Source organism: Ammospiza nelsoni, chromosome 4 (assembly GCF_027579445.1).
Source record: "Ammospiza nelsoni isolate bAmmNel1 chromosome 4, bAmmNel1.pri, whole genome shotgun sequence".
NCBI lineage: Eukaryota > Metazoa > Chordata > Aves > Passeriformes > Passerellidae > Ammospiza > Ammospiza nelsoni.
The window spans coordinates 47489245-47619852 of record NC_080636.1 but is presented as its reverse complement, the minus strand read 5'-3'; the positions used below and the strand labels follow the sequence as shown (position 1 = coordinate 47619852).

Here is a 130608-nt window from a genome sequence, read left to right as displayed (position 1 = left end):
AATTTTAAAAGGTGGAAAAAACTGTTTTTCTTCTTTTGTCAATGTAGTTTTTATTTCTTCTGAACTTGCAAACAGGTCAATTTTTAATTAAAGACCAGCAAATTGAGGAGTTCTGGGGTACAGTGAATGAGGGATTCAGCATTTTCTTTTCTCTTTCATAGGCTGCAAAGATAATGAGATGAACCTACAAGATGCAGTCAGACCAGGTGAGAAATATAAAAGTACAGCTACAGTTGGGAAAAAACCTACCTGGTGGTGTGTATCATCCTGTGAGAGTCAGGAGCTATGAGAAGAATTTACAAACCATGAGACTGGAAGGGAAAGCAAATACTGCCAGCCTGGAGTGTGGTATGTAGGTCCTGTGGTGGGAAAGCTCATTTCCAGAAAGCCCTATCTAAGGGCCACATGCTGCTTGGGAGCACATAAGTGCCAGCAGACCTGCTCACCTACTGATACTGCCAAATATATCGGGGGTTTATCACAAGTTTTCAGTTACTATGCAGAAAATGAACTTGGGCCAGTTCTGTTTGTATCTAATGAGAAAAGAGTCAGTTTTGCAGAAGGAATTACTGAGCTAGGGATTACACACAGAGGACTGCAGGGCTGTTCTTCAGTTTAATTATGATTTTTTGCATCTGAGTCTAAGGTAAGTCCTGTCAGTGGTGCTAGTGGCGATGAGTCCTCTAGTACTCAGAGGATTTGCAGGAACCTTTCGCCCTTTAAAGAACCCACTGTCAGGGACATGCACGTAGAAAAGGCTCTGGAGCACTTTGGTGAGAGATGGCATTATCACCTGAGAAGGTGATCCCTGGGTTTAAATCCCAACAGCAATTTTAGCATTTCCTGTCCTAAGGCTGTGTTCTGACAATCCTTGCTGGGAAGGTGGTGGCAGCTTTAGACACACAGAGCTGCCTGTTAGTGCTGTGCCAGAGCTCAGCCCAGCAGTTCACCAGGGGAGTGAATCTCTGGAGGGCTCCTCACCAACACCACTGCTGCAGTCAGCCCATTCTGATCTGTGCTGCTGCTGCTGTGGCTGCCTGAAGCAGCTGGGCTGATTTAACACTGCAATGGCTGAGGAGAGTTCATGTAATCTGCTCCCTGGCTGAGCTGTGGGGATGGAACTGCCCTCAAGCAGCTGCTGGTGACAAATGGGAGAGACTTTGTGCATAGATCATCTGAAGGACACCTAATGCTGCTGCCAGTGCTACCTTTGTCAGGCTGGAATCAATACAGGTTGCTTTAGAGGCTCCTTATCAGTCTGGGTAAAGCCAGAGACTCTACAGAAGCAGCATCTTAAAAGCTTGAAAAGCATAAAAGCATAAAGCTGATGTTTGAGGCGATGTGGGCCCACCAATACCAGAATTTTTTATGAAAGCTCTTACTGAAACCGTAAGTGAAATTGCCTGAGCAATTGTCCCTTAACATTGCACATGCCAGAGAAACATGTTTAATTCAATATGGCATGTCTTTGTGTTTTACAGGACCTGGGTATCAGTAAGGCATTGATAAAGTTCAACTGGGAACTTGAGGAAGTTCTTAGCTGAACAGAAGGTTCTGGTAGGCACTTTGTTACTGGAGCTGGGCCAGGGCAGCTCCTGAGGAAGGACTCCCACAGCTCAGAGAGCTGCTGATACTTTCTTGTAGGTCCAGCACAGAATTTAAAACAATACATGATAATCTTTTGAAGTACATGCTGGAGTTTCCACTTTTTGAATTTAAAATACACAGCACTGCAGTTCAGGCAAGAAAAACAAAACAGCACACACAAGAGTGGACTCCCTTGCCTGAGTCTAAAATATAAACAGAGCACACACCCTCAAACAAATATCCACCATAACCCTCAACCCCAAAGAGCAGCCCTTCTGAGTATACTGAATTCTGCTGGTACCTACAGGTGTTATCAGCTTTTATTATTCTGTCACTAAAATTAAAATCATGCTCAATTTCAACTCTTAGGTCAAAATCTTTTCATTCCCAGAGAGAAATGCCCAAAGAGCTCAATATTGTTGTAAAACACAAGAACTCTGTTTTAAAGTGATTTTTCATCTTTGCTGCTGCTGTGGCTGGCCTGAGGCAAAGGTGACCCTCAGAGGTGACTGAGGAAGTAGGAAAGAAGCTCAGTGCTCATTTTCTCAAGGTCATTAGGTCTCAACTGTGAGATCAAGGGCTGTGCTGTGTGTGCTCACAGCTCATTTCAGTTGTGCACCAGACACAGCTTTGCTGGGAGAGAAACTGGGGTATTTTCAGCCCAGCACTCCTGCTGATACCCTCACTTGGGACTGATAGATCAGAGCTGCAAGTTTTCAGCACATGCCCCTGCTAGGCAGAGCAGGCGTCACCTCTAAGTCCCTGTCAGACCCACACTGAGGCCTGTGTGCCCTGGGAGCTGGAAAACTGCTAATACCACCAAAAGGCCGAGCCAAGGTCCCAATCTGGGGTTGCTTGTTCAGAAGACAGATGAACAACACAGCTGGAAACCATCCAGGTATGGTTTCCAAGCCCTTTCTGAGCTCCCTGCCCTCATCATAACTCCTCTACTGTCTTGCTTCTGCAGAAGTTATATCCACCTTGGACAGGGGAGCAGGAGCTGCCAAGTCACCCTGTCAGAAGCTCACTGCTCTGCTGGTGTGCAGTTTCTCCTTGTTCCTGCTCTCCCTGCCTCTTTCCAATCTGTCAGCACCAACCTCCTCCATCCCTCTGCATAAGATACACCCAGAGAGCTGGAGAAGGGCAGGTGGGAGATGCAGCAGCAAGTGTCAAAGAGGGAAACATGTAGAAAATTGAGAGCAAATAGTAAAAAAACAAATGAGTATTCAGGAGGACTCAGGTGTTTGCAGAGAGTTATACTACTTCCATCACTTCTGTCATCATCATCAGAGCCCTGTGGCACAGCCTGTCCTTACTGGTGTTAGCAGGCTTCAGATTAAATCCGTAATCAATACAAAGTATTAAAAGAGCTGATTAAGAAACAACTCCAGGAGCTTGGCTGGTCAAAAAGCCATTTTGGTGCTTGAATGATGCCCCCTGCTCAGCAGTCAGCTGCATCACTCTTGGGCCCTTTGCTTTCAGAGGATGTGTCTGTGGTGACAGTGACAAAGAGAAATGCAACTAGGGGATACCATTTGATCCAGGGCTGCTCCCTGCCAGGAAGGGCTGACTCTGGGCTGATGGAGATGCTTGTTCTTAGATTGAAATACTAAGCTGGCATCTACATTGCACTAGGCCAAAAGAGAGTAGGCTTGTTCTTTTGTGGGAGTGCTGGTGTTAAAGCCAGCAGTTTTCCTTTTTGCTAAGTCTGCAAAAGCAATGATTAATATGGTCAAAGTCAAAGGAATATTGCCAGTTTAGCAGAAGCCCTGTTTCTAAAGATTTTGAAGTCTCTCTTGTAAAATCTGGTAGGAGCAGAGTTTCTTACCTTGCACAGTTAATACTGAAAACACTTTTCATAGTAGATATGATTTTTGGTTTCCTTCCCTGCCTCTTGCAAATGTAAATTGAATAAAAATAAAAGTGTAAACTCCATAAACACATTTCAAAGTGTATCAACAAACCCTTTCCTGTGCACGTGTTGAGCCAGGGAAGTGGGATGACTGCAGGCTGAAAGGGAAACTGTGCAGCTCCTTCTGCCAGAAGATAGTGCTTCCCTATCTCCCCATTCTGGCCACTGCCATAGGGAGCATCCAGGATTTCAGATAACAGCTCTTGAGGCAGCACAGGAATGGTGAGCAGTGCTCTCTTTTCAACAACAACAGTTTCAATAACTTTGACCTGTGGCTCAAGGGCACCTGCTGGTGTTGACTGTTTTCAAGGATGGCTCAGGTAGATGGAGAGGACTCACTGTGCAAACAGAAAATGTTGAGCTGTCATTTGCAAGCTACCCATGAGATGGAAAAAATGAAGAGCTGATTTTATTTGAAGGCAAAAACCACCTCACACTTGCAGGGTGGCAAACAGCAGAATAGTCAGAATATAATCAGGGAAGTTGCTTAGTTTAATGAATGCAAATGTGATATATTATAAATTACTTTCTCCTTGTAAATATAATTAGTGAAGTATTTATTAGTTAAAATCGCCAAAATCATGTGTCTCCAAGCTTGTGAGCTGTGTATTAGCAATGCTAAGTGTTACCATCAGCCAGTTTCCATCACCATATTTTATTACCAGTAACATTATATTTATTTGCACTGTTTTGTGCATGAGCCAGGTGGGATCTGCAGTGATTACACTGTGAAAGTGTCAGCCACACTTCCTCAGGGTCTCTGGGGAATATTCATGGCATGTACCCTGCCTCCATGGATGCCATGGTCACAACTTCCAGTGATTCCACTGAGAACAGGAGCAAGCCTCACATGTGCTGCTCTGCTCTCTCCTGGCATGATCCCACTCTCCAAGCTGAGGGCTTGGGAGCTCCCCATGGTCATCTGACACCTCATTAATTTATTCCCTGGATGCAGTATGTCTTGAAGCCTTTCCTCTTCCATTTCTACTGCTGCTTGTTATTTTAGTGACATTTTTAAAGTCGCCTTGCTCACACTGAAGCTGGAAGGTAAGATGCAGGAACTTTGCAATTTGACACTGCAACATTTGGAAGTGAAGGTGTCCACAGTGAATTAAGACACAGTCCTTACAGGTTTTATTTTTCCCATTAACCCTGGAAAGCACAGGAGACCTGGAAAATCCAGGTAAAGAAGTCACTTAACCCATTCACAGCAGCAGGCACTGCTCTAGCTGAGTGTGGTCACCTCTATGCCTCAAAGTAATCCTGCCAAGCATCTACCCAAAAAGATTGGGAAAAGATGACATTAGAGGTGTATAATGAGCCAGAGGATCTCCTAGGCAACTTCCAAAGTCCTTGGTCACTTAGGGTACAAGATTTCAAGCACTGAACACAGGTAAGTTGCACTGCACAGTAATTTACAATAATCAACCATCACTGTTTCCTGTGTTTAATGGCTCTCCACAAGCACAATTTTGACAGCCTTGGGTCTGGTTTTTGTGCCACAATTATTACCTTCACATGTCTTCTTTCACCCCTAAATCATTTTCCTAAAATCTGCACTTAAGCATCATTATTCCCTGAGTGGCACAATTATATCACCCCTTAAAATCCATGTTATATTTGTGCATATATTTGTGCACTGCTGGATTCCTCCATCCTTTTCACTTTTAAACCAAAAAATGAACAAGTAATGAAAGGAATAAACTCCACAAAGTCTCAGTATGGTCCTGCCACACAGCAGTCATCGAGACACCAAGTGAAAAGTGGCTTCTCCAACAAAAACCCTGGAGGAGGTTGAAAAGAAATGTAGGTGGATATTTGCTATTAAAAAAGACTTATTGTGCAGAGCTGGTATTAAACATGGGGTGATACCCCTATGTCTGTCTTTGTACACCCAAACTTCAAGTCTGTGGGAATTTCCAAAGTGCAAAGAACATGGAGTATAAGCCAGAATTATTTGTAAACATGGGATAGCTGAGATTTATATAACAGGCTACTGCAGATTTATGAATCCAGGAAAGGAAATAATTACAAAGGAAATTAAAGTTAAAAATAGTCACGAACCACCAAAAAGAATGTGCTTGCACCTCTTTCTCTGGCAACAGAGTGTAACACCCACTTGCTGTGAGGCAGTTCATTCTTCTAGATAATTAGTAGTGCCAGGAATGGGGTCTCCAATTTAAAAAAGAAACTTTACTTGGTAAATACTTCTCATTATATGTTCAAAATGGGTTTTAGATTGCCTAGACAAAAGGCTTATACTATATGCCTATACATCTAGCACAAAAAGTCTAATAATAGTGTGTTTCAGCATAATGCACTTCTTTTGAGAGCCGGAATAACTAAAAATAAGAGAAATTTTAAAGCTTAAAGCTAACCTACCATCTGACGCCATTTATTACCAGCAGAACAGCACAAAATGCAGTGTGTGAAATGTAAGATATGAGCACTGGAGGAATGGACACAGCTGCTTCTAGTTACCCGGCAGATAACTATTTATAGGGCTGGAGACACACAATAAAATCCAGCATAAATCAAGAATGCAACTGGCCAGAAACAAGATGGGGAGAAAGAGCTCGGCACCGCTGGATATTGCTGTCACCTGTGGTGCATGTGGTGGCACTGGGGCCATGGCAGGGAGCTGGGAGGATGTCCAGGGTCTTTAGGGGCATCCAAATACTGCCCTGAAGCAAGGCACAGGTTATTAGTGGGTTCAGTGAACTGATCATAGCAAAGCACATTTTCTTAAGAGTAAGGAAGTTATAATCCATGCCAAAAAAATCCCTAATGAAAAAAGGAAGCAGTAGCACAATAAAGTTTCACGTGTGCAAATCCAGCAAGTGATGTGGGGTAGAAAGGTGGGATTTTAAAATAATAAAGGAAGGATTTTGTGAAAAAACATGTGCAATGTTGCAGGTGCAACACAAGGGCACTCCGATGGTGAATGCCTGATACTGCTTACTGTGTGTTTTACAGACTGCTAGGATCCCATTCCAGCAATGGGATCTCATGGAATCCCTTTCTCTTTGCTTGTTTTCACCTGTCATTTTCTGAAATTAAAAGTACCAGTTTTTCACAGAAATAGGATGTTTTGTCCTGTCTGAAAACACTTTTAATAGAAGAATTTCAGCAAGTTTTTGGTTTCTACAAGCTATACCTTGGGCTCGCTGAAATCACTGTTAATTTTGTGTGTTTGATGCCTGTTTCCTCACAGGATAATACAATAGGTCTGAATGAGAGGCACAAGAACAGTCCTGAGAATCTGGCTAAATAACACTCATATCTAAAATGCAGATTTTATTGTCAGTGGTAATTTACAGTCACACTCATTAATTACACCAGGAGGAAAGAGTTTATGAAAGTGACAGTTTGAAGAAACGAATAAAAATGAACATGATTTGTTGGTATTCTCATAGTCTACTCTGACTGCTGATCAAAGTGAAAATGATATCACTTAGTTTAGAGGAATATGACAGCATATCCTTTAGGTAAGGTAAGTTATGTTTTCCTTTGCATTTTGTTTAGGGATTGAATTAAGAATATATTGATCTTTCTACATTTTTCTTATATTCACATAAGATCTGGGTGCACAGATCCAGACAACAGTAAATTATTCATGGAGCAATGATAATTTCCTCAATTAAGGGACCTGTTTGAGAATCAGTTTTTGGGTGCACCACGGAATGGGGAACTCCTTTGGAAGACAGGCAATGTTCAGTGAAACTCCTTGAATAAATATGCTTTGGAAGTTAAACAGACACTGAGTACTGAAAGGTCAAGTATGGAATAAATTAATTCTGTAATTGATAACAAGCGACTTCCAAATCTGGCAAATTATGTACTTAAAACAAATTATTAATATTTGTTTGTTTTCTGAACTAAGTTTCTGTGATTTTATCCTCAGATGAAAAGAACCAAAGAATTTAAGATTTTGCCCTGAAGTTAAAGGATGTGGGTGTTTTGACCCAGCAGCTTCTGGTTTGTTGAAGTGAGTTTTTAGAGTGTTCTGAGAATTTTGCATAAGGAATATTTATATTTCTTTATCTCTAAGCTCAGTGTTTGTTTGTTGTTAATGTAATCTAGAATGAACTCTTATAGTAAATGCTGATGTTATTTAGAAGAAGCATAAATCAACCATTGATATCCTCACAGCTCCAGCAACTTCAAACTCCTCACTAAAGCAGAGCTGAAGACAGAATAAAGTTTCACAATACACAGAGTGGTAGCAATGTGCTTTTCTCTTTTCTATTTATTTGCAATTGTTGTCTCAGCTGGGAGCAAAAGGGAAATATTTGGAATTCTGATTTGATTAGCATGCTGCTCTTGGTCCACCAAAGATGTGAGATGCCCATGGCTGCACACTGCAGTCTCCTTGGATATCAAACACAGCACCAGGAAAACAATTCCCTGGTATTGCTACAGAACTCCCTGCAAGACGATTGCCTGACAAGGGCTTTTCAATCTGATAAGGCTATGGAAGGGCTCTTTAGAGCCTCCTGATTAAATGAATTGTCTCCTCAAGTAACTGATGCCACTGAATCAGCTTCCAGCTCCGTTGGTGAATGCCTGATTCTGCTTACTGGGTTGTTGCAGGGCTCTTAGAGGGGGCATACCTGTGAGTGTCATTTAATGTCAGTTGGGCAGTGACTGCTCCATTCCCCTGAAAAATGCCAGGGCTGCCCTAACAAGGTAAATGGCTTAAGTCCCAGAAAAGACTATGAATATTCATAGTCATACTTTTGCTTTTGTTAAATAGTATCAGGTACCCAGCAGCTTTCTGATTCTGTCTAAACAAATTCTGGCAGCTTCAACGTCAGCTTTTCTTTGACCCTTGGATGGCATCACCCAAAGATAAAGCAATGGGCTAAATTACTTGGGAGCTTTTAGAACAGTGTTCAGAGAAGCAACTTCCACGGCAAAGCAGAAGAGGCATAAATAATTTAAAGACAGTGCTTTTACTCAACTATTCCTCTTTGCTTACAAAGAAAGTCTTGGAATTTCAGGCATGAAAATAAACATACTGATGTGAATGGTCATGCCACCCAATGTAAAACAAGTTAAAGCATAGAGGATGTAACTTTCCTTAACTTGAAAGTTGTATAATGGGACAACATTTAAAAAATGTCTTTTCAGTTGCCATGCTGATAACTAGAGATGCAACATCAAATGCTGGGAAGAATGAGGGACGAAATACTCTCTGTTTTCTAGACCATGAGAAAAATTTTGAGCAAGATTGAAAAGTTACACCCTAGAGACAACATTGAAGCCTGGGCCATTCTTGCTGTGTGCATATACATAACACCATCAAAAGCTGCCAGCTTTGCCCCAAAAAGGAAATGAACATCTGGTATGTTACAGAGCAGACAGGAGTGAAACAACCCTTTGATTTAGCCCCAGCCTGCAAAATGTGAATCTAGATATTACAGTCATTTTGTTACTCTGCTTTAAAGGTACTGAATTGTGTTGCAGTGCATTATATTTCATCTGTTAATCTCAAACTGCCCCAAGAATGGCTCAGTGTGTCAGGAGAGGCTTTCCTGGTGCTTCAGATCAACTGGCTTACAGAAGACGAAGGTAACTAATCAATTAATTTCTCCTATGACATGAGCTTTTAGGTTTGTGTGGCTAAGGTATCTTGAAGCTTTCATTATTAGTTTACCCTTTTAAAAGTGATTTCTACAAATAAATTTCAAATGTCAAATATATTTTATTGTGTGAAATCAGGGTACAGAAGGAAGGGCTGAGAAAAGCGATTCGGCATCATTCCTTATTGGAAAGAAAATGAAGGAAAAAACTCCTTTAAGAAGAGAGAGAATGAAAAGAAAGCAGGGGAAAAATATCAAGACCTAATTTATAGACACTCCCCCAAAAGGTCATGGGAGGCAATGGAAGGAATGAAACTGGTGATGGAAATCAGCATCAGAGGCAAACATCCCAAAAATGCAATCTTCAAAAAAGCAGCAGGCAATCAGGCAGGGGTGCTGTGAGAATCCACAAAGCTCACGTCAGCACTAACCTACAGCAGCCACCACCAGTCCCTGTCACACCCAGGCAACAGCCCTACTTCCAGGGAGCTGCACTCAGGGGTCACAAACTTGCACATAACACCAAGAGGCCACCTAAAAAGAGAACATCCTGGCACCCATTTTCCACAGTCCCAGGCTGGGATGCAGTGACTCAGTGCATTGTCCACATGCAAGGCATGGTGAGAGCCTGAGAACTAATTTCCTTGAACCAAGTGAAATAATGCTGAAAAAATAATGCTCAGGCATAAAAATAGAGGGATCAGAAAACAGAACAAATCTAAATCTTAAATTTATATGAATTGTTGGCACTAATTGCTAAAATTACTCTTTGTTACCAGTTTTGGAAATAGTTCTTACTCTTGCCACATTAACAAAAGAAGGAACAAAGAGAAAACTACAGTGCTGCTGGCTGAACTAAGGCAAAGCAAAGCTGTTAAATCACAGCTTAGAAATACACACAGGGGCTCATATTTTAGTTCAACATTTTGGACTTAAGCTGACCTTTGCTTAAAAATACTGTGTGGCATAAATTCTGCACTTGATTTTTTTCTGTTGCACAAGTAGCCTTAAAGCCTCTCCATTTCCTGCCCACCAATGGAATTGGAACAAGACCCAGAGTTTTGGCTATCCTGGCTTTTCTATTTCAAACCTGGTAACTTGAAGTTGAAGTATTACTCTAAGAATAGAAATAATTTCTCCCTCTGTCTTATTTTGGTTGTTCTGGGACACATTCTGCCCTGTATTAATAAGAGTTTAAAAATAAGTGTAGTCAAACATAAAAATATTTTTGTGAGAAGAAAGTGCACGTTTCTTTTACAGAGAATGTGAATAATAGTGTCCTTTAGAAAACAAATAAGTTCAGAGGTGTAGAGGGGTAAATATTTTTCCTTGCGTTAATTCCCTATTTCAGTTTCCCAGCCAGGCCTGCTCCAGCATTAAAGCTTTAATCTCCATCTTTTACAGCAGAATATAAAAATATAAAGGTAGTATAGATAAAGGTAGTATAGAAAGTAATCTTACTCCCTAAAGAGTTGCAGCTGGGTTAATTACTAAAGATTAGGAGCAGGCCTGACTTTAACAGGCCACAGCTGTAGCCAATAATAAGAAGAGTGCTATAAAAGAGTGGGCTGGTTGGTTGCTGCGAGGGGAAGAAAGTCAGTGCTTAGAGGAGAAGACTGTGAGAAACGTTAAGAAAGTATAAAACTCTGCCAATATGGAACTCTTGCTATATATGACAACATCTAATGATAACTTTGAGCTAATTTTTTTTTTGTGTGACTTATCTGCATGGACCTTATTAAAGCCTTCAGGCACCCTGTGGATAAAATTTGGAAAACTTCCCAAGACTCCATCCTTTTGGCACAGCAGACCAGGGAAGAGTGCTGGAGTGCACCAGCAGGGAAGGAGGCAGAAGGGGGCCCTTCAATATGAAAACCAGGAATACTTAAACAATATTTTTCTTCCTATGCTTAGTATGATGGGAATGTAGCAGACCACAGTGAGGATAAGCCTCGTTGGGTAATGCTGGCTTTGGTTCTGGCTCATCTGCTGGGTGGAGGATGCCTGGAGCTGCTCTGAGCACAGCTCTGTCCAGCAGGGTGCTGGAGGCAGCTAGGGTCAGGGCTCCCCTGTGCTTTGAGGCACTGCTCAAGGATAATCCTGCCAGTGCCTTTCTGTGCCCAGGTTAGGAGTTCCTGCCAGCCCCCCGGGGGCATCCGTGCCCTTGTGTTTGCTGAGCCAGTTGAAAGTTGGCTCTGCAGGGAAAACCATGGGGAATGCTGGAGCAGACGCGAGCCAGGAGAGTGGCTCGCAGAGAGGAGCCATGAGCCCTCTGCTCAGCTGGGCTCAGTTTCACTTTGGCCCAAGCAAATCCACAGATGGGTCTCACTGTCAGACCAGCGAGAGCAGCACCATGGCTTAGGGGTTCTGTGTTTCTCACACAGTTTCTCACCCACAGGATTTATTTTACAGGTGCCAGGGGGTACAACAGCCAGGATCCAGGTGCCCAAGGATGGGTATCCCTCAGGGGACACGGCGTGGTGCAGCTTCTGGAAACCTCGGGGGCATTGAGGGACCGTGGAGTTCAGCACCGCTGTTGACAGTGTGCAAGGAATTAATGGAAGAAGGTACATGAACACCACACACAGAGTCACTGTTTTGGTTTTCCCTAGCATGCTACTGAAGGCTGGAGGATGCACGCCTGAGTGATTTTAAAGAATTCGGTATGTTTTATCATGTCTGCGCAATTCTGAAGAAATGTGCGTACTTATCCTATTTGGCTACACCTGGCAGTCAAGTCACGGCCACATGTGTTCAAAAAACCCTGAAAATTCACTTTTTATCTGGTTTCGGGGCCAGCTTTCTTCACCTGCTTCGGAGGGCACAATTAACGGGCGGGAAAACGAACAGCCCGTTACCGGGCGGCTCGGCCGACAAACGCCTCCGGTGCCTCGCAGTTAGGCGCTGCGCGGACACGGGCGAGCGGCAGGTGCCGCGGGCGCGCAGGCGCTCGCTCCGCCAGCCGCTGCCGGGCGGGCACCACCCCTTCTCCCGACATAACGGGCACCCAACCGCGCCGGGGGCAGGATCCATCGGCGACACTCCAATTCGGCAGCCGTGTGCCCGCCAACCCCATAAGGTACTGGCCACGCCCGCGGCCCCCGCGCACATCTGGCGGCTCCAGCTGTGCCCGCGCCTGCGCGCGCCGCGGATGGGCGGGCGCGGCTCCCCGCATACACACACGGGGCGGCACCGCCCCTCGCCATTGGCGGAGCGGCGCCTCGGTCCCGCCCCCGCGGGGGGCGGACGGCCCCGCCATTGGCCGCGCGGGCCGGCGGCGCCTCTCGGTTGGCTGCGGCGGCGCCGTGGGCGGGGCCGCGCCTTCACCGTGAGGTGCGGGAGGGCCCCGGCTGCCGCCGCCGCCGCCGGTTCCGGGTCCGCGGGGGAGAAGCCGCGGAGGGCGATGGCGTAAGTGCGGGGGGGTGCTGGGACCGGGCTGCGCTCCGCTCCCCACCGGGATGGGCCCGGCGCGCAGGGCTCGGCCCCGCCGCTCGCCCTGGGCCTGCCGGGAACACGCAGCCGCCCCCGCGCCGGGAGGAGCCGCGGTTCGGCGAGGGGCTCCGCCGGGCCGGGACGGGAGGAGGCCCGGGTGCCTGTCCTTCCGTCCCGCAGGGCCGTGTGGTGACCCCGGGGGCCGGTCCCGCCGAGGTGCCGGCCGCCCCGCGGGGGAGCGATGCCGGGAGAAGCCTCTCCGGTGTCGGGAATTCGGTGTTTCCCCTTTGGCGGGCGGTAACGCCGTGCAGAACGGCTGTAAGGCCGGGGGCGGGAGCTCACAGCCTCCGGTTGTGTCTGGCCTGCGAGGGAAGTTTCCCTGTGCTGGTCCCTGGGCGGTGGAAGGCGATGTCTGCCGGTGCCTCTGGTCCTGAGAGGGTTCAGCACACGCACGGTGGTTTAACACGACGTGCACCTGCTTTTTGGTGTGTCTGAAGCTGTAGTGGTGGTAATACGTAACGACGTTATGATAAGGTGCTTGCACTTTGCGTTATCAATAAAAAACCCGATACAGTTACCAATGTAACGTGTGCATAACAGATATAATACATAATATAACACTGATACCGGGGAGGTGTCTTTTGGGGGTAGTCATGTAGCAAATATCCCAATCACAAGCTCTTTCTGCTCTGGTTTCCCATCCTAAGATCCATCTCCACAGCAGCCTTCGCTCAACTTTGTGAAAACTTCCCAAGTTGACAGTTTGCTGCGATGTGTAACTTTCTCAGGTTTAATATGCAAAAGGCCACAGTTGTTGCCATGTGAGTTCTTCTGTTGTGTCACTTAATCCCGTGATTCTGCTTTTCTGGCTTGTTCTTTTTATTGCAGCCGTGCAGGGTTTCCCTCCCCTGCTTTTTATGTGCAGTGAGCAGCTAAACAGTGGGGCCAGAAATTTTGAAACTGAGAAAAAAACTGGAGGGGGAGGGAGTATTCCTCTTGTTTGTTAAAGTGTGTTAATAGGTTACTCAAACAGCCATTGATAAAACCAGTATTGATTGTCCACTTAGGCAGTTGGCTCTGAATGGACGATCGGGGATGTTTGTTTAGGGTCATGGCCAGAATTTGCACATTCTGGCAGTGATCATGAGTAGCTTTTGCTCCTCGTGGATCGTCTGGGCTCGTTGTCTGGAGGTATGGACACATTTAAGGGGATCTTAGCCTTGTTTGTGGCGTGCTGAAGTCACTCACCCTTTTGGGAATGCTGTTAGGGAGCTTTGGCATGTGAAATGTGCATCAGCTGCTGTTTGGCGATTGCTCTTTTGCACCATTTCATCCTGGGGGAAATAGGCAAGAGGTTAGTTAATGCTTTTGCTTAGCAGTGAGCAGAGTTCTCGCATGTTCCTGTGACGTGTAGTAGCTTCTCCTGTCGCTGCTTATCTCCGCACATAACTTATTCTAGCACTTGTTGCTGCACCCAAATCTTTGTGGGGACTCCAGGCTGGGGTGAAGATACAGGCAGTTCCCTTAAGGATGATGCTGCATGTAGCTACAAGACTGACACATAAATCACTCTATGTGTGATTTATGGCAATGACTTCCTCTTTCTCCAAATTGTGGTGATGTATCAAAAGAGAAATTTAGAGGAAGTATGCTTCTGGAAGAATTCATAGGTGTGGAGTAGATGGCTTAGTTTCATAGAGTATTTCAAAGGTACAGTGCTGTACTCAAATTGAAAAAGGGAGAAACAAGTTATTGCCTTGTTAAAACCAACCACCAAGGCCCCAAAGGCAATATTTTTATTTTTCCCCTCTAAGTTGAGGAGTGTGCATGAGGGAAATTCTTATTTATTTCTACTGCTGTAAGCCTGTAGCTTCTTCTGTTTGTGGGTTTTGGGGTTTCTTTTTTTTTTTTTTTTTTTTTTTGTTTTGTCTTTTTTTTTTTTCCTCTGCAGCATCAAAGCTTGGCAATGTAAGCAGGAAAAGAGCCAGCTCCCCTGAAGAAGTCTGGGAGGCAAGGTTAAGAAGTGTATTTTTAATTTTAAACAGTTAAATGAAAAATCATCCCAATTCAAGCAGGTATTCCTAGGCTAGCAGTGGCAGTACTGTGTGTTGGTTGCCATAGCAGGAGTTTGTCTTTGATCTCTTTCCTGGGAAAACTCATGTCATTTACTATTAAAAATAGAAAAATAAAAGCTACCACTTGTGCTGTGAAACTCAACTTCATTGGGCAGGCTATTGTGGAATGATTTTTATCTTACCGTTCCTTTGAGTATGCTTTATTTTGATTTAATGAATTTTGAAGTAGACCTGTTATTTGCTGAGCTACTGTAGTGCAAATTGTGTTTGGCTAAGGCTGTCCACACACCGGCTCGACCAGGTGTGGCTCTGCTGGGCTCTGCTTTCAGCGCAGCTGCTTCTGCTGGGGCTGTAGCAGGATTTCATTAGCATAATTAAAGCTCTAGTTTATTTTGTTTACAGTTCACCGCTAGTGGGACTTCAGGCATGGGCAGGCAGGGAGGGAAATAGACCTGATTGTTTGCTGTTTTCTTAAAGAAAGCTCAGAGCTCATTTCAATTGGGTACCAGATATGAGAGCAATGCAATTTGCCCTGTGGCAGAACTGCTCTGTGGGTGCTGTCCCTTCACTTAGTTTTTTGTCTGTTTTGTGGGTGTTTTTGTTTTTTTTTGAGAGCAACTCTCCTTCTCTTCCTTCCTCTTTCCTTTGCTTGCTGACTGAAGAGCAGCTGAGTTTCCTAAGCTGTGCTGGGATCGGTTTGAAGTGTTTGACCTAGCTGGAGAGTTTTGGGATGGGTGCCAAGGTTGGCAGCTTTTTGTTTTGTGAGAAGTGTTTAATGTGCCTCTGGGTGCTGACAGTGTGAGAATATCCTGAGAGGAGAACTGTGTCCGTGTTTGTGAGCCTCCTTTATGATATCATGTACTTATCTAAACCTCTCATTTCACAGCAGATGTGCTGGAGACCCTTTGAAAGGCAGTGATGGAGTGGGTAATGCCAAAAATACCTTTTCTTTCCTTTAGAGAGCTGCCTTAGGTATGGCTTCTTGTTTGAGATGAGGCATCCAGACATGTCATCTACATGCATTTATTGACACCAAGGGGATTTAATGTGTCACTTTGGGTGTAATTGGCACTCCACTGATTAGTAATTGCTGTGGAAGTTGGGAGTATCCTTGGAATGGCAGCTAACCTCTAATAACACCAATTAACATGTATTTGATAAGCACTTGATTTTGTGTGGATCTGAAGGATATGTCTGGCAAATTTAAACTCCTGCTTTATTCCCCCTGAGAATTCCAGCAGTAATAACAGAATTGGTATGTCCTTTATTTCCCTACCCACTTCATGACCATATAAAAGTATTTCTTCTCAATATAAAATGGCAGTTTTTTCCCCACTTTTAGACACCCCTTTTATTCAGCTGTCTCTCTCTGACATGCCAAGAAAATGACTTTACAAAGGATGTGGTAAAGAGACATTTCTTGTTCTTTCTCCTCTTGTTGCCCAGCTCAAGACCTGCATCACCCTAATGTTCCCAGGCACTGAGTAAAACATTTGTTGCCTTTTTGCTCAGCTGTAGGTGCCGGACAGACCTTTTCCAGGTGGGTGCAGCTGTTCCTGCCAAGTGGCTGCACTCTGGTCACTGAATTTCTGGTTTCTCTTCTGCCAGCCCTTGCATATATGCGTGCCTTCTGTAAATATTTCATGACTTAGCTCAAGCAGAGGTTTGTTCTTGGTGTTGAGTTAATTTGCCAGGCTGAGGTTAAAATGAGTTTACTTATCTGATGTGATTGGGATGAGTTTATAAAGATTAGGAGCAGCTGCTTTTGAGTATTTGGCATTTTAGGGATGGAATATTTGCAGTGAAAATTGGTTTGGACTTGTAACACAGGGAGCAGGCTGAAAATGAAGTGCATCCCCTCAGGATTATAACTTCCCTTGCCTCTTCTTAGTGCTGTGGAGAATGGATTATGTGTGACACAAGTAATTAAAATTCACTTTTTAAAGTCTGTTAAGTATATATTTTTGCTATAAAGACAGCCTGGCTGACCATGAGGTGCAGCTTCACAGTAAAATCAAGCCCTCATATCTTTAAGGCAGTCCAGTGCCTGCCTTGAGCCTGCTGAGTGCTCCAAACGTGCACAACCTGAAAAGCAGTCCTCTGGTATTTCAGTTTGGGCATCATAAATGAGGGATTTGGCCTTTATCTCTCCTTGCTTCAGATACTCATTTGGAGAGAGACAACTACATGATGCCCCAAAGGACTGCTGTGAAGATAAAATATGAGTATCAGTGTTCTGTCACCTCAGTGCCACAGAATGTTTCTTTTCTTCTGTCCTCTTCCCAGGAGAGAGCTAATACATTTTGTAGTTATTAACGTGGTGTGTGGTAAATGAGAGGCACAAGTGACATAATGAATAGTGAAAATGTGTTTAAACAATAAGGCAAGGGGGAAGGCAAATAAATCCAAACACTTATCATGGTCTTAGACTATATTTCAGCATGCTGACTGAGCTGTTCATCGCAGAACAGCACAGACCTTGAGAAAAGATGCTAAATAAATGCAGAGAAACAAATGTGAACTTCTGGGTTTCTGTTCCTCTTTGTTACATTTTCTTTTGTGTATTTGCATGGTTGGCAAGAGTCAGCTTCACGCCCTCAGGTCTTGTCATTCCAAGGGCAGTTCCTTGTGGGATTGGCTTCAGAGAGTTCAGTGGGCAGCATGACAGACCATTCCAGCCTCAGCAGCCTATGGATCACCGTTTCTGGGGAGTGCAGCAGTTTGCTCTGGTGGCAGAGCTGAGTTTGCACACAGGAGTAAATGTGAGTGCAGCAGGGTGTGGGCAGTGAGAGCCTGCAGGACTCCCAGCTGTGGTTACAGTGTATGGCCCAGGGTTTAAACCAATGGTTACAGTGTATAGGGGCTGGGAGGTGCAAAGGAATGCTGGTTACTCTAAGTAGCAAATACCTGTTGTGAAAAGATGGCATTTCTTCCTCTAAGTTATCCTGAGAGGAAAATTGTGTCTGTTCTAAGTTACCATAAGTTATCCTGATGGTGCAGATCCTGCCCCTTCATCCCCTGGACCTTATAAATGCACAGGGACGTTATGAGCACTGTGCACTCCTTAAGTCTGCGCTTTTTACTATAGTAATTAATAATACTAAATGGATTAAACACCTGATTGCTCTGAGAGGTGTGTTGAGAGCTCACATCCAGTGTAGGTGTTGCTACTGGCTGGCTTGGGGTGCTTACACTTTTATTGCCAGCATCCTCCCTCCAGGAACTTGATCAAGGGCAGAGACTGCCCTAATGAAAGAAAAAAGCCCAAATCAGAGGGCTGGGGTGTTAAAGGATCCTCTTTGAAGCTCAAATATGTTGTATTGACACATGCAGAGTGATGGGGGATTCCTGAGTTTATTTGCATGCAGGTAGGAAATGCATCCCAGAAAAAAATTGAAAGTATGTTTTTCCGGTTTATGGTTATGGATAGTGATGACAAAAAAAAAAAAAAGAGATGAACACTGTCTTTATTTAAGTAGCTAAGTATCAAGATTCAATAGTTTCAGTCTCCAGGTTGTCTTGCCACTGTCCTGTTTAATGATTTTTAGTCGTGTTTCAGTATAATGTCATTTTGGGTGATAATTTCTTGCTTCCCTGATGAGATTAAATATTGGTGGTTGAGGCAATAGGTAGACAGTCCTTACCTACTGACACCATTTCCATGGTGATCTGGGTCACAACAGAATGACACTGTTGTCCTTAGGTGGGAAAGGGAGAGGTCGAGTCCTTGGGTCCTTTTATGCTGCAAGTGTTGATTTGGCTTTTTCTCTTTACCCTGTGATTCAGGGGTTAAAGGCTCTGGAGGCTGCCTGCAGAGGCATCATCTGCTCCATCTACAAACTGACATGTGGCTTTTTTATCAGAGTACTGTGGATGTCTTAAAGTAAATCACAGTGCCGTTATGTGATTTCATTTGCTGTTCTGAGGCCCCTTCTGAAACAATGGCTCCTTTCTTAGTCTGTGTGCATTTGTGTGATGTTTATTTCTCTTATTCCCCCTCCTTGCAGGGCAGTAAGTTGGTAGCTTTATCACCCCTGCTGGAAACTGGTGTTGGTTCATTGTGTTTCTTTGTTGTTTCTTTTTTTTATTGTTTGCTGCTTTCATGCTATTTCCTCCCCATTCTGTGTCTTCTTGCAGAAGGGGTAATGAACAAATGATTAACCCTTATTCTTGGGACTGTACTGCTATTGTTGTTCTAAACACAGGCTGTTGGTTCAGGTACAGCAGGAGAAACAAGTGCATTAAAGGCAGTTTCCCCCCCAACTTCTTCCAGTTAAAATAATAAGAGTAGTTTGAGTATTAAAGGGTAAAAACAGATGAATTGCTACATTTGCTGCTAACATTTGCAAATACTAATTATTCAAAGCTGTTAGGCTGAAAAATTAAGGACTCGTCAATATTAGTTTTATGTCCTACAGCCCTTGATGGAGAAACCCACTGAGACTTCATAACAAAAGGAAGTAAGGTCTACTTATATTTTTTGAGGGTGAATACTGTCAGGAGGACAGGAGCTGGAAGGTGTTAGAAAATAAAAAAAAAAAGAAGCAGAATCAATGCTTCCTTTTCTATAAGAAGATGTGACATATAACATCCAAAGGAGAAGACTGCAAATGAAACCAATGCCACAAAAATACTGCTGTGTAATTACAGATGTTGCTGAGCTGAGCAACTCCCTGCTAATCACATTTAATTAATATAAACCCAGTTGCAAGGTGATTTTTGGGTGATTTGAAGAAATGTGTAAGATCCAAATGACTGGTTTTCTGTTCTCTATGACAGATCAACCAGACAGTCAGTTTTAACAGAATGATACAAACCCATCCTTGAAGAGAATTATGGACACAGCAGATCAGGAGGTTTTGGGAATTTTCTGTAGCTCCTGGAAGTGTCTCCTTTGGCCTTTCTTTCTGCAAGGGCAGGGGTTTAGTCTCATGTTACAGTTTTGCATGTTAGTGAGCTTAATACAGCCTCATTTATACTTGTATGTTCAGTTGCCTTTTGACTTACTGCTGTGCCACAGCAGTTTTAGACATTTATTTGCTTTTGTATGCTGTACAGGGCATCCAGGGTACTAAATTTGGAGGGCATATTTTGGTGTTTGGTTGGTATGTAGTTTGTTTGGGGCAGTCTTGTGCCAGGAAACTGTTCCAGCAGAGATGAGTGAAAGTGTGTCTGGAGCTCTGGAGTAGAAGAGGAGGTACCTGAGAATCATGAAGTTGTTATTGAAGGAAGAAAACAATTACATATGTATTTGTGTGAAGCACTCTGCTGGGGATCATTTAAGATGGTACATATTCCATTTATTCCAAACTGTACTGTTCTTGTTATTAATTTTGGTTTTGCAACGTTTTTCTTGTTCTTTCAGTTCTATAGGTGCTGGTGCAAAAACAGTGTAGCAATGGATCAAAGAAAAAATGACAGTTTTGTCCCAAGTATCACACAGCTGGAAGATTTCCTGACAGAACATGACTCCAACGTGGTGTGGCTGTTAGTAGGTAAGGTTAACTCTTCTGTCTTGGTTAAATTTATTCTGTGGTACCATAACAAAGGATTAGAATCATAGCTACAATAACTTCCAATATGTGCCTACCTGCCACTTCATCTGGTGTAATTTGGAAAGTGATTTAAGGACTGTTGTGTTTAATGACACAGCTTCCTGACTAAGTTGTGGGCCACAATGAGCCTTGAAGCCAAGCTGTCATTCAGTCAGTTATGAGCTAGGTTTGTAAACATGCCTGATTTAGGTATGCTGATTTAGTTTTTCTTTAGCACTAGTGCTATTGCTTATATTGGTGTAGGCATTTTTATTCATCTATAAACAAGTGGCTCAAGGACAGCCAAGTAAATATGAAGTTGTACTCAGGTGCATGTAAGAATACTGAAAGTGTGCAATGAATTCAGACTTTTCCAAAGGTAGGTAATTAGATAATGCCTGCTTTCCAGCCTTGGCTCTTGGACTTGGAGTGAGGGGCAACACAGGATCAACAACTTGATTTTTTCACTTTGACTTCTGACAAGTTCAAGTCTATTGGCTATTGACATACTGGAATTATTTTTCCATAGGCCATATGAAATAGAAAGGACATAGGTAAATTATTTGAGGGTGCTTACTGTTTATGTTTAACTTCTGAATGCTGGAGTGGAAAGTTTGTATTCAACATAGAGTTCTCAGTGTAGTCAAGATGGAAATAGGGGAAGTCACTGGTAGTAGCTCATGGTAAAATGTGGAACAGATGCAAATAGATGTGAAAATTTTGTCTTCAAAAGCTTTGCATTGCTTCCTGTTATGAGGCTGGGATAGAAACACATTGGAATGATGTTCATTAAGGCAATTTCAACCAGCCTTCCCTCCTTTGCTTTTATCTGCTGACCTATGGCATCCTGCTATAAGGGAGCATAAAAAGATATCAGTGTTTGCCTCTCCTGAGTGCTGAAACAGCTAACTACTGCTCTCAGTAAAAGGTGATGAATTCCAGAAATGAACATGCTCCTCAAAGAGCCATTGCTCACTTCTGGAATCATTTCTAAAAATCACATGCAGTAATACTTCTGAAATGCAATTTCCAAAACTTGGTTTTAGTGCAGAGGCTTTAAAAATCAAGAATATAATAATGAAATTAATGAAGTTTATGGAATTTGCTGAAGGGAAAGGCTACAGTTTGTGGCAGAGGTGAGTCTAGTGCTGAAGGCAATGGATCAGAACTGGAAAGAGCACTGGTTTCGCAATTTTTCTCAGTGTGTTTCACCTTGAGAGGGCACCTTCTTGACTGCAGCCATCCAGCAGTGCCAAGTTGAACTTTAATCCCAAATTAAACTCTGTGGACCCTCAGAGTGTGAGTCATCCCACCTCTCTCCCTCCCCAGAGAGCACCAGCAGGGAGGAGCTTACTCACCTGAACGTGAGGGAGGTGAGCACTGTCCTTGGAGTGTGCCTGCCCTCAGTGCCAGCTGCAATTTCTTTCCTGGGTTGTGGATTCCACCCTCCCTGCTCTTTGCTGTGGGATCACCCGCACAGACTTGGTTTGCTTGAGTTTTGGTCACACTGGATCCATTTAGAAAAAAATAAAGCAAGAGTGGAAGAACAGATAGATTTTGTAAATATTTTTTTCAGTAATTATCTGAGCTCTCTTCAAAGTTAAGGTTCCTATGTGTTTCTACACTTTATATTTTTCATTTAAAAAATTCCATTTTTAGCATAAATAAAAAAATTCTGTTACAAAGTTCAGGTGTTTTCCCTACTCTGCTTTGGGTGAAACAGAATGGTAATTATCAGTAAGGTGAATTAGGACTAGTCCATTCCTTGGCAGTGCCATTCCTTTTGGGTTTGTCCTTCTGGAAGCTTAGAGAACCCTTGTAATTAGAAATAGGTTACTAGCTCTTAATCAACTCAAGTAAAAATGACTTTGGGGACTAGCAGACCTAATTTTTTTTTTTAAAAACCTTGTTTCTCATTGGATTGCTATTTCCTTTTTTTCCCTATCAAATTCCATGCTTGAACTGTTGAGGTATTTCTGCTAACCCAAGGGCTGGTGCATTTCTCTCAGGAGGCAGTGTTGTAGGAAATGGTTTGGTATATGATAATGTTTCCTGTGATAATATATCAAAGACTAGAAATTTAAGTTACAGCTCACAGTTTGGAGAAGAGTAGGTGTCCTGGTTTAGGACAAATTAGGGGAAATCTCCAAAAGGGAGCCCCCCAAAACAAAACAAACCTCCAACCACCCCTCCCCCAACACCGGGTTCGGGAAGGAATTTCTCGGAGGAGCAAAGTGGAAAACAAAACCTATTTATTTACAAGTAACAAAAGAACACTCCCCAACACAAGAAAAGAAAAGAAAACAGAAAAAAACAGACTGTGTGTTGAGAGGGCGCGGCGCTTCTCTGCAAGCTTCGGGTGTCCTGGACGTCTACAGGTCAGGTCCGGAGCCGGTCCAGTATCTTCAGGGGAGGGTAAGAAAGAGGGAGCAAGAGAAAAGGAAAAAAAAACAGCACAAAAAGCAGAAAGCAAGCAAGCAAAGCGGCTAGCCAAGCCAAGCAGCAAAAGCCAAAAGCAAAAAGGCCTGGTCAAACACTCCCCCCTCTCTTCCCCGCCCCGCCGCAGCAGGACGGCCGGGGGGGGGGGGGGGAAGAGAGAAAAGGCACAGCTGCCAGACACAACACACGATATTGGGATAAAGGCTGTCAACCCACGACACTCCACCCCTTATCCCATATCGTGAATATACAATAAAAACTTTCATTTCACTTACTCACACCTTTGACACTTACGCATTCCTCTCATCTTACTTGCTCAGACCTTTGACACTTACAGTTTCCTTCTGTCTCACATTCAACAAACAATGACATTCATATATGAGTCTCATCCCACAATCAGGTCTCCCTGAGGTACACACCGTGTTGTTCCATCTTTCTGCATTATCCACCATGTATAACCTGGTCCTTGAGCAAAGACAATCCCACGGATGGGTTTGTCTGTACTCGAGGCAGGGTTGATCCATACTGTCTTTCCCAACAAACCTCTGACGTGGGCCACTGGGGCTTTATCCCCATCTACTATATTAAGGAGCTCACACTGAGCAGGACCCGCTCGGTTGGTGGAACCTCGAGTGTTAACTAACCAGGTAGCCTTTGCCAAATGCTGCTCCCAGTTTTTAAAAGACCCCCCACCCAATGCTTTTAAGGTGGTTTTTAACAATCCATTATACCTTTCCACTTTCCCTGCAGCTGGTGCATGATAGGGGATATGGTATATCCACTCAATGCCATGTTCCCTAGCCCAAGTATTAATAAGATTGTTTTTAAAATGAGTTCCATTATCCGACTCAATTCTCTCGGGAGTACCATGCCTCCAAAGGACCTGCTTTTCAAGGCCCAAGATAGTGTTACGGGCTGTGGCATGAGACACAGGGTAGGTTTCCAACCATCCCGTGGTGGCTTCTACCATGGTTAGTACATAGCGCTTGCCCTGGCGGGTTTGAGGCAGTGTGATGTAATCAATCTGCCAGGCCTCCCCGTATTTGTACTTAGACCACCGCCCCCCATACCAGAGGGGCTTCACCCGCTTGGCCTGCTTAATGGCAGCGCACGTCTCACAGTCACGAATAACCTGAGAGATACTGTCCATGGTTAGATCCACCCCTCGGTCTCGTGCCCACTTATAGGTGGCATCTCTACCCTGGTGGCCTGAGGCATCATGGGCCCACCGTGCTAAGAATAACTCTCCCTTATGCTCCCAGTCGAGATCTATCTTCAACTCCCCTATCTTTGCAGCCTGATGTACTTGCTGGTTGTTTTGCTGCTCTTCATTAGCTCTGCTTCTGGGGACATGGGCATCTACATGGCGAATCTTCACAGGTAACTTCTCTACCCGAGTAGCGATATCTTTCCACTCTTCCGCAGCCCAAATTGGTTTTCCTCTTCGCTGCCAGTTCGCCTCTTTCCATCTCTTCAGCCATCCCCATAGAGCATTGGCTGCCATCCAGGAATCGGTATACAAATAGAGCCTTGGCCACCTCTCTCTCTCTGCAATACCTAGGGCCAGTTGAATAGCTTTGATTTCAGCAAATTGACTGGATTCACCCTCTCCTTCAGTAGCCTCTGCAACCCGTCGAGTGGGACTCCACACAGCTGCTTTCCACCTCCGTTTCATCCCTATGACACGACAAGAACCATCGGTGAATAGAGCATAACGTGTTTCTTCTGCTGGCAACTGATTGTATGGCGGAGCTTCCTCAACCCGGGTCACTGGCTCTTGTTCCTCATCTGCGACACTAAAGCTTTCACCTTCAGGCCAATTTGTAATTATCTCCAGGATCCCAGGGCGATTTAACTTCCCAATTCGAGCGCGCTGCGTAATGAGGGCAATCCACTTACTCCAAGTAGCATTGGTGGCATGGTGGGTAGAGGGAACCTTTCCTTTGAACATCCATCCCAACACCGGTAGTCGGGGTGCCAAAAAGAGTTGTGCCTCTGTACCAATCACCTCCGAGGCGGCTTGGACTCCTTCATAGGCGGCCAAGATTTCCTTTTCTGTTGGAGTATAGTTATCTTCAGACCCCCTGTAGCTCCGACTCCAAAATCCCAATGGTCGGCCTCGGGTCTCGCCAGGTACCTTCTGCCAAAGGCTCCAGGACAGACCATGGCTCCCGGCTGCAGAGTAGAGCACGTTCTTCACATCTGGTCCCGTCCTGACTGGACCAAGGGCTACAGCATGAGCGATCTCCTGCTTGATTTGGACAAAAGCTTGCTGCTGCTCAGGGCCCCAATGGAAGTCGTTCTTCTTGCGGGTAACCAGATAAAGGGGTCTCACAATCTGACTATACTCAGGGATGTGCATCCTCCAGAAACCTATAGCGCCTAAGGAAAGCTTGTGTTTCCTTTTTATCAGTTGGTGGGGACATGGCAGTGATTTTATTAATAACATCCACAGGAATCTGACGCCGTCCGTCTTGCCACTTCACCCCCAAGAACTGAATTTCTCGGGCAGGTCCCTTGACTTTGCTCTTCTTAATGGCAAATCCAGCTTCCAAGAGAATATGAATTATCTTCTCTCCTTTCTCGAACACTTCTATTGCCGTGCTCCCCCAAACAATGATATCATCAATATATTGCAGATGTTCTGGAGCCTCACCCTCTTCTAGTGCAGCCTGGATCAGTCCATGACAGATGGTAGGACTGTGTTTCCACCCCTGGGGCAGTCGGTTCCAGGTATACTGCACTCCCCTCCATGTAAAAGCAAACTGAGGCCTGCATTCTGCTGCCAGAGGGATGGAGAAAAACGCGTTAGCAATATCGATGGTCGCATACCACTTTGCTGCCTTAGACTCCAGCTCGTACTGCAGTTCCAGTATGTCCGGTACAGCCGCACTCAGTGGTGGAGTCACTTCATTCAAGGCACGATAGTCCACAGTCAGTCTCCATTCTCCGTCAGATTTTCGCACAGGCCAGATAGGGCTGTTAAAGGGTGAGTGGGTTTTACTGACCACCCCTTGGCTCTCCAGCTCTCGGATCATTTTGTGGATGGGGATCACGGCATCTCGATTCGTCCGGTACTGCCTGCGGTGCACTGTTGAAGTGGCAATTGGCACTCGCTGCTCCTCTACCTTCAAGAGTCCTACTGCAGATGGGTTCTCTGATAGTCCAGACAAGGTGTTCAATTGTTTAATACCCTCTATCTCCACTGCAGCTATTCCAAAAGCCCACCTGAATCCCTTAGGATCTTTGTAATAGCCATTCCGGAGGAAGTCTATGCCCAAAATACACGGAGCCTCTGGACCAGTCACAATCGGGTGTTCCTGCCATTCCTTCCCAGTCAAGCTCACCTCAGCTTCCAACAAAGTCAACTGTTGTGATCCTCCCGTCACTCCAGCAATGGAAACAGGTTCTGTCCCCACATGTTCTGATGGCATTAAGGTACACTGTGATCCAGTGTCAACCAACGCTTCATAGTCTTGTGGCTCTGATGTGCCAGGCCATCTGATCCACACCTTCCAAAAAACCCGGTTCTCCCGTGCCTCTTCCTGGCTGGAGGCAGGGCCCCTCTAAGCCAGATTGTCCTTCTTTCCTTGGGCATATGCCTTAGAAGTTCCTTCAAGGGGATCGGACATGTCATCGTCATCATTATACTTAACATCTCGGCTACGAGCGACCGGAGCTGCTATCCTTTTGGTGATACTTTCTCTTTTCTTCAAATCACGCACCCGTTGTGCCAAAGCAGCGGTGGGTTTTCCATCCCATCTCCTCATGTCTTCTCCAGACTCACGCAGAAAAGCCCATAACTCAGTCCGTGGGGTGTACCTTCTCTCCCCATCAAAGAAGCGCCAGCGTTGGACACCAGGACCTCTAATTTGTACAGCTGAGATTTGAATAAGGTCCTCCTTAATCTCTTCCCAGAGTTTCTTATGATTCTCCTCAATTTTATCCTCTAGTTTCTGCAGTCGGGTTTCCACTGCTGCAATTCTGGCATGAGTTGGGCCATGCACAGCATCTGCATACGCTCGAAGCTTCTTTGCCATATCGAGCACAGTCTCATATGTATCATCCCGCTTCATTATTGCTAGGGCAGAAGCGTATTCAGGTGGCCCAAGTCGCACGAGTTTCCTCCACATTACAGGTGTGCATGGTACCAGGTCCGGATTTCTAGTTGTTGTGTCATCTGAGAAAATGAGCTCTGCCACCGCCATCTCTCTCAGGCGTTGGATCCCCTGTTCTATGGTCTTCCACCGTGTCTGCTGCATATAGAGATCATCCGTACACAGGTATCGTTCTGCTACGCTTCTTAGGACCCGTTCCCAGAGGCTGTGAGGGTTAGCCCCCCTCATCATACCTTGATCGATGACAGGATCATGTGACAGGGATCCCAAATGCCTCGCTTCAGTACCATCCAAAATCGTAACCTCCCCTGCAGCATCCCAAAGGCGGACTAACCAACTAATTATAGATTCATCAGGTTGTCGTCTGTAATCCTTTCTTAGGCCTCTGAGGTCCTTCAGAGAAAAGGAGTCAATATTAGCTCCAGATTCTGTGCCCCTTGATGTGGCCTCTGATTTTGGTGAGGGTCCTTCTCCTGCATCATCATCCTCATCATCCTCCACCTTTCGATCGGTCTTGCCTTTACACTTTCCACCTCTTGTATTAGCTGCAACAGCCATGGTTTGGGGCCTACTGTCTGATGTAGCTGCTAGCCTGGAGCCTGGGATGTTAGCTGCAGCCTGGGTCACTGGGGTAGTAACTAACTTATCTCCCTGTTCCCTTTCTGCTATCTGCTGCTCCACAGTATCTAGCAGAGTACGGTAAACAAATGCCAAGGCCCAGCTCACTGCAGTAATCCTTTCTTCCTTAGTGTTACCATGGCACTTCTCCCTCAAATACTTTGCCACCTCGACTGGATTCTGAATTTGATCAGATGGAAAGTCCCAGTCCATAGGATCAGAAAATTCCTTTAAAGTCTGGCCCATGTCCTCCCATTTCCCACTCCAGTCAAGATTTTTCCTGCTTTGTTTTACTCCTAAGTCAGGAGTGTCTCTAACCCCTCTAGAAATCTCAGTCTTCATTTTATACACACTCCAGACAGTATAGAAAAGGCTTAATAAATTAAATGCCAGAAAGATGGATTCTTTCAAACTCAGGGGAAATTCAGTATTTTCTAATAGAGATGTCAACAATTTGGAGGACAAGAAGGAAGACAAAGGCTGAAAAGCCCCTTCCCCTTCTTCTCCCCAAACAAACTGAGTAAACAACCATAATAACAGTCCATACATTCCTGAAATAAAGTCCAGCATTTTTATCCGACACATCATCATACATAAGACCAGCACAATGACTATTCTGGTTAGTGCCCCCCGCTTACAAAAGCTACTTATTAGGGCCAACATCAGAGCTATTTTTGGGTAAGGAAATAACCCTAGGGACCACAAAAGTATTAAAACTTCAAAAACCCCTAGGGACCAGAACGACCGGCAAGCTTCCACTCCAAATGACATTATGAATCACCAATATGCCCACAAAATAGCCAAAACCAAAATATTATTATTATAGGTTTTTTTTCCACTGTTTTTTGGCCTCCCTTTTTCCCGGCCAATGCACCAAAAAGTATATTGTCCTGGTTTAGGACAAATTAGGGGAAATCTCCAAAAGGGAGCCCCCCAAAACAAAACAAACCTCCAACCACCCCTCCCCCAACACCGGGTTCGGGAAGGAATTTCTCGGCGGAGCAAAGTGGAAAACAAAACCTATTTATTTACAAGTAACAAAAGAACACTCCCCAACACAAGAAAAGAAAAGAAAACAGAAAAAAACAGACTGTGTGTTGAGAGGGCGCGGCGCTTCTCTGCAAGCTTCGGGTGTCCTGGACGTCTACAGGTCAGGTCCGGAGCCGGTCCAGTATCTTCAGGGGAGGGTAAGAAAGAGGGAGCAAGAGAAAAGGAAAAAAAAACAGCACAAAAAGCAGAAAGCAAGCAAGCAAAGCGGCTAGCCAAGCCAAGCAGCAAAAGCCAAAAGCAAAAAGGCCTGGTCAAACACTCCCCCCTCTCTTCCCCGCCCCGCCGCAGCAGGACGGCCGGGGGGGGGGGGGGGAAGAGAGAAAAGGCACAGCTGCCAGACACAACACACGATATTGGGATAAAGGCTGTCAACCCACGACAGTAGGGAAGGTATGTAGCATGACTTTGGTGTTGAGGTTTTTTAGGGTGTTCTGAAATACATGTCCATGTGGGACAATGCATATTACAATTCAATCTATAAAATCTGACTTCTTAGAATGGTAAGTGGTATATGAAATAATTGATGCCATCTGCAGTTCCTCTGGAAGGACAGTTTTTGATATATTGGGGAATGGAAGAGCAGTGAAGAATCTATATTTTTCTGGACTTCTTCTCCCTCCATCTCCTCACACCCATCTCACACCATCTCTCTGAAAACATCCAATAAACTGCCCCATCAGTTTGAATTTTTTTGGAGAGCAGGAAGAACACTGCTAAGCCTCATAGTCCTAATAGGTAAGGTTTTTATCTGGGTCAGTGTACTTTAAAAAATGCTTTAATTCATTGTAATCTTTCAACAGCAACAATATTGTCCTGTGGATGGATTATCTACCTAACTTACTATAATTCCCGGAACATTGGACTCATTCTGACCTTGGTTCTTAACAGATTATATAAACATGGCTACATCCATATTGGTAAGTTATGATTCATGTCATGCCACTCTTTGTCTGCTCCAGTTTGCTAAAATCTTGAAGTAAACTCAAGTTTTCCTTCAAGTGTTCCTTCATTAGTGATTTGAAAACATTCAGTGGATTCAAAGCAGAGACTCAAGCATTAAGTCCCTGTTCTGGCACTGCCCTTGCTTTCTAAATAAGCTGTCAGAACAACTAATCACAGGTAGATCCATACTGGGACTATATGTAGAATTGATACTGGCTAGAACATTTTGCATCAAAATCCATTAACTTTTTATTAAAATATTTTAAACTTTTTTTCAGTAAAACAGGTCAGTACAAATCACTTGGGCACTCACCCACTTACAAAAATATCTGGTACTGAGTCACAGAGGGCTGTAGCCCACAACCTCACTGATCACACTTTTAATTTTCTTTCACTTGCTCCTCTGCCTTCCTCTGTCTGCTTCACAGAATAGCAATGACTTCAGTTCTGGACTTTTTCTGCAACTATACCTCATGAATGTAGTGAGAACTTCAAACCAAAAAATCCCACTCACACTTGGCCTGCCACAGACACCCTTGCAATTCAGTTGTTGATATCCTCAAGAACCTAAGAACTGAATTCCACATGACATTCAAATCCAGCTTTTTGGAAGAGCAAAATAGATGAAATATTTACTGGCTGCTGCACTTGATCTGTAGGCTTTTAATAAAAATTACTCTGTGAAATTGCCATTAAGTAAGGACAGCTGACATGGCTGGCCATATGTGGTATTCTTTATGAGCCTCATCAGCAAGTAGAACATAATGTTAATTCCCACCATTTACTGCTTGGTTTCAGTCGTTTAATGTTTATTTTGGTGGTGGTTTTTTTTGTTTTGTTTTTTTTTAAATTATGGTGTACTTTCTGTGAGTGAGGTGAAAAGCCTTAGCAAAAATCTGGGCTGTTGCATTACCTGCTGGTCTTTTCATACTTATTAATCCTTCTTGCTGCAAACATAATTTGTTGTAATAATTGGACCAAACTCCTTACAGCCATTTAAAATTTTTAAAAACAGTCCATCAGGAATCTTTGTTCCTCTGATTATGGTCTTGCACACAATGTCCTGAAACTCCAAATGTTCAAAACAGCTTTTCTAATTCTTTAGAGACTTGCATGGCACCTGGATGTTTCTGAGTGACTCATGTACCTCAGGGGCTTGGTTGTTTTGTTGGGTGCTGCCAAAACCAGCATCCCTTAGTTGTGTGCTTTGTCTCCTGTGTTCTGAATCTCTGACTTGCCTTCAGAAAAGGAACTCAAGATATCCAGTTAACCCATTTCAGGTCATGGAATGCTGTATTCTCTCTGTTCACAAAATCAACAGCTTTAGGGTAATAACCTTTTTTTTTTTCTATGATTAGGTTCCTTTTCATTTTCTGTGCTGTCTGGAAAAGTCATGGTGCGTGAAATTTATTTCATCACAGAGGACATGTCCATCAGGTACAGATTTCCAAAGGAATCCTCCTTCTAAATAAGTGTTTTAAATACAGGTCTAAATAGCACAAATGCAAGTGTAGCTTTCCAAATGAGCAGTGTATTTGTAAGTGTTGGACTGTTTCTTTTGGTGCTAGTATTTAACACCCCTACAGACTTGGGAGCTCATTTGCTGCCTTAGCCTTATCGTTTGGAAGTGAGTGCTGGATAAGATGGTTGTTGTCCTACCATCTTAGATTTGTCAAATAAACCACTTTGGAGCGTGAAGTTGCTCTCTTAACTTCTGTTTTATTCCAATTTGTTTGGTTTAGAATTCAAGATGGATTTATCATTTTTCGCTGGTGGAAGATGTACAACCCTAAGCAGAAGCAGCATGGTAGGTTTCCCAAAAAGCTTTCAAAGTTTAAATTTACAGTTAGCCTACAGAAACACACTTCCTTTGCACAATCATAGGCATGCAATTGCTTTGTTAATATGTACCTGAAGTACTGTGATGCTCAGAAGGTATGGATTTGTTCACTGTTGCAGAGTAGATGCAATAAATACAGGATTCGTTATCGAGGACATGAACCCTTCCTGACACAAACCATTAATCTTAATAGTGGCCTTCATTAGCTGCAGTCCAAGCATAATTGTCTCTGTATTGGAGTTGATAACTATGATGAATAGAGATGTCTCATGTTCTGCAAGTGATTTTAGTTTGAGTTTCAGTGAGTGTTGTGCTTTCAGTATTTTAGCTAAAGTGTTATGGTAGGGGATGTCCTTTAGTATTTGACAAGCCTGTGTCTAGATGACATCTGTGGCTACAGAAGGGAGGCAGTATAAAAAAATTCATTTTTCTTCCTTATCTCTGACTGAAGATGGATGATTAACACAGATGCAAGAGATTAATTCTATCTGCAGAAAACAGAGAGAAAGCATAAGTAGCCTAGGGCTGTGTGCTTAATCATTTATATGATTAGAATCTTGTTGGATGAGACTCAGGTCCTGCTTCTCTTGACTTTTTGGAGCCATCTCAGCCCCATGTGCTTATTCAAGGAGGTCTGGAAATGTCAGCTATCTACAGCTGAGTACACTAATTGGGAGGGTCATTGAACTTTACAGGGTTTTTTTCCTCACCTCGCCTTTGGAAGTGGCTTCTGCTGGTGTGAAGCCTCTCAGAGTTGTCAGCAGGCTCATGGAGCTGTTGCTGTGTCAGTAGAGCTCAGCAGTGGCAGCAGTGCTGCATGCAGAATCAGTCAGGTGGATGTGAGACTCCACTCTGGGCAGTGATAGGAGCTTGGAAGAGCTGCTCATTTCTATTTACTGAGGCACTGCTCACCCTCTGAGGTAGTAGGGCACAGTTCAAATTCACTGTACAGTAAAAAAGTCATTGAACAAGTGGACCCTAGTCTTAGAGTTAATTAGATTTTGCCAAGCCTGTTACTGTCCAATGGGTTTTCATAGTATTGTCTTCATCTGCTAGTTAAAACCTATTTCTCTGGTGGCTCAGAGAATGAAAAATGAGTTGAATTTAATGCAGTGGAGATGGTTGCCTGTCCTCTATGGTGGCATTTTTGCTTGGCTTTAATGTTTGCTGCTGGCATTTAAGGCCAGGTGATTAGTGGACAAATAATCCAAATAACCACAGAAGTGAGAGGTGTCCAGGTCTGATAAAAAAAGTGACATGACTAAAATGCTCTTGAGGTTTTGTGTATACTTGGGAAATAGAAGTTTAGGAACAAAAGCTGGAGGATTGTGTTGTGGATAGGGCACACCCCAATGACTTGGCTCAGGTGCTGCAGCCCATTAGCAATTTTCACATTGTGAAACAGTCTGGTAGTTACTTGTACATAGCCTACATAAATGCTGCTTTGAATAATTTAATGTCATAACATTCAGATTTGCTTTGTCTCTTTTTCCTTATCCCTTTTTGCTTCTTTTCCAAAAGTGTTTTAGCAAACCAAATTGATGTGTGGAGGTCAAACCTTATTTTGTTGTTAAGAAAAAGAGATACATGTCTCTGTAAATCCCCTTTAAATAAATGAATTAGTACATATGATTTCATTTAGTAAATCAAGTCTAATGCTTGCATCCAGGAATTGAAAAATTACATTTGTCTTCTTGATGCTGCTCAGATCTCCTGGGTGAGCAATTGTGTGTCCCGATCTTTGTCCATCTCATTCTTTGCCTGACTTATTGATACAAGTTAAGGTTGGCAACAAATGGATGTGATGGTGCTTTTCTGAAAACAGGAAGGAACTGAAGCTGGCTCATTAACTTTTCTGTCTCCTCTTCAAGAAACCTGTGATGTCAATGGGCTCTGGAAACTTACTTTCTATGTATATATATTTTTATAATTATATGGGAATTTCTGGTACTTGAGGTGTGATGGGGGAAAAGTTGGGACAGTGTTGCAGAGATGTGTGATTTTGAGGGACAGATGAGTTTTTTATCAAATTGGGTGCATTTAATCAAGTAGATGTCTCTAAATGTTGGCTCTTGGGCATCTGCATTCCTTCTTTTGACCCCGACCACAAACGTTTGCTCCGAGTTTTAGTTTCTTGTGTTTTGGGAAATGCTGCCTTCAGTTTGTGCCCCCTGAGTTACAGCTGGGGGACTGCTGTAATAACCATTGATTCTTCAGCTGCCTGAAGTCTGTTTGACTTAGCAAGACCAGATGAGGTTTTTAGAGCAGCTCAGGTCTCTTGAGTCAATGTGTAATGGGCACTCTTTCAACTGGGTAATTAGGGGGAAGTGGTGCAAGCTTTTCCCTCACATTAACTGCATAATTAGGTCACACTTTCTGAGGCAAAAGTATGTCAAAGTATGTCACAATCAGCTCTCTATATGTTCAGCAGATGTTAAAACAGGTTTTAAGGATCAGAGAGCCAAGCTGATATAACAGTTGAAATCTTAAAATTGTGAGAATGTTGACTGATGGTGCAAAATGAGTATGATCTGGTTAGTTCTTCATCTTAATAATTTCTCTGTGAAAGAAAGCTTTTTCCCACTTCAGGCATGGTGTACCAGGGAGCTTGGCTAGAAAACCATTTGTGTTTTGAGATTGAGTTGCTCTCAGTGATATCTGTGCTAAAAAGCAGAAATTTTTGCCGAGGCTTCTGTTCTATGCATCAAGAGAGAGGTTTGTTTGTTTTTATACATGAGACTGAAAAACTTCATTTACCATTTTGTGCAGTTTTTGTCTGGATTTATTTTTGGACTGTGACCTAGGGGTGAAATGCCTTTCAGATTTAATATTTTGTATGCAGCTGTCTTATTTGCCAAGTTTTACTGATTTGCTTAGAAAGCTGTAATTATTTTGTGGAATTTTTTACTGCTTTTTAATATGTACTTCAGCAGCTGTTCAGTACTGTGTGGATTGGTTTTGCAAAATGTGCATTTTTGGGAAACTGTAAATATTCCAAGGGAATGTTGAGATAGAATTAGAAGCTGTTTTCCTACTCTTGGGTTAGATCCAAAGGCAGAAACTCGACTGTATATTATGGTGAATGACTTTGAATTTCACGTGTACAACCGCTCTGAGCTTTATGGACAACTTCAAGAGCTGTTTGGCTTGGATCCCACAATAATTCCAGCAAAGAAAGATGATGAGAGAGCACAAGTGAATGGGAGGCAGAGAACACACGCCAATCTTGAAAGGTAAATAATTATTAATTTTGCTGTTTTGTTGATGCTTTGTTCTGCAAAGTGCTGAACTAATTGGGGAATGTTTTGTTAACGTGTGCTCTGGAAGCCAAATGAGGGAAGCACAACTGAGAGAAATTGAACTGACAAGCCTGACAGTCTGAATCTTTTCCCTTTCCTCAGATTTCGTACCAGTAATAATTAAAAAACACAGCCAAACAAACCAAGCACTCTTGTTTAATGATCAGAGACAGGCTGAAAAATCTATTTGAAATACAGTGTGGAGAGGAAGCATGTGTTGAAGAGGATTATGCTGGCAGAATAATAATGGTTTTGCTCAGTAGAAGTAACAGCTGCTCAAGACATTGAATAGGCAAAATGTGAGGATCTCTATGGTCTTGTGTACAGCTACACAAACTGTCTTCTGTTAATTCCTCTTTTTGGGGTACCCCAGAAAATATGGAGTGGAAATATAAGGAGTTTTATCTGGCTTATGTGTGGTGCAGTCAGATGTTCAATAATCAGCCTCTGTTTGGGCAGGACCTCAGCAGGCTGATTTACTGTCAGGAGCAGAGAGGATCTAATGAGAACTGAGTCCTGCCACTGCTGCTGGCCAGTTGCTAAATTTCAGAGTGGGCAGCTGCATGAGGCTGTGGCACTCCGGAGTTTGAGTAAGGGCTCTGCCTCCCAGCCAGCCTTGCTGTGTTTTTATCTCAAGCCCTTATTGACAGGCACAAGAAGGATTTCTGCCTTTGAGGAGGATGTGTCTTGGGAAATGAAAAATCCCATGCCTCAACAGGAGTATTTAGAACAGGCCAAGATCCTCTGAGGAAGATTTATTTAACTACTGCTCTGAGTTAAACAAGGCATGCTTGTTTCTTAGCTATGTCAGCACCAAGGTGCAGCTCCATGTGCTTCCTGCTGTTCTCTCAGGCTTGGTGTAAGTTATCTTGCACCCTCCTGGGGAAGGAGTGTTCCCCAAGATTTGTGTCCTGAAGACCTCTAGAAGAAAAATTTGCTTGGTCCTTCTGCAGAAAAAGCAAAGTAATAACCCCCTTTTTTTTCTTTTTTTTTTTTTTTTTTAATTTAGTGTTAAAGTAAAAACAGAATCTCAAGACCCCTCTTCTTCATGGAGATCACTTATTCCAGTCATTAAAGTCAATGTGAGCACGGTGAGTGTAAAGACCCTTATAAGGAAACTATTTATCAGTATTTGCCATTCATTTTTCTTACACATTCTGTTCAAAGTTTTTCTTTGCATTTATGCTTTTAAAAAAGTTAAAGTTACATCATCAACACTCCTCTGACCAGTCACACATCCTGCTGGTGCTGGTGGAAATACAGCTATGTTCTAATTCTGGGAAATACTCATGCCTTAGTCTTAGTAATGATTTCCAGGCTATCACAAGTAATTAAATTGTGGGTGTTGTACACTATGGGATGTGTTGGTTTTAAAGAATCAGGGAGACTGTTATTGAGTTAATAGAAGAAAAAATTCAGAGTGTAACATACAAGCTAATATTTGTAGATATGCACAGATTATGGCCAGGACTTTTGTCCGTGTTCATTTGCACATGGCTGGTTCAACTGCATTTTTATAGATAAAAAATACTTAAATGTAAGAGTTTGAGTGTAATGTAAGAGGTCACTGTAAATAGGTATGTAAATATAAGAGATAAGTGATTACCAGTGAGTTACTGGGTTTGCTTTTTGATTTAGGGTCGCTTGGCATTTGGGAATCATTATCAGCCACAAACACTTTGCATTAACTTTGATGATGCCTTTTTGACATACACCACAAAACCACCTTCGAGCCACCTTGATCAGTTCATGCACATTGTGAAGGGAAAATTGGAAAATGTTCGAGTCATGCTGGTTCCAAGTCCAAGATACGTTGGTCTTCAAAATGATGAGTAAGTTTGGGGTACTTTTGTATCCATATTATTTTCTTATTTTAAGAACACAAAGAAAAGCATGTTTGATGTGTTTCCATGTGTTTATTCAATGTGTTTTTGTTACTACTCTGAAGGTTTTGGTTTTGGATCTTTGAACAAATTTGATATATGGAGAAAAGTGCTGGTTTTCTGTGTTATTCCAGGTTTGTGTTTTTGGTGTGTCTTCTGCTCTGTTAAACATAAAATCATAGAATAGTTTGGGTTGGAAAGGTTTCTTTGAAGGCCACCTAGTTCAAACCCTCCACAGCAGATCAGATTGCTCAGAGCCCCATCCAGCCTGGCCTTGAATGTTTCCAGGAATGTGGCATCCTCTGTCCAAGGTCTGTTTTCCTTCTCTCAGGTACAAGAGCTGTACCCAGGCTTTGCCACCACTGAATTTCTAGCTGAAATGCAAGTTTTAAGGTGTTGACTTGTGTAAAGCAGATTCACGGTTTAGGAAATGCTAATAAAAAACCCAAACAGGGCAAAAGCTGTGTAATACGTGGTAGAGGAGAAACCATGTTATCTTTTGAAGACAGATTGCTGATCCTTTTACCTCTGTGTGTTTTGCGTAAGCAGGGTTAGGCAGCTTGAACTGACTGAAGGAAGTCAAACACAAGCCTGAGTGCTTGCATGAAGTAATGAAGTAAACTGTACATCATTTGTACCTTAATTGGCTTTTTATCAGCCAAATACTGCTGTTTGTAACAGGGCTTTATGTTTTTCTAAGAACATTCTGTGGCTGTGCACAGAATCTTACTCTTCCAACATGACGACAAAGGAAATTTCTGCAACTAATGTTGAAAACAAATAAGATTAAAACAAAATAGAATTAAGATACTCAAACTATTAGCTTTTCTTGCTTCCTCTAAGTATTTGCTTTTTATGCTTTTACCATCCCTGTAGCTCCTGATGGCTGAAGGATGGCATCTGTGCACAAAATGTGCTCTAATTTACTGGGCAAATTCAAAAAATTGCCCAATTCACTGGAAATGGAGAATATTTGACTCTGTGGAGCCTGCCCTCTTACACTGCTTTGGCTAAAATTTAAGCTGGGTGTTTTAACTTACAGAAATTCCTGCAGCCAGTGTATGTATAAAAAACAGCCAAGTGGCTTGATAAATTTGTGGCAGACTGAGGAATCAATCCAAACGGCAACATTTCACTTTGGAAACTGACATTCTGTGTTACAAACATCCATCTCAACACTTCTAATGCTCTTTGCAAATAAGTCCTCTGAAATTGAAGAAAAGAAAAGAAAAATGGTGCTGGGGAAAGCAAGTCAAAGTAGAAGAAGTTTGGAGGCAGCAAGCTTCAAGTTCAGGATAGATATTAGGGAATACTTTAAAATTGCAATTATCTCATTTTAATTTTTTGCCAATATCTAGTTTGTGTTCAAGTATGATCATTTGCTGCTGTTACTCAAAATAAGCTTAGTTTCAAGGTTCCTACTCTGTTGCTTTTGAAGCATTTGTGGCAGTATGTGATTTCTGCATCTGCTGTTTTCCATGTTTTCCAAGGTTTCCTGCCTTTGAAAATGAGCTGTGGTAATATGGGCTCTAACAGGTCATTCTCTTACACAGTCATAGGAGTTGTCTTTTTTTGTCAAGAAATGACAGTTTACGAAAGTGGCTGAGAAACTTCAGTAGTGTCTTCTGCAGTCAAACCAGAATAATTAATATGTAAATTAATGTGGGAAAGGGATTGTAATAAACCAATGTGGTAGTGTTAGAGAAACATTTCACCTCTTAGATTTATCATTTAGATCCTTTTATATCGAGGGAAGTGTTATTGAGGCAGAGTAGCTTTTTTCTTTTTTCTTTCATTAACTGATGGTCTAATTACTGAAAGTCCTGTTCCTTTGGTGTAGAGGGCTATTTTAGTGAGAAAACAATTAGCAGGTGAAAGAACAATATAGGACAAGGAGAAAGGAACTCTTGCCTGGAAGAAACACTGAAAGTAAAACTTCAGTAGTTACTTGTGGTTTAGGATATCTGAGAAATGCCTTTGTGGGGAAGAACCTGGTGTCTTCATGCTTGAGTTGACTAAACTTTTAAGTTATTTAATGTAATGGTTATAATAGTAATAACATTATGATCAAGGGTTTGGTTTTTTCTCAAATCATTATGCAAATCCATTATGCTTAATATGTTGCATTTAAAATCATTTGAGTTCATGAAGATCAGTCTTGGCATGTGGATTTTTAGTCTTCATCTTTTCACTCTTTCCTTGCAGACCCCCAAGGCTGATGGGTGAAGGTTTTGTTGTAATGCAGTCCAATGATGTTGATATCTATTACTATATGGATGAACCAGGTACAAGCTGTTAAATACAAAGATAGTTTATTTTTTTGAAGGTGAAAAATCTATATGCTGAGAGCTAATGCAATGTTTTGGAGCAATAGAAGTATCATAAGTATGCTTTTGTTCTGACTGCCCTTGAAGTATTCCCTGAGCCTTGAGCAAAGACAGCACGTTTGGTAATGGTATGTACAGGTGTAGGATAGGTGGCAATTTTGGGTCATTTTTGGCTGTATTTCTTAGCCTTCCCCTGGAAGTCTGCATTGAATTGTCTTGATATTTACATATTGTAGTGCTCTCAAATAAAACTGACATGAGGACACTTTAATTGTTTTGTGCTTAAGAAAACATTTCTCTTATAATTTGAAGCAGCTTCCTTTAATAATGTGTTTAATATTTTATGTAATGCAGGCCTTGTACCAGAGGAGACAGAGGAGAGTAATGATGGAGAAGCCAGCAATGAAGACAGCAAATTACAGGACCTGCCACCATGCTGGGGTTTGGACATTGTGTGTGGGAAAGGGACAGACTTCAACTATGGACCTTGGGCTGATAGGCAGAGGTATGACCATGATTTACAGCTCTCATCTTAATATCCAGTATTACTGAGAAAGCTTGCTCAAGTTTCCATTGTGTGATTGCTCAGAATTTGTGTGTTTTAGGGTAACCAAGTCTGAAAGAAGAGTCCTGCCACAATGGTTTAAGATGAGTAAATTCATTGGTGTTTATGTTGTTGGCCTTCCAAAGTTAGGATTACTCTCATTATTGAATTAACAGATTATGTTCCCTTCTTGGAAGCAAAGTATTTTTAATGTTTATTGAGTAAAAGGTTTAACTTGTTAACTGGTGATCTTTAGATTTATCAAGCTCCTGTTAGCTAAGATGGGAATAAAGTGCATATTGATGAGGAAATCTTAGGGAAGCAGAAATCTGGCTATGAAAATAATGAGGGAGGAATAATCTATCCTTGCTTAGCATATCAGCTGCTTGATGTTATCTCCAAAGTATTTATTATCTAGCTATTTTAATACAAAATATTAGCCTAGAGTTCTATTGTTCTTCACTTGGCCCTGGATGCTTTGCGCATGAGCATTTCTGGTGAGGACAATAGGATTGTTTAGAGAGTGAAGGACTATTAAACAAAAGTGACATAATCAGTGCTTTCCCTCTTTTCCCCTGTTAATTACAGGCTGGTACTTGGCCTCCACTAATTCTCCTGTGAAACTGTTATGATTTCCTGTCTCAGGAGTGTGAGGATGGCAGCCCAAAGAGTAGTCATTAGATATGACAGTGCATTTTAGAGAAAATGTCGCTTTCTAGAACCTTTTGCTAGAAATATGAGGTCAGTGAATCATTAATGATACTTTTAATACTCCAAAGAAAGCTTGCTCTATAATGGAATGCTTTTTATAATCTTAACTGGCTCAGTAGAAAGCAGTTTAGTGCAGAGTGCATAGAGTTCCTAGATACACACTAGGAACACTCTTGCATCTTGCTGTGGATGGATCCTGGAAGTTTGGGAGCTCTTAAGCTGCTACAACAGCCAGGTGCTGGGTGCAGGAAGAAATTCCACTCCATTAAGACCTAGGTAAGACCTCTGCTGTCTGTGCTTTGTCACTCTGCCCTTCCTGTCAAGTATTTCATGGCACATTCAGCTAAAAATCTGTAGAAATGTGGCTTCCATTCTGAGGTCTAAAGTTTTGTGCTTTCTTTATTTCTGGGCTTACATCAACTATTTATGCACAAACTGAAGAGTAAATAAGATGATTTGCTGCTATGCTTTTGTAACAGATTTTATAAACCAAGGATTAGGGAAAAAAAGAAAACATGGTTTGTTTTACTTCTGAATTAACTTGCAGACAAAAACCATAAATTTTAACTTTTTGCCATTGACACTTTTGGAGATTGCAATAATGAGTTGGAAGGCTGCTATGATGAAGATATTCAACATTCTTCCTTATCACATCCACTGGTTGTCCAAAGACTGAGCTAAGAGGAAGATAGTTAAATGAACCAAGTAGATGCACAAGTACACATATGTATTTCCTCTGAGAGCAAAAAAAAAGTCTTTTTTTCTGTTTCTGCACTAGGGATTGCCTGTGGAAGTTTTTCTTCCCACCAGACTACCAGGTTATGAAAGTCACAGAAATTGCTCAGCCTGGGAAATCAAGACAGATCCTTGCTTTTGAGCTGAGAATGAATATCATTGCAGATGCCACCATTGATTTGCTTTTCACCAAGAACAGGGTAAATAGTGTAACTTTATCAAGAAATTAACTTTGTCTGCTGTGGTTGCACTGTGTTTTTTGGTTGTGCACAATTTTACTTGTCTCAGGTGTTTATTACAGAGCTATGGTTTTAAAAGCTGGGTGATTTTTATCTTTTTTATAATTATGAGCAAACCTTTCAAATAGAAATGTATTATTAGAGGCATTATTTTAAGTTTGTTTTAAGCTTTAAAGGTACATCTTAAACCATGCCAGCTCCTGCAGTCTTGGGGCTTTATGTCCTGTGCAGTCTTAAATTCTAATGAAGCTCACCATGATAGATTAAAAAAATCAATTTCTTCTGATACTTCTGAATGAGGAGAACGTTGGAGGAACAGAACTAGTATGTGTAGGAGTTGGGATTTTTCTTCTTGTTCCTACTTTTCCACATGGGGTACAGCATCACTTTGTTTACCCCTGTTGTGTTCTTTGTGGGGGGACTGAAAGGGTTAGAATTGCAGTGTCAGACATGAACATTAGACTAATGTACATGTCTGACACTACAATTCTTGGAGTATTTTATGTTGTTTCTCTAACTGGGCTTCAGTTAGCGTTTATGAAACCTAAAAAAAGTATTTTATTATTGTTAAACCTAAAAACAGTAGATTATGTTGTACCAATATGTATTGATAATTCCTTAGTGGTTTTTCTGAAGGCAACGAGGACTTTAATCACCAGGTGTGGATAATGGTAGCCAGAGGCATAAATAAACCTAGAAATCACACTTGGACTGTTTTGCTTTCTTGCGATGCAGGAAACGAACGCTGTACATGTGAACGTTGGTGCAGGATCCTATTTGGAAATAAATATTCCCATGACAGTGGGTGAAAATGGTGAGTAAAGGCTAAGCTAGATTTGTTTTTCACTGTGTTTCCTGAACAGTTATCTTAATTCCTGTGTGTGCCAATGTCTTTTAGTGTTTTTCCTTTGTAATTTTGAGATGTGTATTCCTAAGGAAAGGAACAAAAAAACTTCCCTGTACAATTCACTGCAAGATGTTAAAGCAAATATCCCTCAGGGTGCTTCTTGGTAGTGGACTCCTGAAATCATTGCTAAAAATTGATTAAATATTGATCTAACTCTTGTGTCTAAATGATAATTTGATTTTTGTTTGCCAGGCTATTCACCTACAATTAAAGGGCAGCTCCTCCACGTGGATGCCACCAGCAGCATGCAGTACAGGACTCTCTTGGAAGCAGAAATGCTGGCTGTAAGTGTGCATTAATAAGCACAAAGCTTCAGTCTCTAGGGGATTTTTAATAAAGAACATATTTGCTTTTCTGTGGAGCAGTCTTTACTTAATGCAGGAAAATGCCTTTTTAAATGTGTTTTGCAGGACCTAAATATATAAGGAATTTATATGTACTAAACAATTGTGTATGTGTGTTACCTTTAGTGACTTAAAAAGCACTACCTTGGTGTATAAATTACCTATTTACAAATGTTGCCTCATTTACTGTGTAGCCATGTGTCCATACAGTCTTGGCCTTAATTCATGATTATGCTCACTAGCTCTGCAGGAGGATGTGTGTGCACAAGTACTTAAAAGCAGTCAAGTGTGCTTGAACTACTTGAGACATATTTCATACTCCATTGCTCCTTTGTTTGCCTAATATTTCACTTCAGTGTTGTAGTTGTGTAGATTACCCTTCCTGTTAGCTTTTAAGTTATCTTATTGAAGTGATAGTTTTATGAATATGAACACTGTATCAGTGGTTGAAAAACAGTCTTTCTGGTGCATTTTCTTTTTGTTGTAGTGTGAAATGCTCTTGATGAAAACCTTGCATTTCAAATTGCTTTGTACATCTACAGCAGCAGATGTATCTGAAACTCATCTCTACCTTTCCAAATAAATGAATACACTAATGCTTGACCTTCAAACACAGAAGGAGGGACAGAGATTAAATTATTAAGGAACTGGAAGTACCTTCTGTTCATCCCAGCAGGAAAACAGTTTTAATTATTCAGCGGGGTACATGTGTGAACACTGCTGAGACAGGGTCAGCTATTGTCATCTTTGCAGGTAATCCTGATGCTTTCATTTCTTGCCCACAGTTCCACATCAATGCCAGCTATCCCCGGATATGGAACATGCCGCAGACGTGGCAGTGTGAGCTGGAGGTCTATAAAGCAACCTATCATTTCATCTTTGCTCAGAAGAGCTTCTTTACAGGTAACCTCTTTGCTAAATAGGTTACATGTCAAATATTCTTTCTTTGGGATTTGTTTTCAAATTTTGCTGAGTTGTGCAAGGTCAGGTTCTCTTATTTCATGTTTTTAAGGTAACAAATAGTTTCTGAGGACAAAATTCCTGATGGCTATAGAATGTCGAACTGCATGGTATTCTTACATTTGAGTAGAAGCGCAAATAATTTAATTTTCTAAATAAATGTCTAAATAGATTTGTTTTGCAGTTAAGTGATCCTACATTTATTTCTTACTAGAACTCTTACCACAGCTACTGATTTGCTTAATTTGTCACCCATGATGTTGATTTCTGCTGGTATCTCTCTTTGCTTGGCTCATTTTCAACTACTTGGGCTTTGGATTGTGTCCCTATGGCTGACAGATGATGAGGAAAAGTCATTTGCTCCTCAGGCTTCTGGCTGTGAGGAGGAAGGCAATGCAAGGTGGAACAGCACCACCCAACTGTTGCTGGGAGCTCCAGCTGCAGCAATGGAAAGAATAGAGCCCCATCACTGTGGTGTTAATTTGCCCTGCTGGGAGGAAGGTTTAATTTGTGCAGGCTTGGTGCCATGCTAATGAAGTTATCCCCTGAGTGAGGCCAGAGCCACTGTCTGGGTAGTGCCACAGTGCCCAGTGTAACCTGCTGCTGTGCTCAGGGCAAAAATCAGCTTTTCCAACACCAAATGCTAAGGAATCACTCATCTCTGCTGGCCACTAACCCACCTTTTATTGCTTGCTGTGGGTCTAGATCTGATCCAAGACTGGTCCAGTGACAGCGCACCTGATATTTTTTCATTTGTTCCATATATGTGGAACTTCAAAGTCATGTTCCATCAGTTTGAAATGATCTGGGCAGCAAATCAGCACAACTGGATTGACTGTTCCACCAAACAACAGGAGAATGGTGAGATCACTTATTTTGTATTTGGAAGAAGTAGCATATATAACAAAAATTCATCAACAAAATACACTGTATACAAATGTATGAAGAGATAAAGTACTAGAATTACACCCAAAACCTGGTGGGTAAAAAAAGCATTGAGATATTATTGTAATTTTTATTGTTTTCCTGCAATATCCTTGTGCTAAGTACAATGTCTTTCTAGAAGCAACAAGATGTGGGTAATAAATACTTTCAGAATAATTGATTACAGTAATTAATGACTCCAAGTACAGTGTAGTTAAATGGTAATATTCTGTCATGAGTTCTTAAATATATTTTAATTATTAAGACCTTATGTTTGATATTTTGTCTAAGAATAAAAGAGAGTAATTCTGACAAATTTGTTTGGTTTCCCTTTTCCCTCCCAGTTTATCTGGCAGCTTGTGGAGAAACCCTGAACATTGTTTTTTCTCTGCCTTTCACTGACTTTGTTCCAACCACATGCAATACTAGATTCTCCTTAAGGGTAAGGACATCTTGTAATTGTGAGACTCTTTCCTGAAATAAAAATAGTCTTTTTCACTTTCAGTTCATAGAATTTTTCTTGAAGCAACCCAGAGGTAAATGCTTTCGGTTTGCTTGTGTGAAGCATTTAATCATAGGCTGTTGTACTTTATATATACATATATGCACAAAAATGAAAATATTTCTGGAAAATACCAACATGCATACACTTCATACATGCATAAATATACACATTTAGTATGCATATTTATTATATGTAGTTACATTGTGTGTCTGTATGTGGTTTATCACCTGGAATTCTGTTCCCCTTCATTTATGAAATATGGAAATGTAATGTGTGTTCAAAGATAGAATCAAATACTGTACTGGCTACCCCCAAACCATTTTGAAAAGCCATGTTCCAGATTTTTAAGAGGTGCTGTAGCATAAATAATGATCACCAAGTGTTTTTCACAGATGCAGATCATTCTTTGAATTACTGTACTTTTTGTCTTCCTTAAAACAGAACTGTCTACTGCTGCTAAAAATAAGAAACTAGTTGATGGTGATGTTGCTAATTTGGTATAATTTGTTAGCAAAGAAATCAATGTTTTATAGGTTTCGTTCTTTTTCAAGTGTGATTTAGTTGAGATGTGGAGTAAGCTTGTTTTAGTAATTTAATTTCTGCAGTAGAAGAACAGGGATCATGAAAAGTTGTCCAGTGTTGTATAGATTGCTCTAATGATGTGGAAGTTATTGGAATTGTAAGCATTCAGAGCTGTAGAGCTCTTGAGACTGCGCTCAAACTTGCTGGGAAACAGATTTCTTGTCTAATGATGCCTTTATGTAAAATAAAGATGATGGCACACACGAACATGATGATAGCTTGAGCATTGTGCATAAGGTGAATGTAAATTAACTCTCCTGTTGCTGATGTTTGACTTTTAGGGAGAAGATGTTGATCTTCATTTGTATCTGCCTGATTGCCATCCTAGTAAATATTCCCTTTTTATGCTGGTAAAGGATTGTCAGCCCAATAAAATAAGTCCTGAGTCTTGTATGTCTGCAGAATGTCAAAGTGGTCAGAAAACAGGCAAACCCAAGTGGAGGAACATTACTCAGGAAGAGTGAGTTTTATTAAGATACCTATGTATATTTGTGTCTTCATGTTGACTTTTCTTACTTTTTTATTTTGTGTTTGATTGATGAACTTTTGAGGTTGCTTTAAAGATACTTAAAAGAAGTGTTGTGCTTGAAATAAAAGGATGCTGTTTCCTTTTGAAAGGGCTGGATGGGTTGAATGCTGGACAGTCCCAAGTGTTGTGTTCACAATTGACTACTCCTGGCACCCAATTTATCCTCAGAAGGCAGATGAGCAGTTGAAGCAATCCTGTAAGTGTCACTACCTTTTCCTTGTTAGCATTGCTGCATTTGGGAAGCTGCTGGGACTTTGGATCACACTGCTTCCATCTGCAGAGATGAACTTGGGACTGAAATGCTGTTCTATGTCTCAGGGGAATGTTTTGATCATTAGAATGCACTGGGATTGATTTAAAACCTGACAGGATTCCGTGCTGCTACATTTCAGTATGTGTCCCAGTTCCTTGTGTAAAAAAGAGGGTACTGTCTGCAGTTCACTTCTCCTTGTCCTTAACAAAGTGGATCTCTTAAATGGGTTGTTGCACAAGATAAAATATCACTTGGTATATTAAACATCAGGATATTAAATAGGAAGTACAATATTTTTGGCCATGCCATTGTTTTCTAAGTTTTTTTGACTTTAGAATGTTGTGATCTCATCTTATTATTCAAATTGTTTAAATTGATTGTATATGAGGTGTAATAATAGTGCCTTCCCTTTATGGATGTCAAACTGATTTCATTGTTCATGGTTCAAGTGTACCATCAGAAAGGAGTGTTAGACTGGTCAGTCTAATGTCTAAGAATTTATTTTAACTGTCTAAATATTTCTAGATAACAAATATTCTGTAAGTATGTGCTTGCAAAACAAAAATTTATAAACGCAGATTAAAGTAGGTTAATTTAAATGCAGAGGGAGGTATGCAGGAAGTTAGGGGTTACATAAAACTCTTTCAGGCTGAGATTCTAGAAGCAGAACTGATGGAGGAGAGATGTTGGAAGAATAATGAGGGCTAATTTGAAAGGGCCACAATCAGCAGGTGTTGAAGTCATGCTGGATGGCATTTTTAGGGTTTGAGTTCCAACAATTGACATCTAAAAGAACTCTAATTTGTGAGGATGAAGCAGAAAAGGTGAGATGGATTTTGCAGATGCTCATTAAGTGCTCTTGTGAGACTGTCAGCTTGTGTCAAATGTGCCTTCCTCACATTCTGAGAACATTTCCTCATAATTGTAGCAATTGAAACCTGCATTTTCAAGTTTGTACATACACAGGTAATTCATCTGCAGCTTCCTCCAGTGATTAGTTCAGCAGTCCACCTCGCTCCTACTCCGTGGTGCTGATGGAATCTGCTTGCACTAGCAACATCTGTATTTTATTTTGAGTCAGTCCATCAAACTCTGAGAAATATGTTGCATTACAAAAGATGTAGTTTCCATAAAAAGTGGTCATCTCTCTGCAGCATTTGGCTGATGCATAACTCATAAGATTGTGCAAGCACTGAGCAGGCACTGTAGGCAATAATGGGGAGTTCAGGCCTTGGAGGTTTCTGCCTGCAGGTGTCTGTAGTTCTGTATGTGCCAATTCTTCCCATTAAACTGGCACCTGAAATCTTCCTCCAGCTGGAGCATCAATTTTTGATGGTTTTCCCATGGAGTTCTCTACTCACCAGTAATCAATTCACATCCCCAAAATACTTCCAGTTACTCATTACATTGTCATTGCCTTTCCTCTCTTAAGACAGTTTTTGGGATCTCTTGTTCCTAATTCCAAGTACAAAGAAGGGGTAGGAAATAGGATTTGAATTTCCAAACTGTTTTGTGACTAGAGTAGTTCAGTTGTTGGAGACAAAATTTTGGCCTACAGAGCTACTAGTTCAGAACAGATTTTTAGTACAACTTTGTGCTTTGCTTGTTTATTCTCTGTTGTTTATCCTGTAGTAGCTGTGTGGTTGTGGGAAATCTGCTTTGCTGAAATGAAAGCATGTTTCTGTTTAACTTCAAAAGCAAGCTAAACATACCGAATACTCTTTTTTCAGAACTTCAGGGATTGTTTTCTCTTGCATAATTAACATTGACTAAAATAGTCTCTATTTTCTTGTCTTCCCATAGTTACTAAAGATGAAAAACTATATCTGTAACATAGACATCCTAATGTAATTATACAATTTAGGTGCTGCAAGTTGTGTGTTTAATACGCATTCCTGTTGGCTGAACTTGGTCTAACAGAAACCTACACTGTAATCAAAAATCTATTTTCTATTCTTCTTTTGCTTCCAAGTGTCAGAAATGGAGGAAACCATGTTGTCTGTGCTGAGGCCATCCCAGAAAACCAGCGACAGCGTGATCTCCTCTCCCACAGCTTCCAGCCGCCTTCCCCTCGACCCCTCGGAGCTGCCCCCAGATAAACTGCACGTGGAGCTGGAGCTCTCCCCAGATTCCCAGATAACCCTCTATGGACCCTTGCTCAAAGCCTTTCTCTCCGTAAAGGTAGGCAGAGCAGCACAACTCGCAAAATTTATGCGTGGCCACTTGTAGGAAGGGGAAATAATGAGTGTTAAAATGGCAAATTCAATTTCGGAAGGATATGTGAATTTGGATGAACGCTTCTGGTAGGCTCTAGTTTAGAATTGCTCTGGTGATCTGGTATGAATCACCAGATGAATTTTGTTGTCACAGATTTGTGAGATGATTTCTTACATACATATATATACACACACACAGACACCCATATCAGCATAATTTTTCCTTCAACAAATACTGCGTGTTCTGAACATGTGCAAAAAATTTCTTCTTTCAATTTTCTACTAGTAAAATAAAAAAAGAATCCATGACTATGACTAGAGCTTATCTAAACTCCAGTTTTTATGCAGACTTATACCAGAAGCCATGTTTTTGGTGCATTTTAAGTTCTGCAGTGTGTTGTTGTTTTTCTTAGCTAGATTCCATGACATTTCTGGAGTTAGGATCATGGAAGGGACTGGGGAATAAGCTTAATTTAAAAAGCTTCTTCAGTAAATATTTGAAGAGGATTATGCGTCCTTTTCTTGATATTCATCTATTATGCTTTAGAATGTGTTTGTTTTTTTTGCTGTCTTCTCTTCCATGACTTTTTTTTTTTTTTTAGGCTGTCTAAGTTTAATTCCTTGCCATCTCCGTCACCCTCCCTTGTAGTGACAAAAGCCAAGGCAGTTGAATGTGTCAATTCTGTTTAACAGCAAAATGCTTGGGGTTTGGTTGATTTTTGTGGTTGGTTTTTGTATGTGTGGTTTTGGGGTTTCTTTTTTTGGTGGGTTTTTGCTGGTTTTTCTCTGAAAATGTGTTTCAGCATATGTAGATCTAGGTTAAAGTAATGCTTCTGGAGGCTGGCATTTTGGAGCAGAGGTTGAGGAATTTTCTGAGACAGGTCATCAATATAAGGACTCACTGGAACAGTAATTTTCATTAATTTCTATAAACATAGCATATAAGCAAGGAATAGCAGAAAATATTCTTTTGTAGAGTATAGGACTTGCAAATATGCTCATTATTTTTTCATGTTGTCGATAAAATAAATAGGATTAAAATTAGGCCAGTACTGCATCTTGAAGATTTGATTTCTCCTGGTACAGAGCAAATGAAGCCATGTTTGAATTGTTTATTGAACCTTCTTTTTGAAGCCCATAAATTCGTGGGGGATTCTGGCTTTTCAAGCAAAGCAGCACCATTTCAGTGCTTTTTGCCTCTGGAGATAAATGCAAACAGTGCTCCATTGGATCCCTGGTTCTGTAATGATTTCATTTTTAGGTGCAGATTTCTCATGTGAAATTTGGCTTTCCTATTCTAATTCTCAAGAGAAATTGTGGATTAATAGCTTGTTTATGAACATGTGCATTTATTGCTCCTTTTAGCATTTTTGTGACTCTGTTTAGATCTTTTAGTCCAGCTGTGCTGGGATCATCTCTTGAAAGATTTCTAGGGTTTTTTTTTAATATTTGTTTTCCTGACTTGTGGTTGTTTTCAGTTTGTTTACATTGATCTTTATTTAATACATGGTGTATAGATCTCTGCACACACATTGTCCATGCTGCTTTGTTAAGCCTTCTAATCTTGGGAGGTAGTTTTTTGGTGTAGCACACCCTGCTAAGGCTGTACTGTCTGGAAAGGAATGATTCACAGCAGGAGTTGTCAGGAGTGAGTTACCGGAGCACCTACCACCCTCTGCTGGGTCTGCCTTATTAAAAATCACTGCAAGAAAATTCTTCTTGAGAGTTTAGCTTTTCTTTAAGGGAGAAGATGTGATAGATTGCCAGAAACTTGATGGATTCTCTGTTTCCCAGTAGAACTTGGCAGTGTTACTTTGGCCTTAGATAATTGAAGAGGATTTGCTTGGATACAAGGTGGCTTTTAGACCCAAGCAAGCAATGTTTATGACATAATATTTTAGAAGCATGGTTAAGACTTCTAAGCCTGCTGAAAAAAAGGGTCAGAAAGTTGGAGGAGGGTGACTTCCTGCAGGATGTGTTTTATGTTCTTACTCTGTTATGTATCTTTGACACTTTTAAACAGATTTTGTGCTTTTAGTTATAATATTTCAGTTACTTGTGTTGCATGTTCTCTCAAATACCACTACTGTGAGAACTACTGAGCTGCCATCATTTTCTGCAAAGCACAATGCCTAAATTTGCACATTTAAGCTATCCAGTTTTCATAAAATAAAAGTATCTATGTTCCTTTAGCTGTAGGCTATAGCTATGCCACTTATTTTAGGGAGGATTAAAACCAGAAGATTTGTTTTGTATTTCAATTCATTGCCTGCATGTTTTTCGTTTGTTTTCCATGTGATCACAACAATACTTTTTCCTAGGAAAATTATTTTGGGGAAGATGACATGTACACTGACTTTGAAGAGGTCATTTCAAGCCCTGTTTTGTCCCTGTCAACATCCTCAAGCTCTGGCTGGACAGCTGTAGGAGTGGAAAATGACAGGAGAGAAAATGAAATTTCAGTCAGGCCCGTTCACCCTCTTACTTTACGCCCATGGGATATCACTGTGCTTGTTAATTTGTACAAAGTGCATGGGAGACTGCCAGTGGTAAGTACTTTATAATAATAAAAGCATTTGCTTCTTGTAATTTTTTTTTTTTTTTGTTTCATAATCTGGAGCCACATTTAACTGCCTGGAACATTGAGTTGCTGTGGTGCTTACCAAAATGTAAGCATACATACCAAAATGTGTAGATACTCTCTGCTGAAACTGTGGCTATCTAAAAAACTTTGAGACAGGATTTATTTTGCTTATCTGGGAGGCAGAACTGGATAATTTTCTAATATGTTTGTTATTCCCAGAACTTGATTTGTGTGCTATTTTTGATAGACCATTACAATTTCTCTGCTGATTAGCCAATTTGTCTTATAATGGTGCAGTCTGCTCTATGCTCCTGACTTCTGAGGGAACCCCAGAATAAAAAGGCCAGATAGAACATTGGGTTCACCCAAATCTTTTTGAATTACTGTTGATGTGATTTTCAATAGGTTTTTGAAGTTGCACAGGCTTCTTCTTGAGTGTCCACTGAGGGGAAAATCAGCATACTCATACTTCCTACTCACAGGTTTGCAGCTGATAGTAAAGTTTCAACCATGTTATGTACTTTGAGGTTCTGAAACAGATGTGTTTATCTTTATTTCAGCATTGCAGTCCAGATGGTCCAGACTGTCCTACAGCTTTCTTGGAGAGGCTGTGTTTCGAGATGAAGAAAGGGTTTAGAGAAACAATGCTTCAGCTTGTATTGTCTCCAGTGAATCTGTTTCTGAATGACAATTATCAGGTAGTCAGTCAGTGTTTGTGTGGCTGTGTTGTGGAAGTTCTGTTGATGTTAAATTTGAATTATTTTTTGGTAGGAATTTTCTTGTTGTGCAAAGGCTTTATTAAGGCTTGTAAGGCGTAAGAAAAATCTGATGGGTATTTTGTAAAAGTCTTTATTTTTGTCCAGATTTTTTTGTCAGTAAATCAAACAGGATAAAATGAAGCTGGTGTTGCCTCTTCTCCAAGCATTGCCTCTCACCTCCTTGTCCTTGCAGCGCCCTGCAGTGGACGAGGTGCTCCGGGAGGGTCACATCAGCCTGTCGGGCCTGCAGCTCCGTGCCCATGCCATGTTTTCTGCAGAAGGGCTGCCCCTGGGAAGTGACACTTTGGAATATGCCTGGCTGATAGATGTGCAGGCTGGAAGCCTCACAGCCAAAGTGACAGCACCACAGGTACCATCCAGAAACCAATCTGAAATACTGAAGTATTACCCTTCTTCCTTCTAGAACAGGCACAGTGTGGATTTCTGGAAAGCGTGTGATCTGTGCCTTATTTTATAACTGTAAAATCTAATAATTTCTGTAAAGAGACAGGAGATGCCAAATGAGCCATTGTCAGAGTGATGTTTTAAAGCAGGAGGCAAATTAGATGATTTATGGGAGTGTGGTATGGACAGGCCTCAGGAGTAGCTGCTCATTGCATAAATTGTGCTCCTTGGTCCCACTGGAACATAATTTGCTTTCCCAGTATTGCACTTTGTAGGGTCAGTCTTAGCACTAACCCCTTTTAATTTTGCCATTTATGTTACATTTGTCTTTCCACCTAGGTGAATGACTCCAAGTTTACAACAGGCAGATCATTCTGATTTATTTCTGCTGTGGTCTGTCAGATCTTTAAAAGGGGGCTGCTTTGCCAGTGTATTCTGAAGCACAAGAAAAGCCCATGCTTTCTATTTAGTAGTTACTATTTGCTTTAATTATTTTTAAATTTTTAAGACACTTCTACATCTTCTTGTTCCTCTAAGAACTGGTATTTTCTAGGATTAAGCACATATTTAATTGGGAGACTTCTGCAGCAAATAAAATCAGGCATACAAGCAAGTTTAATAACTCTAAAGAATAGATGTTTTCTTGCTGCATATACAGACATTTGTGGTGGTACTTCCCAAAATGCTGCCACTGATTTAGATCATCTGCAGGATTTGCTCCATTGCTCTATGGTTCAAAATTGAACTTTGTTGATTCAAAATACTCCAAGGGTAAAGAACATTTCTTAAGGCCTAACGCAGCTGAAGGATTTTCTTGCTTTATGAAGCCATTCTCAATTGTATGCAATTGTATTTTTTTTAGTTGTCAGCTCTTGAATGTGCTGTTTCAGGTTCATTGGCTTTTTTCCTTCCATAGTGTGATGCATTGCAGGAATTTCTGAAGGGACTACACTGAACAGAGGAGGAGAGATTTTGTGCAGGAGAGTCAGGGCTAGATTAAATTCCATTCAAATTACTGCTGATTTTAAGTGCCCTTTCCTTTGGCAAGCCAAAGAAAACCCATTTCCCTCTCATAAGAGACAGACAGTCATGAATCATTTCCTTTATGAGAGAGCTAACTATATAAAAGACTTAAATCAACAATAGGCTAATTACTGCGTCTAGCAAGAATCAGCAGTGTTTTGTTGAGCCAGTTTTCTCCTGTGCTATCTAAATGTAACTTTGTTGCTTTTATAGAAGCAAATCTGACATTTAAATTATGTGTGGTAACGAAGTACCTTGAGCTGTTCTTCGTGAGAAAGTTGGGGGAGCTTTGTCTTTACAATCAAGTTCTCAGCTGACTGCAAGAGCAAAAGCTGCTGCCTTTTATTAAGAAATAATTTCAGAAATTGTTTAGTGTCACCATGCTTTTCCATGAGAAAGTACAGACTTGCATGTTGTGGTGCACACAAGAATAAAAATCAGCCTTGAGTAGCAGGAAGGTGCTGAAGCCTTCTGCTCACATCCCAGCCCTTGGGGTTGTTCTGTCACACCACAAATCCATGTTGTGTGGGTGCTGATGGATGCTGTTGTTTGCTTGCAGCTTGCCTGCCTGCTGGAATGGGGGCAGACCTTTGTGTTCCACGTGGTGTGCCGGGAGTTTGAGCTGGAGAGGCCCAAATCCGTCATCCTGTGCCAGCACGGCATCGACCGCCGCTTTTGTGACCCCAAGGTACCTTGTCATCTAGCCCTGCTGCTCACTGGGCATGCACCCGTTCTGTGGAACACTTCTCTAATCTACCCAGAACATAAATAAAAGGCTCAGCCCAAATTAAGCTCCTAATAGATCTTTATATGGCTTTTTCCCTTGATTCTTTCTTTTCCCTTTTCCTTCAGACAAAGGCTGTGCCTGGGCCATGCCCAACGTCGGATGACTTGAAGTACACCATGACACGCTTAGCCATGGATGGAGCAGATCTCTATGTGGTAGAACATGGCTGTGCCACCAATATCAAGGTAAAACTTGTTCTCTTGACAGCAGTTAACTTCTTTGCTAATAGACATACTTGTGTTTTTTGATAGAATATCTACCTGCATGGATGGCTTGCTTGCATGCAATGGATTAAACAGAATTTCTAAAACTTCAAGTGATAAAAAGTCATCATGGGCTGAGCAAGGAGTAGATCAATTTGGCTTCTATTTAATTATGCCATGGCATTATTAATTAATTAATGCCTTGGTAAATGTAAGGAGGGAGTATGTGTCTCCCAAAATAAAATGTAAGCTGTGAGTTTGGTGTAAATTAATTTCAAACACCCTGGGCAATATAAATCTCAGTGTTTGTCCCTGAGAGTTGATAAGAACTTTTGCTGTGAATTAATAATTCAGCAAATGGAAATGATTGATATGGATCATGTACAAGTCTGTCATCATTTCAAAAGTCCCATACCTTCTTGGTGATTGCTCATGAACAGCTCCTTGCAACACTGACTCCTTCACAGCACAGCCAACAAACTCCATCTCTCTTCAACCAGCTCACCCCCTCTTTTGTAGCACTCATCTTCTCATTGGGCACAGCTGTGGCCTGTTAAGGGTAGGGCTGTTCCTGATCTTTGGTGATCAGTACAGCTGCAACTCCTCAGGTGTGAGATGACCTTCTGCACCATTTTCTTACATTCTGTACCTCCACACAATTCAGTGCTGGATAACTCACAGTCCTCTTTGTGAATTTAGGTGTATCTTTGGTAGAGAAGGGAGAAGTGTTTGTGCCACTGCCCAACTGAATCCTCTGTTCAAAAAGGGCTGTGTAGAGAAGAGCTGGTATTCTCTCCATTATCCTACTGCACAGGGAAAAAAAGGAATGATTTACTCAGTGTAGCAAAATATGAGTTTAGATACAGTTGAGTTATGGTAACAACAGCAAAGAAGGAAACTGCCATGCTGACACCACTGAGTAGTAATTGTTCTGTTAGTTAATAAATGCAGTTTTAAATGGTAGACTTAAAAGTCGAAGTTTTGGCCACAGCTTCACATTATGAGCAAGAATCTGACTGAAGGGCCCTGGTAATTATTTAAAACATTTTTTTAATGACGTGGTATCTCATCACTTGAATGGCTTGCTGCCCTGTGGCAGTAAAAAAAATGCTTGAGCCCCCAAATTCTTTAGAATCCAATATTAAAAAGTACCATCATAAATATTAACAGTGTCTGTAGGCATAAAGATGAATGGCAGTATTTTCAAAGGCAGCTTAATAACCTGAACCACTCTAGAAAATTATATCCTGAATGTGTTCCATTCAAATAAAAAAAAAAGAAATTTCCTTTATAATCTGTGACAGAGATGAGGAACAATAATTTAATATTAACCCTGTGGGTAGCTCTTCTATGGCTAGGTTATCTTTCAGCTTTTCGTGGTTTAGATTTGGCAAACTCCATCTGAAATTTCAGGTGCTTCATGGTGACACACTGGAGAGGACTCAAGCTATGCAGGAAGTCTGATCCAATGTCTTCAGATTCTATGAAGTTTGAGGACTAAGCAAGTTTGAGCGATTCAAACTTCTTGGGTTTTAGGTGACAGTGAAGAAGTTAATGATTTAAGTTTTTAAGTTTCATGACAAGTGATTTCTGTTTTGTTTACAAAAGGATGCTTCTATGTAATTATTTTTTTTTGTTAGGTAAAAAGTGTCTGAGATTAATTTCTAAGCTTGCCTTCTTTTGTGCGTGTGCTGACTTGCAAATAGTACTGCTTCTCCAGAGAGATTTTTACTGAGATCTTTTTGCGCTGTAGTTTGGGATGGATGTGTTAACTGGTTTAAGGCCACTTTTCCTTTGTCTCACTGACAAATAGTCAGAGTTGCTGTTTAAATCCTGTTTCAGATGGGTGCCATCCGCATTGCAAACTGCAACCTGCACAACCAGTCCGTGGGGGAAGGCATCAGCGCCGCCATCCAGGACCTGCAGCTCAGGCAGTACGTGGAGCAGGTGAACAACTGCAGGACTGGCCTGCAGCCAATACTGAGGAGGGCATACTGGCTGGAAGCTGGCTCTGTCAACCTGGGCCTCATCACTGCTGACATTGCTCTAGCTGCAGATCACCCTTCCAAACACGAGGTGCAGAGGCATTTCTTGGAAATGCACGATAACCGCACCAAGAGGTGAGCCACGTGCTCCAGGGAGGTGCATTTGAGGGGGATATTTATTGATCTTGCTTTCACTGAGCTTCAGCATGGTCATGGTTTTGTTTTGCTTTCTGCTCTTCTTCCTTTTGTAGGTTGTGGTTTTTGTGGCCTGATGATAATTTGAGAAATAAGAGAAGCAAGAACAAGTGTGGCTGTCTCGGTGGTTGTCGGTTCTTCGGTGGAACCTTAACGGGACTGGATTTCTTCAAACTTGAGGAACTGACACCTTCAAGCAGCTCTGCTTTCTCAAGCACAAGTGCAGAATCTGATATGTTTTATGGGCAGTCTTTACTGCAGCCAGGAGAATGGATCATCACTAAGGAGATTCCTAAAATTTTAGATGGTGAGAATGCGCTGTACTGTGTTTTTACTCTATTTTGCCCAAAAGTATGATTCCTTAACGTTTTGCTGTTTATAGTGTTTATGAATCTGATTAGTAAAGTACAAATGCTTGTGCTTTTCTGGCTTGACCCCTTCTAAGAGCAGGCAGAGCTTGAGCAAGCTTTCCTAAGCTGGATTTTTATATTACCATGCACCTCCATGCTGAGTAAAAAGGAGATTTTTGACTTGTTCTACTTATATAGAAAGCAGCCAACTGAGACAATCTGATGTTTTGCTGACATGATTTTATTAATTTTTGTCAGAACATGCTAGTATGTACATGCATTTCAAGATTAGGGCTTTTATTTAATAATGATTTTTATTTCAGTAGGCAGGGAAGAGTCCACTGCAGCTGTGCCATGAGAAACTTTTTCTTTTCCTTCCTTGATCCTAGGTAAAGCAAATGGTGTCAAAAGGAAAGATTGGGACTGCAGATCTGTGGGGATAGAAGTGGAAAGGAAAGCACAACACCTGAGCCTCCAAGTGCCGCTGCGCTCCCACAGCTCCTCCTCCTCTTCAGAGGAAACCAGCAGCTCCAGTGCTGCCCTGCCCTTGCTTGCAGGGGAGAAGGACAGCCCCTCATCCACTGCTGAGGATCACCTGGCACAGAAGGAGTTCCTGCCCAGTGCAAAAAGGGAAGATGCTCATGGAAGGTGAGTAGTCTTCTCCGAGTAGACATCTGATTTGACTCTTACGTCTTAGAGCATTCAAGAAATTTAAGATATAAGATGTGGGAACCCAGAACATCCCTCTGACACTCGAGAATGGCCAAGACCCATGCCAGGGGCCTCAGAAGCTCTGGCACAGAGCCCAAAACACCTGTGGTTTTGATTATGACCTGTGGAGCAAATTGCTAACTTTATATGAAGATCTGCAAGCCAAAACATTTTAGGTAGCACAACAGTGAAGTTATCGTGGGTGGAAGAGTAGATTTTGGGGTTTCTGGTATGGGGGTTCAGGAGGCAAGATGAAGGGATCTGGGTGTGTCCAGCCTTTCTCCTTCTTCTTCTTGGCCTCCATCTTCTGCTGTGATGTTGGCACTTGGAGATTGGTTTAGAGTAGAAGCTCATTGTGTAACGTAGGTGACAGGTATTGGGAAGTTACTGTAAACACTGTACACGTAGTTTTTAGTATAAAGACATAACATCATCCAAGGGGCAGGCAGAGTGCCTGGAACTGTCCTACTGGATGGACCTTGGCAGGGCAGGAGAAAATTTTTTATAGATAAGGAACAATAAACAACCTTGAGACTGAGAACTGAAAAGCCCTGACTCCTTCTTCAAGTGCTTGGGCTGGGAAAAGAGACTTCTAACATCTCTTGGGGTCACAGTGACCCAAAAGACCCCATGAGTAAGAAATTTGATTTAGCTATTTTTCAAGTGTTAAAGGTGCTGCTGAAATGTTGCCTAGTTTGAATGATGATTTGGGCCCCTGATGGGGGATGGTTACCTGAGCAAGGTAGAAAATCCAGCATGTTACCAGCACTTGTTAAATGTTTGGTTTTACCTCCTCTGTATGTGTCGAGATCGCTAGCTTATCAGAGTGACCCTGAGAAAAGTTCAAAAGTCTCTTTTCCCAGCCCGAGCGCTTGAAGGAGGAGTCAGGGCTCTTCATTTCTGGGTCTCAAGGTTGTTTATTGTTCTTTATCTATAAAATTTTTCTCCTGCCCTGCCAAGGTCCATCCAGCAGGACAGTTCCAGGCACTCTGCCTGCCCCTGGGACGGTGTTGTCTTTATACTAAAAACTAGCTGTACAATGTTTACAATTACTTTCCAATACCTATCACCTATGTTAGACACTGAGCTTCTACTCTAAGCCAATCTAAAAGTGCCAACATCACAGCAGAAGATGAAGGCCAAGAAGGAGAAAGGCTGGACACACCCAGTTCCCTCCATCTTGGCTCCTGAACCCCCATATCAAAAACCCCAAAATGTACTTTTCCACCCCGTGATAACTTCACTATTGTTCTACCTAAACTGTTGTGGCTTGCTGATCTTTGTATAAGGTTGGTAATTTGCTCCACGGGTCATAATCAAACCCACAGGTGTCTTGGGCTCTGTGCCAGGGCTTCTGAGGCCCCTGGCATGGGTCTTGGCCATTCTGGAGTGTCAGAGGGATGTCCTGGGTCCTGACATGTATGTGGACAAGTGGCAGAGTTTGGTATGTAACCAGCATTATGAAAATAATGGCTGTGCTAATAGAGAGCCACAGAATCACCGATGCATTTGACAGCTCTTACAGCGCAGGAAGAGAAGCATTAGTACAGAAATAACCAAGTGTTGTGTGTGTTTGTGTTCCCAGTGTCACTGTGGAGGCTGCAGAGGGTCGGCCTGCGTCCCCTGGCCCCCAGGAGAGGCCTGTGGGGCAGTCCCCCGTGAGGTCCCCGCTGAAGCGCCAGGCGTCTGTGTGCTCGGCGCGCCTGGGCAGCACCAAGAGCCTGACAGCCGCGTTCTACGGGGACAAGCAGCCCGTGCCCGTGGGCGTGCAGTTCAGCAGCGACGTGTCCCGCAGCGACGAGAACGTCCTGGACTCCCCAAAGCAGAGGAGGAGCTTTGGCTCCTTCCCCTACACGCCCTCAGCAGATTCCAATTCCTTCCACCAGTACCGCTCCATGGATTCCAGCATGTCCATGGCCGATAGCGAGGCTTATTTTTCAGCTGCTGAAGAGTTTGAGCCGATAAGCAGTGATGAAGGTCCAGGAACCTATCCAGGGAGGAAGAAGAGGAAAAAGCAAGCTCAGAAAGCTGAATACAGTAGGGGGTCTATTTATCACAGTGTGGAAGGGCCCTTAACAAGCACAATCCACAGAGAAATCAGTCAGGATATGAAAACGTTGCCAATTAAGACTCATCCTTCCCAGGCTTCGTTTGTTTCAGCTCTGGGAGGAGACGATGAGCATGTTGACAACATGTACATCCTGGACTCTGAGAAGACTGTGGAACGGGAGCAAATCACTTCCCAGCAGCCTGTAATGGCATGTTACCAAAATTACCTGACACAGTTCCAGGTGATCAACTGGTCAGTAAAGCACCCAACCAACAAAAGAACTTCCAAATCCTCATTGCATCGCCCTTTGGACCTTGACACGCCAACCAGTGAAGAAAGTTCCTCGTCCTTTGAGCAACTCTCTGTCCCAACTTTTAAGGTATGGAAGATGGAGGAGTAGAGAAAGGAGTAAGAATTCAAAATAACTTAAAATGGCTTAGTACCAGTTGTGTGAATAAGATACAGAAAACTTGAAATTGCTTTCCTTTCAGTTAAAGAATACCTTGAATTTCTAACTTGAGATCATGGGGCTGTGTGGCGGGAAGGCTGTGGGCAAAAACAGGACTTGGAGTTCTGTGGTTCTGAATTATCATTTTTGCACTTAAAATGCTGTCTGTTGAATGATATGCAGCTAGAGGACATTTATGTGAGTTTTGTTTAAAACACATTATGCAGAACTGCAGTAGTAGTACATTTAATACTGATAAAGTATACTTCAGGCTCTCAGTGCTTTATTTCAAAATTAAATTGCAACTCAGATTTAGGAAATGAGTTTTTTTAAGTGACCTGAGCATACATGCTTAAGGAAGGAGATGAACTGAAATATATGAAAAATAATGGAAATTACTTGGTATAAAACAGGTGATTGAGTTCTGAAACTGAACTTGTTATCATTTTGCAGAAAAGGTTTGTGTTGATGCAAGCCTTATGTAGATTAGTATTTGAAGGGTTTTTTAAAAGCAATAAATCAATGTTTATGTAAAAGCAGTGTAATCTGATTTTTCAAGTAATTTAAAAGCAAACCTAGGAGTTCCAGTATCCTATATTGGAGAGTCTGTTTCTAAGTGTTCTTTTAACAAAAACAGTTTTAAGGGGAATTTTTCAAGATCCCTTGGTTGGGGTTTTTATCATACATGGAAGGAATGTAATAAACTTCTTTGCACTTCTACCTTAGATGGTTAAACAGGGTCTCACAGCTAATTCACTACTGGACAGAGGCATGCAGCTCACAGGATCAACATCTAAGTAAGTTGAACACATAATCTATGCTATATTATTAGCATATTTTTCAAGAGTAGGATTTTTATTATACCCTGTGAAGTATTTTGGCTCTTGCTAGCCCTTTGAAAATTTTGATTTGCAGCAGTAGTTTTCAGTACCAGATCTATTTCAGAACAGATCATTCTATTATGAAATATTTGGGTTTGGTCAAACAGAAAGTACACAGTGCAAGCATTAAATTATTTCATATGTACAATTTCAAGATTATGAATAGTGATTTTGTTTAGATTAATTTGGAGGTGCTAATGCAAGTCTCCATTTCATTGCCATAAGCGTAACTTGAATCTAGGGGGGATTGTATTTTTGTGCTTTCTAAGATATACAGTAGAAGAAACCTGCTGTTACGTGGATTTCAGTAAGAGTCAAAATGATACCAGAACACTCTTGTTTGTTTTTGCAAAGCCTGGTCACTGATGTTTGTTTGCCTTCCCTAGCACACCTTACACTCCCTTGGATAAGAAGTCTGCAGAGAACACAGATGATGAAACAATAACAGAGGAATGGACGTTGGATCACCCGGTCTTCCAGACACGCACCACGGCCATCGTGGAAGTAAAAGGAACTGTAGATGTAGTTCTGACTCCTCTTGTAGCAGAGGCACTGGATAGGTAATTTTATTTTGATGGCACTAAAAATTGTCTAAAATCACAGCTGTTCTGTTCAGCAAAGGCTTAGGTAAAAGGATTGAACAGCCTGGCTGATGGAACAGCAGGGCCTGGTGCCTGCAGGATGTAGTTCTGCATTTCCTATGAGGTGCCTGGAGTAATGGGAAGTGCCCTTTGTGTTTGTCAGTGCTTGTTTTTCCTCTGTAGTGTTAATTGCATGTGGCTGATGGTTAAACTGGGAGTTTCAATGGTCTCTTGTGGCTCTTTTCCCCTCCCAGGTACATCGAGGCCATGGTGCACTGTGCCAGCTCCCGGCACCCGGCAGCAATCGTGGATGACCTGCACTGCAAAGTCCTGAGGGATGCTGTGCAGAACAGCAAGACCAGCTTCTCAGAAAATGTGAGGGAAAACCAAGGAAATCCTCATGGATTTGAGAAAATGCTCACTTCTCTATCTTACATACAAAATATTTTAACTGAATTTAGTGTTTTGAGATATAAAGCTAAAATGATAGCTATATTAATTTGGAATGCATACTTAGATGCATTTTCATAATCAACTCTTACATATTGTCTTTCACTGCCCAGGAATCTTTTACAGGATTCGACTTTTTCTGTTTTGGATAGTCTAGAGTAATTTACATCAGATGAAATCACACATTCTGTTCTTTGAAATTACTATAGCTGGTGTTCTTAAGTATTACATTCATCTCAGTGAGATGTTACTTATTATTTTGTAGTAGTTAGGGAGAGCTTTGAAAGTGCCTGTGGGTTTTTTTTGCAGTTCACCTGAGACCTTAAATTAATTAAACTTAAATAGAATTGTATGGTAATTCTACAGAATTAGGTGTTCTTTCTGTCTATGGTAATGACCATATTTATATTTTATGGTTTCTTAGACTTCACAGTGTAGTGGACACTAATAACTTGTTTCATTGTAAGTTGTCTGATATAGCTTACATGTGTAGAATTCCAACTTCCAGCTGAAGTCTGGTTGTTAAAGTTTACTGCAGAATGGCACTGCTGCCCTTATGGTTTTAAACCTACTGTACCTCTAAGTGCTGCAGCCTTTATTCTGGAAATCATGGTAAATTGCCTAAAATAAAGTCAGAGTCTCTTTCTGCTTCAATGCTAATAAAATATCTTGTTTCTCCTGAGCTCAGCAGCTCTTGAGTTTGTGCTAATAAATTATTTTTCTCCCCTCTTCAAGTTGTCTTCAAAGCAAGACATCAGAGGAACAAAAATAGACACCACCACAACAGGAACAACAAACCAGGGACCAGCACAGACCAATCTCTCACTTAAGCAAGATAATGTGACAATTAAAGGTCTTCAGGCCAATGTTACAGTTCCAAAGGTAACAATCTTTTTTAAAGCTTATCAGGGAAGAAGTGCCTCACAAAGTTCTTTTTATTTTGAATCCCTGCTCATTCCCCAAAAGCTGAAGTGAAGCTAAGCATTTGTGCTAGAGAACTAAAGTTTTGAATTTTGGAACTGCTTAATTTTTTGATGGTAGACATGGAGTAGTTAAATATCAACCACCATAGAGGTAACTTGTTGCCATGTCTTTAAATTATCTTCTGGATGTCATGATTTTATTTTTCTTTTTACTCAAAGACAAGGTTCTATCAGAAATGAGTGGTTGATGTAACTTGCTTTTCTAAATGTCTGTCCTCTCTTGGAATTCTGTGTGCAGGTGAACCTGTGTTTGCTACAAGCATCTGTGGATGAATCCCCAGGAGTTTCTTCCAGCAAAACCGTGACTCACGTTTCCCTGGTAGCTTTGTGTTTTGATAGAATTGCTACTCAAGTTCGTATGAACAGGTAAGAACAGTGCATGTCACTGTCATAAACTTCAGACATGTTTATTTCATTGGTTTTGTCTATCTTGAGGTTTGCTTAATTGCTTTTTCCTCCCTGATATTGTCAAGGGGTATAGTTGAGGAGACTTCGAACAATGCAGAAGCTGGGAGGAATTCTGTCGCATTTGATCGTTACATCCAAACCAGCAAAATGCAGCCCCAGTCCTCTGGCTCACTGAGATCCAACTCTGGAGCAGAAAAAGGAAAAGAAATTGCTGCTAAATTGAACATCCATCGTGTTCATGGACAACTTAGAGGTCTTGATACAACAGGTATTGACCAATATTAAAATGTGGAAATGTCAGTGTTAATAGAAGCAAGTAGTTACAGTTGGTGTTCATCTTTTAGTTTGGTTGTAGGTGTTTTGTTAACATGGATGAAAAGCTACTTGCACCCAGAACTTGTGCAGATACTTGAAAAAGAAGTTTGAGATGAATTATTATTCCACTAAGTGCTAGATTTAAACTTAGGCAAACTAAAAGGTGTCAAGACAGACTTGTGAGTAGTTTGTGTGGCAGGTGTGTTGCCCTGTAAATATTGACCTGCACTGCTGGAATTTGAGGCCTGAGCTCCCTTTCTTCCAGCTAATCTCTTTTCAGCTTCCATTTTTGTCACCTTTTGTAGGGAATGAATTACACTTCTTTGCTTTCTTAGTGTATTCTAACACATTCAGTAATTGCCTGTTGTGCCAGAAATTTCAGCATGATACATTGTAGATTTTTAACTGTAATAACTCTAAAGCTGAAAATGAGATCTATCCCATTGACTTCCTTGTTGTTTGTGTTAAGGAAATGCCTTCAAGAAGCTAGGAGTTAAATTTTGCTCTAATTCCTGATCCTGGAAAAACAAACCAGGAAAAGATGATGAAATGTAGAGGCTGTTTTTGTTAAACTGCTTCAAGTTTCATGGAATCTACACCAGTTTTGATTCTGTTCTGTAAGGATCCGGAGTCTTCAGACATGAGGTAGTACTCTGTAAAACCAGGATGATGAAACAATACGCAATAAATAAATAAATAACAGAAAATCCCATTGCTGTGCAAAGATGAGTGAGCAAATGAAATTGGAGGAAAACAAAGAGCACTGCAATGGTTACCTCCCTTTTTACTTAGTTATGGATGGAATCTTAGCAGTAGTGCCCTGTGGCAGATATGCCACAGACATTCAAGAGGTCCAGTGTCGGAGTTCTAACCAAGAAAAGTAATCATCTTCCGTTTAAAAGGTTTGAGAAGAGCCTTTCTGAGGATCTTAGCATCTCATGTTTACTTCAAACATGGGTGCACTTACAAATTAGAGGCAGGGAGTAAGGATTAGAAGGGGGATAATGTGTCTCAGTGTAGTTCTTTGCCTGAGGTATTTGATATTTAGGTATAAAGTGATTTAAAATACTGCTCAGTCCTTGGTTCTTGGTTTTTTTTTCAAATTTAAAAATTATCCTGCCCATATTAACAGACCAGGAGCAAGGCTTTTTTGCCCTCTTTTTGTGCTTCTTTTTCTTGCTCGTGTTTCAAGTTTAAACTTTTTCTTTCTTTTTTTCCCTTCCTTCTCGTTTGAGGAATACTAAAGGGATAACTCCCACAAAACACTCTAAACTTCAGAGAGCTTTTGGAAATTGTAAAGCTTTTCCATTTTGGAGCAAAGTATTAAATATTTATTTATCTTATTTATTTTCACAGATATTGGAACTTGTGCAATAACAGCCATTCCTTTTGGGAAATCAAAAGTTCTTTTTACTTTGGAAGAGTTGGATGAGTTCACTTTTGTGGATGAAACAGATCAGCAAGCTGTTCCAGATGTAGCTCGAATTGGTCCTAGTCAAGAGAAGTGGGGTTGGATAATGTTTGAGTGTGGAATTGAAAATTTAACTATCAAAGGTAAAGCTTTTCAAGGCTGTGTATTGTTTTTTTTTTTAATGAGATTAGTGACAGTTCTGTTGATAGGTCTTCTGGCTTACCAATTATTTGATTAGAAATTGTTAAATCTGGGTGATGCTGAATAGTACATCTCTGTGGTAAACAAATTTCATAGGTTATACAATAAAGACATTTTTAGTTGTAAGTACCACTAATAATAGTATAGGAAATAATTTCATGTAAACTGGTTTCATCAGTTTCTGAACTTAAGGTTGAAATTAATGCTTTCACTCATCACTCAAATCCTTACCTTATCCACAGGAAGTGCATTATAGAGCCAGAGTAGCCAGAGTTTTGCTGTAGGAGGGGAAAGCTAGTTACAAAAAGTAAAAAAAACCGACCTAGTATATGTGTGTTTTCTATCTTCAGGGTTACTTTTTTTCAGAAAATAACGTTTACCAAGTCTTTATGCGAGTACTCTTCATCTACTTGTGGTAGAAGCTCAAAAGGATCAGAAGCTCAAAATTGTAGTGATAAGTTGTTGAGTAAAATGGTAATGCGTCTTGTTTAGCTAAAATCCTGTGTATTTCCCTGCTTAAGCAGAGATCTTCTGTGGGGGCAATAACTTACAGCTGTTTACAGCTGCCAACCTTTACACTCTGGGTGTTTTTACAGGGGGAAGACAGTCTGGGGCAGTGCTGTATAACACATTTGGAGTCATGGGCAAATCAAGAGACACAGAGAGAGGTGGATTGCTTGCATCAAACAACTCTTCAGATTCCCCCACTGGCAGTGGCTACAACACTGATGTGTCAGAAGATAACCTCCCTTGTGACAGAATAAGTCCCTCTTCAGATATTAATGGAAATTCTGTTTCAGATGAGCAGGTTAGTTCAAGCTGGGTAGAAGTCATTAGTCACTCATCCTGTCTGCTTAGACACTAAACTTCCAGCTTTCTGCAGAGTCCCTTGGGAGGAGGAGCATTAATTTATTTTGCTTTGCCTAAATGCCTGTGGAAAAAAAAAACTATGAGCATGTATGGTATGTTAGCACCTTTCAGTGTAACAGTTTTGGAAGTCAATTTCCCTTCTAACTTCATGATTCCTTGTTTTTGAAGGATGAAGGTGTTGAATCAGATGATCTGAAAAAAGATATCCCCTTGATGCCTCCTCCCCCTGACTCCTGCAGCATGAAGTTGACAATCAAAGAAATTTGGTTTAGTTTTGCAGCTCCCACCAATGTGCGCTCCCCAGCCCACATATATTCAAGGTATGATTTTACCTGATATAAAAGAGGGAAAATGACACTTCTGCTTTGTTAAATTGCATTTGTATTTGCTAGGTTCTGAATGGAATTTGAAGCTTTGAAAATGGTAATTTTTATTTTGTGTATATCACAGTAAGGCTTCCACAGAAATTACTACAATAAAAAACTGAAGCAAGTGCTGCTAGAAAATTCTTACAACAAAATTAAAAGCAGAGAAAATGAAGAGTAAAAAAACCAAATGAAACCAAAAGCCTTCACTAGCAACTTCTGGTGAGATAGAAATATATGAGGGAGAAAGGCAGGGGAAGGTGTTTGTTTTGAGTAGATGAAATGCCAGTGAAGAGAGCAGCTCAGTGCTTTTGGTATTCAACTGAATATCATGCATGATCTCACTGCCATGCACTATAAAGTTCTAGATGTGTATTTCTAAGAGTTTTTCACATCATGTAGGTAGAATAAGCCAAATGTTTCAGTCTGTCAGTACAAAGCCATGAGTTAAAAAGTACTCTGCTGGTACTCCTACCTCAGCCCTTTACCAAAAGTCCTTCATGGCATGTAACACTTCAGTGGGATTCAGTCAGTGATGAACATTTTAAACTGTTTGATTTCAGTAGGGAATACAAATGGGAAAAGGGAGGAATAGCAGTAGCAAAAGTGGGAAGAATCAGCGTGTGAGTCAGTAAAACAGAAATTGCCTCAGGTCCGTTTTGCCAGTTTTATGTTCTGGGCACTGAGTCTGTGTGTATTACTTTGCATCAATGCCCCACCTGCATGACTGTCATTTGTAAGAGCACCAGAAAATCCTGCTCATTGCTGCTGGTGCCTGTGAACATCCCTTTCTCTCTGTCTGCACAGGCAGCTGAACCTCCTGAGCACTGCAACGCCTGCAGTTGGTGCTTGGCTTGTTCCCATCGATCAAGTGAAGTCATCGTTAAATAAGCTGGAAACGGAAGGAACCCTGCGAATCTGTGCTGTTATGGGGTGCATCATGACAGAGGCTCTAGAGGTAAATGGCCTTTACAAAATCAGTGAGCCTATCAGAACAGGACAGTGTGATAGACAAAATACAGGTTTTGGAATGCTGGATGCTTTCACTGGCACACTTAGAGCATCTCTTGTGAGCCTTTGGAATTTGTCACAAGAGATGGCAAAAAGCTGTGGTTTTCGTACATAGTCTGAATTCCAGAGCCAAGTCTCATGCTTCTTACAGGAGTGCATCTCCAGGTAAAATAAGAGTAAGAAGTATGGCTGTGGTGCCTGGTATATTCTATGGAGTGTTTTTGTTTGCTGATGGTTGGATTGGCACCATCTAGTGGGAAGATTTGGATGTGACACCCACGCTGAGATCCTGTCTTGCTTAGTGACGTGGATGACCTAAATGTGATGCTGGTTTTCTGCTCTACTCAAAAAATTATCCTTTTCAGCAGTCTCTTATTCCTACCTCCCTTCCTGTTTCTTCTTCCTGCTCTCTTTCTAGCATTAAACCAAATTTTGAAAAGTGCCTGTTCCTTCAAAAATTACAGCTAGCTTTGCATGTATGTCTATTAGTCTAGACGTAATTTTATAAGGCCTGCAGTTTGAATCCAGGCTTTTCTTTTATTGCTTCATATATATAAACATGCATCCAGAGTTGTTTTTCACATGCAGTATTTAAAATAAGGTGGGTACCCATGAGCCAAATCCTTGTTGCAGAAGTTCAAAATGAGGTTAGATGTTTGTTGTCTTATAGATGAGATCTTTTCTTTGATGCTGTTTGCAAGTGTTCATATGCTGAAAATGCTTTTATTTTAATCTAGAATAAAAGTGTGCACTTCCCTCTGAGAAGCAAGTACAACAGGCTTACCAAAGTGGCTCGTTTCTTGCAAGAAAATCCCTCTTGTTTACTCTGTAATATATTGCACCATTACCTTCATCAGGCAAATTACTCCATTATTGAGGATGCCACTATGGTGAGTTACCCAGGAAAACTGGAAATATCTCAGTCCTTTTGTTTCAAATATACCAATTCTAATGTCTTAAATTTGGCAACAGTTTGAGGAAGGTTAAGAAACAAGAAAATATAAGCAAGACTCATATGTATCTTTCAAGTGATAAGTAGATATTGTTTCTCTCATTTTATTTTCTTTGATATCTGCTATTTTTATGACCTGTATATACGCATAATGCTTATCAATCTATTTTATTAGTAAATATGTGAGATCATAAACCAAAAAGGTATGCCTTTAAAACTGTATATGGCTTTTTTTATCATATTTCCTTCCCTCTCTGTCATACTTCAATGGACTTCATATGATTTCATTTTTCATGGTTTTAAAGTGGAATGAGTCTCAATTATTGGGGCAAGTGTATGAACTGGTTAGTTTATTCCAAATTCTCTCCTTGGAACTAGTTTTCATGGAACTAGTTTTCTAGAAACACTGGGGTAATGCAGACAGTTTAAGAAAGGAACTAGAATTGCACAGACTTAAGGGTTTAAGAATCTAATATTTTTTTTGATGGCTTTAGAGTGTTAAGATTGTAGTGGGAAATAGTTATTTGAACAAACATCAGGCAGAAGGGAGGAGTCTTTATTCCTGATTTTATGTCATTTTCATAATCCAATTCCACAGCTGTCAGATTTAAACACTTTGGTTTTCAACATATTCAGCTGAGAGCCAGTGATCAGGAATAGCACAATTTGTGGCACAAATAGCACAGTTTGACTTGTGGTTAAAATGCCAAGCTTTTGTTTCCTTTAGGACAATTCAGTGATGTAATCAAAACAATCCCTATATTTGGCCTCAAATTTATGTTCCAAAAGCACTGCTTATGAACAATTGAAAAAACAATCTTTTTAATTTCATTTCTGTTTGTACAAAGTTGCTATGAATCTTAGCCCATAGCTCAGAGCCTGATAGTTACTCAAGTGCTTTTAGCTTCATATTTAACAAACCTGCTTCCTGTTGTTTATTTTTGGCCCTTTGGGCTGGCTCCTCAGGTCATGTAGATAAATGTGTTTACTGTGTTCAATGAAGCTGTAATTTTTTATCTGTCAGCTCCTTGGCTTCTTTCTTGATGTCTGATGGTGCCAGCATGTTTGTCATAAGCCTCTTAAGTATAGAGATTTAAGAGAGCTTTGCCTTTTTCTCCCTCCAGTTTACTTCAAAATGTTGTGATATGAACTTTTATTTTATATATTTTATTTTTTTTAAAGAGTGATGGTCTTCCTGCCTTAGTGACCTTAAAGAAAGGTCTGGTTGCCTTAGCAAGGCAGTGGATGAAGTTCATTGTGGTCACCCCAGCCTTTAAAGGAGTCAGCTTGCACAGACCAGCCCAGCCAATGAAGCTGCAGCCAAATGCCAGCCACGAGCATGAGGATGGCCTTGGACTGGACAATGGAGGGGGCCTGCAGAGTGACACAAGTGCTGATGGAGCAGAGTTTGAATTTGATGCAGGTATTTTCATCCATAAAAATTCACAGGGGCAAGCAGCTCCTCTCAGACGTTTTTATCTTCTTAACTTTTAGTGTTTGATACATTATAGTCTCCTTAGAATTATCCAGCTTCTTTTTTTATATATATCACCTTCATTCTGAGGCTGCTGCTAACAATGGTAATTATAGTATTACAATAATTAGTGTTTGTTCAGGGAAAAACAAAACAGGAGACCTCTCTTTCTTCATGTCTTGTCTTTTTTCCCTGCACGAAATAAATCAACTTAATTATTTACTACATTTCAATCAAAAGCCAGGCAGCAGTTAGCAGCTTTAAGAGAGCAAAGATATTTGTGTGAGAAACCTGTATGTAGACATACAGTATAAAGGAAATTTTTGCCCCCTTCTCTCAAATATCTGTTTTAATTAAGCAGAAACACTTGGATTACTGAACAAAACCCAGCACACGCCTGTCTGAGGTGTTCTTACTTGTTTATAAATCAGACAGCGCTGTGTGGGTGTGTGCCAGCACTGGGAAGTTCATGACTGCTTGTAGATAGATGTGCCTGATGCTAGATAGATTTGGAGAACCAGGATTATCCGAATGAGGACAGTGTTTGCTTGGTGCAGCCACGGTGAGCGAGCACACGATGCTGCTGGAAGGAACGGCCAACCGCCCTCCCCCTGCCAGCGCCTCCTCCGGGCCCGTCACCGGGGCTGAGATCATGAGGAAGCTGTCCAAGACTCACACCCACAGTGATTCCGTGCTCAAAATCAAGGTGAGTGCACAGGGCTGGGCACCAGGGCAAAGGGGGGTCTGGCTGGCCTGTTCAGGAGCAGTTCTGTAGCTGCAGGTGGGTAAATGCGTGCAGAAAGTTACTATAGTGCATGGAAGGTGTGCTCCTGACCTTACAAAAGGGATGCTCCAGCAGTTGGTCTGTGTTCTTCGTCTGTTCTTTGTTTTCTTGCCAATTAACTTCCTGTGCATCATTTAAGGATGTGCCCTAACCTTTGCAGCCTTTGATCTTTTATTTATGGCAGCACAAACAAGGATTTAACTGTCATGGTACAAAATCAAAGACTGGCAAAGCTCTCCAGTGACTTGTACTAAAATTGTGCTCCAACCTTTTATTCAGACTAAATATTACTTTGTTTTTGCAGTTTCTACAGTACTTCGTTAATTTGCTTTCTGCTCACAGGGCATCCATCCATATCATTCCCTGAGTTACACCAGTGGAGACACAGCTACAGATTCACCAGTGCACGTTGGCCGCTCTGGAATGGGAGTCAGGGAAAGCCCAAGGAAGGAAAGTCTGCTCAGCTATCTCACTGGGAGCTTTCCTAGCCTGCACAATCTGTTGGAAGGGACTCCTCAAAGAAGTTCAGCTGCAGTTAAAAGTAGTTCTTTAACACGAACAGGTAGGATGTAGCATAAAAAAGTAGGATGTAGCATAAACAGGTATGATGTGGCATAATTTACTAGTCTTTTTGAATGAATAAGGAAATAACCATTTTGCATTTGTTTTTTCTTAACCTTTTGAGTAGCTCAAAAAGAGAGCTGAAACTACTATTTCACTACTGTAGTTTGCATATGATAAATTCAAGGTTTAGTCATGGTTTATGAAAATGTTTATTTTCAATAAATATTTTAGAAGCTTGAAGCATTGAAGTGTTTATACTCTGTGTTATTTTTCAGAGTGTATTTTTATCAGTTTTTCTGTGTATGTACAATATATACTATATTTGATATTGTATTTTCTCTAAAACTTCTCTCCTTTGCTGTCAGGGACTGAAATATTGTTCAGAAAAAAAGGTATTTTGGTTTCTTAATGATTCATTTCCTCTAATTAATGGTAGAAATGAGCAAATACAAAGCCATGTGTAGTGCAACATCGATTAGTGCCACTTGTAACTTCTGTGGTAGTGCTGTTTGACACATAATTTAGTGGAATAAACCTAGAGAATTAGGTTTATTTTTATAGTTTCTAGTTGTTGGCAGTGAAATCATGCTGTGTTCCTGGTTTTTGCTGACTTGGATGCCAGAAATGCTGAAGTTTCTGCTTTACCTGCACAGGAAACACTGTGGCCACAGACATGTTGTCTGAGCACCCTTTGCTGTCTGAGCCCTCCTCTGTGAGTTTCTATAACTGGATGTCCAATGCCGTGGGCAACAGGGGAAGCGTCATGCAGGAAAGCCCAGCCACCAAGTCTGGGCACAACAGCCTTCCAACAGGTATTGCTCATTTGCAGCTGAGTTCCAGGTGCTTCTGGGTTGGCTGGGCCTGTGTTTGCCACTTTCTGACTGAAAGTAATGGAGGGAGTGATTTATGATCAACAGGACTTAATTGGTTCAAAGTATTACTTGTGGGACTTCACAGCGACCTGGGAAATGAAAACATGGGATTTAAGCAAAATGGATGTTTTATTTTGCCTCACCCTGCCTCCAAAAATTTAGCTTTTTCTTGCATTTGGAGCAGTATGGCTGCCAAAGCAATGTGTAGCTGCCAAAACTTAAACCATAATATCTTCTTCTGTTGCTGAGTTCCTTCATTTTGTTGGCTATTTTGGATCTAATTTGCATATGCTTATTTTGTGATTTGTGCATTGGAATCCTTGCTCTTTCTCAGTTGAATTTTGAGACTAAACGTGTTTGGGAGTAACTTAGGAATGGGTTAACTTGTGGAAGGGAATAAAGAAAAAATATATTTCTCAAAGTCATAGGTGTATTAAAGAACCAGGTGTAACAATTTATTGCAGCTCATTTATTTTTCTTCTTGGCCTGTCATCATTCAGATTTTTCAGTGTGTATCTTAATTTTCTTTTTCACTAACACTACACTTGAATCTTTTTTCTGTTAACACTCCTTCAACTGTGCTATATTAATCTTAGGCAAAAAGCAGTTGCTTTAGTTTGTTTTTAATATTGAACCAACAGTCTGATCCTACAAACATCATTGTGCTGTACAGATTGTCGTACATATTGAACTATTGTGGTTCCTGTGTAAACTGGAATGTGTTTCTCTGCAGGAATACTCTTTCCAAATTTGAATTGGGCAATCTCTACCCGTTCCAGCAATATCAGGCTGTTTCTTTATCCTGAATGCCACCTTTAGTAAAGTTACAGACCTCGCTGTGTCTCGTTTATCTGTGTAAATAATCTTGCTGAATTTATCAAGTCGCTGGTGGTAAGATTTGCTGTGGTGTTAGTGTTCCATGGGTATTTATTTTCCAGGTGTGGCACCCAATCTTCCTACCATCCCCTCTGCTTCAGACTTCAACACAGTTCTGTCCAGTGACCAGAACACCCTGGATGGCACTCACTCGCAGCACAGCACCAGCCAGGATGACATTGCAGGGGTAGAAGAGGGCAACCAGGGCTTTCCTGCTGTCCAGCTGGCAGATGCACAGGTAACTGGGGTTGCACATGGTGAGCAGGAGTGTGGAAATGATCAAGGCTTTCATAACTCATTGGGTGGGTTTTGTTTTGTAGGTTGTGTTCAAACCTCTGCTGAGTTACACGGGGATTCAGTCACAGGATGCGATGCCCCTGTGCTACAGGATGTACTTTGGAGAGTACCTCTCCTTCTCAGGAACTCTGGACTGCCTCAGAGCAGATATTGTTGATTCAGACACAGCAAAGGAGAGGAAAAGCAAGCGAGCCCGAAGGTATTATGAGAGATTTAAAAACATGTGTATTGGCTAAAGAACAGAAATTAGGCTTTTCACGTGGTGACAGATTTCCAAAGCACTTTCATGGGATAAGGACCAGCCCTTTATTCTTCTGATCTTTTGTTCTGTCTCCCTGTTAAAATATTTTTTTAATCCTCCTATGGAATGATTTGGGAATTGTAACTATTTGAATCTTAGCTCCTTTTGAAAATTGGAGATTGGGGAAGGGGGAGAGCTGGTGGAAATAATAGTGGGGAGGAATTTGGGTGGCTCTGAAGTGGTGTTTGATAATTAATCCTCTAAATAATAATGATTTGAATTCTTCTGAAAATGCTCAATCTTCCCCTGGACCAATTTTGGGCAAAGCTTTAGGATGTAATGGAATGACTGCATGCCAAACTAGGTTTCGTAGAACTAGATGATTTCTATGTTAGTAGCACACAGTGTGAAACTGTAAAAGTTTATTTTATCATATTTAGAACTGTGGTAAAAAGGTGATATCCTAAGGCAAATAAAAGGCTGGGTTCAGTAAATTAGATGTAAGCTGTATTTGACTCTCACTCTCATAAAAAGCAGCACAGTAGTAACTAGTACCTTTCCTTTCCTCAGGCAAGGAGCTGTCAATCTCCCTCCTCTGGAATTCAAACCAGCTTTGATGTTGGAGACTTTCAGCATTAGCGCCGTGGTGATGGAGAAATCCATGTGCACCCCTCAAAACTCCACCAACGCCCTCTCCTTCCACGACTTGAACAAGCGCTACTACAACACCTTCCACTGCAACTTCACCATCTCCTGCCAGTCCATCAGCCAGCACGTGGACATGGCCCTGGTGCGGCTCATCCACCAGTTCAGCACCATGATCGACGACATCAAGGCCACGCAGACGGACATCAAGCTGAGCAGGTACACGGCCGGCTCGGCCTCCCCGACGCCCACCTTCAAAACGCGCAAGCACCGCGACTTCCGCTCCTCGGATTTCAGCCGCAGCTCCCGGGGCAGCCTCAATGGGGGCACCCGCGTCAACAACGCCAAGGGCAAGAGGACAAACAACGACAACAACAAGAAGGAGGCTCGCAACAAGAACTCCCTGGGCAGGTCGGAGCGAAGGACGTCCAAAGTGTCCAGGAAAGGCTCCAAAGATGTTGTTGACCACGTGACCATCCATATGGATGACTCTGACTCCATTACTGTGTCGGAGCAGAGCGAGCCCTCTGCAGAGTGCTGGCAAAATATGTATAAACTGCTCAACTTCTATTCACTCATTTCTGATCCCACTGGCATCTTAGAAAAGTCTTCTGAAACCTTTGGACCAACAGGTAAAGTGGTTCATGAACCCAAATAACCGAGTGTGTGTGGTTTTGCTTAAATGGTGCTTTCTAAAGCTTGCTCGTGATGTCTTTTTGTGAACTGCCCATCCTGTCTAAATTGGATTAGAGGGGCAAGTGATGAGGACAGAGGTGAGCTTTCAATTAGTTCACCAAGATGATGTACAAAAGGTAAGCTTAACTTTTCTCACTAATTGCATAGTGTGGATTGAGTTTGTTCCTCCCAAAGTGCTGTTTTGTGTTCAAGGGGGTTTGGAAATGCTGCATATTATTATTCGTGGGAATATGCAAGCAGGTACATAAAGCCATCCTGAGGAAGTTAATCTCTGCCTTGAGAATGACTGACAGTAAAAAAAAAAAAATCTGTGAATCTTGCTGTGAGAGAAGGAAAGCTGCAATAGTGGTTTTGGTGAAGTCCCACAAAGATTACAAGTGTTTGGGCCTTATTCTCATCTGAAACTTTGAGATCTGGTGTGATTATTACTATTTCTAATGTATTTCAACACAGAGCAGCAAATCTGAGAGCTGACTTAGCATCGTTCTCTTTGTTGCTGAACTTAGGTTGCTGTGAATATGCAGGGGATGGTGTAGTTGCTCTATTGCCATATTTTCTTTGAACTTCTTTTAACTAAAGAACAAAAAACTTCTGAGAGTGTCAGATGGGAACTCGTATTAAACAGATACCAGTGTCTTTCATGCACAGAATATCATAACCACAGAATATCATATCAACATCTGAACAAAGTGTAAATTTTCTTATCTTGTTTTTAGCTTCCTGAATGTTGAAAAGGAAAACTTGTCCATCCAAAAAGATGAATTATAATAATCTTTGCCTGTGCAATGATCAAAAAATAAACAGGGCAATTGGAAACTGTCAGGGCATTTTTCTGGTATAACAATAAAACCAGATCATTACAAATATTTATATGAGGTGAATATATCTGTGAATAATAATGAAACCACATTGCTCATTATTGTCTCCATGGTGTCTTGCGTTCGGTTCAGTTGCAGTGGTATTGGGGTGGAGTGAGTGAAGCACAGATAATATTCCTGAAGAGTTTTCTTGCCATGAAATATCTGTGATCCTCAGTTTGAACTGGAAATGTAAGTGGGATATAGCACAGGTTTATCCCAAAAGGAGCCTTAGGGAGCTGCTGGTGTGTTTGTGTGCAGGTGTGCGCAGCCCCACGGAGCCGGCCTGCAGGGTGGTGTTTGAGAATGAGCAGGACAACGGGCGCAAGCGCAGCCTGGTGACCGCGGAGCCGCAGCACGTCACCCTCATCGTCTTCGGCATAGGCATGGTCAACAGGACGCACCTGGAGGCCGACATCGGCGGCCTCACCATGGAGTCTGAGCTCAAGAGGATCCACGGCAGCTTCACCCTGAAAGAGAAAATGAAAGGTGGGATCAGCTAAAAGCATTCTTGAAACAATTCCATGGCAGCTTTACGTGTGCGTGTGCAGTATGTGTGTGTAATATAATAACATTCAGCAAGTGCTTTTAAAAAATTATTATAAAGGTTGCTGCAAGCTTTTCAGAAAGTGCCATGGAGGAAATTATCTTAGAAGACAGTCACTCATTTTTCAAAAGCTTTTCTCTTGTCACATTTTATATTTGACATCACTTACTGTGACTGCTAAAGCTGTAATTTTTCAGTTATTTTCCTGCTGCAATATTTTTAAAAACAGCACACCTGAAGTATTGTACTGACTGAAATGCTGTTTAAATAAATTTTTTCCCTGAAGATGTGCTACACCAAAAGATGACTGAGACATGTGCCACTGCTCACATTGGAGGTGTCAATATTGTCCTGCTGGAGGGAATTACCCCAAATATACAGTAAGTATGAAGTCTAGAATTTAAAATTGTTCAAATTCATCAAAGTGTTATGAGTTGTATTATTTCTCTTGTGCTTCTAATTGCTTTTTGAAACTTGTAGGCTCAAACCATATGAGATTTGTAGGGAGTAATTAATCTTCTGATGGTAATTATTCATTGGTCATTATATGTTCAAGAGCTATAGTGTTTCTTTAGTAGACATATTTTCCAACTCTCATGATGCATCGTTCTTTGTTCTCTCATGTTAGTTTTGTTGTTCTAATATCCTTTCTCCAGCCTTTATATAATTGACACAAGGTGGCAGGGGAGGGGAGGAGAACCACTTCCTGTGCATGAACATCATGAATCACTTGCTCAGCATCCACATTGTTCTGGCTTTTTTATTTCTGCCAGGTTCACAGACTCAAAAAGGCCATGCATTATTTTAATTTGTTCCCAGCTGCATCTCTTTCTGTTTGAGTTGCAGAATGAGCTGAACCACAATTCTTTGTAACACAGATCACCCTCACACAATTTGGGTGTTGGCTGGGTAACCCTCAGTATGTGTACTGGTCTGAGAACATGACTCTTGTAGAAAGGGGCTAAACAATGTCACTTGAGTTTCTCTCTCCTTTTAATTCCTGGGTAGTGTGCAGGATGCTACATAGAAATTAAAACATACAGAATTTTATAATTTCCTCATCTAAATTGCTTCCAGTAAGTTTGTTTCAGAGGGATAAATAAAAGTTCCAATCTGACAGTCATGAACATATTGGCAGGATACAAAAGGAAAGGGGGGAAATAACGATAAATCTTAAAAACAACAAGATCAAAGAACAAACATGAGCAAAACCAAAACCTTCATCTTGGTAATTTTAAAAATAAGTGTCATATTGTGGGTTACAAATAATTAACTGACTAATTTTGCATGACTGTTTATTCTTTATTTGCTTTGTTTTTGTTTTTCTTGCTTTCTCTTCAATCTTCATCTGTAGACTGGAGGATTTTCCTACATCTCCTACAAGCACAGCCAAACAAGAGTTTCTGTATGTCATATTATTATGTTTAATAGTCTTGCAATTAACTCTGTGTTGTGTAGATAATGGCTGCTTTCCTACTCTGTGTGATTGTGGAGGCAGATGATGCTTGAATACATCCTGGTTCATCATCTAGTATTACCTAGATAAACTTTTTTAATGAAGCCTGCTAAATATCTGCCTGAAACAAGCCCTTGTTAATGTTAGCAATACAGTTTGAGGGACTGCTATTGCACTGCACTCACTACTGTAATGTTGGAATGGTTTTAGTGCCCCTTAAGTTCTTTAGATCTACTCCTGTACTTATTTTAATGAGCTGAAATAGTGTTGATAAATGTTAGGGAACAAGAGGTGAGATTTGCTTTGGAACTGCTGTGCTTGGAGTGATAGTTGTGGTGTCATTGTGGACAGGGCTGTTCCTTTTTGTCTTCATTTCTCTGTGTGCTGGTTTAACTCCCAGGCATGCTGAAGATCTCTGTCTATTTATTCAGTTTTGTGGTAATGCAGGATTAACTTTAAAATGTTCTTATAGCTCTGGAAGAAGAGGTGATGGACTGAAAACTACAAGTGATGTAGGGCAAATACTGGCATTTGTGTTCCTTTTTGTCTGGTAGCAGCATTAAACCAGGGCATCACTGAGTTGTTGAATTGGCTGCTATATGATGTGGTCAACAAAAGTATAAATGATGAACAGGATTGGATAAATCCATGTTGGATTTATGGTGGTGTGTCATGATGGAGTCTCTGGCTTAGAAAGTGAATTCCTTTTGTCTGGAATTAAGGGAAGGATCCCTTTATTTACACACAGCTGACTCAGTGCAGTAGCTCCTGTGTGTTATTGGCCTCCTGCTGACTCTTTCCCCCCCCCACATACTTGTTACAACATGACCAAAATCTGTTGAGTACTGGCCTTGTAGTCAGTTCTGCAGTGGGACTAAGACTTTTTGTCACTAATTTGTCTGGAGAGTGATCATTTATAGTATTGATGTGAGAATATAGAATTCTTTCTGGAAGCATTATTGGTATAGAAGTTAAATAATGATTAATGATTTTAATGAGATAGAACCAGGTGTGTTACAGGCATGTCACTGTAGGTAAGCAAACTGTAGATCTTCAATAATAAATGGATAGCCAGGCAGTTGTTCCACAGTCATGGAAGTAGGTTTTTTGTAGGCAAGCAGCAATGAAATTCATTTGTTGCATGAAATATGGAGAAAAGCACAGTTAATTTTGCTGAGCTTTCTTTCTCCTGCAACAGCCATACTGATGTAATATATTTTTAATTAAGGAAATGTTTAAAATGGTTTGAATGGAGTAGTATTTTGTGTTTATAGACGGAGATGGAAGTGTGTTCTTGATTGGCTTCACAACAGTTGAGTCAGAATGGTAGCAGGAAGAGAGTGGGACAGAAGCAAATATCAAGAAAAATAATGTTGTTCTTATAAAGTGGTGGATTAAAGCAATTCTGGCTTTTTCTTAAGTAATGTTTATTTGTATAATGTTTTTCTGAAAATTGTTGTGAATTGTTTCTCCCTTCATCACATATTTTGCAATCATTTTTACTTGATAGTCTGCTCTAAAATATTAATTCTGAACTGCTTTAGGTCACTTGCATCTCTGGCACAGCTGTGACAATCTGAGTGTTCCTTGAACTTGAGGCAATTAATTTGCTGTTGATAGGCCAGTGGTTGCCTTACAGTGCTGTGTATTTCTTGATTATTAGCAGAAGGGTGATGCCTTTTTTTCTTTGGTCTGTATTTCCACATCTGGGTTGCTTTGGGCTTGCTGGTATTTTAGCATAAGAATAAGAAACATTACTTAGAGAGTGGAGTTCATAGAATAATCAATCTTCCACCATGAGACCAAACTGTCTATAAACAATTTAAATATGATACAAAAAGTATTTTAGCTATACCCCATGAAATACAGTATTTGAGAAACTTGCATTGAATGTTTTTATGTATTTTATATTGTCTATTTTACATAGTCTATAGTTTATTTTATTCAATTTTTAGTCTGTTTTTCAGCCATTTTAGCTGATGTATTGCATCTTGACAACTACATGTCCTTCTCTTTGAGGCTGTAATTCTGTGTTGGCTGCATAATATACTTCCATTGGGTAACCCTCCAGGAATTGACCATAGAAACATTTATGTGTTACCCCAATATATTTTTAATAGGAGTTTAGTGAATTCTGCTCTGCCTAAATTCTATAATGACATCAAAAACTGTCTGCTTAGTGCAGTTATCTTTTTATCTTGGGTAACCATTGTGAACTATATCCTCCTCAATATTAAAATCAAGTTTAGATAATGTTTTGCAAGAATATCTTTGAATTGAACATCAATATAATGCACAAATTTATGAATCACATGCTGTGTATTTACTGTTAAGTATTTCCTCCAATGAACTATTTGGATGCAAAACTCAGAAATCTGAGTTTTTACTAAAAGGATTATTCAAGATTATTCCTGAACAGGAGTTGAAATGGAAGGTTCTTTTTTTTATTTCTGTGTGTGCAAATTTGTTTGTCTATGTGCAGCCTGGTGTGTATGCACTGAAATGACCTTAGGTTAAGCAAGGATAGGAGTTTGGTATAAGTATTTTTTGGCATGCATGACATGTAGTTCTCTTAAGTGTAATGTAGTTGTTTGTGGCATGTAGTGCATCTGTGTGTAAAGTGAGAGAAAAAGGGATGTGGGTGTAGTTGATAATATTACTGCAAAATTCAGCTAACACTTAAAGACTCAGTTTAACCCACAACTGGAAGGGCGTGCAAATGACTGCTGTTCCCTCTTGCTGCCAGGACTGTGGTGAAGTGCAGCATTGCCAAATCCCAGGCCCTGTACAGCGCCCAGAGGGGGCTCAAGACCAACAACGCGGCCGTGGTGAAGGTGGGCGCCATCAGCATCAACATCCCGCAGCACCCGGCCACGCTGCACAGCATGATGGTGCGCAGCTCCCACCAGCTCTCCAAGCAGATCTCCGACCTCATCCGCCAGCCCTCCACTGCGTGAGTGCTCCCACACCCCTCCCCTGGCAGGCTTTGGCACCTCAGGTGCCTGGGCGGGTTAACAGCGAGGGTTTCCTGCCTGTTGTCCCGGTCCACAGGCCCCAGCCAGCCAAGGAGGATGTGGCCACTCCTCTGCCCTCTGAGAAGACTCCAACGAGCATCAATCAGACGCCAGTTGAAACAAATGAGTTCCCCCAGCTGCCAGAAGGTTTGGAGAAGAAGCCCATAGTGCTGAAGTTCAGTGCCATGATCGATGGGATTGCCATTGGAGCAGCGCTCCTGCCCTCCCTGAAGGCGGAGTACAAGATGGGAAGAATGAGGAGTCATGGAATGACAGGTGACAGTTTGGCCTTCCATAAGCACCCACAAGCACTTGGTGTTTGTTGAGTTCTAGCTAGAGCTTTGAATCTGTTGTCGTCAGCTTTGGTTATTTTAATATGGGCTTCAGCCAGGTGGGCCCATATAGAGAATTTTCACTGTGGTTGTTACACATTTCCCAGAGGCAGAATGCAAGAGCACATGAAGTAATGTACATGTTCATATATAGCATCCTCCCAGGAAGCTTCCCTCTAACTGCCAAAATCAGGTTATGATCCTTGATTACTTAAATTTTGATTTGTAATGCTGGTTTAGAATAGTCTTGTAAGGCCTCAGTATTCACAAGGTGGTCTGTATGACTTCCCCCTTAGTCTTATTACTGTGGAATATTTGTTTTCTCTAAAAATTAAAACAACCCAGAATCATGTGGATAGGTATTTATAGTTCTTTGGCTGTGTGAACTCCAGTAACGTTTTAACCATTTACGTTTTTTTCTATTGTTCCAAAACTGTTCTTAAATTTAAAGATAAATAAGAGATTCTTTTGCCAGTTCATACCTTTTCTTCCCCGCCTCCATTTTTCAGGTGCCCAGACCAGATTTAATTTTGAGCTTCCAAACCACAGACTGCGCTTCACTTCAAAAGTTTCTGCCACTGACATGTCAACCATTCCTCCTTCGGCCAGTCTCAACCTGCCTCCTGTCACCATGTCAGGGAAATACGTCATGGAAGAGCATGACACTTACTCTGACCAGATCTGGAGCATCGATGAGCTCCCTGCCAAGCAGGGCTACTACCTGCAGGGCAACTACCTGCGCTGTGTGGCTGAGGTGGGGCTTCAAGGCATCTTTGATAACTTATTTCCCTTCTATTACAATTCTGTCTGTGCACCTTCACATTTTTTTAGCAATCTGCCTCCTCCAGAACTCTCAGGTTTACAAGCTGAATCCAAATAGTGAAAATCTATTTTTTACTGTTTTATAGCTGGTTTTTTTTATTGGACAGCTCCATAAATGGAATAATGACATGACATAGAACCTTAATGATATAAAATGCTCCGCTCGACACAGAGTGTTCTATTCATAAGTTCTACTTGTGTGCCAATTTCCATAGTTAATTTTTCCAGAGAGAAAAGGGATGCTGCTTAAAAGAAACACCTGCTGGGGAAAAGCAGGGCATTCCTACTAACTTTTTAGTCAGAAAAATAGTCTGGCATGTTTTTAAATGAGAATTCTGATGTTGGCAACTAAAAAAAAAAACAACCTGAAAATCCACTGTTTTTTAAAAGTAATGTTTGTTCTCAAATGTTCTATTTCTACAGGTTGGCTCCTTTGAACATAATCTCACGACTGACCTTTTAAACCATTTAGTATTTGTGCAAAAAGTGTTCATGAAGGAAGTAAATGAGGTCATACAGAAGGTTTCAGGTAAGTGGAACACTTAAAAGCTGCTTTAAATAAGATCCTCAAACTTTGTTTGATGGCAACATGATGTAGCTCTCAGTCAGGATCAGCTCATTAATTTCACAGCCACCCTCATTTCACCTCTAGCACTGCAAGCAGCAGCAGGAAGCAGAGCTGGACTTTGAAATGATAAGAGAGGCTCTGGAAATTATTCTAGGTCTATCATAAGCAGGACTTCTATTGGGAAGCAGGATTGTTTGACGTTCTGGACTTCAGCCTCTGTGTGTCTCCATAATGTGACCTTGGCTGGGTTACTTTCTGTAGTCACTTTGTTTGATTTGAACTTTTTTTTGAGTTATCCTAAAAGGCAAATTTTTAGTTTAGTAAGATTCATCAATAGCTGGAAACATCATGAGGAAAGAATAACAAGTGGTAACTAAGTCAAAAGAATGTCTGTATGTACATCTGCCTCCTTTCATGTCCCTCTGTGTGTGTGTATGTATATTCAGATATATACATCCAATAAAAGAATTGTGCAGTCCACATGACATGCCCTCAAGGCGGTTAGAAAATGCAGTGGAGAAAATGGAAAATGCCAAATTCCTTGAAGGCTAACAAGAAACACCCTGATACTTGTTCCAGCCAAAATATATTAGTATTGGGTAGTAAGAAAATGCTTGGGCCAAGAATAAATCTTCTGACAACTGTCATTATTCTATCAGAACTTTTTTTTGTGTGGAGGAGCATATATAGTGCTGAACCAGGAAAGCTGTATTAGCTTTTACAGTGTTTCGTAGACCCAGCCTTTCAATCTGCCCTGTACTTTTATGTGAGGAATTTATTACCAGTGCTGCTTCTCTGCTTGTCCAGACTGTAAATTTGTATTGCCAGTAGCAGCCTCCTGGTGGTTTTTCAAATGTGACTGTTGCCTTCCATGTTGGGGTAATTCAGAAGGGACATGGTCAGGTCAGCAATCTGTGGGTCTGGATGCTCAGTGCAGAACAATGGGGACAGAAATTGGGTTGGTCCCTCTGGCTTGGAGCAAAGTATTTTTTTAAATGCCTTGAAAATACCAATTAGTGTGATGTGCTGCAGTATTTTTTCTAATTAGCGTTTGTGTTGCACTAAAGTATTGTTTGCCTATTATCCTTATATAAAAACTGTGTAAGTACCAATTACTGAAGGTGAAGTTGCACAGATTGAGGGCTTGTTAATGACCAGAGCAGTCCATAATAATGGCATCTGAAAATTAAAGGCAGTGTTGATTAAAAGAAAATTACCCAGATACAGAATGGAGTGATAAAAATTGATTGTTGTTTGGGGTTTTTTTTGAATCCATGATTCAACTGCTTGTCCTTACCACCTGTAATTAGATCAATTGGCATATTTGGAGAGAAATAATGGCTTAGCCTTTTCCAGCAGCAAGCCCTTCCTATAAACTAAGTTGGAATGTAGATAAATATCAAGGAGAATTAAAACCAGGATTGCTTCTTAGGGGTACATAACTTGGAATGAAATGTGCCAGAATGAGCAAGTAAACCCAAAAGTGAAATAATTGCAGAATACTCTTTCCTCTCATGGAAAAATACTGATATAATTTCAATTCCTCATTTTCATGGGATTTGCATAGTATTTGGTCAAGTGTTAAACTTGTGTTGTCAGATAACTAGGAGATACACTAGTGCAGGGGACAAAACCCCTCCTTTTTGAAAAGCAGGTGTTAATCCTTTCAGACTTTGAGACTTCCTATGGAAAATTTCCCAGGAGGGAGGAACATGCTTCTGTTCCTTCATTCTTAGTGGAGAGATACTAATTGTATGTCAGAAGATGGATCTGCACTCATGTCTCCAAGCATCACTTGTTTTTGTAAATCCTCAACTGGTCACTATTTAAAATGAGGCTTAATTTATGGTCACTTTTTTATGTGTTGGTTTTAAAATGTTTTCTTTGATAAAACTGTGATTGTGCATTTTTAACGTGTACAGGAGGGGAGCAGCCAATACCTCTTTGGAATGAACATGATGGCACAACAGATGGAGATAAACCAAAAATTCTTCTTTACTCCTTGAGCCTGCAGTTTAAGGTAATCTTATGATGACAAAACAGTGGTTGGGTTCTGTTTTCCTTCTCATCGTGTCTCTGAGCCAGATGCTCATGGCTTTGTACCTTCCTTTTCCATTAGGGAATTCAGGTGACAGCAACAACTCCCTCGATGCGGGCTGTGAGGTTTGAAACGGGCTTGATAGAACTCGAGCTCTCCAACAGACTGCAAACCAAAGCAATGCCTGGAAGTAGCAGCTACCTCAAACTGTTTGGAAAGTGCCAGGTGGATTTGAATCTGGCTCTGGGACAGATTGTTAAGCATCAGGTTAGTGCTCAAAATCTTTACATGTAATGTTCTCAATGTGTGATTAAAAAATGGCATAACCAAGCTAAGAGGTTGTTGCACAATGCTGGTTTTTATCTGGTTTTTTTCCTATATTAATAATATCTTAGAGCTTCTTAGCCCTTTAGAACAGTAATAGCCGTTCTGCTGAGTTAAACTCAAAACTTTTGTTGATATTAATATAATTTTTTACAATATTTGAATGAAATAATAAGATCAGAGGAGATCCAAACTTTACTAGACCTACATTTTGACCTAGTTTGTCTGTCTTGGTTTGACAGTTGTACCTCTTGTACTCTTAAACCTGCTGCTACCTGTAATCACTTGTTCTAGGATATGAAAGTGTTTTGTGATGCCTAGGAAGAAACAGACAAAGAGAAATCTTAAGACTTGTAAATCAACTGTCACAATAGAGAATCTGGATCTATAAATAGCTACATTAGTTAACAATTTATGATAAATAAGGAAAATAATGCTGTGATCAGACCTTAATTCAAGAATACTGAAGATCCTCAAAGGAGCTTTGGCTAGAGAAGAACAGGAAAGGACACAACTTGTTTTAATTTTATATTCTGTCAAATGCAGTAATTTGGTGTTTTCTTCTTCCCCCTCCCCATCCCTGAACTCTTCCCTGCTGCAAACCCCTCCCTCTTCCCATTTTTTGTAATGTTTTAAGGTTTATGAAGAAGCTGGCTCAGACTTCCATCAAGTTGCCTATTTCAAGACAAGAATTGGATTAAGAAATGCTCTCAGAGAAGAAATCAGTGGCTCATCGGACAGGGAGGCTGTGCTCATTACTCTGAACAGACCCATTGTTTTTGCCCAGCCGGTGGCCTTTGACAGAGGTACTGTAGAGACAATTGCTACAAGTTTGTGTTCATACTGAGGAAGAGATTTTTTTTTTTTCTCAAAAGGTTTGATTATTCAAGATTCTTTGTATTTCATGTTAAGTAGCTGAGAAATTTGGGAGATCTCACCCATGCCAACAGATTTATCAATCTGTCATCACACATCAAAAATTCCACATGTTGAGGTGATTAGATGGTTTGGAGCAAGTTGCTGTTGTAAATCCTCACAGAGGAATAATGCTGAGAACAGCAGGACTTTCTGTATTTCAATGTATTAACTTAGGTAAATGATCAAGTTTGTCCATCTTGTCCTTTGAAGCATGACCTGATCACTGCACCCTGAACCTGTGTGTGTCCATTGTTACACATCCTCTCACTTAAAGTAATGGAGGAGCTGTAAAAAGGGATTACAAAAAGAATTTATACATTATTTTTTTAAGGTGTTCATTTCAATTAAGCATTTTTGGTTTCCTCATTAAGCTGTGCTGTTCTGGCTGAACTACAAGGCAGCATATGACAACTGGAATGAACAGAGAATGGCTTTGCATAAAGATATTCACATGGCCACAAAAGAAGTGGTGGACATGCTGCCTGGAATCCAGCAAACCTCTGCACAGGCTTTTGGCACTCTGTTCCTTCAGCTGACTGTCAATGATTTAGGAATTTGTCTGCCCATCACAAACACACCCCAGGTAAGCAAAAGCATGATTATTGCAAGTCTGTTAAAACAGCCATTTGTGTGTGGTGTGCATATACAAGAACCAGGTGATATAAGCTTCAAAAAAGGTCTAGTTTATAAAAGGAAATATAAATTAAAGTGAAACATAATTATAGATGTGCATATTCAGAGCTAGAAATTTATCAATCTGTACATTTAGGATTGTACATAATTGTACACATCAAAATAAACACCGAAAAAAATCACATAAAAATTAAAGGTACCTTTTGCCATTGTTCAGTCAAGTCAGGTGTCATTTTTCTTGGAGAAAAGAATTGATCCTTGGCTTGTCTTCTCTGCTGATGGGGCCATATGGATTATAGCCCTTGATCAAACCTAGATTTCTGTTCCTTTTCCAGATAAGCCTGACTCCCACTGCTCAAATAAATGTATAATGTAGGTGTTGCATTTAGGAATTGGCAATGTAAGGCATTGTATGGGCAGAGGTGATGCTTTTGAGACTCTCTGCAGAGAAGGGAAAATACAAGGAGATATGAGCAGGGGTCAGTTAATAGGGAAAGATAAATGGCATTTAGGAAATGTAATCACTTTTGCATTGCACTGACCAGTAAGTTCTCCCTGTGATTTTCTTTTCCAGTCTAACCACTCTGCAGATCTTGACACTGGCTCTGCTTTAGTCCTGACTATTGAAAGCACACTCATCACTGCTTGCTCCTCAGAGTCTTTGGTTAGCAAAGGTCATTTTAAAAACTTCTGCATTCGCTTTGCTGATGGCTTTGAGACAAGTTGGGATGACTGGAAACCAGAAATAAGAGGAGATCTAGTCATGAATGCGTGTAAGTGCAGGGGATTTCATACTGGACAAGAGTATTTCAGATATAAATCCACTTTTGCCTTTGCCATTGACTTGAAAAACAGCTGAGCTTTCCCAATAAACCTAAAGAAAAGACTTGGGCCTTTTGAAAGCAAAATAATATAGATCCAAAAGGTTATATTCCTTTTTTGTTGCTTTCCTTTATTAATATTAACTTTACTGCTTTATATATAGTTGTAGTAATTTAAGTTTTGCCTGAGAGATATTGTAAGAGTTGAATGCATTGCTTTTATACAATTACATAAGATCCCAGTAATATTTTAATAGTCTAATATAGAATATTTTTATATAATGTGAAAATTCCAACATTTTTATGGGTTTTTAAGTTGATTCAATGCATATGTGTATTATACATGATACATATTTAGAGTTTTGTACGTTAGCAAGTAAGTTCACTTTACTAAATAAGAAAAGTCCTTCAATGAGAAATAAAACTAGAACTCTTGTCATTCTTTAATTATGGCAGGCAGGAGAATGAGGGTGGGATTGGGAAGGGCTGCTCTAAAGCAGCTTTTACTGGCTGCCTAGTCAGTGACTTGCTGTGTATGCTTCATGTAGGTGTTGTGCCAGATGGTACCTATGAAGTGTGTTCCAGGACAACAGGCCAAGCTGCAGCAGGTAATGTGCTTGTTTTAATTAATCAAGTCCTCCATGAGAAAAGCATTCATAGAATATGAAATTTAAGTCCTTTAACTGTGTTTTAATTTAATTGGTTGGAGAAGAGTCAGCAATAGTTGCCATAACAGTCAGCATTGCTTCCTGTCCTCGGGATTGCTCAGTCTTCCTCATGCTGAGGCTTTGCACCCTGAGCTGCCATCCCTCTCTTTCCTCTCCCAGAAAAGGCTTCTCTTTTTCCCAAATTCCCTCTCAGCCCAATCTAAGTAGTCTGGACCTTCTCCAGAGCATTCAGAAATAGCTGGCAGTCTCTGTATTAGCCATACTTCCATATAGGAAGAAAACCAATATCCTGTGTTGTCATGCTTAGAGCAAGGTCTGTATTTTGATGCTGAAAAGTGGCACTCAGAAAAATCCTGGGCAGACAGGATATTCACTAGGCACAGAACACATATGACATCTTCCAGCATCATTGTTCAAGACTTGAATAAAAATAGGTCAGCATTTGTACATGCAGAAAGACATGCTTTGTTTCTTGCTGTTAGAAATTCTGTTTTGGAGTCGTGTACTTGCCTGCATTTGTATGAGCTGAAGCTTGAGATGCTCTTTACTTGCTCGGAAGAGAATGTATTTTCATTAGGTCTGCCTGTGTTATATCACTTGTTTAAGAAATACTGTGAAGTATTTTCATTAAGCATTTCAGTTATGGAACGTGTTTTCCTCAGAATAGACAGAAAAGATAGTGTTTTTCAGTTACAAAGAACTGTCTTGGCTAATGGGTACACAATTCTCTATGGGAGATTTTTTTAAAACAGGAAAAACTGTTTAAACTGGTTTGTTTGTTTTTTTTTAACACAGAAAGTAGTAGTGCTGGAACCTGGACACTGAATGTGTTGTGGAAGATGTGTGGTATTGATGTCCACATGGATCCAAACATTGGGAAAAGACTGAATGCTTTGGGCAACACCCTCACAACATTGACAGGAGAGGAAGATATTGATGACATTGCTGACCTCAACTCTGTGAACATAGCTGACCTTTCAGATGAGGATGAAGTTGACACCATGTCTCCCACTATCCATGCAGTAAGTGATTCCACCAAAATAAGTTCTACTAATTGGAAAAAGTATTCTGTCAAATGGAAAGGTCTTAATCTTGAGTCCAGCATGAGAGTCTTTATAGCTCATGCAAGTCTTGTTAAATCAGAAACGTTTGTGTGTGTGTTTTCCAACTCCATCTTTCAAAGGCAACAAATTGCAGATCATATTTCTACTGGTGTTATGTGGAAATAACGATCTGGATTTGAGAGCATGGAGGGGACACAGTACCTAACCTCAGATAGCTGAACTGTAAAAGCTGTGGCTTTCTTCTAGGTTTTCTTCACAGGAGAGTAAGTAACTAACATGAAAAAAATTTATAAAAACCTACTTCTACTCAGTATGCTGTTGACCTTGCTTTTTGGTTTTCTGCAAAACCATTTTAACAGCTGTTCCTTCATGTCTCTAGCCTGCTGACTGAGGAAACATTTTCCCAGCACACTAATGCTCCTGTTTGTTGTTCAGCAATCAGGTGGAGGTTCCTTGGGTGGAGAGGCACGCAAGCTCACATTTGGGCAGCGGATTGTAAATCACCTGCTGGGTTTGAGCCCCCCAAGGCAGCGATACTCTGTTCCTGTAGAATATCTCTGGGGCTCAGCGAAGCGGGATCTGCTCCAGCCTAGCAGAGCACATTTGAAAGCAGGCAGATCCTGCTCATGGGGACATGTATGTAGTAGTTACAGTGTGTCTAACTGAATGATGGGCTTTGGATCACTGGAAAAAATCCAATCAGCTGCCTGTTCACATGAATTGATTCTTTTGCATGCACTAGTCCAAATTTGAAGGTGTGAAATTCACTTTGCCTGTTGTTCACAATGTTCTGATGTTCAGTTTTTCATGAGGACATGAATGCAATCTTCATTTTTAAACAGGAGATCGTTGATCACCGGCGGCAGGGAGCTTCCAGTATCCAAACTGGAGAACAGCGAGGAAGGAAATTTATGAAGCGTTTGGTTGATATTAGAGAGCTCAATGAGCAAGCAAAAGTCATTGATGACCTGAAGTAAGTGGGGTTTGCTTTATGTTTGTATCATACATCTTGTGGCACTGTTAGGATTAAGTGCAAGTTGTTGCCTTTATTTGAAAAGAAAAGGATTCCAAAAGCAAAGGCTATATGTGCAAGTGCTCTCTCAAATCTCTCGGGTTGTTCCACAAGTGTCAGATTAGTCTGTGTTTTTCTGACTCTGCATTTTAATGACTGATTTATAATCCTTTTCCTATTGATTCAAAATCAGACTTCTATCTTGATATATTATCATGCTGATTACTTTAGGAAAATATATTACTTTGAAACTGTAATACGCTTAGGAAGAAGAGGGAAATTATTTAAATATAAACTTGTTTTTAGTGTCTTGCACATGATGAAACTTGAAAACTTTCTTATACTGTACTTGAGAAAACCCTTAAGAAAAACTTATTTTAGATTGCACTAATGTCACCTGACCTTCTGTGTATTTTATTAATAGTGTTTTCTGACTTTGGGCTTGTTTGGGCTTTTCCCCCCCTTTTCCCCAAGACAGACTTACTATAAATGGATCTGTCTGTGATGGGAGTACAGAGGTTGGTAGTTACATGTTAAATAATGAAAAGGGATACATGTTTTACTGTTTATACTTAAAATAAGATTGCTGTCACCATTCAGTGGGAATTTTTTTCTGAAATTAGGAATTTAGGTTAAATGCTTGTTTTCATAATTCTGTGGCTGTATTTGGCACTGGCCCTAAGTATTGGGACAAAAGAGAAAATGGGTTAGTTCCTGGGGAAAGCATTCTTACAACAAGAGTTTTGAAATTGTGGAAATAACATCTTGTAAGGTAACTCAACCATGCTTTACCTCCAGGAAATTAGGTGCAAGTGAAGGGACCATAAACCAAGAAATTCAGCGCTATCAGCAGCTGGAGTCGGTGGCTGTCAACGACATCCGCAGGGACGTCCGCAAAAAGCTCCGGAGATCCAGCATGAGGGTGAGCAGGATGAGGCTCCTTGGAGAATACTGTAGCACTTGTGTCCCAAAACCCCTTTGACTTTGCTGGCACTCCCACGTGCAGTAGCATTTTAGCTTGCCAGAGTTTTTCCCTGTGTTCTCAGTAGTTGCGTTTCCATATTGTTTCTGGTGTAGGCTGCCTCCTTGAAAGACAAGTGGGGTCTGAGCTACAAACCCAGCTACAGCCGATCAAAGAGCATTTCAGCATCAGGGAGGCCCCCTCTGAAGAGAATGGACAGAGCAAGGTGAGCCTCTGGGAATTTGGGATTTGTGATAGCCACAGCAGCACATGGGACAGGGGAGAAGTTGGACTTGGGCCTCAAGAGTCCTTTTACCACAGGCAGCAGCTGTTTGTGGTGGAACTGGCTAGAAAGAGGTCATTTTGCAAGGCAGGCATGTTCTAAAAAGCTTTTCTCATTTTTCTGAAACCACTGAGAAGATTCCACTTCTAGAACAACTTAGAGTTTTCTACAGAATCCTGATTTCAAAACATGTATATAAGGAAAAATAGCATACTGTAATAATCTTTTCTACACCTGATTTGCAATCATCTGCCTTTTAAAAGGGTTCTTGTAATGAGAAGAAGAAAGGGAGATGCTTTTTTCTGTGTAAATAATTGTCCCATGTGGCAGATTACAAATGGCTTATTTTTCTGTAATTTCTGCATGTTGGCTTTAGGATTGAAAAGCTTACACAGAGACAGTAGCAGAGATAGAGTGCTGGCCAAGTCACGTGCAGCTTCCTTCTCTTTTCTTCTCCCCCTCCTTCCTTTTCATTTACCCAAGTGCTTCAATTATGATTTTATATCTTATTCCCTAAAAGAGTGCTAAGTGTGACCTTGTACTTGTGTAGTTAAATGTTTGCATGACCCTAAATCCTGTAGTACAACTCAAAAAGCTGTTTTGGTTTTGTTTTGCTTGCAGCTCTCGACTGGGAGACAGTGAAGACCTCCCAGATATCCGTGTGGATGCTGCATCCCCTGGGCCAAGAGTAACCTTCAACATACAAGATTCTGTAAGAATTACTTTATATGCCATATAATTATATTTCCTCTGCCATTTGGTCACCAGTTCATGAGATAATTACATCCAGGCAAGCCTGAATTGTGTCTGCTTTGCCTCAAATTACAGATTTGTTTTTGAAAAACAGACTTATTTTCTTAGAAGACAGATGTATTTTGGTTTCTTGGCGCAATATTTTAAAATGGCTTGATTTGTTTCTTAGGCTCACACAGTAGTCCTTTTGTTGGAATTTTTGTCAGAGGTGTGCAAAAAATCACCTAGGTTTTTTGGTGTTTGAATATATTTAGAGTTTTGGAAATGGGTATTAGTTTGCTGTAGCTGTACAGGTATATCCTTAGTATTTGAAATGGATTGTTGAATTGGCTTGGGGTTGTTTTATTTTTTTTTGTATGTTTTCTCACATTTAAAATGTTTATTTTGCATGGTTGAGATTATTGTAATTATTTTAATTTCTATTTTTTTTTCATTTCTATTAAGTTGAATCAAACAGCTTTGGGGATTGCACAACAATCCAGCTGTCCAGGGGAAGGGTATTTTCAGGTATTTCTGAGCAGAAACAAGTATTCTTTGCCAGAGAACTAATTTATCTCATAGGGAGCTGCTTTTCAATATTTCATCTCTTTTGCACTGAGCTAAACAGAATGTATATTGAGCTTGAAAATATTTAAATACATAAACTAAGTAGAAGAACATGATTTATGGTTGATGCACCCTTATGTAGACTTAAAACTACTGCTAAAATGAATTACTGACTTTTTGCTTAAAGACTGAGCAAGGCTGATGTAAAGTGACCCAAGTCTAGCATTGAAATGTGCTTTAGAGGCCGATTTTAGTGTGTGCCTTCACATGTCACATTGTGTTCCAATGTGATGGCAATCAACACTGGTACAAAATTATTACCAGGTGGGAGGACTTCTCCTCACACTCTTATTTCTGTTTAAATTCTTATATTTAGTGTGGAATAAGGCATTTTCCAATAATAGCAAGTAGGGAATGTTCTGAAACTTAATATCCTGAGGACAAGTTGAGTTTTTTAACCGCTTCCAAAACCATCTTTTGAGAAAATAGTAGTTTTTTTTGAAGAATTAATCAAGCAAACCCAAAACTCATAACAAATCAGGAAAGGCAAAACTAAACAAGCAAACAAAAAAAACCAAACTGAAGAGACAGTAATGTACTTTTTCTCCTTTCCAACTCTCCTTAATGCTCCCAGGAGATAAATGCCTATTTCTGAGAGAATGGTGGAAATGGCACCTGGGAATGTGCTTTGCACATTTAAATATGTTCACATTTCAAAGCTACCCTGCCTGTTGTTGTTATGTAAAAGCCCAGTTAGCTTAGGTTTTGCTGGCATACCAAAAAACTGTTAATCACGTAGAGGTACCAAATGTTGAATATTTTTTTTAAAATGTGTTTTGCTGACATCATGCCAGTTGTTCATCAGAGCTGTAATTTGAGTATGCAAACAACTGTGTAGCTCTACAGTGTTACTGCATAGGAAGTGCTGGTGTTTAACACTTGTAGATGCTTTTCACAGATGCTTTTAAGAATCTAATGTTGGACAATGGCTTGTGGCATGATTTCTGTGAGAAGCAGGAGGCTCCTTGAGGGCACTCAGTTCCATGCTCAGGCTGGGATGCCCAGGGTGGTGCTGTACATTCTGTCTAGTGCCCTGCGTGCCCTCGCTAACGCTTCCTGCAAGTCATGGGCACTTGGGCTGCCTTCTGTCCTTTGCTTTCAAAACAGTTCTTAAATTTAAATGAAATGTTTCCTTTCCTTCTAAATTGGTAAGAGCATGATGAATCTTGGTCTACCAGGCTGAGCTCAATCACTAGGCAATGGCAAAGGTCTTCCCACCAAGCTTTCATTTCCTTCTTTTTCATAATCCTCCTGCAATTCCTTTACCTGCTCTCTCTGTGTTATGAGGAACTCACAAGTGAGAGTTTTTCATAGCAGGCCTGCTTCTTTATTTCCAGATCTATCTACTGCATTCTCTGTGGAAATCCAATCTGTGGAAATTTACTATCTTTTTGTCTTTTCATAATCAGTTTCCAGAGGAGACAGAAATGGACCTTTTGTCCGTAACTATTGATGGTCCCTCCCATTACTCATCTGCTAGTGAAGGCTCATGCTCAGTATTTGGTTCACCCAAAACTCCAGCTGTCTTCTCACCCGGCATTCCCTTCCAGCCTGAAGAAGGACGCCGGGATGACAGCTTATCCTCCAGCAGCGAGGACTCAGACAAGGATGATGACCATGAAAGGGAGAGGACCTATTTCTATAGGAAACCACCGTAAGTAACAGTCCTGAGGAACCACACAGAAATTAGGAAGATAACTAAATATGCTTTCACTATTCTCAAACTTGAAATATTGAATTTCAAGCTACGAATTCTGTTGCTGATGTAGTGAGTACACTCAAATGTGGGTGTGGAAGGCAGGTGAGGTTGTGTTCACTAGAGGTGACTATGTGGGAAGGAGTGATCCTGATTGGAAAAGGAGGTAACTGTTACAAATTTCAGCTCTTGGAACAGAATAAAAAAACTTGGAAAGTGAGGCTTTTGACCACAGAACAGGGTGTAGTTCCACAAACTGAATGTGTAAATGTGGCTACTTAGAAATATGAAATTGATTGTGTGTGTATATTTTTGTTCCTTTTTTGATTGAGAGTTTAAGAAAAGCTTTGTTTTTTCTGCTACTATTGCTGCATATCAGCTAAGGCCTTTCCCTAAAATATTCTCATAAGACCCTACAATGTGGGCATAGTTTGGGAATGCCTCGTAGCCCCTGCTGAGGTCGATGTCCTGCTGATACCTGCCCCCCACCTGTGCCTGTGCAGGAGCACCTCTCGCAAGAAAGCCACGGGCTTTGCTGCTGTGCACCAGCTGTTCACCGAGCGCTGGCCAACAACACCCACCAACAGGAGTGTCACTGGCACCACCACAGAGAGAAACATTGACTTTGAGCTCGATATCAGGGTTGAAATTGATTGTGGGAAGTGTGTGCTGCATCCCACCATGCTCCAGCAAGAGCACGATGACATCAGTTTGCGAAGGTAAGAAATGCATGCGTTAGTTTATTACCAGCAATTAATTATCACTGCTTAATAACAGCACCATAAGTTGTTCTGGCCCAATGTGACACAGCAAATTACTTTAATAACATGAGGATATTTGTTTCAGGAGCTATGATCGGAGTTCCAGGAGTTTGGATCAAGAGTCTCCTTCAAAAAAGAAGAAATTTCAGACTAATTATGCATCTACTACTCACTTGCTTGCTGGCAAGAAAGTGCCATCATCTCTACAGACAAAATCCAGTGATGTGGAAACAACAGTGTTTTATATTCCTGGGGTGGATGTAAAGGTAAAATGAAGGGATAACTCAGCAGGGAGGCAGTGACAATGTTTTCTTTCCAACAGAGTCAAACTGTACATTTCCTTGGTTTTTAATCATTGTGTCTATATCCTAGCATGAACAGGTCTCAACAAAAATGTCCTTGTATTTTGTGATTTGAAATCCGAATGGAGTAAGAACAGGGAAAAATCTGTTGCTGCTGAACAAAAACTTGATATAATTCTGTTGAGGCAATGCCATGAATCAAATGCTCCTCACTTGATACAGCTTGGCTTTTCTAGTCTTGCAATGTTGAAGGACCATGTATTCCATGCTGTACTCAGGGATAACTGTTATACCTCAGGTCCTGCCTGTTGCTTCTAGTCAAATTCAGGAGTGACTAAACATTCTCTACAACTTTTGTTATGTTCTGTGTTCTCAGTAGTAGTCTACTGTGCACATGGAGGAGGTGTGAACTCCTGGGTTCAGAGGTATTTTGGGGTTTTTTGTGCCAGTTTCTGTATTCCTGTGTTCAGTAGTGGAACAGTTCCACCACACAGACATAGTTGTGCATAGGTGGCACAGGGTGCATGTCATGTAACAGAGAGAAAAACAAGCTTTAGTGTTCCTAAATCATGAATTTCCTCTGTTTCTCTGTGTTTTGTTGAATGTTTTAATAGTTTATTAATTTATCTCTTTTTTTACTAAGTTTTCAGTTCTTTTTGTGTATAGGATGTGAATTGGAATGTAATGTATATTACAATGATATTTCTGTAAAAATGAGAAGAAATAAATTTTGGAGGGAAGGACTGGCACCAAATGGCTGTACAGCAATTGAATTCTTTGTGTGAAGTAACTTGGATCTTGCTTTGCTTTCCAGCTGCACTACAACTCCAAGACTCTAAAGACTGAATCTCCAAACACTTCTCGAGGATCCTCTTTGCCACGCACCCTTTCCAAAGAGTCCAAGCTGTATGGTATGAAAGATACTGCCACATCTCCTCCTCTCTCTAGCACTATCCACAGCAAGACTAACACCTTACTTCCTCCCCAACCCCCACCCATCCCATCAGGTACTTATGGACAAACTTTCTGAACCTTTCATGGATATTTTTTTCCTTGGTGTAATCTACTGCCTTTAGATCTGGCTGCACCTTACCTGGAGCACTGTGTTTATCCAGGTTTGACTTTAGCTGCAGAAACCTGACCCCAGAAGCAAAAATGCAGTTCATGAAGCTGTATTTTCAGACATTGGTTGCCAAAGCAGTCTCATTAATAATTTTGTCATAGTCACCATATCCCAGTGTTGGGCTGTCACTGCCTTCTCCCAGTTTTCATTTAACCAAAGAACGTTGGAAAGCAGTGTAAATATCTGTGTCTCACCCATTGAAGGCCTCTAAATAGCCATGATTTGGAGTAACATGAGTTCTAATACAGGCTTTGTCGTGTCTCCAATGATTCCTGTTCTCAAGCAGGAGGCTGTTGTTACCTCCTGTTGGATCCAGAGGCATGTAGATTGCATCTCCCGTTTCTGAGACATTCACTCTTCTCTCCTTGGCATTGAAATGCTGCTTTAAACACAAAGCCAAAATTTTGCCAGAACTTGATCACCAAGCAAAATTAATAACTGGAAGTCATGCTTGAGGATTTTACCTTATAAATCACCAGAGATGCTGGGAGAGAAGAGTGAAATGGGAATACTTTCCTCAGTTCTCCATGCTGTTGAACCATTAGCTCTTACTCCTTTAGGTGGCCATCCTCTTTGATTACCAGATGTTGCGTAGTGGTTTATGCTACTTCACTTTGGTTCTCTACTCTACCTTTCTAATCTTTGCCTTTGAATTCTTACCACATGATGTCCAGATCCTGAGTCTTGCTGGTTAAATGTCTGTAAGCTCTGCATTTGGTGTGGAAATTGCACTTGTATGATAATGTATATGGCCCCCCAAGACTGCAGATTGGCTTGTAATTGCTTTATTTCTTTATGCATTTTATTTCTGTAAGTATTTATTAGTCTTGAATGGTTTTGAAAAACACCTATTGTTGTTTATACTACTTTTTTATAATAGTACTCTTCCTCTGGAATGGAGACAACTTGTTGTATTGTCTTTGGTTTCCAGTAAAAGTAAGATAGGACCATGTTGTCAAGAGACATGAGACAGAATAATTTGCACAGAATGGGAAGTCAGTGTTTTCTTTTTTTTTAACAAATGAAAGGATTTTAATCTCTGTTTTAGTAGTTAATTTCTATATTTGTCTTGGAGAATTTTAAATCTGACTCCATTGATGTATATTCATTCTAATAGCTGTATAGCATAGAGACAGCAAGTGAGCTGGTACTTATATCTTCTCTGCATATTAATATTTTGATGAGCATGGATTCAAGATTCCTCTTCCACAAATTTACAAGACAGTAACCTTTTTATTTGTTTATCCTCTGGCTAATTCCAAGCTTTCAAAAATTATGGTTTAGAATCTTTAGTCATTCTTTGCATAAATATAGTAGGACTTGCCATTTGCAGTTTTAATGTTTTTATGTGTTTTTCTCTATTTAAACTGATATTCTTTCCAGACTTGTTGATTTAATTTTCCTAATACCACTTTAATTTCCAGTCAGCTGTGGTTACTTTGCACTGGGTATTTGGAGGAGAAGTGTCTGTGTTTGCTTTCAGTGCTATTTTCTAAAAAGTGAGGTGGTGACAATGACAACAGAGTGCTTGGTTGAGAACATGAGCAATGGAATTACTACAATTAAGCCTTACAGACTAATGGTTATTTCTGCAAAGAGAAAACTTAATGGCTTCATTTCTTCTAGCAGACCTGGTCTAGATCTCTTCAGATGATAGAGAAAATAAGAGGGCACAGCTTGATAAGTTATGAAGTGCCTTCTAATGTTTATCAGTTACTGCTCAGTGCTATTACCTTAGGCAAATGTACCTTCTCAATCTTGCAGCCAAAGGGAAAGGAAGTGGTGGAGTGAAAACTGCTAAACTCTACGCATGGGTTGCTCTCCAGTCACTGCCAGAGGAGATGGTGATCAGCCCCTGCCTCCTGGACTTCCTGGAGAAAGCCCTTGAAACCATTCCCATCACACCCATTGAAAGGAATTACACAGGTCAGTTGCATAGCTGTATTCTGGCACTCTGTGCTTTTTTGGTGTTGACCTGTTTTCCCCTTCAAATTCCACTTTCTAATGAGTTTTTGTGCTTGTTAAAAGCTGTTAGTTCCCAGGATGAAGACATGGGACAGTTTGATTTACAAGATCCCTTGGAAGAGTCCACAACATCCTTGGTGTCGTCCTCAACATCAGCATACTCCTCCTTCCCTGTAGATGTGGTGGTTTATGTACGAGTCCAGGTGAGGGTTTAACTCAACATTCAGGGGGGTAGCTTGCTTTAGTCGCTGTCATTTTAACAAGCCATGGTTCTAAATTTCATTTTTAAGGAATAAAAGCTCTTGAAGAAAACTTCATAAAGAAAAAAGTCAAGCGTCCCTTCTGAATGCTTTATTTTCTTTCTGCCTGCCAGCCCTCTCAAATCAAGTTCAGCTGCTTGCCAGTATCCAGAGTTGAGTGTATGCTGAAGTTGCCTTCCCTGGATCTTGTTTTCTCTTCCAACCGAGGAGAACTGGAAACTTTAGGCACAACATACCCATCAGAAAGTGTGTCCATTGGTGGCAGTACTCCACAGAGTGGCTCCAAGAATTCAGCTGGTAAATCTGGAGCACCAGGTAATACGTGTGTGAATGTTGACTGATTCAGAATATTTAAGCTATATTGCTGATAAAGGGCATAATTTGAAGTGTATTTGGTCTGTTTAATATTGCTCTTACCATTAAGCATTATTTCATGTTTGAAAATGCTTTAAAAATCTGGTTTTTTGCCCCCAGGTTCATCCCCTGGCCTCGGCAGCCCTCTGGGCCGGACGAGGCACAGCAGCAGTCAGTCAGATCTGACGACTTCCAGCAGCAGCTCTTCGGGCCTGAGCTTTACTGCCTGCATGTCTGACTTCTCCCTTTATGTGTTCCACCCCTATGGAGCTGGAAAACAAAAATCAGCTGTTACTGTGCTGACCCCAGGATCGGGAGCCTTGGGTACGGAATGAGGTTTTGTTTGCTTTGATGAACATGATTCAAGTGTGGCACAGGTTTCTGAACTGCAGAATTGAAGGGATCACACAAGATGAAACTGTTTCCTTCCTTCTTGTAGGGAATGTGGATGAGGAGCCCACTTCGGTCACTGGCCGGAAGGACTCCCTGAGCATCAACCTGGAGTTTGTGAAAGTCAGCCTGTCACGGATCAGGCGTTCAGGAGGCTCCTCCTTTTTTGAGAGTCAGTCTGTGAGCAAAGCGACCAGCAAGATAGACACCACTTTGATCAACATATCTGGTAAATGCTTCTTTCATTTTAATCCCAGCTAATTACAGAACTGCTGTTCCATTGATGGGCTTTACTCTTGGCAGCTTTTTTTTTTTTTTTGGAAGATCTGTGTACTTATTTTTTGCCCCTGCACATGGGATCCTGACTTACTGGGGAAATAGCAGGATGGTTGTGAGTAATTTGCCATTAAAATCCTCCCATGAGGAGTCTGAGGCACATCCAACACAAGCAGGACTCAACATAATCTGTATTCTTGGGTTCTACTGTGTCTTTATGAAATGCATTTTTATGTAATGGCTGGACTTGAAGAAATAGCAACACCTTAGGAAAACTGTTTTTTCATGACAGCAGAGACAACACTATTAGGTGAAGGAGAATATGACTTGGTTATCAAAACCTGTTATTACTGGGAATTTACAACTGTGTGCGTGTGCTTTTTCAGCTGTCTGTGACATAGGATCTGCTTCTTTCAAGTATGACATGCGCCGCCTCAGCGAGATCCTGGCCTTTCCCAGGGCTTGGTACAGGAGAAGCATTGCTAGAAGGCTCTTCCTGGGTGATCAGACAATAAATCTGCCAGGTAAGAGACTGCTACTTATCACAAAAAAACTTGTTACTCAAAGAGAGTAGGAATTTTATGAGCATTTATTACCTGTGTCATATTAAATCATTGGATACATGTAAATGTATTATTCCATATGCAGTCACTCAGAGATGCCTTGTAGGAAATCCTAGACAGAAGAAGTGATAAAGTAATAATTTAAAGAGCATATTCCAAGGCCAGGTACGATGGGGCCCTGAGCAACCCAATCTAATAAACCCTGCCCATGGCAGGGTTGGAACCAGATATTTAAGGCCCTTCTCAAACCATTCTGTAGTTCTATGATATATTAAAAAAGAGTAGAAAACTTTGAGTTATGTTAAATGAAATAGTTTTATTTCTTAGTACTACTTAGTGTATGTGAGGATATGGTTAGACACAAATGAAATGGTTTTTCTGTGTTTCCTGTGCTGCGTTTTCTCCAGTAGCATCAGGCCCTGGCACACCAGATTCAATTGAAGGAGTGAGCCAGCACCTTTCTCCTGAATCCTCGAGAAAAGCATACTGCAGGACATGGGAGCAGCCCTGCCAGTCTGCTTCCTTCACTCACATGGCACAGTCCCCCAATGTTTTCAGTGAGCACAGTGCCAGCAGCAGTATGTCACCTGGGACAGCATCTCACAGCCTCAAGTCTCCAGCTGTCACAAGATCCAGGAGCGTGTCTGACTCTTCAGTGCCTCAGAGGGGTGAGTAGATAATGACTTGTATATTTTTTTTTTCAAGTATTTCCAGCAGTTGTATGAAAGAAGTATGTCATTACTGCTTTGAAAATATTCTTTTCCACAGTGTCTGGCACTGGAGAGTCAATAGTTAGAGAAGGTAAAATGTCTAAAATGGGTGAATGAAAGTTGTTAGCATATTTTCCATAAAATTTCCCTATCTGAGTCAATTTCTGTGATAGCTAAAGCAATGCATATTGCAAATCCTCTAGTTCTCACTTATCTTTTCTCATGGTTTTGTGCTCTTTGTAAATATTGTGCTTGTCAGTCATTTTGTAATATTCAAAATGGATATATTCTGCTAGTTTTTCCTAGTATGTGGAATATTTTCCTATATGTGGAATAATTTACATTTTTGTTTGGTTTTTTCTGTTTAGATACTCTCTCAAAAACATCAACTCCATTTAATAAGTCAAATAAAGCGGGCAGCCAGCAAGGAACACCGTGGGAAACACTGGTTGTGTTTGCTATGAACCTAAAACAATTAAATGTTCAAATGAATATGAGCAATGTAATGGGCAATACTACGTAAGTATAAAATATGATCTAGTTTTAACACTTGGTGGTGTTTTGAGGGCAAAAAAGCAATATTTTCCCCACAGACTGTTTACAGTCTGTTGACTTGTAGCTTTAAAATCCTACCCTTTGCAGTTTTGGACTGAGAATTCCCTCTTGAATACTGTAGTTGCTTAATCCTGAAGTCACATATGTCTAAACCCCACCTTATTTACTGCTTTCCAATAGATTCAGTTTCTCTCTTGGCAGCCTGGCAAGTTGTTGTCTATTTTGACCTCTGTTCTAGGTGGACCACCAGTGGTTTGAAAAGTCAGGGCCGTCTGTCTGTGGGCAGCAGCAGAGATCGGGAAATCAGCATGTCTGTGGGCTTGGGAAGGTCCCAGCTGGACTCCAGAGGAGGGGTTGTTGGAGGTACCATAGATGTTAACACCTTGGAGATGGTGGGTAAGTTGGAAAGTGCTCCAGTCAATAAAGGTGATATCACTGGAAAAACTGATTTTCATCTCTTTAATTCTGTATTTCTCTATTGCTTTGGTTCTATTTCAGCTCATATTTCTGAGCACCCAAACCAACAGCCCAATCATAAAATTGAAATTACTATGGGTTCTACTGAAGCGCGTGTTGACTACATGGGATCCAGTATCCTCATGGGAATCTTCAGTAATGCTGATCTTAAACTGCAGGATGAATGGAAGATTAATCTGTATAATAATCTGGATTCGAGCATGACTGATAAAAGGTGATAATATTTCCTGTGCTTAAAATGTATGATGTTTGATAATGTCAAATGTCTTCTGTCCAATACTGCTAACCAGAAATGTGTTTGCTAGAATGCAAAGGGTTCATTGTTTGGTTTTGGTTGTGGGTTTTTTTATTGTCAGTAGGGAATTGACAATAAAAAAACCGGTTTATTTTCTTGCTATTTTTTATATCTAGTGAGATATTTGTCCATGGGGACTTGAAATGGGATATCTTCCAAGTGATGATTTCAAGGTCAACTACACCAGACCTGATCAAAATAGGAATGAAACTCCAGGAGTTCTTCACGCAGCAGTTTGATACAAGCAAGCGAGCTCTGTCCACGTGGGGACCTGTTCCATATCTCCCTCCCAAGACAGTGGCAAACAACTTGGAGAGAGCCTCACATGAGCAATGTAAGTGCTACCAAAAAATATGATTCCCAATTAAAATGTTTTAATTGCAAAAGTTACCTAGGAGACAGTGTCAGGGAAACAGAAAGTATTACTCGTAATTCCAATTTTTACTAAAAATAGAACTATGCCAGCAGCTTTTTCTGCATCTTGCCTGAGGTTTGTTGTTCGCGTTTGCTCTATAGTGTTGGATGCAGCCCATCATCGCCACTGGCCAGGAGTTCTGAAGGTGGTATCTGGGTGCCACATATCCCTGTTCCAGATGCCACTGCCAGAAGATGGGATGCAGTTTGGAGGATCCATGAGCCTGCATGGGAACCATATGACCCTGGCTTGTTTTCATGGACCTAATTTCCGCTCAAAATCGTGGGCCTTATTTCACCTGGAAGAACCCAATATTGCATTTTGGACAGAAGCTCAGAAAGTTTTGGAAGATGGTAATTTAAACTGTTTACTCATTCCTCTAAATTTCTTTAAATGAGTTTTTAATGATGTATTATTACATGAGAATAAATGAAAAATTCATAATCTTTGTCTGAATCAAGAATATTTCCCAAAAATATACAATTTATCTAAAAATAATCTGTTCCCTCCACATCTTTACCACAATTTTGCCTTATGTGTGGAATAAAGTACATTTTCAAGTGTACTGGGTATGTCCCTGATAATGAGCCTACCGAGTGGATTTGCTGGCTTTTTAATTGTTTGTGTAGTCTTTCCTAGCTGTATGATGAGTTTTGGTGATCTTATTGCTTATATTAGTCTTGATATTGTGAAGTTGTGTTGTTTGTAAATACCGAGGATGTGATTTCTCTGTTGTTTTCAAGCTTTATACCAGCATTTATACCACTGGCACACGAATTATTCATATTAAGTACCTGTAGGAGAATGAGAGAAAATTCCACTACCCTCACTAAGCTGCTTTTACTTTTTTTTTTTCCTCTCCCATACCACGCTGCCCACACCTCCAATGCAGGCACCAGTGAGCACTCCACGTACATTGTTCAAACCCTGGACTTTCACTTGGGCCATAACACCATGGTGACCAAGCCCTGTGGGGCCCTGGAGAGCCCCATGGCCACCATCACCAAGATAACACGGCGGCGCCACGAAAATCCCCCCCACGGAGTTGCCAGCGTCAAGGAGTGGTTCAATTATGTGACAGCCACGAGGAACGAAGGTTAGAGTCAGCTTCCCTCAGTCTGGGGATTGATCTGCTTGCACAGGGAGCTGTTGGAAAGCTGCTGCATCTCAAGTGTATAAACAACAAATTTGATGGACCTTTTCTAGACACGCTTTTGGGAGCAGAATAAAAATCTTCTCAATAATCATACAGCAGCAGTTTTACAAGTGACTTTTCTTAACTTTTTTGCCTTGTCATGATTTAACATCTCCCATTGTTCCTGTAGAGTTGAACCTGCTGCGGAATGTTGATGCCAACAATCCAGAGAGCAGCACAACAGTGAAAAGCTCGAGCTTGCTAAGTGGCTTCAGGGGTGGCTCCAGTTACAACCATGAAACTGAAACCATCTTTGCATTGCCAAGGATGCAGCTGGATTTTAAATCTATTCATGTTCAAGAGCCCCAAGAGCCTTCATTACAAGGTGCAGTAAAATATAATTTGGTTTTTCTTGGTGAAAAAGTATTTCTTGCAAATTAGGAGTTAAAGACAAAGGTAGTGGGCTGATAAGAGGGTTTAATTAGAATTGCTGCAGATCTACAAGAAAAAATAACATTTTGTAGTAAAATGTAGAGGGAATTATTTTAAGAGAGTGACGATCTAGTGCAGAGACGGGTTGCTGTAGAAAACAACTAAGAAATGAATATGAACATTTCAGCTACACTGGCTGTTTTCATAGGTTGGTTTCCTTATATTTATTAAAATGTTAACTGCGGTCCTTCCTCTCAAAAGTTGCTGATTCAATGAAAATATTATTTTCAAATGATTTGCCTTCCAATTCTATGTACTTTTAGACTTACTGTATGTACTTGTAAGTGTACTGATGCTATTTTTATTTGGCTGTAGATACAAGTGTTAAACCAAAGGTGGAATGCAGTGTGGTAACTGAATTTACAGACCACATCTGTGTGACCATGGATGCTGAACTGATCATGTTTCTGCATGACTTGGTGTCTGCTTATCTAAAAGAAAAAGAAAAAGGTGAGTTGTTGTTCAGGAAGTAACACTTGTCTAGACCAAATACTCTTAAGTCTCCTATTTTTATTTGTAGTTTTTTTTATTTTTAGTTAAATACCATCTTTCTTTTCATAAGATGGTATAGGCAGATGAAAACTTTCAGAAAGCTTTATTCTTGCTATTGCAATCCTTTCATCTGTGGGGTCCTTTTAAGACATGCATTTTTCTGATTTCAGAATTATGTACTTTTCTGCCTTTTTAATGTTCAGTTGCAGCATTCAAATTTGGCATGGTCATTCTTAAGCAATATGTGGCCTTCTGCAGAAAATCTGGAAACATGAGGTGGTTCTCTTCTTGTTGAGACTTGTGCTTTTGTTTTATTTAAACTGTGTACAAAAAGAATCCAAGTGAGCTGCTCATGGCTGACTGGTGTTTTTCCTCTCTCCCCCTTGCAGCAATTTTTCCTCCTCGCATTCTGGCTGCTCGTCCAGGGCAGAAGAATTCTGTTGGTGTCCTTGAGGACAGCTCCACTGATAAAGAGGCAGAGGAAAGCATTACCTACACTACAGTTGACTGGAGAGAGTTTATGTGCAATACTTGGCATTTGGAACCCACACTCAGGTAACAAGCAGCTTTAGTAGCTGCAGTCTCTTTGGCTGTGCATTAACTTCTGGGTTAGATTTTATGCACATTAAAGGCATTTTTGGAGGTGCTTCTGAATTAGGATACAGTGAACTTTAAACTCATCAATTTCAGGTTTTTCACCTCTTCCTTTGAGAGGATGTTCCATTGATCATCTTGAGCTTATGTGTCTAAATCAAGTTTGAAACAATGCCTGTTAGATTTAAGATTTGGCCATGAGTAACACTGGGGAAAATTGACTTTTTTTGTATATACAAATGCCTGTTTGCTATATTTATATATTTGAGACTGAGTCTATTTATTGCTTTTCTAGATTAATATCCTGGACTGGGAGAAAAATTGATCCTGTTGGTGTTGACTACATCCTCCAAAAGCTGGGCTTTCACCATGCAAGGACTACTATCCCTAAGTGGCTGCAGCGTGGTGTTATGGATCCTTTGGACAAAGTTTTGTCAGTCCTTATAAAGAAACTTGGTACTGCACTACAAGATGAAAAGGAGAAGAAAGGAAAAGACAAAGAAGAATATTAAAAGTACAATGTGACAACCCTAAATCCATTTGATTTTATCAAAGTGTTTTATTATATTTTAAGAACTTAAATATGGTTTAAAGAGAAACCTAACAGCTTTTTGCTACTCTATTTAAAACTTACATTGTGAGTAACTGTTTATTGTGGTACTTGATACCATTCTGTATTTGAAGTTATTGCATGATAATGATGATGACCAATGTATATTCTGTGAAGGAATAGCTGGAACACTGTAAATCTGCTCCTCAGCGTCCATTTTATGATGTGCAATATGATCCTGCATCTTTACAATACTTGCAGATTAACTGTGAATTTTCTTAAAATTTTACTTGCCATAACACAAACCCCTCGTTGATGTGACCAGTAATTGATTTGTCAATGTAGACTGGTGTAAATTATATATATATATAACTTATGAAACTGTGATTGCCTTAGTGCTAAAAATCATGAAGTTTATTACACTTGTAATAAAATTTAACTACTGTACAGGACCTTTTTTTTTTGCATCGATCAAGGAAGCTGAACTACGAGAAGAGTGTTTTAAGTGTAACTCTGCAGACTGTGATTGAAGTGAGGTCAAGCCCAGAAGCCGGGAGCTCGGCAAGCAGCCGGAAGGCGGGAAGCGCCGCCCCCACCCAGCAGGGCGGACGCGGCGCTTTCGCCGGGATCGGGGAAGCGGCTGCTCCCGTTCCCTCACGGCTCTGGCGGCTTCGGGTGCCGCCCTTGCCCGGCGGGAGCGGCTCGGGAAGGTGAAGCAAGCGGCTGGGAAGCGCTACTGAAGCCGAGTCGGCAGCACAGGGGGCAAAGCTTAGTAGCGCCCTCGCTCCCTCAGCTCCCCCCTCAGCTGCAGCTGCGGCCTCGCGCCTCGGCCGCGCCCCTCACAAAGGGCGGGAAGGGCCGAGAGGGGCCGGCCCCGGCTCTGAGGGACCGGCGGGCTGAGGGGGGGGAGCGCTGCTCGGCTCTCGGAGGCCATCGCCTCAGGGCAGCCGGCACTTCCTCGGCTCCTCCAGCTTCGTGAGCCCTTAGGGGCGCTTGGCCTGTCCGCGGGTGTGAGCGCTGAGGCATCTTCCACAGCAGGACCAGGGCAGCAGGTGCAGGTACCAAACCCTTTAACTGCGGCGCCGCTGGCTTGGCCTGGAAGCTTGAGAGGGATCAGCTTTGCTGCTTTAGTTCGCCTCAGTCCCTCAGGAGAGTTGTTCTGAGGTGTGTCCTTCGAGGGGCAGGGCCGCCTTAGGCGTGAGGGGAGGTGGTGTAACAAAAGGAGAACTGGCTGCCGTGTGGGGAAGGACACCGGGTCTGGGTTCTACCCCAGCTCTGGGCGAGTTGTTCTTGGTGTTCCTATGAAATAGCTTGACCAGGAGAACTGCTGGGTTGTTTGCAGGTTGTTTTTGCTGCTGCTAGCATTAGTGAGTTAAGTTTCCTTAGGTCAGTCGGAAATGGCGAGCAGCTCTGGCTGCTTTGAGGGTGCGGCAATGTTCGCCTTCGACCCCGCACCTGAGAAGATTTTGCTCCCCGAGGTTCTCAGACAGCCAATTTCAAAGGATCTCTCCGAGCCTGTGATTGCAAGGCTGAATCCTCCATCTTGTATGATGTGCAGTGAACCAGGGGTGATGAAAAATCCAGGTATAGTTTGCAGTTTATACACCGGGATTGGCTGTTAATGCTGTTGAAAGTAACTTTGCTTTTTCTTATCGCTGTGTTTTCTTACATGACTACTTTGGCATCTCCTTAAACTTGTCCCTCCTCTTCTAAAGCCTTTTTGTGCTGGAAGTTTTTTAGGCATTTGTTGTGGGGTGGCCTGTGTAGTCTGCAGCATTACCTGTTTATAAAGTTCAAGTTAACTGTAGAGTAACAAAATATAGAATATGTTCTGCTGCATGAATTTTATAAATAACGTTGTGAAAGGGTTTAACTGCAGTTTGAGATGTCCCAGGGTGTATTTTGAATTGCTTTGAGTAGTTGTGTTGCAGTAAAGGCACTGTTAAGACTCTTAAAAGTGAGGATTTCTTGTTGGCTGGGAAGTGGTTGTGCTTGAAGCTGATTGTTGCATCCATCCAGTGGTTGCTGAAACTTCTGTCGTGTCTCAGAACAAGGAGTCCTGCTGCTGCCCAGCTTTGTGTGGAAGAAACACAGGCTCCACTGTTGGCTATCTGCCATCAGCAACTTGGATTTGATTGTTCATTTGCAAGAGAGGGGAGGGGGATATATGTTGTTTTGTTTGTTGTTAGCAGATTTTCAGAGAGTGTGTTCAGTTCTCCCCTTAATTTTGTTTAAGGACATTTTCTTTCTGAAGGAGCTGACACCACCACATTTTCAGCCTTTCTCTCGCAGAATGACCTGGATTTGATTGAAAGATACAAACAGGGAGTAATAAACTCAGTGTCTGCCTTGCATCTGTTTGCCAAAACACACCACCTGCAGCTTGAATTGAAAGAAACCAGCGTGGCCGGTAAACACTTCTGCTACCAAATAAAGTGGTGTTTGGGTGTCCTTGAGGGTATCTGAGTTGATTGGGTGGTGCTGACACAGCTGAACCTTGTTACTGTTGATGCCGCTGCCCCCGCTTGTGTTGGCTTTTGGCTGTGCTGTCCTTGCCTCCACAGCTGTGTGTCCTTATCAGGTGCTACAGAAATCGATCGGGTCAATTTGCTTTAATTATGGCTGTTAGCAGAACTTTGTGAAGAGTGCATGAAGTGAAAGGTGCCAGAATTTTGGGGGAGGTTATGGGTGAGGGTTTTACTTTGCCAAAATTGTCTTTTTGTCTTGTATTTCTTCTAGGAATTAATATAAGGACATAAAGCTGTGGATCAAGTGCCTTAAAATAGTTTCACTGCTTGCGTTCTCTTTTTTGTTCTCCTTTTAAGGTGACGTCATAAGGCCTTACTTTGCCTTTTGTGCTGTGATAAATGGTGTTTGCTACAAGACTGGGCTGGGAAAGAACAAGAAGGAATCTAAATTAAATGCAGCTAAACTGGCTCTTGCTGAGCTACTCAACCTGGAGAATACAGGGGCAAAGTCTTTTGAAGATTCAGGTAAATATTGTAGCAACACCTAATTAGAACTTGAAATGCTTGGCTTAACAGCAGCCTATGCCAAACATCTATAGTTTTATTAGATATTGCAGTATTGGCCTCTGCCAGGTTTTTTGAATCCTTGGGGCAAATCTGTAGTTTGATTCTGAAACTGGTTTTTATTTTTGTCATTTGTGTATACAGAGTTGCATCAGCTGATGCCAGGAACACTGAAGGAATTAATTCGTTGCTGTTGCACTTGATTTGCTACTCACTAGGTGCAGCAACAAGAAGTACATCTCAAGTGGGTTTGAATTTTTATGATTAAAAGGCTTCCCCACTGAGATACTGCTTTCAACAGAGTTCACTTGCCATAATATTTTGAGTTTTGCTGTCTGAATCATTCTAAGCTTACAGGGACTTAAAAGTCAGAAGAGCAGGTTCATAGAGAATTAGAAAGTTTGACTTGCTGCAGATAATGTGAGGTTCATGTTTAGAAATTAGGCATATCCATCCCACTTCAAAATGTTCTTAAATTCTTAGCTTTTTCCTGTGTTCCTGCTGAGCCTCGACCTCCAGGAAACTCTGCTTGTGTTTCAAGAACTGGTAAGGAATAGTCTTGCTTTTCCTCTGTTGATTGAAATTGCTCAGCAAATAGTTTCTTTTTAAAAATTATTCATCTTTTAATACACTTAGTGCTTCTCTATGTTGTTAGTATTGTTTTAAACGTATTTGAAGACTGTAAGAACTCATATTACTAGATCAGTTCTACAATAGGACACACCTTCAGTAAATTGCTTGAATTTGTGTCACCAGTAGTGATAGAAATAGCAGCAGTATTCTCTGTCCTTACTTGAGCTAGTGTGCAGTAGGTGATCCAACTTGGGCTGTATCTGTTGTTACTGTAATGGATGATAAAGACATCAAGTATTTGGGTGTTCTTGAGCTTTTTTTCATCCTGGGGATCTTAAGAATCCCAAAAATGTGTGGTTGTGCTTATACCATGTGTTCAGGGATACATTTGGCAAGTTGCTCATGTCTGTTATTTCTGGTACCTGTAAATTTGTGTCTTGATGGATTCTGTTGTTCCATTTAGGAGGAGAACATATCTATCAAAAGCTCTCACAAACGCTGGAGGAAGTGTTCAACCGCCTGACTAGCCAACATCCTGAGTACCAAAGCTGTGGCAGCTCCCTGGCTGCCTTCATCATTGAGAAGGGCAAGTCTGGGTTGATTGGGAGCTTTGGGGAGGGGGAACACTGAGAGCTTGGGAGCAGCTTGGTGGGCAGCCAGCCCCGATGAACCCCCCACCCTGTGTGCTTTTAGGTGGGCAGCACGAGGTGGTGGCTCTGGGGACAGGAGAATGCAACTACAGCCGGCGCGTGGAGTCCTGCGGGAGGCTCCTGCACGACAGCCATGCCATCGTCACTGCCAGGCGTTCCCTGCTCAGGTGGGAATGTCCCTGCAAATCCTTCCCTTGCCGCCCCTTTGTGCCAGTGTCACTGCTGCACTTGAATTCTATACTTACGGAAACAAATAATAAATAATAATGCAAATGGGTATCCAGATTATATATAATAATTTATTAAAGTATTCAATGTAAAATACATAATTTCCTTTTATTTTAGATACTTGTACAGGCACCTTTTGCTGTTCTATAACAAAAATCCAGCCAAGGCAGAGAGATCCATATTTTGCACAGCACCAGGCTCGAAGCTGCTTACCTTAAAGCAGAACATAACTCTGTCTCTCTACATGAACCAGCTTCCAAAAGGAACTGCTCAGTTAAAATCAGAGGTGTAAGTACCGTGGCATTTCCTGAGATAATAGTGGAAGGTGAATTTTTATTTTGTTTTGGGAACATTAATGTACAGGGTAGTTGTGATATATATGCAGTACAGCTCAATATGGTGATACAGAAAATTTCTTTGTGGGTTATATTAGTTGTTGGTTTTGTTTATTACAGACAATGAGCTGTTAACCCCTTTCCCAAGATAGTATTAAAATACTATGAAATCATGAATTTAACCATTGAGCAAGTGGATGTAATGACCTAATGCCATCAAATGCACTACAAGATTGGAGTACAAAAAGCCTTGAATTGAAACCAGAGGCTCTGCTTTGATGTCTTACCTCTTTGTAACTATGGGAGAAAACTGTTTTGCTTCAGAACAACCACTGGTTTGTCTCCCTTAGGTGTTGTATCTACTTACTTAAATATTTTGAATCACAGTGTGAGTTATGTTTCTAAGGAGATTTTAAGAACCTTACAGCTGCTTTTTCGCAAGTAACTGTTACAGTGTGGGTAGACAAAAAGTGACAGCTTGTTTGCAGCTGTTTGGTTTTTTTTAATGTGTGCATTAAAATTAGACTGGTGGCTAAGATTAGATTGAGTGGCTATTTCCTATTTAAATACTGATTTCAGTATTCTAGGCACTTGAGCAATTCAGTCTGGTGTTTTTAAGAATTACAGACATTGAAGATAACACAAGGCCTAGATGTAGTGGTGATTTTTGTTGTCAAAAGCAGCCTTAGCTAGCGCTTCGTGCAATCTCTGATCAGAGTGCTTGCTCACTGAAATCCGTTCTCCTGTCCTGCCACAGGCATCTTGGTCCCCAGTCCATCTCTGCTTACGAAGCCAGCGAAGAGCTGAGTCTGCACGTTGCCCTGGAAGGCAGGATTTACCTGGCTGTCTGCTGTCCCCCCAAGACTGTCAGAGTGAGCAGCATGTCAGCTGGGGACAAACTCACCAAGTGGGAGGTGGTTGGTCTTCAGGGAGCCTTGCTGAGCCACTTCATCGAACCCGTGTACATCAGCAACATTCTCGTGGGTATGTTCAGTGCCAGCTCCAGGTGGGGGGGTTTGTGTGTTTCTGTATTCCAGTTTGGTTGCATTTTATAAAGCATGAACTAAACCAGAGGTACTTGGAAGAATTAAGAATTGTACTTGGAGATGCAGTGAACCAAAGTGTATTTGTTTAGTAGGCAGTCAGAAATGCTGTTGAATGTTGAGGTAATGTGGGCAAACTCCTCAACATATTTTCTAGTCTGGAAGGTTGAAATTTGAGTAGGGAATGTAAAGAGCTGGTGAAAAACAGTGGTTCAAAAAAGAAAACATTTTCCAGTAAAAATAATGGTGCCTCTGGGGAAGAAAATGGGAAATCATTTTTGTTCTGTGAATTGAATGTTGGAACTGATCTTTACGAACATGAATTTTATGGGAAAAATGACTATAATAGATGAAGAATGCAGAAATATCTGCACTTTTAACTATTTTATTTGATGTACTTGCATGTGGCTGATCTGGTCCTGTTCACTAGGAAATGGAAGTTGTAAGGATACAAAAGGACTGGACATAACCATAAAGCAGCGTCTTGATGATGAACTCATTTCGAAGCTTCCTGTGCATTACCTGGTCAACAGATCTCACATTTACTTGGTGAAAGCTGCGCTGCCAATCCAAACAGATTTGAACCAGTGGTCGCTTAGTTTGAATTGGACATTGTCAGATGCATCCTTGGAGGTTGTGGATGGATTAAGTGGGAAAACCACTGAAAGGTCAGTATTTATCTTCATTTTAATGGGTATAATGGGTTTGTGCTGGCTTATTGTTGTATTCAGTTTTCTAAGCTATGAGAGAAATTCTCTCCTGTGTTAGTTGAAAGCTAATCCTGTGATTAGGTGAAGTTTTAGAGATCTTGTAAGCTCACAGTGAGATTCCAAGACACCGAACAAAACAGCTCTCTCAGTGGAGATTGCCTGTAGTAGTGAAAATGTTTTATCTTTCACAATGCATAAAAGTAATTGGGATTCCAATTGAGATGGATTCCAGCACGATGGCATTCACCAAGTGTTAGTGGGGAGGGGAAAACCCCTGTAAGGCTCCGAGCATCTCCTGCAGTGAGTTTGTTCCCGAGTTCCATGGCTGTTTCCCCGCTCTGCCCGCAGCTCCCCGTTCCGCAGCGGCAGCTGCCTGGCCAGCCGCCTGTGCAAGGCCGCCATGTTCAGCCGCTTCAGGATGCTCGCCAGGGAAGCAGGACGGGCTGACCTGCTCCAGTTTCCAACGTACCATGAGGCAAAGGTGAGCTGATGTGGTGAGAGGGGTCATTTTTGCAGTGTTTGTGCTTGTGTTTAATTGCATGTTGGTGGCAGAGAACTCTGATCCCTCTGAGTAATTCTTGAGCTTTTTCTACAGATCTCTCTGTAACTGTAATTCTTGAGATTTTACAAGGTGTATCTTTTTTCTTCTTTTAGATTAAATCTCAGTTGTACCAAGAAGCTAAAAGCTTGCTGCAAAGCTACCTAGAGCAGCACAGTTACGGATCGTGGATTGTGAAGTCTCCACATATTGAGCAGTTCAGTGATTGATGGAGGTGGATTAAATGTCAAGTTGGTTTGAATGATCTGTTTCAGTAAATAGAGTTCTGAGTAGTAAAATGTTCAACTTTCAAGTTGGTAGTTACAGGAAGAAAACAATTCCAGAACTGCTTCTTGTCAGTTTAAATGCGGTTATTAAACTACCTGTAGTAGTTCAGTCTTTTCCCAAAATTGATGTTTTCTCACAGGTGGGAGTATCCAACAGCTTTGTAAAACTTTGTTCTGCTTTGCCCCTCGGTGCCACCTCATTTCACTGACCCTGACTCCTACAAATCCCCACCCTGTGGAATTAACATGGCTTTTTCCTGATAGTTTCAGGATTTCTGTACGTTGATTTCTTCTTTTTCCTCCCTTTCTCATAACTTTAGAAAAGAAAAAAAAACCAGTAAAAGCTGGATTTCTTCAGAAAAAAGGCATGCTAACATGAGAGTCTTCCAGGAAAAAAAAAACACATGGACAATCTGTGCTTATCTGTAGGCATTCATCCTTTGCTGAGAGTTTTGTGTAGTGTCAGTCTGCCAACTGGCTTATAGTTTATGTTGTTTGTGCTAGAAGAGTTAAATAATAATTTTTGTCCTTCCAAATGTGAAACCTGGAATGACTGGCTGTTAGTCAACTGTTTTGTGATAATTACTGGTTCTGCTGGTGGGTTTAAAGCATTATGCAGGTGTCAAAGCTGTAATTGAGAAAGTAATGCAATGTAGTACAGAAGTCTCCAGAAACAAGATTTTTTCAACTTTTGTGATTTGCCTCAAACCCCATCAGCGTTAATGCTTATGGATGAGTTGGACTCCTGCACTGAAGATGACTTCATCACTGCACTGACAAGTCCTAGTGAAATCATCTGCATCATACACAGTAACCTGGAAAATAGTGCCTGCCACAAGGGAATTTACTCCTTTTGAGTCCTGGTGGGAACATGGTAGCATTGGGAAGGTGTTACTGCATGCCATGTTTGGAGTTGGCTTGGTGTTGTGAACAGTGGCGTGTTCAAGCTAGACAGTACACCTGGATTGTGTTTGTGATTCCTGTAAATCATGTGAGGGGGGTTATACAGTGTTCCCATACATCAGGAATAGTGAGCGTAGGGCTGTAGTCACGTTTCACCTTCTCAGTGTCAGAGGATTCTCAAAGAAGTTCCTCCTCCTGGTGTTTCTTTCCTTGATCTGTTCTTCCAGCTAATAGGAGAGTCTCCTGTTGGGATGATTGTATGCTGACTCACAAGTTGTTGAAACTCGCTGACCTGTTACTGCTTGGTCCTCAACCTTTTTTTGGCTTATGTGCTCTCTTGTTTTCTGTTACTGTCCCTTAATTTTGGGGGTTGTGTGGTGGTTTTTGGTTTATTGTGGCACATGTTCCACAGACTGCTTGTTCCATGTAATGTTTTCTAAGAATGCTTGGGAATGGCCATCGTGTTCCAGGCTAGAGCACAGTGTTGCCTTTTTGTAGGGGTGTTAAAAGTTCAATAAATGTCCTTGACAATGCATTAGCTATATCTTCATACATAGAGATGCTGGGAAGTGATATACATGTTAAATCTGACACACACGTAGCATACCACACATGTGTTTGCATTCTGTACACTCCTGGATTGCTTTTTATATGGCCTTAGTCTTCTGCTGAGGTATTGGCCCCAAGGTGTTTCCTGTAGTTGACCCAGAAGCCTTAAATATGTACAAGTACTGAGGTTTTTTTTGTGTGCTGCAGCCATTTTATTAATTGGACAGCAAACTGAAATTTCCATGGAACTTACTGCTGCCTTAGGAAGAGAGATATTTGTTAGTGGAAAGGATGTGTTTGGCTGGACATGATCACTGTGTCCTTGAGCAGTAGCTTGATGGCACCAGTGTAGGTCCAGTTCTTCTGCCTGGATTGTTCTTTGATTAAGTAGCAGCATATGCAGCATGCACCAAGCTAGTAAATGGAAGCATGGAGATGTGTCCAGGTTTTTCCTTGGCTACTTCAGTATTTCCAACATGTATGATCTTAGAAGCTTGAGAGAGGCAAGAGTGCTGCAGTTCCAGTGCTGAGGCTGAAGCTATTCCCAGCCAGATCCATGCACACGGAGCAGGTGTGCATCACACTGATGTGGCACAGAGCAGACACAGGCAGGTGAGTACCAGCAGCAGCCCGTGGCAGGGCTCAGCCCTCACCTCCCTTCTTGAGGAGAACTGAGCTCTGGGGAGAAGAATGGATGTACACATGGAGTGTGGGGGTGTGCTTTCCAATTCATGGAGCTCTACCTGGGTGGCTGGAGTGACAGACAGTGACCTCTAGGAGTGGTACTTCCTGATTCCTGCCCCCACTGAGACGCCAAACCAGGTGCTGCTCTCAGCTTCCATGCTTCTCCCTTCACCTCCCTTCTGCAGTGGCATGGAGTGGGGAACTGGGGGCAGAAAAGACAAAGGCCTCGGAGTTAAGAACAATTTACTGGAAACAGCAATGGTTCACATGGGGGAGAAAAAACCCCAATAACAGAAAATAGTGGACAGCTCCTTCCACCATTTTCTGAACCAGAAAGAAATCCTCCCTGGAAGAGGACCCCTCTCTGACATCCCTGGTAATGATGTGAGGTGGTACCAAATGACCTCTGTGTCTTGGCTGTGCCCTCTCCTGGATGCTGCAGAAAATCCTATCCTGGATGGAACCAGAACATTATTCATCCTTTTTACACAGGAACACAGGTCTCATTTCCATAGCCAATGGCTCTCCCTCCAAGATGTTGGTTGAGTTAATTTGATCCATCTCTGTGGGTTCTGTCTATCCTAGATGGACACACAATACATACAGTATTACACAGTTCAACATTACAGACTGTTTTCCCCCAGAAATCAAATCCCCTTCAGGTACAAATTGTGTTTCCACACCTCTGCATTGCCTGCCACATCCCCTGGGTTTTGGGGCAAAAAATAATCCCACAGCTGGTTTTGCCTCTGCCTGAGGCAGGGCTAGTCCACTGTTCAATGTCATGTGTCATATCATGTCACACCATGTCTCAGACTTGGTAAGTTCACAAATGTCACATGCCATATATGCATACACCTCTGTCTGTCACATGCATTTCGTGGCACATGTCAAACATCTTGATTTGATACTAGAACTGTGCAATCAAGCAGGGGAAGGCAGGTCAGGAAATCAATTTTGATAACTCTTTTTAGGGGTTCTGTGGTTTTTTTACAGCATAGTGGGGGAAGGTACGTTTAGTAAAGTTCACCTTTATGCATTTTCAGATGCTTTTTAACAGCATCCTTTTGATCTAAAAACATCTTTTAAAGCTTGGGCAAATACAGAAGCTGGCCCTGCAGATGCTGTTTAAGAATGTGGACCTTCCTATAATTAGGTGTAGATTTGACAGACATAACCATGTGTAGCACAAGCACCTTCCTCACACCTCAGCTAGTTCTTTGTGTCAGCAGTCTTTATACAAATGTTTCTTTGAAAAAGCATCTTGAAATTCTTGCTGGAGGTGCTGTGTGGGGGGGGAGCAAGGCAGCCTGAACATGGTTTGAAAATCCACAGCAGATCATGGCTACTGTACAAGTGTGATGTTATCCCCAGAACTGGAGCCAGGACAGGCAAAGCCTCCTCTTTCCATGTCTGTGAACCTGCAGCTGTCTCAGAACAGCCCAACTCCAAAGCAGTTTGTGCAGACCAAATGCCACAAAAAGTGTACGTAGTTCCACACTGCTTGTGTTTGTGAAGTTGTTAGTGAGCTCCAGCTTCTGCCTTTCCTTATGAATACATGGGTGAATATCTCTTTACCATCCTTTCCTGCTTTCTGAACTATTTGACTCTTCCTGCCTTACCTAACACTTACTGTTTAGGGATTTAGGACATGTTGTGGTTATTCCATGTGGGATGTCCAGCTGCACAGACTGACTCTGGGGTAGATTTTACCCATCTGCCAAAGCTGAGGGCTCTTGGGCTTAAGAAAATAATAAAGAAAGCCTTATTTATTAAGAGAATTGTTTTTAATGAAAACTGCTTCTTTGCCCTTTCTGGTTGTCGAGAGTTAGAGCAGCATTACCACAACACTGCCCACAGAGAAATGTCTGAGCTGATTCTGGAAGAGGTTTGTTTGCAAAGCCTTGTGTTATGGGTGATGCTGTTTCTTTCTACATGCTGCATTTAAGAATTTTTGGAGTAAAAAGGTATCTGTGTAAAGAGAAGGATTTTTCTATAAAGACTACCAAGGTAGAAGGAATTCTTATGCAGAAGTTTCTTGCCTGTTTTCTCATATGTGTCCTGTATTCAAGTATTTTTGTTGTTACTGTCATCTGATTTGAGGGAAGGGTGGGGCTTGTCTGGTTGTGGCTGAGGTGACTGACAGTATTTACTTTCCTGAGTCCTTGTGGGTGGGGACAGAGCACTCCTTCACCGTGGGAAGAGAAGATGAGTAGAGAAACAGACGGCAGTGCTGTGAGTATTTTCCCAGTTTTGGCAGAAAGCTGTCATTAACACCCATTTTCTCTTTGCAGCATGCAAGGAAACTGCTGTTTTTTCCATTGTTAGTCTGGTTTTAAGTCTAAGGTGAAGTACTCCATACCACACCCACCAGGAAAGCACATCAAAGTCTAAACGATGATAGATGATAGCTGCTGTAGTAGGCTGACTTTCATCAATTATAGTCTGCCTTGTTAGTATTGACTTGCGGCTTTTGTGTAGTAAAAAGTGCTCTTACATTGTTTCTTTGTCACAGAACTGAGTCCATCTGCTTTGGGAGTAAGGACATTTCTGAGGTTCCATGGAAAGATTTCTGACATTGCAGTGTGTTCATTTAGATTTGTACATTAATCTTCAATTTCATGTCAGTTTTGTTTTCTGGGACCTCAGTTACCTGCACAGTTGTTATTTCAAGTGTGTTACTGTTTCCATAATGCTTCCCTGTCTCTGAAGAATTTTGGGAAGTACTATTTTGCTTACACCAATGAGAAAAATGTGTCTTGCAGGAAGCTTGTGTAGCTAAGTAGAACAGCTCAGGAAAAAATGAAGGTTTCTTTTATGAGGGGGAGCAATTTAGTGTTCTAAACCTTGTGCTGCATGCCAGCATAAACTGGCATTTTATATTGCTTAAAAAAGGTTATCTGCAGATGTCTTGCTTTGAGCCTGGTACCTGCACACTTGCATGCTGCTGAACGCTTCATTGGGGTTTTTGTGTGTTTTTTAAAAAAATAGAGTATTAAGTGACCCTCTAAAAGGGCAGTATCATAACAAAGAAGACTTTAGACATGATTTTTATATGTCTGTGACATTTATTAAATATAATCCACAATAACTTTTAATAGGTTTTTCAATAAATAGTTGTCTCAGGTTGATGACAAAGTGATAATGAATGAGTTTTCCAAAGAACATTGAGCCCCTAGGGCTTACAAAAAGGATCAAGTGTGATCTTAGAACAGACAGTCTTACCACCCACATTAAGAACATTTAGTGATCCCAAAATGGACAACAAGCTAGTAGTATGCCTCATGGCAAAATATATAAATTATTCAGAATTAAATATTTCAATAAATAATGTAGCAGTAAAAATAAAAATGGTTATACAATTTCTTTCTGCATAGATTGCAAGAATCTGGTCATTTCTTGGTGAAATTCAGGAAACTTTTTCTTCTCATTGGCTTCACACTTCTTGCATGTCAGGTTTGAGAAATTAGGGTCCTGCAATACAGAGAATTTTATTGATTGATGATAACTTCCTTGCTAGCTGGTTTTAACAATGATACTTGAACTTCTGTAAAGATTTTTCTTTAACAAAAAACAACCCTTAGTATTTCTAGCCTGAGGAGTACTCATAAAATGCTACAAGGATGTCTAGGCCATGGATTTTAGTCTAGTAGTATGTCAGAGTGTACTGCATTCATCCCTGAGCCCTCCAGTCATAAACTTTTCTGAAAACTGGCACAGTTTTCAAAGCCATTGCTATGTAAATATTTGTTAAGCTCCTAAAAGCAAGCTTTTGTCAGCATAAGATGCTTGGCGTGATTCAGCAAAGAAAATATCATCTTTAGTTAAATGTTGGCTTGTATGACCCGTAGGGCTCAAATGTATTTTACTGTATTTAGATTACCATGCAAATAGGTGTTTTCACATAGTTCATCATAGCATATTTTTGTAAAAAAAAAAACCCTGTATTTTATGGTAACACAGATCTTGATACATGAACATGCTGATTCTGGCATGGTTTTTCACTAATGGTGAAACACTTTTTTATTTCCTTTTTTTTTTTGGTAGCACTTGTAAAAGATGGCCTACCATAAAATCCTCAAGGTTCTTCTGGATATTTATTACAGGTCGCCGTTTGTCCTCTTCCAGATCTTGTTTCAAGACCTCCAGTTCTTTCAGGAAGCATGCTAGAGTTGTGTGGTTGCACTCCTAGAACAGTCAGTGAAATTGTTATATTTGTGACTTGTTTTCGTTGTTCCACTTTGCAAAATCTCAGTTTCCTGGGTTTTTTGTCCTCATCTCAGGATAAAAAATTGTTTTCTGCACTGTATTACACTTCATTTGTTGCCCTCAAAGTTATATTGGGAGATGTTATACGGGGCCTTAATTCTGTAGCTTTTGAAAAGTAACTTTCACAAGACACTTGAAGTGTTGCAATATCTCTTGGGGCCCCAAAGCTGCAATATTTACTCCTGAAGCGAGCCTTACTCCTAGCTGCTATCTGAAAATCACGGGTTAGCAAACAGGTGGCCTCTCCTAGAGACATCTTGAATTGATGCATTTTGGTTGCTCTATCTAATGTCTGCATCACAGCTGGTTTTTGAACAGGGTAAATAACTTTACACACCACTTTTGCAAGCTATTTCAGGCACTCACTGATAATGCCTTACCGATCAGCCCCAAACATTTGCATTTAAGACTTGGAGCTCTCAGATAGCCAGGTCTTAATGCTGCCAGCAGATGAGAAAAGGGACATAGATAAGGAAGTGGTTGCAGAATCTGACTTTAAATCTATACTGAAACAAAAGTGTTTTTAAGTGAGAAGTCTTCTGAATTAGAAACTTACCAGAGGTTCAAAGCAGCTAACAGATAACTTGTGTAAAGCTTTTAACTACTTGCCAGTACTAAATAATTAATGCTCTTGTTGATTGGGCTGTTTGCATGCTGAATGAAAGGCACTACAAATCAGCAGCCTGTCTGCAGTACAGCTGTATTTGGAATACTCTCTGCACACTGATGAGCTGAGTTTCAGAGAGAGGTGACCCCAGTGATGGTGTTCTTGTGCGAATAAGCCTCAGCTATTAACTCAGTGCTATACAGCATGATGTACAGCTTATGTATCCAGAAGGGCTTGGTTAAGTTGTATTCATGAAGAGAATTAAGTAGAGCATACCTGAGTTTCATCTTTGATGGGGTGCAGAAAACTTAAACATCTTAAACAGAACCAACCAGTGGCTCTGCCGCTAGTTTAGATAAAATATGGGTGATTTCATGTGGATATTGCTTTAATCTATTTCTAAGTCTGGTTTCATTCTCAGAATTGTTCCTGTGTTAGAGCTAACAGTATTTGCCTCCTGCAAATCTTATACCGTCTTTAAATTTTCATGAACCACTTTTTTCCTGTGAACTCAAGCATGCTTGAGCAGGATGAATGAAGTATTAATTTTGTGTTCCTTATTGCACAGAGGCAATGAGATAATATTGCATGTCAACCTTTCAATGCTTGAGAATAAAAAGCAAAATCAGAAGTTCCTTTAAGAAATTGCACTCCCTAAATTGAATTAAAACCGAACAGAAAATTCAAACTCACCTGTCTGTCATTCGGTGTGTAAAAGTCAAGAAAATCCTGTAGAGAAGGAGGGGGGAAAGTTAATTTTTCTGAAAAAATTACATAGAAAAAAGAAATACAAATGAATCTTCAGATAACAGAAAGTCGCCACTTACGTTGTCGAAGTCTTTCAGGAGTCCTAAATCAGCTATTGAAGCTTCCAGGCGTGCTGCTTTTTGAGTCCAATTAAGAGGTGCTCCATAAGCTGCACTCATGAGAATTACTGCTGCAACACAGCCAAAGATGAGGGCTTTGCACATGGTGTCAGTGTTATCTGGATGCCAATATTAGAGTTGGGATGGATGGTGAGAGCTGATAAGTTGTCATTAAGCTGTTTAGTGTATTTATACTCTTCTTTCTGGGGGGGAAAAAGATGGGGGCGTCGTGAAGAAGAGGTTTTATTACACATTTTTTCATATGTTCTACCTGTATGGCAAGAATCATTACTTTTGTTTTTCCTCCCTTGATGACACTTTGGAATTTTTATCAAGCAGAAGGGATTTTACCTACATTCACTGCTGTAAGAGAAGCCCACACTCACTTTTGGCAGCCTCTCTTTGTGCTTCCTGCATGAAACACTTTTTCCTGCACTGTCCTACTCCCCCATAGAATAGGCCACAGACTATACTCCTGCCATACAAAATGTTGTCCTAAAGGTGTATATTTTAATCATGACTTTAGTGAAGAAGAAAGAAACGTTCTAATTTTAGTAATTGTTGATTAAACAACAGGAAGAAAGTTGGCTTCCTGTCTGAAGGTGGTTTTTTTACCTGTCATCTTTCGCAAAGGCAGTGGAAGCTTAGGTGCCTAACTCAGTCTTTATAGCATCAAATTTGAAACATTTATGAAAAAAATCCATCAGAATCCCTTGTTTGGGGATGAGAAGCTCTCCCTTCTATTGCTGTTTATCTTAACACTACTCTTTTTTCATTGTGTGCAACTTTCACTTTTCTGCAGCTTAAAATGAAAATGTACCACTGTAAAATGTTTACAGATTTTATTGCTGATACCTAACCCGCTGCATCTTGTGGTGTGTATCACAGCACTGAAGTTCGCAGTAGGCAGTCATTTGACACTGAACTCAAGCAATGATAGTATTGTTTTCTCCTTCATGTGCCCGTTGGCTGATTTCTTTGGCATATGAAGTGCTTCAAATTAATGGTTTCCTTCACTTTGAGTGTAGGTCTGAGCCAAATACTCCCCCTGCTGCCCAGCAGGTTCTGACGTTATGTGAAACACAGTTCTGCTCAGTGAATTCAGCTGCTGAAGCTGTGTGGAATAAATCCTGGTTTGCACACTGCTGTTGTTTGAAGTTTTGTAGCATTTAGGATGTGCAGGACTGGGTGGGTAACTGTTTCACCTGCCATTGCATTATGGAAACCCACATTGCATGTTCTGATCCTGCAATCAGAGGGGATGTGGATCTGCTGCTGGAAGTTGGTTAGAATACACTTTGACTTGGATGAAACACAGCCATTAGTATCATTCTTTTTATTAGTGTGTGTCTGTCCCTTAGTCATTTACTCAGTGCTAATTAGCATTGCCATCCCAGCTCTAGAGAACATCTTAATATCCTGTTTTGAAATAAGCACATTTCATGTCTATGGTTATAAACAAGTCCTAGTTGCTATCTGAGCTTGCAATATTGTAATATTTGTGCAGTTTCAAACTTTTTCTGGCACCTTATTTTTGTATCTTGTATTTATTCTTGATAGTAACCAATATGTAATGAGGTGAGTTACTGAGCACTGGGTTGTCAACTTCAGCTTCCTGCTCTTTTCTTTTTCAGGTCTTGGAGATCTTAGGAAAAAAAGAAAGCCTGAGCATTCTGTCAGAACTTTTCAGCAAGTTTGCTACCAGGTCAGTACAACATAAACTACTCTAGTTGTAGTCTAGGTGTAATTGGAAACAGCTCTTTATCTGTTCATTCTTTTCAAAGACAAAGAGACTTGCACATCCAGGCAGGAGGATGGAATCTTAATATGCAGCATTTAATAAATTGTGCATGGGAGTTTGAGTGATTCATTTCTGCTTAATATTGTGCTGCAGGATTTGTGGTCCAACAGGAGAAAGCAACAGAGATCTTGTTTTGATCGTTTTTATTGGATGTACCAGGTGAGGAAGACACGGCTTGGAGTATATTGATGAGCTGAGAAACAGCAAACCCCTCAGTTAGTGTTAGCACACAACTCTGCTGTGCTGGTCAGATTTCAGTTATGCTGCTCAGTATGTGCTCATATTTATTACTGGGCAAGGAATTACTTGGGCTTTTATTCATTGATTTAATCCTCCCAGCTTTACTTCACTAGAGTTGCTAGCATTTTAACAGGAAATAAAGTTATTCTTTTAAATTGTCCTGGAATCACAGAGGATAAAGTAATGCTACAAATGCAGACCTGGAAAAGTCCTGACTTTTTAAAGTTTTGGGGTCAGGTACCAGTAACCATATCATACAGTGGGTTTTTTTGTTTTTTCTTTGTTTTAATGCACTATTATGAAAGGTAAGTTGATTGATATCTCATTTATCTCCAAATTTAATTACACTAAAACAATGATATAAGAAAATGCACCCTGCCTGAAAAGCTTTAAGAAACACTGAAAGCCTTGCCTAAATTTTTAAGGAAGATTAATTAGCAGTAAGCTACATATTTTAAAGGGAAATGATGTTTATGAGTCAGGGGTTGGGAAAGGGAGAAGATTCTTGTTTTAGTGGATTATTTGTACTTGTAGTACTTGTGCGTAATTTAAAGAAAAAGGGCTGATTTTTCTGTTTTAGTGACTAAAAGTGACTAAAAGTAAATGGCACACACTGACTAAACCCCTAATCTGTACAACTTCAAAGTCTGGAAAAGTTTTTACATAGGATCTGACTCCTCTCAGTTCAGACTTACTTGTCTTTCTAATCTGAGAACTTCCATCTTTGTTTTTTTGTTTTGTTTTGTTTTTTCATTTTCTGCCCTTGCAAACCTGCTGACTGGTGAATTTTGGGGACAGGTTGTGGTTTCAGTGAGGCATTTGGCATCTTGTTGATCAAGGTGCTTGCCTCCTTTCTCCATCCCCAGAACAAAGCAGTATTCAGCTGAAGTGAATGTCTTGGTTGGTACTTGAGTTCATGTGCAGGTATTTTTCAAACTCCTATTATAGTACAGGATTACTGTCAATAGAGTCACAGGAATCACAGCAGAGTTCATACATCTGATGAAAGCAATAGCCAATTTTTGATCATGGTCTGTTGATTTAACACTTTCTAGCTGTGTTTCAGAGAATTTTGGGGGAGCAGAGGTTGACTTCTGCTTGCAGATCTCATAATTTTAAGCAATAACCTATAGAAAATAAACCTTTAGTATTCCTATTCTGCTTAGTAGGGAGGCTCATTGAAACATATTGAATATTTGATTGAAGGGTTGAGTGACATTTCTTTTTCATTTGATTTTACACCATCAAAAGGAGACATTTACCACTTTTCTTCTTCACCCTTTTCTTTTCCTCATCTTTGTGCTAGATGCTACAAGTAGAATAGTTTCCAGATAAATGCAGTGGATTCCCTAAAGTATTAGTATTTAAATGTAGGAGTGAATAATGGATTTAGCTAGTTGAATATTGTACTTGATCAGGGACACAGTTTCAGGAGAAAGTGCCAAAAAAACCCAACCCCAAAGTGAGTAATTGTTAGAGTGAATTTTTCCTGCAAGGATGACAGTGGGGATTTTTTTTTTTTTAAGAAAGACTTTTGGTTTTGGAGGCTTGACTAAAATGGCCTGGAAATAGTTGACAATTGGGAATCTCTTCACAAAACCAATGGTTGATGTAATCTTCCATTGAAAGGACCAGCATTAAGAGGGAATACTTTAAAAATAAAAAATGTTCTAGTTATAAAAGAGCGTGTCCTTTGGGAAAGTAACTTTAATCTCTCCTTAGGAGCTGTGTGACACACAAGTTTCATCTTTCTAAAAATCTTGCCTGTGATTGTTGAATAGGTGTGGACAGTGTTTCCTGTCACTGTAGTCTACTTTTCAGAAGTAATTTTACAAAGGTTATGAACTTTGGAGTTGGTGATTTTGTTTTCTGGTGAAATTTGGTGTGATTGGAAGTCTGAATGAGATGAAGAATAACTGTGAGAGTTATGGCTGAATGCAAAGTTGGGAAGGTTGATCTATAAAGGGTAAGGATTAAGGTTGGATGTAATGCATGTTGAGATTCTGTGCTGTGTTTACAGAGGAAATAGTTCAATTTTTGCAAGATTTCTGGGTGAACTTCAGTGACTTCTTTTTGTCTAGGAATAATCTGTCTTCAGGAGGTCCAGCATATATTTACAAGGGTGATTAGTCCTGTTTACTCATGTTTTCCTTTTACATCCAAATGGACTTGGTAAGGCTGTCTCCATAGTGAAATGTTGCCAAAGCTTTAGTTACCAACTCCCTCTTAGTACAATGTGCACCAAACCTGCTAAAAGTGTTCTTGGTATACCCACAAAATAATACAAGTGTTAACCTCTGCTAGTTTTGGTTCACACTTCTCTTTAGTTGCAGAGCTGTAGAGACCAATACAAATGCACAGTTGATGAGGCACAAATCTGTTAGGGAAAGCCAAATGGAGGTGTCCTGCAAAGAGGAAATCAAATCAGAGCATCCTGGTCAACTTAATAGGAAAAAGTGCTTTGTTGTGGCTGGAAAGAAACTGAGGTCTGTCAGTTACTCTGGGCAGCTCAAATTAGAACAACACTTGTTTTTATTTTGGAATGAGAAGTGAAGTGAAAGCCCAAAAGCAAAAGATTTCTGATTTTCAATATTATTGTTTTGCAGTGGAAAAGAGGCTGGTACATACCCTGGCAAGCCAGGTTGTTGCCAAACGGTTCTCAGGGTCCGGATTTAAGAAATATGATAAAATGCAAGCTGAAATTGCCCTACTGGGTCAAAAGGCCAGTGTCAGGTTATAACCATACAGGATGCTAACAGCCCACAAAGAAAGAACCTGTGACTTGCCTTTGTGAGAGCTGTGACAGTGCACATGATAAGCAGATGGCCTAGATTTGTCACTAGATAGGGACAAAAGGTGTTAAGGTACCTCCTCAGCGCTGGCTGGCTCCCAGCTGTGTGCAGGCATTGTTATGACGTTGTTCCTGTTCTCTCAAAGTTCCCTTTCTTGATTCCATTTTCCCTTTGCTTGCTTCAGACTGGTTGTGTGGAATTTACTGGGGAGCAATGGGGGCTTGCCCACACTGATTCGTTTTTCCACTGTCCTGTCCAAGGCCAGTATGGTATTCCTGTGCTTCCTTGAACCACTCTTAGGATCCACAGCACAAATGTTTGGCAGGTTCCACACATCAGCCTACTGTGGCTCTGCATGTTTTGATCCTGGGTCCTGCTAGGATTATTTGATGGTTTTATCTTTTGATCCTGGTACTGGAAGAGGTGGTGAGTCTTCCTGTCTACCTGTGCTGTGGCACTCAAAATTAGGTGGAACTTTGTCCACAACAATTGCCTCATTTCTAGCCTCTCTTTACTGTCCGACTTGTTTGCTGAACAAAAGAACAGAAATTTGATTGTGTTTGTTGCCCTTGCTTGAGCCCTGTGAAGCTCTGCTGTCTTTTTGAAATGAGGGGACAGCATCCATTTCCCTTCTTCACAAAAACAATTTGAAGTTGGCATTTGCTTTATTTTTGAGTGAGAGTTATAAGGGATACTCCTCTGAAGTAATGAATACAAATGCAAATTTATCTGTGATTACAGGGGTAAATTTCAATACTAGTGACCTGGCGAGATGTGCATTTGAACATAAAGCTGGAGAAAAAATACCTTTTGCTAGGAAAATCCTCTGTGTCAGTGGGATTCAGAGCTAAGGAGTATTCTTGGTTCTTTAACTTTTACTCATGATGAAAATAGTTTTATTAAGATAGATGGAGGAGAGCCATCTTTGGTCCTAATGCAAATGCTGCAGTAGACAACCTGAATTTCTTACATGTCTGTAATGCCTTGTTACTACTAAAAATGACAGTTTTAAGGCGTTTACATCTGTTCCTGTTAGGCACAGCAGTTCAGTATCTCCAGTTCATTCAAGAACACTCAACACAAGTGTTTCATGTATAGAAAAATTATGTTCAGTTGATTTAGTGCAAGAACATCAGTACAGGGATCAGAGCTAAATTTTATACCCTACCCAAGGTCTCAGTGTAATAAGTGTGAGACATAATGAAATTTATTCAGTATGGTACGAGCATATTTCATAATTCAAGTCCTGTGGCGATTTTAGAAATCCCTGCCCCTAGAGCTGCATGTCTGCCCCAGCCACATCATGACCCCGCAGCCAAGCGAGCCCCGGGCGTGCGTCACCCTCCCTCCTGCAGCTTGGTTTTCTCAGAAAGGAAATGCATTGCGTGGGCTGCAGAGGAGATGGGGTGCTCTGCCTCGCCTCTGATCTGGACGATTGGGGTAGCACCTGTGTCAGCTCCCGCCCAGCTCACAGCCTCAGCGGAGAAATCAGACAGGACAGCGTGCGTGCTTCTTCCCTTGGGTCCCTAAAGAGCGTCACTAAAGGCTCTGGAAAATCCATGGATCTTGGTAGAAGCAAGTTGTTCCAAGGTTGTGTTGGAATGGGGAGGGTAAGTTTCTGCAGTACTCAGCCAGTTAGGAAAAAGAGTAGTAAATTCCAAACCGGTGGAAACTTCTTGGGTGGCAGCATTGCAAGAGGCGTGAAACACTTCAGACCTAGAACATGTTTTCTGTTGAAATGCATGCATTGTTATTGTTATTCACATTACAATAATGCCTGGCCATGATGAGTGAAATCCAAATCCCATCTGTTTACTCTATGAATACAGAAGGACATAAGCTGCTGTCACGTTACATTGAACACACTGCTGAGCAAATATGGGTAATAATAATTCCTAGAAGACTTGAGTTCAGCAGGATTAAGATTTAAAGTCTTGCACATCAAGGTTTCCTGGAGTTTGGGAAAGATGCTTCTACACTTCTGCAGCTCTGGAGGCTGTTTACAGCAAGGCGAGACTGAACAGCACAGTAGCAGAAAGAATGTCTGGTGTTCACCCTTGCTCTTCTGAAGCAATGGAATGTACTCTGAGAAAAGTGGGCTGAAGTATCCAAATACCATAAAACCATTTGGTCTGTGACCTCATCATGCCTATTACCATTTACTTTTGCTCACTAGTATTAAAAAGTGCAGGAAATAGAAACTTTGATCATGTAGTTAGAGGTTTCATAAGGGACCACAGTGATCTGATTAGAGTTTACACTCCTCCTTGGTTTCTGCAATCTTAATAGAATAGGAGAAGTCTATTAAACCACAGAGTACAAGGTTTAAATTACACAATTGCACTGTGTATTAGATTATTTTCTGCTTCAATAGCCAGATATGAAGGTCAGTAGAACCTATTGTGGAAAGTGAGGTTGAAATTTTGGTGCTGGGTGCTCACTTGGTCTCTGGACTTTCTTCATGACAAATTTGGCAATGGAAGTAAAAGCGACGGAGAAATTTGCTGGGGTATTGGTCTTCCCACCGTTATTCAAATTACTGTGCTTTTCATTTTCCATATCTCGCTGAGGGAAAGATTGACAGTGATTTATTGGTGGCAAGTGCATCACAGCAGCCTCAGTCATATATTCCATAATGAAATGCCTGAGAGAGTAAGCGCTTGGTCCCCTTGCACTGTCTGGATCCTGTTTTAAAACTTGTAGTAATTCAAAGGGTTTTATATCAGTGAGCAGGAGCCAAGAAGTCCCTGAATGTGTCATTTTGTGCCTGTTGGATTTCAGAGTTTTTAAGAAAGGAATCTTTTGGATTTGGCATATCCAAAATACAGCATGTGAGAAAAACTGGCTTCCAGGAGGTAGACTGGGGACCAGCAAATGTGTGATGGGTGAGAAGTTCCTTTTTAACCACAGAAAACACCAGTTGTGGAACCAAGTATGAAAAGTACTGTGCTTTATTCTACTGTAATCACCTAAATATGCTGCTGGCCATGGAGTGACATTCACATCCAAGTGCTAAAGGTGTTGCTTTCTGGAAGGGGAGTGACAAAGGTGGGAGAGGAGGATTTGATGGACCAAAAAAACCCATATGAAAACAGATAACTAAATGCACCTTCCACCTGTGGACAAGGGAGAAGTGAAGGATTTCAATCTGCTGCAGGATGTAGTCCATGAATATCACAGAATCATGGAATAGCCTCAGTTACAAGGGACCCACCAGGATCAATTCTCACTCCTGGCCCTGCACAGGACATTCCCAAGAGTCACACTGTGTACCTGAGAGCATTGTCCAATGCTGCTTGAGCTCTGTGAGGCTTGGTGCTGTGACCACTTCCCTAGGGAGCCTCTTCCATTGCCCAACCACCCTCTGGGGGAAGGGACTTTTCCTGATATCCAACCTAACCCTCCCTGGTTCACTTTGTGCCATTTCTTCAAGTCCTGTCCCTGGTCATGAGAAGGAAGGAATCATCACCTGTCCCTTGCGAGGATGCTGAAGACCCTCATGAGGTGTCACCTCAAATGCAAATAAATATCTTGGACATGTGAGGACTTCCTGTAGGGAAATAGAGGATTTCCTACGCCTTAGAAGCTCGCTGCGTGAAACTGCTACTGTGCATTATCACAATAATGATAAAAGGATTTTCAGTGGATTTTTTTCAGATTTAGGCTGCAGAAAGAGAAGTGAAAATGCAATTTTGTTATTATTTTGATTCTAGAAAACTGCTTTTATATTTGTGCTAAATTTATATAATTACTTCTTATTGCAAAACACTCATTTTTTTAGCCTTTAATGACCAATCTGGCACAAGCCATTTGTTTCTAAATGGAGATGTAAAGATTTGAGACAGATATTGAAATAAAGTACCAGGCTTTTGTCACTGGTTCTTAATCCCTGCTTTCCAGAAGCCTTTTCTGGTAGTTAGCTTTCCATGCAAAATAGGAAATAGGAGGCTTTGATCAGCTGTTGAGTGCCCCAGACAAAGCTCGTGATATTTCCAGAAGGAAATGAAACATTTTTGCTGTGAAACATCTCCTATTCAAAGCATTTTTTATTGTTTTCATGGAATATGATTTTTTTCGTACTTTGATATGAATTTATCATCAAATTTTGAATCTTGCTGTTTTAAAGAGATTTAATGCTGATAGTTCTTCTTGATCCTGTCAGGATGGAATAACTGGTTATGGAGTATACAAATTAGCCATCGTTAGCATGAGCATCTGAAAACTGAAGCTTATTAGTAGAATTATATGTGGTTTTGGTGATCTTTTTTCCATTTCTGGTGAGATGTTTTTTTGTTTTGGAATTTTTAATTGGTAAAACACTTAATGGCTGAAAACTACTTCCCCTGATGGCAGAGGCAAGTCATTATAATACCCTTTGTAAAGGGGAGATGATACCAAGTGATTATTTTAGACATTAAAACTTCTTAAAAATAAGAAGAATTTAAGAAAAGAAGAAGATTTACTGCTGAATTAACTGACCAACTTCCTAAAACAAAAAGTAGAGCCAAGAAGAATATCTAATGGATAGAAGGAAGGAGTTTTGGGAAGATGTCACTTCTTAGGATGCCAACACCTAAGCATGGCAAGAAGATTTTCTGACTTTTTAAATCCAAGAATCCACTTCCTATTTATTTTGGAGGTGTGAAAATGAACCACTGAGTTTTATTGAGTCCTACTACACCTCTTCTCTTCCATTTTTGAAGGTGTAATAGCGAAGTTGCTACTTCTGCCAAAAACATCAGAAGTAACCAGAAGTGATCAAAATCATGTTGGAACAATTGTGATATGGATTTACTTGGAAAAGGACTCAGCTGCTGTGGAGAACAGAGTAGTAAGAGATGTACAGATTTTCCTGAGGCATGTTGTGACATCGGTACAAAAGGTTATGGTAGATTGTTTGTTTGTTTGCATTTACTCCCAAACCAAAAAATGTCACTCTTCAGAAAAGACTGA

General features: G+C 40.9%; 2 protein-coding genes across 5 annotated transcripts; both read left to right on the top strand.

Moving 5' to 3' along the window:
* The first annotated feature begins 12429 nt into the window (after positions 1 to 12429).
* Positions 12430 to 106000, top strand: BLTP1 (bridge-like lipid transfer protein family member 1). Its single transcript, XM_059470222.1, has 86 exons — positions 12430 to 12492; positions 19957 to 20086; positions 29151 to 29267; positions 30651 to 30729; positions 31035 to 31099; positions 34179 to 34365; positions 35441 to 35522; positions 36070 to 36263; positions 38520 to 38599; positions 38996 to 39146; positions 40675 to 40831; positions 41606 to 41684; positions 41970 to 42061; positions 42907 to 43024; positions 43787 to 43942; positions 44350 to 44447; positions 45374 to 45552; positions 45711 to 45817; positions 47847 to 48055; positions 50412 to 50639; positions 51235 to 51372; positions 51626 to 51802; positions 53420 to 53548; positions 53713 to 53832; positions 55693 to 55970; positions 56087 to 56337; positions 56770 to 57028; positions 58677 to 59520; positions 60316 to 60386; positions 60857 to 61030; positions 61306 to 61426; positions 62237 to 62383; positions 62723 to 62850; positions 62958 to 63160; positions 64564 to 64761; positions 65416 to 65627; positions 65858 to 66009; positions 66862 to 67012; positions 67803 to 67955; positions 69200 to 69440; positions 70049 to 70197; positions 70618 to 70837; positions 71493 to 71651; positions 72650 to 72825; positions 72908 to 73083; positions 73696 to 74402; positions 75585 to 75812; positions 76157 to 76250; positions 77225 to 77275; positions 80073 to 80279; positions 80378 to 80616; positions 81182 to 81426; positions 81918 to 82023; positions 83985 to 84082; positions 84182 to 84367; positions 85062 to 85230; positions 85714 to 85925; positions 86550 to 86748; positions 87345 to 87404; positions 88260 to 88486; positions 89371 to 89501; positions 90339 to 90462; positions 90618 to 90727; positions 91406 to 91496; positions 91982 to 92044; positions 93553 to 93797; positions 94343 to 94558; positions 94686 to 94866; positions 95717 to 95909; positions 97790 to 97951; positions 98054 to 98193; positions 98364 to 98565; positions 98725 to 98928; positions 99044 to 99223; positions 99657 to 99794; positions 100241 to 100501; positions 100912 to 101062; positions 101337 to 101494; positions 101597 to 101789; positions 101987 to 102204; positions 102387 to 102638; positions 103178 to 103381; positions 103611 to 103805; positions 104228 to 104362; positions 104794 to 104959; positions 105294 to 106000. Exons 2-86 carry the CDS (start codon positions 19990 to 19992, stop codon positions 105508 to 105510), a joined length of 15060 nt encoding a protein of 5019 aa, XP_059326205.1. The 5' UTR covers positions 12430 to 12492; positions 19957 to 19989; the 3' UTR covers positions 105511 to 106000.
* A 430-nt stretch (positions 106001 to 106430) lies between these two features.
* Positions 106431 to 113067, top strand: ADAD1 (adenosine deaminase domain containing 1). Of its 4 annotated transcripts, none has more exons than XM_059470434.1 (12): positions 106431 to 106606; positions 106935 to 107132; positions 107827 to 107958; positions 108374 to 108541; positions 109064 to 109126; positions 109617 to 109739; positions 109847 to 109970; positions 110149 to 110319; positions 111124 to 111350; positions 111840 to 112077; positions 112468 to 112600; positions 112774 to 113067. In XM_059470434.1, exons 2-12 carry the CDS (start codon positions 106946 to 106948, stop codon positions 112885 to 112887), a joined length of 1680 nt encoding a protein of 559 aa, XP_059326417.1. In that variant the 5' UTR covers positions 106431 to 106606; positions 106935 to 106945; the 3' UTR covers positions 112888 to 113067. The 4 variants fall into 4 exon arrangements, with proteins under 4 accessions (XP_059326417.1, XP_059326415.1, XP_059326418.1 ...); XM_059470432.1 differs by having other exon boundaries at positions 107785 to 107958; XM_059470433.1 differs by having other exon boundaries at positions 106563 to 106712; positions 107785 to 107958.
* The last annotated feature ends 17541 nt before the right edge of the window (positions 113068 to 130608 follow it).

What these genes read in the sequence shown, in the direction of transcription:
- BLTP1 (XM_059470222.1), top strand. Translation starts at nt 19,990, where the DNA reads ATGGATCAAAGAAAAAATGACAGTTTTGTCCCAAGTATCACACAGCTG. An exon ending in TGCTTTTCACCAAGAACAGG is followed by an intron (nt 40,832 to 41,605) that starts GTAAATAGTGTA and finishes CTTGCGATGCAG; the next exon opens with GAAACGAACGCTGTACATGT. An exon ending in GCACAACAGCCTTCCAACAG is followed by an intron (nt 71,652 to 72,649) that starts GTATTGCTCATT and finishes TTTATTTTCCAG; the next exon opens with GTGTGGCACCCAATCTTCCT.
- ADAD1 (XM_059470432.1), top strand. Translation starts at nt 106,946, where the DNA reads ATGGCGAGCAGCTCTGGCTGCTTTGAGGGTGCGGCAATGTTCGCCTTC. An exon ending in AGGGGTGATGAAAAATCCAG is followed by an intron (nt 107,133 to 107,784) that starts GTATAGTTTGCA and finishes ATTTTGTTTAAG; the next exon opens with GACATTTTCTTTCTGAAGGA. An exon ending in GCCAGGCGTTCCCTGCTCAG is followed by an intron (nt 109,971 to 110,148) that starts GTGGGAATGTCC and finishes CTTTTATTTTAG; the next exon opens with ATACTTGTACAGGCACCTTT.